Source organism: Siphateles boraxobius, unplaced genomic scaffold (genome assembly GCF_051911475.1).
Source record: "Siphateles boraxobius isolate OS27281-9 unplaced genomic scaffold, OSU_SipBor_1 12, whole genome shotgun sequence".
NCBI classification, from domain to species: domain Eukaryota; kingdom Metazoa; phylum Chordata; class Actinopteri; order Cypriniformes; family Leuciscidae; genus Siphateles; species Siphateles boraxobius.
The window spans coordinates 9,100,166-9,244,344 of NW_027508722.1; the positions used below are offsets into that span (position 1 = coordinate 9,100,166).

Consider the following 144,179-nt stretch of genomic DNA (forward strand, 5'->3'; position numbering starts at 1 on the left):
CCCTCTGAGCAGAAAAAAGTTCAAAAGCTCCAATATGGACTACTGTCTGGCGGGCTTGACGACTTTTTTTACATCAGAAACAGTCTGTGATGTCCTCATGTAGCTTTTAGACCTTCTGGGGACCGTCTGAGCAGAAAAGAAGTTCAAAAGGTCCCACATGAACTGCTGTCTGGCGGGCTTGACTTGACTTTTTAACATCAGAAAGAATCTATAAGGACATCATGTAGCTTTTAGACCTTCTGGGGACCCTCCGACCAGAAATTTTTTTTCAAAAGGTCCCACATGGACTGCTGTCTGGCGGACGTGACTTGACTTTTTAACATCAGAAAGAATAAAGGTATCATGTAGCTTTTAGACCTTCTGGGGACCCTCCGACCAGAAAAAAAAGTTATATATATATATATATGTAGCTTTTAAGCCTTTTGGGGACCCTTTGACGAGAAAAAATAAAAGTTCAAAAGGTCCGATGGTAAGGAACTGCTGTCTGGAGAACTTGACTTTTTTTTAACATCAGAAAGAGTCTATAAGGATTTATGTATATATGTAGCTTTTAAGCATTTGGGGACCCTTTGACGAGAAAAAAAAAGTTCAAAAGTATATTTATTCTATAAGGATATCATGTAGCTTTTAGACCTTGTTGACTTCTCTGACCTGACTTTTTAACATCAGAAAGAGTCTATGAGGAGTTCATCATTTATCTTTTTGACCTTCTGGGGTTCCTCTGACCTGACTATTTAACATCAAAAACAGTCTATAAGGACATGATGTAGCTTTCAGACCTTCTGGGGAGAAAAAAGTTCAAAAGCTCCAATATGGACTACTGTCTGGCGGGCTTGACGACTTTTTTTACATCAGAAACAGTCTATGATTCAAAAGGTCCAATGATAAGGAACTGCTGTCTGGCGGACTTGACGACTTTTTTAACATCTGATAGAATGTTTAAGGATATATTTATATATGTAGCTTTTAAGCCTTTTGGAGACCCTTTGATGAGAAAAAAAAAAGTTCAAAAGTATATTTTTTCTATAAGGACATCATGTAGCTTTTAGACCTTGTTGACTTCTCTGACCTGACTTTTTAACATCAGAAAGAGTCTATGAGGAGTTCATCATTTATCTTTTAGACCTTCTGGGGTTCCTCTGACCTGACTATTTAACATCAAAAAGAGTATATAAGGACATCTTGTAACTTTTAGACCTTCTGCGGACCCTCTGAGCAGAAAAAAGTTCAAAAGCTCCAATATGGACTACTGTTTGGCGGGCTTGACGACTTTTTTAAAATCAGAAACAGTCTATGATGTCCTCATGTAGCTTTTAGACCTTCTGGGGACCCTCCTAGCAGAAAAAAAGTTCAAAAGGTCCCATATGGAATGCTGTCTGAAGGACTTGACATCTTAAAACAGAAAGAGTCTGCAAGGACATCATGTTTAGACCTTCTGTGGACCCTCTGAGGAGAAAAAAAGTTCAAAAGGTCCCACATGGACTGCTGTCTGCGGACTTGACGACTTTTTAAAATCAGAAAGAGTCTACGAGGACATCATGTATCTTTTTGACCTTCTGCGGACCCTCTGAGCAGAAAAAAGTTCAAAAGCTCCAATATGGACTACTGTCTGGCGGGCTTGACGACTTTTTTTTACATCGGAAACAGTCTATGATGTCTTCATATAGCTTTTAGACCTTCTGGGGACCCTCTGAGCTGAAAAAAAGTTCAAAAGGGCCCATATGGACTGCTGTCTGAAGGACTTGACATCTTAAAACAGAAAGAGTCTGCAAGGACATCATGTTTAGACCTTCTGTAGACCCTCTGAGGAGAAAAAAAGTTCAAAAGGTCCCACATGGACTGCTGTCTGCGGACTTGACGACTTTTTAACATCAGAAAGAGTCTACGAGGACATCATGTATCTTTTTGACCTTCTGCGGACCCTCTGAGCAGAAAAAAGTTCAAAAGCTCCAATATGGACTACTGTCTGGCGGGCTTGACGACTTTTTTTTACATCAGAAACAGTCTATGATGTCCTCATGTAGCTTTTAGACCTTCTGGGGACCCTCTGAGCAGAAAAAAAGTTCAAAAGGCCCCATATGGACTGCTGACTGAAGGAGTTGACATCTTAAAACAGAAAGAGTCTGCAAGGACATCATGATTAGACCTTCTGTGGACCCTCTGAGGAGAAAAAAAGTTCAAAAGGTCCCACATGGACTGCTGTCTGCGGACTTGACGACTTTTTAACATCAGAAAGAGTCTACGAGGACATCATGTATCTTTTTGACCTTCTGCGGACCCTCTGAGCAGAAAAAAGTTCAAAAGCTCCAATATGGACTACTGTCTGGCGGGCTTGACGACTTTTTTTTTACATCAGAAACAGTCTATGATGTCCTCGTGTAGCTTTCAGACCATCTGGGGACCCTCTGACCAGAAAAAAAGTTCAAAAGGTCCCACATGAACTGCTGTCTGGCGGGCTTGACTTGACTTTTTAACATCAGAAAGAATCTATAAGGACATCATATAGCTTTTAGACCTTCTGGGGACCCTCCGACCAGAAAAAAAAGTTCAAAAGGTCCCACTGGACTGCTGTCTGGCGGGCTTGACTTGACTTTTTAACATCAGAAAGAATAAGGGTATCATGTAGCTTTTAGACCTTCTGGGGACCCTCCGACCAGAAAAAAAAGTTATATATATATATATACATATATATATATATATGTAGCTTTTAAGCCTTTTGGGGACCCTTTGACGAGAAAAAAAAAAGTTCAAAAGTATATTTTTCTATAAGGAAATCATGTAGCTTTTAGACCTTGTTGACTTCTCTGACCTGTCTTTTTAACATCAGAAAGAGTCTATGAGGAGTTCATCATTTATCTTTTAGACCTTCTGGGGTTCCTCTGACCTGACTATTTAACATCAAAAAGAGTCTATAAGGACATCATGTAACTTTTTGAACTTCTGCGGACCCCATGAGCAGAAAAAAGTTCAAAAGCTCCAATATGGACTACTGTCTGGCGGGCTTGACGACTTTTTTTTTACATCGGAAGCAGTCTATGATGTCTTCATGTAGCTTTTAGACCTTCTGGGGACCCTCTGAGCAGAAATAAAGTTCAAAAGGTCCCATATGGACTGCTGTCTGAAGGACTTGACATCTTAAAACAGAAAGAGTCTGCAAGGACATCATGTTTAGACCTTCTGTGGACCCTCTGAGGAGAAAAAAAAGTTCAAAAGGTCCCACATGGACTGCTGTCTGCGGACTTGACGACTTTTTAACATCAGAAAGAGTCTACGAGGACATCATGTATCTTTTTGACCTTCTGCGGACCCTCTGAGCAGAAAAAAGTTCAAAAGCTCCAATATGGACTACTGTCTGGCGGGCTTGACGACTTTTTTTACATCAGAAACAGTCTGTGATGTCCTCATGTAGCTTTTAGACCTTCTGGGGACCGTCTGAGCAGAAAAGAAGTTCAAAAGGTCCCACATGAACTGCTGTCTGGCGGGCTTGACTTGACTTTTTAACATCAGAAAGAATCTATAAGGACATCATGTAGCTTTTAGACCTTCTGGGGACCCTCCGACCAGAAATTTTTTTTCAAAAGGTCCCACATGGACTGCTGTCAGGCGGACGTGACTTGACTTTTTAACATCAGAAAGAATAAAGGTATCATGTAGCTTTTAGACCTTCTGGGGACCCTCCGACCAGAAAAAAAAGTTATATATATATATATATGTAGCTTTTAAGCCTTTTGGGGACCCTTTGACGAGAAAAAATAAAAGTTCAAAAGGTCCGATGGTAAGGAACTGCTGTCTGGAGAACTTGACTTTTTTTTAACATCAGAAAGAGTCTATAAGGATTTATGTATATATGTAGCTTTTAAGCATTTGGGGACCCTTTGACGAGAAAAAAAAAGTTCAAAAGTATATTTATTCTATAAGGATATCATGTAGCTTTTAGACCTTGTTGACTTCTCTGACCTGACTTTTTAACATCAGAAAGAGTCTATGAGGAGTTCATCATTTATCTTTTTGACCTTCTGGGGTTCCTCTGACCTGACTATTTAACATCAAAAACAGTCTATAAGGACATGATGTAGCTTTCAGACCTTCTGGGGAGAAAAAAGTTCAAAAGCTCCAATATGGACTACTGTCTGGCGGGCTTGACGACTTTTTTTACATCAGAAACAGTCTATGATTCAAAAGGTCCAATGATAAGGAACTGCTGTCTGGCGGACTTGACGACTTTTTTTTTTCACATGACTTTTTTTTTACATCTTAAAAAGTCTATAAGGATATATATATGTAGCTTTTAAGCCTTTTGAGAACCCTTTGAAGAGAGAAAAAAAAGTTCAAAAAGGTCCGATGATAAGGAATTGCTGTCAGGAGGACTTGACTTGACTTTTTTTTAACATCAGAAAGAGTCTATAAGGATTTATGTATATATGTAGCTTTTAAGCATTTGGGGACCCTTTGACGAGAGAAAAAAAAAAGTTCAAAAGGTCCGATGATAAGGAACTGCTGTCTGGCGGAATTGACAACTTTTTTAACAGCTGATAGAATGTTTAAGGATATATGTATATATGTAGCTTTTAAGCCTTTTGGGGACCCTTTGACGAGAAAAAAAAAGTTCAAAAGTATATTTATTCTATAAAGGACATCATGTAGCTTTTAGACCTTGTTGACTTCTCTGACCTGACTTTTTAACATCAGAAAGAGTCTATGAGGAATTCATCATTTATCTTTTTGACCTTCTGGGGTTCCTCTGACCTGACTATTTAACATCAAAAACAGTCTATAAGGACATCATGTAGCTTTCAGATCTTCTGGGGAGAAAAAAGTTCAAAAGCTCCAATATGGACTACTGTCTGGCGGGCTTGACAACTTTTTTTTACATCAGAAACAGTCTATGATTCAAAAGTTCCGATGATAAGGAACTGCTGTCTGGCGGACTTGACGACTTTTTTTTTTTCACATGACTTTTTTTTTTACATCTTAAAAAGTCTATAAGGATATATATATATGTAGCTTTTAAGCCTTTTGAGAACCCTTCGAAGAGAGAAAAAAAAGTTCAAAAGGTCCGATGATAAGGAACTGCTGTCTGGTGGACTTGACTATTTTTTTTAACATCTGAAAGAGCGTTTAAGAATATATGTATATATGTAGCTTTTAAGCCTTTTGGGGACGCTTTGACGAGGAAAAAAAAAGTTCAAAAGGTCCGATGATAAGGAACTGCTGTCTGGAGGACTTGACTTTTTTTTAACATCAGAAAGAGTTTTGGGGACCCTTTGACGAGAAAAAAAAGTTCAAACGTATATTTATTCTATAAGGACATTCTATAAGAGTCTATGAGGAGTTCATCATTTATCTTTTAGACCTTCTGGGGTTCCTCTGACCTGACTATTTAACATCAAAAAGAGTCTAAAGGCACATCATGTAGCTTTTAGACCTTCTGCGGACCCTCTGAGCAGAAAAAAGTTCAAAAGCTCCAATAAGGACTACTGTTTGGCGGGCTTGACGACTTTTTTAAAATCAGAAACAGTCAATGATGTCCTCATGTAGCTTTTAGACCTTCTGGGGACCCTCTGAGCAGGAAAAAAGTTCAAAAGGTCCCACATGGACTGCTGTCTGGCGGACGTGACTTGACTTTTTAACATCAGAAAGAATAAGGGTATCATGTAGCTTTTAGACCTTCTGGGGACTCTCCGACCAGAAAAAAAAATTAAATATTTAATTAAATTAATTAAATTAATTAAATTAATTAAATTAAATTAAATTAATTAAATTACTTAAATTAATTAATTTAATTAAATATTTAATAAAAATAATTAAATAAAAAAAATATATTTTTTATATATATATATGTAGCTTTTAAGCCTTTTGGGGACCCTTTGACGAGAAAAAATAAAAGTTCAAAAGGTCCGATGGTAAGGAACTGCTGTCTGGAGGACTTGACTTTTTTTTAACATCAGAAAGAGTCTATAAGGATTTATGTATATATGTAGCTTTTAAGCCTTTTGGGGACCCTTTGACGAGAAAAAAAAAGTTCAAAAGTATATTTATTCTATAATGACATCATGTAGCTTTTAGACCTTGTTGACTTCTCTGACTTGACTTTTTAACATCAGAAAGAGTCTATGAGGAGTTCATCATTTATCTTTTTGACCTTCTGGGGTTCCTCTGACCTGACTATTTAACATCAAAAAGAGTCTATAAGGACATCATGTAGCTTTCAGACCTTCTGGGGAGAAAAAAGTTCAAAAGCTCCAATATGGACTACTGTCTGGCGGGCTTGACGACTTTTTTTACATCAGAAACAGTCTATGATTCAAAAGCTCCGATGATAAGGAACTGCTGTCTGGTGGACTTGACTTTTTTTAACATCTGATAGAGCGTTTAAGGATATATGTATATATGTAGCTTTTAAGCCTTTTTGGGAGCCTTTGACGAGAAAAAAAAGTTCAAAAGGTCTGATGGTAAGGAACTGCTGTCTGGAGGACTTGACTTGACTTTTTTTTAACATCAGAAAGAGTCTATAAGGATACTTTTCATACAGATAGATTTCTTATGATCCTTCTGATGCTTCAGAGGCCATATAGAAGTCCATATCTGACCTATTGATCTATTTTCTGTTAAAAGGATCCTCAAATGATAGTGCATCATCTTGATAGTGATATCATTAGAGACTTTCTGCTGTGGTCCACCAGAGCGTAGTCCATATCGGACCTTTTTAACTTTTTGAACGAGAAAAAAAAAAGTTCAAAAGGTCCGATGATAAGGACCCGATGATGACGGTTTCGACTTTTCTTTTCTTTCTTTCTGACTTTTTAACATCAGAAAGAATCTATAAGGACATCATGGATCTTTTAGACCTTCTGGGGACCCTCTGATCAGAAAAAAAGTTCAAGAAGTCCCATATGGACTACTGTCTGGTGGACTTTACTTGACTTTTTAACATCAGAACGAGTCCATAAGGACATCATGGATCTTTTAGACTTTCTGGGTACCCTCTGAACAGAAAAAAGTTCAAAAGGTCCCATATGGACTACTGTTTGGCGGGCTTGACGACTTTTTTAAAATCAGAAACAGTCTATGATGTCCTCATGTAGCTTTTAGACCTTCTGGGGACCCTCTGAGCAGAAAAAAAGTTCAAAAGGTCCCATATGGACTGCTGTCTGAAGGACTTGACATCTTAAAACAGAAAGAGTCTGCAAGGACATCATGTTTAAACCTTCTGTGGACCCTCTGAGGAGAAAAAAAGTTCAAAAGGTCCCACATGGACTGCTGTCTGCGGACTTGACGACTTTTTAACATCAGAAAGAGTCTACGAGGACATCATGTATCCTTTTGACCTTCTGCGGACCCTCTGAGCAGAAAAGTTCAAAAGCTCCAATATGGACTGTCTGGCGGGCTTGACGACTTTTTTTTACATCAGAAACAGTCTATGATGTCCTCATGTAGCTTTCAGACCTTCTGGTGACCCTCTGACCAGAAAAAAAGTTCAAAAGGTCCCACATGAACTGCTGTCTGGCGGGCTTGACTTGACTTTTTAACATCATAAAGAATCTATAAGGACATCATGTAGCTTTTAGACCTTCTGGGGACCCTCTGACCAGAAAAAAAGTTCAAAATGTCCCACATGGACTGCTGTCTGGCGGACGTGACTTGACTTTTTAACATCAGAAAGAATAAGGGTATCATGTAGCTTTAAGACCTTCTGGGGACCCTCCGACCAGAAAAAAAAGTTATATATATATACAAATATATTTAGCTTTTAAGCCTTTTGGGGACCCTTTGACGAGAAAAAATAAAAGTTCAAAAGGTCCGATGGTAAGGAACTGCTGTCTGGCGGAATTGACGACTTTTTTAACAGCTGATAGAATGTTTAAGGATATATGTATATATGTAGCTTTTAACCCTTTTGGGGACCCTTTGACGAGAAAAAAAAAGTTCATAAGTATATTTATTCTATAAGGACATCATGTAGCTTTTAGACCTTCTGAGGACCCTCCGACCAGAAAAAAAGTTCAAAAGGTCCCACATGGACTGCTGTCTAGCGGACTTGACTTGACTTTTTAACATCAGAAAGAATCTATAAGGACATCATGTAGCTTTTAGACCTTGTGGGGACACTCTAACCAGAAAAAAAGTTCAAAAGATCCCATATGGATTGCTGTCTTGATAAGGATTATAAGGAACTGCTGTTTGGCGGACTTGACTTTACTTGACAACGTGAAAGAGTCTATAAGGATATATATATATATATATATATATATATATATATATATATATATGTAGCTTTTAAGCCTTTTGGGAACCCTTTGACGAGAAAAAAAAAGTTCAAAAGGTCCGATGGTAAGGAAATGCTCTCTGGAGGACTTGACTTGACTTTTTTTTAACATCAGAAAGAGTCTATAAGGATTTATGTATATATGTAGCTTTTAAGCATTTGGGGACCCTTTGACGAGAAAAAAAAAAAGTTCAAAAGGTCCGATGATAAGGAACTGCTGTCTGGCGGAATTGACGACTTTTTTAACATCTGATAGAATGTTTAAGGATATATGTATATATGTAGCTTTTAAGCCTTTTGGGGACCCTTTGGTTCAAAAGTTCAAAAGTATATTTTATCTATAAGGACATCATGTAGCTTTTAGACCTTGTTGACTTCTCTGACCTGACTTTTTAACATCAGAAAGAGTCTATGAGGAGTTCATCATTTATCTTTTAGACCTTCTGGGGTTCCTCTGACCTGACTATTTAACATCAAAAAGAGTATATAAGGACATCATGTAGCTTTTAGACCTTCTGGGGACCCTCCTAGCAGAAAAAAAGTTCAAAAGGGACTGCTGTCTGAAGGACTTGACATCTTAAAACAGAAAGAGTCTGCAAGGACATCATGTTTAGACCTTCTGTGGACCCTCTGAGGAGAATAAAAGTTCAAAAGGTCCCACATGGACTGCAGTCTGCGGACTTGATGACTTTTTAACATCAGAAACAGTCTACGAGGACATCATGTATCTTTTTGACCTTCTGCGGACCCTCTGAGCAGAAAAAAGTTCAAAAGCTCCAAATATGGACTACTGTCTGGCGGGCTTGACGACTTTTTTTTACACCGGAAACAGTCTATGATGTCTTCATGTAGCTTTTAGACCTTCTGGGGACCCTCTGAGCAGAAAAAAAGTTCAAAAGGTCCCATATGGACTGCTGTCTGAAGGACTTGACATCTTAAAACAGAAAGAGTCTGCAAGGACATCATGTTTAGACCTTCTGTGGACCCTCTGAGGAGAAAAAAAGTTCAAAAGGTCCCACATGGACTGCTGTCTGCGGACTTGACGACTTTTTAACATCAGAAAGAGTCTACGAGGACATCATGTATCTTTTTGACCTTCTGCGGACCCTCTGAGCAGAAAAAAGTTCAAAAGCTCCAATATGGACTACTGTCTGGCGGGCTTGACTACTTTTTTTTTACATCAAAAACAGTCTATGATGTCCTCATGTAGCTTTCAGACCTTCTAGGGACCCTCTGACCGGAAAAAAGTTCAAAAGGTCCCACATGAACTGCTGTCTGGCGGACGTGACTTGACTTTTTAACATCAGAAAGAATAAGGGTATCATGTAGCTTTTAGACCTTCTGGGGACCCTCCGACCAGAAAAAAAAGTTCAAAAGGTCCCACATGGACTGCTGTCTGGCGGACGTGACTTGACTTTTTAACATCAGAAAGAATAAGGGTATCATGTAGCTTTTAAGCCTTTTGGGGACCCTTTGACGAGAAAAAATAAAAGTTCAAAAGGTCCGATGGTAAGGAACTGCTGTCTGGAGGACTTGACTTTTTTTTAACATCAGAAAGAGTCTATAAGGATTTATGTATATATGTAGCTTTTAAGCACTTGGGGACCCTTTGACGAGAAAAAAAAGTTCAAAAGTCTATTTATTCTATAAGGACATCATGTAGCTTTTAGACCAGGTTGACTTCTCTGACCTGACTTTTTAACATCAGAAAGAGTCTATGAGGAGTTCATCATTTATGTATTTGACCTTCTGGGGTTCCTCTGACCTGCCTATTTAACATCAAAAACAGTCTATAAGGACATGATGTAGCTTTCAGACCTTCTGGGGAGAAAAAAGTTCAAAAGCTCAAATATGGACTACTGTCTGGCGGGCTTGACGACTTTTTTTACATCAGAAACAGTCTATGATTCAAAAGGTCCGATGATAAGGAACTGCTGTCTGGCGGACTTGACGACTTTTTTTTTTCACATGACTTTTTTTTTACATCTTAAAAAGTCTATAAGGATATATATATGTAGCTTTTAAGCCTTTTGAGAACCCTTTGAAGAGAGAAAAAAAAAGTTCAAAAGGTCCGATGATAAGGAATTGCTGTTAGGAGGACTTGACTTGACTTTTTTTTAACATCAGAAAGAGTCTATATGGATTTATGTATATATGTAGCTTTTAAGCATTTGGGGACCCTTTGACAAGAAAAAAAAAAAAAGTTCAAAAGGTCCGATGGTAAGGAACTGCTGCCTGGCGGACTTGACTTTTTTTTAACATCAGAAAGAGTCTATAAGGATATATATATAGCTTTTCAGCCATTTGGGGACCCTTTGAAGAGAGAGAAAAAAAGAAAAGAAAAAGTTCAAAAAGTCCGATGATAAGGAACTGCTGTCTGGCTAACTTGACAGAATTTTTTTGAACATCTGAAAGAGTCTATAAGGACATCATGTAGCTTTTAGACATTCGGGGGACCCTCTGACCAGAAAAAAAGTTCAAAAGGTCCCACATGGACTGCTGTCCAGCGGACTTGACTTGACTTTTTAACATCAGAAAGAATCTATGAGGACATCATGTAGCTTTTAAACCTTGTGGGGACACTCTGACCAGAAAAAATGTTCAAAAGATCCCATATGGATTGCTGTCTAGCGGACTTGACTTGACTTTTTAACATCAGAAAGAATCTATAAGGACATCATGTAGCTTTTAAACCTTGTGGGGACACTCTGACCAGAAAAAATGTTCAAAAGATCCCATATGGATTGCTGTCTAGCGGACTTGACTTGACTTTTTAACATCAGAAAGAATCTATAAGAGTATCATGTAGCTTTAAGACCTTCTGGGGACCCTCCGACCAGAAAAAAAGTTCAAAAGGTCCCAGGGGTCTATAAGGAGATATATATATATATATATATGTGTGTATGTGTGTAGCTTTTAAGCCTTTTGGGGAGCCTTTGACGAGAAAAAAAAAGTTCAAAAGGTCCGATGGTAAGGAATTGCTGTCTGGAGGACTTGACGACTTTTTTTTAACATCAGAAAGAGTATATAAGGATTTATGTATATATGTAGCTTTTAAGCATTTGGGGACCCTTTGACAAGAAAAAAAAAAGAGTTCAAAAGGTCCGATGGTAAGGAACTGCTGTCTGGAGGACTTGACTTTTTTTTAACATCAGAAAGAGTCTATAAGGATTTATGTATATATGTAGCTTTTAAGCATTTGGGGACCCTTTGACGAGAAAAAAAAAAAGTTCAAAAGGTCCAATGATAAGGAACTGCTGTCTGGCGGAATTGACGACTTTTTTAACATCAGAAAGAGTCTATAAGGATATATATATAGCTTTTCAGCCATTTGGGGACCCTTTGAAGAGAGAGAAAAAAAGAAAAGAAAAAGTTCAAAAAGTCCGATGATAAGGAACTGCTGTCTGGCTAACTTGACAGAATTTTTTTGAACATCTGAAAGAGTCTATAAGGACATCATGTAGCTTTTAGACATTCGGGGGACCCTCTGACCAGAAAAAAAGTTCAAAAGGTCCCACATGGACTGCTGTCCAGCGGACTTGACTTGACTTTTTAACATCAGAAAGAATCTATGAGGACATCATGTAGCTTTTAAACCTTGTGGGGACACTCTGACCAGAAAAAATGTTCAAAAGATCCCATATGGATTGCTGTCTAGCGGACTTGACTTGACTTTTTAACATCAGAAAGAATCTATAAGAGTATCATGTAGCTTTAAGACCTTCTGGGGACCCTCCGACCAGAAAAAAAGTTCAAAAGGTCCCAGGGGTCTATAAGGAGATATATATATATATATATATATATATATATATATATATGTGTATGTGTGTAGCTTTTAAGCCTTTTGGGGAGCCTTTGACGAGAAAAAAAAAGTTCAAAAGGTCCGATGGTAAGGAATTGCTGTCTGGAGGACTTGACGACTTTTTTTTAACATCAGAAAGAGTATATAAGGATTTATGTATATATGTAGCTTTTAAGCATTTGGGGACCCTTTGACAAGAAAAAAAAAAGAGTTCAAAAGGTCCGATGGTAAGGAACTGCTGTCTGGAGGACTTGACTTTTTTTTAACATCAGAAAGAGTCTATAAGGATTTATGTATATATGTAGCTTTTAAGCATTTGGGGACCCTTTGACGAGAAAAAAAAAAAGTTCAAAAGGTCCGATGATAAGGAACTGCTGTCTGGCGGAATTGACGACTTTTTTAACATCTGATAGAATGTTTAAGGATATATGTATATAGGTAGCTTTTAAGCCTTTTGGGGACCCTTTGGTTCAAAAGTTCAAAAGTATATTTTATCTATAAGGACATCATGTAGCTTTTAGACCTTGTTGACTTCTCTGACCTGACTTTTCAACATCAGAAAGAGTCTATGAGGAGTTCATCATTTATCTTTTAGACCTTCTGGGGTTCCTCTGACCTGACTATTTAACATCAAAAAGAGTATATAAGGACATCATGTAGCTTTTAGACCTTCTGGGGACCCTCCTAGCAGAAAAAAAGTTCAAAAGGGACTGCTGTCTGAAGGACTTGACATCTTAAAACAGAAAGAGTCTGCAAGGACATCATGTTTAGACCTTCTGTGGACCCTCTGAGGAGAATAAAAGTTCAAAAGGTCCCACATGGACTGCAGTCTGCGGACTTGATGACTTTTTAACATCAGAAAGAGTCTACGAGGACATCATGTATCTTTTTGACCTTCTGCGGACCCTCTGAGCAGAAAAAAGTTCAAAAGCTCCAATATGGACTACTGTCTGGCGGGCTTGACGACTTTTTTTTACATCGGAAACAGTCTATGATGTCTTCATATAGCTTTTAGACCTTCTGGGGACCCTCTGAGCAGAAAAAAAGTTCAAAAGGTCCCATATGGACTGCTGTCTGAAGGACTTGACATCTTAAAACAGAAAGAGTCTGCAAGGACATCATGTTTAGACCTTCTGTAGACCCTCTGAGGAGAAAAAAAGTTCAAAAGGTCCCACATGGACTGCTGTCTGCGGACTTGACGACTTTTTAACATCAGAAAGAGTCTACGAGGACATCATGTATCTTTTTGACCTTCTGCGGACCCTCTGAGCAGAAAAAAGTTCAAAAGCTCCAATATGGACTACTGTCTGGCGGGCTTGACGACTTTTTTTACATCAGAAACAGTCTATGATGTCCTCATGTAGCTTTTAGACCTTCTGGGGACCCTCTGAGCAGAAAAAAAGTTCAAAAGGTCCCATATGGACTGCTGACTGAAGGACTTGACATCTTAAAACAGAAAGAGTCTGCAAGGACATCATGATTAGACCTTCTGTGGACCCTCTGAGGAGAAAAAAAGTTCAAAAGGTCCCACATGGACTGCTGTCTGCGGACTTGACGACTTTTTAACATCAGAAAGAGTCTACGAGGACATCATGTATCTTTTTGACCTTCTGCGGACCCTCTGAGCAGAAAAAAGTTTAAAAGCTCCAATATGGACTACTGTCTGGCGGGCTTGACGACTTTTTTTACATCAGAAACAGTCTACGATGTCCTCATGTAGCTTTTAGTCCTTCTGGGGACCCTCTGAGCAGAAAAAAAGTTCAAAAGGTCCCATATGGACTGCTGTCTGAAGGACTTGAAATCTTAAAACAGAAAGAGTCTGCAAGGACATCATGATTAGACCTCTTGTGGACCCTCTGAGGAGAAAGAAAGTTCAAAAGGTCCCACATGGACTGCTGTCTGCGGACTTGACGACTTTTTAACATCAGAAAGAGTCTACGAGGACATCATGTATCTTTTTGACCTTCTGCGGACCCTCTGAGCAGAAAAAAGTTTAAAAGCTCCAATATGGACTACTGTCTGGCGGGCTTGACGACTTTTTTTACATCAGAAACAGTCTATGATGTCCTCATGTAGCTTTCAGACATTCTGGTGACCCTCTGACCAGAAAAAAAGTTCAAAAGGTCCCACATGAACTGCTGTCTGGCGGCCTTGACTTGACTTTTTAACATCAGAAAGAATCTATAAGGACATCATGTAGCTTTTAGACCTTCTGGGGACCCTCTGACCAGAAAAAAAGTTCAAAAGGTCCCACATGGACTGCTGTCTGGCGGACGTGACTTGACTTTTTAGCATCAGAAAGAATAAGGGTATCATGTAGCTTTAAGACCTTCTGGGGACCCTCCGACAAGAAAAAAAAGTTATATATATATAAAAATATATGTAGCTTTTAAGCCTTTTGGGGACCCTTTGACGAGAAAAAATAAAAGTTCAAAAGGTCCGATGGTAAGGAACTGCTGTCTGGAGGACTTGACTTTTTTTTAACATCAGAAAGAGTCTATAAGGATTTATGTAGCTTTTAAGCATTTGGGGACCCTTTGACGAGAGAAAAAAAAAAGTTCAAAAGGTCCGATGATAAGGAACTGCTGTCTGGCGGAATTGACGACTTTTTTAACATCTGATAGAATATTTAAGGATATATGTATATATGTAACTTTTAACCCTTTTGGGGACCCTTTGACGAGAAAAAAAAAGTTCAAAAGTATATTTATTCTATATAAGGACATCATGTAGCTTTTAGACCTTGTTGACTTCTCTGACCTGACTTTTTAACATCAGAAAGAGTCTCTGAGGAGTTCATCATTTATCTTTTTGACCTTCTGGGGTTCCTCTGACCTGACTATTTAACATCAAAAACGTACTCGGTTACTAACGTAACCTCGGTTCTCTCTAGAGAGGGAACGAGTACTGCGTAATATCTTACGCTATGGGGAAAACCTCTTTTCCACGAGATATTGAAGCCAAAAATTATCCTTTAATTTTGATTAATGTAAAACGCTGTGCGGCAGCGTGCAGACATAGGCAAGACGGCTCGCGCGCCTATTGGCTGCCCTGCGGCCACAGCAGCAAGCCTATCGAGAGAGGCCCTGCGTGACGTGACATCCAATGGGGGTGCTTCGCGCCCATTTCGTCGCGTCCCGCCAGAATAGGCGTGGCCTTGGCCTATAAATACGCTCGACAGGCTGATACAAACTGGTTTTCAACGCTGAAGCGAACCAGCGCTGTTGTATGCACGGCAAGATACGCAGTACTCGTTCCCTCTCTAGAGAGAACCGAGGTTACGTTAGTAACCGAGTACGTTCTCTTACGAGAGTATCTCTCGTACTGCGTAATATCTTACGCTATGGGGAACACAATGTAAGACGCCGTGCGTACTGGGATCCGACACCAAAGTCCCAAGGGCAGTAGCCCGGGGCTCATATAGTGCATAATCACCGTAGACTCACAGAGAGTCGGAGAAGAGAGGCTACCAGCATCATTCCCCACGTAATAGCATCCCATAGGAGCTAGTTATGTCAACAGTATATCCCGCAGACAGGGTGAACGCGTTCAGCCTGAACTGGGCAAAAATACGGGCTATTCAACACCCATGAAGGTGTTCCATCGATCAGTGAGTGATACTCAATCAAAACTCAGCATTTTGCGCCGGCGCAGCGGGACAGATAGTACTGAATTCTAGACCGACAGCAGCTTGGCCTGTAAGGCGGGAACTTCTAGGTTATAGAACCTTATAAATGTAGACGGCGAGGCCCAGCCTGCCGCCATACAGATATCATGGAAGGAAATCCCACTAGACCACGCCCACGAAGAGGCCACGCCTCTCGTGGAGTGCGCTCTGACACCCAAAGGACACTGCAGGCCCTTAGAAGTGTAAGCCAGCGCTATGGCATCGACTATCCATCTGGATAGGCTCTGTTTTGATGCGGCCAGTCCCTTGGAGCGTCCGCCAAACAAAACAAAGAGCTGCTCGGTCTGCCTGAAGACAGACGAGCGGGACACATAAGCTCTCAGCACCCTGACGGGGCAAAGGAGATTAGCATCCGCTTCCTCATTGTTCACCGGGAGGGCGCACAGGGAAATAACCTGGGCCCTGAACGGTGTGTTGAGGGATTTTGGCACGTACCCGTGCCTTGGTTTGAGTATGACTTTTGAGTCATTAGGCCCAAACTCAATACAGGACGCGCTTACTGAAAGCGCTTGCAAGTCCCCCACGCGCTTCATTGAAGCAAGAGCCACAAGAAATACCGTTTTGAAAGACAGGTGCTTCATGTCTGACAAATGGATTGGCTCGAATGGGGCACCTTTCAGGGCTTCCAGAACCGTAGAAAGGTCCCACATAGGGACTGAGGGAGGTCTGGAAGGATTCAGCCTCCGCGCTCCCCTGAGGAATCGCACGACAAGGTCGTTCTTCCCCAGTGACTGGCCAGACGTCGGTTTTGCAAACGCCGCTATGGCCGCCACGTATACTTTGAGCGTGGACGGGGTTCTACCCTTATCCAGCAGCTCCTGAAGGAAGGAGAGCACTTCCGTAACCCCGCAGTCTACGGGTGTAAAGCCCTGAGCTTGACACCAGGTAGAGAACACTGACCATTTCGAGGAGTAGAGCCGTCTAGTAGACGGGGCCCTAGCCTGCGTGATCGTGTTTAACACTCCCTCCGGGAGGTTAGCTGGTACCCGTTGATGGCCCACACATGTAGGGACCATAACTCCGGGCGAGGATGCCAAATCGAGCCCTTTGCCTGAGAGAGGAGGTCTCTCCTCACCGGTATCGGCCACGGGGCAGTGCTGGCCAGCTGCATCAGGACTGGGAACCAGGTTTGGTTCGTCCATAGCGGAGCCACGAGCAGCACTGGGCATCCATTTTCCCTGATTCGTTCCAGCACTTGGGGCAGGAGCGAGACGGTGGGAAAAGCATAGAGGGGGCGTCGGGGCCATACGTGGGCCAGCGCGTCCCTGCTCTTGGAGAAAAAGTTCGGATAGTGAGCGTTTTCCTGGGACGCGAACAGGTCCACCTGCGCTCTGCCGAATGTCTCCCACAGCAGTTGGATCGTCTGCGGGTGCAGCGACCATTCCCCTGCTGGGACATTGTTTCTGGACAGTCTGTCTGGTCCCAGATTCAGGTGACCAGGCACATGCGCTGCTTTCAGTGAAAGCAGGTTGTGCTGAGCCCAGCCCAGGAGGCGTTTCGTCAGCCTGTAAAGGCTTCGGGACCTGGTGCCGCCCTGGTGATTTATGTATGCCACCACTGACATGTTGTCCGACCGGACTAAGACGTGGCGGCCTTTTATCTGGGGACAAAAACGCCTTAGCGCGTTGTCTACTGCCAGCATTTCTAGACAGTTTATGTGTAGGAGCTTCTCCCGTTCTGACCACTGGCCAAAGAACGGTCTGCCCTCGAGCAGTGCTCCCCACCCCGAGGTGGAGGCGTCCGTGGACACCACCATCACACTCGAGGGAGTCCCCAGACTCACGCCTGACTGGTACCAGTCGGCTTTTTTCCAAGGTTTCAGAGCCGAGACGCATTTCCTGTCGACCCTGAGGCGAAACAGACCAGCGGCCCAAGCCCCGGGCGGAACTCGTGTTCTATGAGCTCTGATCGTGATCGAGCTAGAATCAACCAGTCGTCCAAGTAGTTCAAAATTCGCATGCCCTGAAGTCTCAGGGGTGCGAGAGCGTCCATGCACTTCGTGAATATACGGGGTGCTGGAGACAGGCCGAACGGTAGGACTGTGTATTGATATGCCTGGCCCTCGAAGGCGAATCTCAAGAATCGCCTGTGACGTGACGCAATCTGTATTTGGAAATAGGCGTCTTTCAGATCCATTGACATGAACCAGTCTCCCTGGCGCACGTGCGCGAGGATTTTGCTGGTTGTCAGCATTTTGAACTTGCGTTTCAGAAGCGCTTCGTTCAATTGTCGCAGATCTAGAATGGGTCTGAGACCCCCGTCTTTTTTCGCTACCAGAAAATATCTGCTGTATACACCCCCTTCGCTCTGAGCCTGAGATAAAGGTTCTATGGCCCCTTTGCTCAGTAGTTTCGCTATTTCGGTTCGAAGTAGATGAGATACTTCGTTGTCCACCGTGGTTTCGACACGCGCCGTGCAACGGCGGGGACGTCGAGCGAACTGTAGCGAATAGCCTCTCTTTATAGTGTTCAACACCCATTCTGATACCCCGGGAAGCATTGCCCATGCATTCGCGTGGATAGCTAGAGGCAGAATGATATCCGGGCTCTGGCCGCGGCACAGCGGCGGCTGCAGAGCTTCGGTGTGCTGAGACATGAACACTGTGTTTAGAGTGCGCGAGGCGGGGGGCCTCGCGGAGGCCGCGCCGATCACGGCGGGCAGGCTGTTCGCACTCGCTTTCTCTATGACACATTGTGGAGAGAGAACGAGCGGGACAAGCCCCGTAGGGTTCAGCGTGTCTGTGAGTGAATGTGGGCGCGGGACAGCGGGCACATTTACTGCACTGAAAACACCGTCGGCTTGCGCTGACTGAATATGTGTTGGTTTTGTTTTTACAGAAACCGTGGGACTACTGTGTAGTGTTTGTGGGCACTGTGTCGTGGGCACATTCACTACGTTTGCACAATCGACATGAGTCGATTTTATTTGTGCTAGCCCTGAACTGTGGCGGGCTGTGTCTGTGTGTGGGAATGGGCACTGTGACGTGGGCATTCTTACAACACTCATAACACCATCGGCTATGGCCGGGACACCAGAAAATACACTCTTTATTGGATTTATCTGGGTAGCCGTAAAAACGGCTGTTGTGTGCAGGCAAGCGGGCAAATGAACCGACTTGTTGACTGCTAAATACACTGGAACAGTCACATCGCATGGAACTGGACGAGCGAAATGTTTCGGTGAAAATCCGGCCGCAGCGAGATTTGAACACCGTCGCTTTCCTAGGATGGCTAGGAAGGCTTTGAGACCTCGGGCTTGATCTCAATCCTCGGCCGGGGCCCGCGCTGAGGGGGGCGGCGTCCAGCAGAGCGAGAGCACGGTCTCTGTTCTCGGGCCTGGCGGCGCTGAGAAGCGGCGGCGGGTGGTGCAGGCTGTGGCTGTGAGCTACGGGCAGACGGCTGTTTCGAGCGACCTGCTGCGGAGCTAGAGCGCTTCGGGAGGAAGTGCTTCATAGCCTGCGATGTCTTCTGAACCTCCTGGAATCTGTCCGCGAAATCTTTGACGGCAGATCCGAAGAGGCCCACTGGCGAAATGGGTGCGTCGAGAAACACAGAGCGCTCCGAATCCGTCATTTCAGACAGCGTTAGCCATAGGTGTCTCTCAGCCACGGTGAGAGAGGCCATGTTCCGCCCAACGGCCTGTGCAGCAGATTTAGCGGCGCGAAGAGCCAGGTCTGTAGCGCTCCTTAAATCCGCAACGCTGATCGATCCCACGCCTTCCTCGTCCATTTTTCGGAGAAGGTCGGCCTGAACATGAGAACGCTCTATCAGATGTTAAAAAACTCAAGTCCGCCAGACAGCAGTTCCTTATCATCGGACCTTTAAAACTTTTTTTTTTTTTCTTGTCAAAGGGTCTCCAAATGCTTAAAAGCTACATATATACATATATCCTTATAGACTCTTTCTGATGTTAAAAAAAGTCAAGTCAAGTCCTCCAGACAGCAGTTCCTTACCATCAGACCTTTTGAACTTTTTTTTTCTCGTCAAAGGCTCCCAAAAAGGCTTAAAAGCTACATCTATACATATATCCTTAAACGCTCTATCAGATGTTAAAAAAAGTCAAGTCCGCCAGACAGCAGTTCCTTATCATCGGAGCTTTTGAACTTTTTTTTCTCTCTTCGAAGGTTTCTCAAAAGGCTTAAAAGCTACATATATATATATCCTTATAGACTTTTTAAGATGTAAAAAAAAAGTCATGTGAAAAAAAAAAGTCGTCAAGTCCGCCAGACAGCAGTTCCTTATCATCGGACCATTTGAATCATAGACTGTTTCTGATGTAAAAAAAGTCGTCAAGCCCGCCAGACAGTAGTCCATATTGGAGCTTTTAAACTTTTTTCTGCTCAGAGGGTCCGCAGAAGGTCTAAAAGCTACATGATGTCCTTATAGACTCTTTTTGATGTTAAATATTCAGGTCAGAGGAACCCCAGAAGGTCTAAAAGATAAATGATGAACTCCTCATAGACTCTTTCTGATGTTAAAAAGTGAGGTCAGAGAAGTCAACAAGGTCTAAAAGCTACATGATGTCCTTATAGAATAAATATACTTTTGATCTTTTTTTTTCTCGTCAAAGGGTCCCCAAAAGGCTTAAAAGCTACATATATACATATATCCTTAAACGCTCTATCAGATGTTAAAAAAGTCGTCAAGTCCGCCAGACAGCAGTTCCTTATCATCGGACCTTTGGAACTTTTTTTTTTTTCTCGTCAAAGGGTCCCCAAATGCTTAAAAGCTACATATATACATAAATCCTTATAGACTATTTCTGAGGTTAAAAAAAAATTAAGTCAAGTCCTCCAGACAGCAGTTCCTTACCATCGGACCATTTGAACTTTTATTTTTTCTCGTCAAAGGGTCCCCAAAAGGCTTAAAAGCTACATATATATATCTCCTTATAAACTCTTTCTGATGTTAAAAAAAAGTCAAGTCCTCCAGACAGCAGTTCCTTATCATCGGACCTTTTGAACTTTTTTTTTCCTTGTCAAAGCGTCCCCAAAAGGCTTAAAAGCTACATATATACATATATTCTTAAACGCTCTTTCAGATGTTAAAAAAATAGTCAAGTCCGCCAGACAGCAGTTCCTTATCATCGGACCATTTGAACTTTTTTTTCTCTCTTCAAAGGGTTCTCAAAAGGCTTAAAAGCTACATATATATACATCCTTATAGACTTTTTAAGATGTAAAAAAAAAAGTCATGTGAAAAAAAAAAAGTCGTCAAGTCCGCCAGACAGCAGTTCCTTATCATCGGACCTTTTGAATCATAGTCTGTTTCTGATGTAAAAAAAAGTCGTCAAGCCCGCCAGACAGTAGTCCATATTGGAGCTTTTGAACTTTTTCTCCCCAGAAGGTCTGAAAGCTACATGATGTCCTTATAGACTGTTCTCTTACGAGAGTATCTCTCGTACTGCGTAATATCTTACGCTATGGGGAAAACTTTTACATCAGAAACAGTCTATGATTCAAAGGTCCGATGATAAGGAACTGCTGTCTGGCGGACTTGACGACTTTTTTTTTTTTCACATGACTTTTTTTTTTACATCTTAAAAAGTCTATAAGGATGTATATATATGTAGCTTTTAAGCCTTTTGAGAACCCTTTGTGTGTAGCGCCGACACAGCTTGCCCGGCGGCGGTGTAAGCGCGACCGTGCATGGCTGACGTCACTCGGCAGGCTTTAGATGGCAACACCGTCTGTGCTCGCCGTCCAGCAGAGGGCGGGCAGAGATGTGATGCTACCGCTGCTTCCACAGGAGGAAGAGAAAGGTACCCTCTGTCTTTCGCACCGTCCACAGTGGAGAATGCAGCAGAGACAGATGTACGCATTCTGGCCGAGAAGGGGGCGTTCCAAGACCTCGCGACTTCTTCGTGAAGCTCAGGAAGAAAAGGCGCGGGTCTGGACTGTGATGGGGCGTGGTCCTTCTTGAGGAAACATCCATCCAGTCGGTTGCGCGGGGGTTGCGCGGGCGCCTCCCAGTCGAGGCCGAGGTTGTCGACGGCTTGAGAGAGCAGACGCATCAACTCAGACTCAATGCCCGCTCTTTTCCCGGAAGGCTCGCGAACAGCGGAGGGGAGGTCCACAGAGCTCGCCCAATCTTCGCTGTCCGACGCCAGGATAGAACAAGCCTCGGCTGTTTCGTCGATCTCAATGGCGGAAGCGGTGGCAGACGGCGGACTCGAGCGATGCCGGCGAAGCTAGCGGGCGAACCGGCGAGCTTAGGCGGGCAGGAGAGGGCTCGGGAACGCGCTGAGCGCGGCGCTTTTTACGGCGCGGCGTCGCAGCGGGTTGAAGTGCAGGCTCTGAGAAGGATGCCAGGCGAGTCCTCAGAGTCACCATAGGCATTAGCTCGCAATGAGGGCATCCGCCTTCGACGAGAGCGAGAGCCGCATGATCCTCACCCAGGCAGGAAGCGCAGATGACATGACGGTCCCCGTCGCTGAGTGTGGCTCGGCACGAGCCGCAGGATCTTTGCATCTTTAAAAAGACGCTTGCTCTTTTAGAACAGATAGAAAACAGAGATAGAGTGTGAGTCGCAGCGGCGAACACACACTCAGCAGTGAAAAGGATATGAACGCCGGAAAGCGTAGCAGGTACGGCGGCTGAAGGCGGCGAGGTGCAGGCCAGCGACTTCAGGCTCGAAGGCTCGTCCCGCAGAAGGCTTACAATCAGACGGCGCGGCTTCTCACTCCGGATCCAGCGATGCAGTAGTGCTTCGCTGAAGAGTTGAAAATCAGTTTGTATCAGCCTGTCGAGCGTATTTATAGGCCAAGGCCACGCCTATTCTGGCGGGACGCGACGAAATGGGCGCGAAGCACCCCCATTGGATGTCACGTCACGCAGGGCCTCTCTCGATAGGCTTGCTGCTGTGGCCGCAGGGCAGCCAAAAGGCGCGCGAGCCGTCTTGCCTATGTCTGCACGCTGCCGCACAGCGTTTTACATTAATCAAAATTAAAGGATAATTTTTGGCTTCAATATCTCGTGGAAAAGAGGTTTTCCCCATAGCGTAAGATATTACGCAGTACGAGAGATACTCTCGTAAGAGAACAGTCTATAAGGACATCATGTAGCTTTCAGACCTTCTGGGGAGAAAAAGTTCAAAAGCTCCAATATGGACTACTGTCAGGCGGGCTTGACGACTTTTTTTTACATCAGAAACAGTCTATGATTCAAAAGGTCCGATGATAAGGAACTGCTGTCTGGCGGACTTGACGACTTTTTTTTTTTCACATGACTTTTTTTTTTACATCTTAAAAAGTCTATAAGGATGTATATATATGTAGCTTTTAAGCCTTTTGAGAACCCTTTGAAGAGAGAAAAAAAAGTTCAAATGGTCCGATGATAAGGAACTGCTGTCTGGCGGACTTGACTATTTTTTTTAACATCTGAAAGAGCGTTTAAGAATATATGTATATATGTAGCTTTTAAGCCTTTTGGGGACGCTTTGACAAGGAAAAAAAAAGTTCAAAAGGTCCGATGATAAGGAACTGCTGTCTGGGGGACTTGACTTTTTTTTAACATCAGAAAGAGTTTATAAGGAGATATATATATGTAGCTTTTAAGCCTTTTTGGGGACCCTTTGACGAGAAAAAATAAAAGTTCAAATGGTCCGATGGTAAGGAACTGCTGTCTGGAGGACTTGACTTAATTTTTTTTTTAACCTCAGAAATAGTCTATAAGGATTTATGTATATATGTAGCTTTTAAGCATTTGGGGACCCTTTGACGAGAAAAAAAAAAAAGTTCCAAAGGTCCGATGATAAGGAACTGCTGTCTGGCGGACTTGACGACTTTTTTAACATCTGATAGAGCGTTTAAGGATATATGTATATATGTAGCTTTTAAGCCTTTTGGGGACCCTTTGACGAGAAAAAAAAAAGATCAAAAGTATATTTATTCTATAAGGACATCATGTAGCTTTTAGACCTTGTTGACTTCTCTGACCTGACTTTTTAACATCAGAAAGAGTCTATGAGGAGTTCATCATTTATCTTTTAGACCTTCTGGGGTTCCTCTGACCTGAATATTTAACATCAAAAAGAGTCTATAAGGACATCATGTAGCTTTTAGACCTTCTGCGGACCCTCTGAGCAGAAAAAAGTTTAAAAGCTCCAATATGGACTACTGTCTGGCGGGCTTGACGACTTTTTTTACATCAGAAACAGTCTATGATTCAAAAGGTCCGATGATAAGGAACTGCTGTCTGGCGGACTTGACGACTTTTTTTTTTCACATGACTTTTTTTTTACATCTTAAAAAGTCTATAAGGATATATATATATGTAGCTTTTAAGCCTTTTGAGAAACCTTCGAAGAGAGAAAAAAAAGTTCAAAAGCTCCGATGATAAGGAACTGCTGTCTGGCGGACTTGACTTTTTTTAACATCTGATAGAGCGTTTAAGGATATATGTATATATGTAGCTTTTAAGCCTTTTTGGGAGCCTTTGACGAGAAAAAAAAAGTTCAAAAGGTCTGATGGTAAGGAACTGCTGTCTGGAGGACTTGACTTGACTTTTTTTAACATCAGAAAGAGTCTATAAGGATATATGTATATATGTAGCTTTTAAGCATTTGGAGACCCTTTGACAAGAAAAAAAAAAAAGTTTAAAAGGTCCGATGATAAGGAACTGCTGTCTGGCGGACTTGAGTTTTTTAACATCTGATAGAGCGTTTAAGGATATATGTATATATGTAGCTTTTAAGCCTTTTGAGAACCCTTTGAAGAGAGAAAAAAAGTTCAAAAGGTCCGATGATAAGGAACTGCTGTCTAGCGGACTTGACTTTTTTTAACATCTGATAGAGCCTTTAAGGATATATGTATATATGTAGCTTTTAAGCCTTTTTGGGACGCTTTGATGAGAAAAAAAAAGTTCAAAAGGTCCGATAATAAGGAACTGTTGTCTAGCGGACTTGACTTTTTTTAACGTCTGATAGAGCCTTTAAGGATATATGTATATATGTAGCTTTTAAGCCTTTTGGGGACGCTTTGATGAGGAAAAAAAAGTTCAAAAGGTCCGATGATAATGAACTGCTGTCTGGAGGACTTGGCTTTTTTTTTAACATCAGAAAGATTTTATAAGGAGATACATATATGTAGCTTTTAAGCCTTTTGGGGACCCTTTGACGAGAAAAAAAAAGTTCAAAAGTATATTTATTCTATAAGGACATCATGTAGCTTTTAGACCTTCTTGACTTCTCTGACCTGACTTTTTAACATCAGAAAGAGTCTATGAGGAGTTCATCATGTATCTTTTAGACCTTCTGGGGTTCCTCTGACCTGACTATTTAACATCAAAAAGAGTCTATAAGGACATCATGTAGCTTTTAGACCTTCTGGGGACCCTCTGAGCAGAAAAAAGTTCAAAAGCTCCAATATGGACTACTGTCTGGCAGGCTTGACGACTTTTTTTTACAACAAAAACAGTCTATGATGTCCTCATGTAGCTTTTAGACCTTCTGGGGACCCCTTGAGCAGAAAAAAAGTTCAAAAGATCCTATAGACTGCTGTCTGGTGAACTTGACTCGACTTTTTAACATCCGAAAGAGTCTATGAGGACATCATGTAGCTTTTACACCTTCTGGGGACCCTCTGAGCAGAAAAACAGTTCAAAAGATCCCATTTGGACTGCTGTCTGGCGGACTTGACAACTTTTTTAACATTAGAAAGAGTCTACAAGGACATCATGTAGCTTTTAGACCTTTTGGGGACCCTCTGAGGATAAAAAAGTTCAAAAGGTCCCACATGGTCTGCTGTCTGGCGGACTTTACTTGACTTTTTAACATCTGAAAGAGTCTATGAGGACATCATGTAGCTTTTAGACCTTCTTGGGACACTCTCAGCAAAAAAAAAGTTCAAAAGGTGCTTGTCTGGTGGACTTGACTTGACTATTTACCATCAGAAATAGTCTACGAGGACATCATGTAGCTTTTAGACCTTCTGAGGACCCTCTGAGCAGAAAAAAAGTTCAAAAGGTCCCATATGAACTGCTGTCTGGCGGACTTGATGACTTTTTTTTTACATCAAAAAGAGTCTATGATGACATCATGTAGCTTTTAGACCTTCTGGGGACCCTCCGAGCAGAAAAAAAGTTCAAGAAGTCCCATATGGACTACTGTCTGGTGGGCTTTTCTTGACTTTTTAACATCAGAACGAGTCTATAAGGACATCATGGATCTTTTAGACTTTCTGGGGACCCTCTGAACAGAAAAAAGTTCAAAAGGTCCCATATGGACTACTGTCTGGCGGACTTGATTTGACTTTTTAACATCAGAAAGAGTCTATAAGGACATCATCATGTAGCTTTTAGACCTTCTGGGGTTCCTCTGACCTGACTTTTTAACATCAAAAAGAGTCTATAAGGATATACATATATGTAGCTTTTAAGCCTTTTGTAGACCCTTTGACAAGAAGAAGATAAAAAAGTTCCAAAAGTCTGATGATAAGGAACTGTTGTCTAGCGGACTTGACTTTTTTTTAACATCAGAAAGAGTCTATAAGGATATATATGTAGCTTTTAAGCCATTTGGGGACCCTTTGAAGAGAGAGAAAAAAAGAAAAGAAAAAGTTCAAAAAGTCCGATGATAAGGAACTGCTGTCTGGCTAACTTGACAAAATTTTTTTGAACATCTGAAAGAGTCTATAAGGACATCATGTAGCTTTTAGACATTCGGGGGACCCTCTGACCAGAAAAAAAGTTCAAAAGGTCCCACATGGACTGCTGTCCAGCGGACTTGACTTGACTTTTTAACATCAGAAAGAATCTATGAGGACATCATGTAGCTTTTAAACCTTGTGGGGACACTGACCAGAAAAAAAGTTCAAAAGATCCCATATGGATTGCTGTCTAGCGGACTTGACTTGACTTTTTAACATCAGAAAGAATCTATAAGAGTATCATGTAGCTTTAAGACCTTCTGGGGACCCTCCGACCAGAAAAAAAGTTCAAAAGGTCCCAGGAGTCTATAAGGAGATATATATATATGTCTGTGTGTGTAGCTTTTAAGCCTTTTGTGGAGCCTTTGACGAGAAAAAAAAAGTTCAAAAGGTCCGATGGTAAGGAATTGCTGTCAGGAGGACTTGACTTGAATTTTTTAACATCAGAAAGAGTCTATAAGGATTTATGTATATATGTAGCTTTTAAGCATTTGGGGACCCTTTGACAAGAAAAAAAAAAGAGTTCAAAAGGTCCGATGGTAAGGAACTGCTGTCTGGAGGACTTGACTTTTTTTTAACATCAGAAAGAGTCTATAAGGATTTATGTATATATGTAGCTTTTAAGCATTTGGGGACCCTTTGACGAGAAAAAAAAAAGTTCAAAAGGTCCGATGATAAGGAACTACTGTCTGGCGGAATTGACGACTTTTTTAACATCTGATAGAATGTTTAAGGATATATGTATATATGTAGCTTTTAAGCCTTTTGGGGACCCTTTGACGAGAAAAAATAAAGTTCAAAAGTATATTTTATCTATAAGGACATCATGTAGCTTTTAGACCTTGTTGACTTCTCTGACCTGACTTTTTAACATCAGAAAGAGTCTATGAGGAGTTCATCATCTATCTTTTAGACCTTCTGGGGTTCCTCTGACCTGACTATTTAACATCAAAAAGAGTATATAAGGACATCATGTAGCTTTTAGACCTTCTGGGGACCCTCCTAGCAGAAAAAAAGTTCAAAAGGGACTGCTGTCTGAAGGACTTGACATCTTAAAACAGAAAGAGTCTGCAAGGACATCATGTTTAGACCTTCTGTGGACCCTCTGAGGAGAAAAAAAGTTCAAAAGGTCCCACATGGACTGCTGTCTGCGGGCTTGACGACTTTTTAACATCAGAAAGAGTCTACGAGGACATCATGTATCTTTTTGACCTTCTGCGGACCCTCTGAGCAGAAAAAAGTTCAAAAGCTCCAATATGGACTACTGTCTGGCGGGCTTGACGACTTTTTTTTACATCGGAAACAGTCTATGATGTCTTCATGTAGCTTTTAGACCTTCTGGGGACCCTCTGAGCAGAAAAAAAGTTCAAAAGGTCCCATATGGACTGCTGTCTGAAGGTCTTGACATCTTAAAACAGAAAGTGTCTGCAAGGACATCATGTTTAGACCTTCTGTGGACCCTCTGAGGAGAAAAAAAGTTCAAAAGGTCCCACATGGACTGCTGTCTGCGGGCTTGACGACTTTTTAACATCAGAAAGAGTCTACGAGGACATCATGTATCTTTTTGACCTTCTGCGGACCCTCTGAGCAGAAAAAAGTTCAAAAGCTCCAATATGGACTACTGTCTGGCGGGCTTGACTACTTTTTTTACATCAGAAACAGTCTATGATGTCCTCATGTAGCTTTCAGACCTTCTAGGGACCCTCTGACCGGAAAAAAAGTTCAAAAGGTCCCACATGAACTGCTGTCTGGCGGACTTGACTTGACTTTTTAACATCAGAAAGAATAAGGGTATCATGTAGCTTTTAAGCCTTTTGGGGACCCTTTGACGAGAAAAAATAAAAGTTCAAAAGGTCCGATGGTAAGGAACTGCTGTCTGGAGGACTTGACTTTTTTTTAACATCAGAAAGAGTCTATAAGGATTTATGTATATATGTAGTTTTTAAGCATTTGGGGACCCTTTGACGAGAAAAAAAAAATAGTTCAAAAGGTCCGATGATAAGGAACTGCTGTCTGGCGGAATTGACGACTTTTTTAACATCTGATAGAATGTTTAAGGATATATGTATATTTGTAGCTTTTAAGCCTTTTGGGGAGCCTTTGACGAGAAAAAAAAAGTTCAAAAGGCCGATGGTAAGGAATTGCTGTCAGGAGGACTTGACTTGACTTTTTTAACATCAGAAAGAGTCTATAAGGATTTATGTATATATGTAGCTTTTAAGCATTTGGGGACCCTTTGACAAGAAAAAAAAAAGAGTTCAAAAGGTCCGATGGTAAGGAACTGCTGTCTGGAGGACTTGACTTTTTTTTAACATCAGAAAGAGTCTATAAGGATTTATGTATATATGTAGCTTTTAAGCATTTGGGGACCCTTTGACAAGAAAAAAAAAAGAGTTCAAAAGGTCCGATGGTAAGGAACTGCTGTCTGGAGGACTTGACTTTTTTTAACATCAGAAAGAGTCTATAAGGATTTATGTATATATGTAGCTTTTAAGCATTTGGGGACCCTTTGACGAGAAAAAAAAAAGTTCAAAAGGTCCGATGATAAGGAACTACTGTCTGGCGGAATTGACGACTTTTTTAACATCTGATAGAATGTTTAAGGATATATGTATATATGTAGCTTTTAAGCCTTTTGGGGACCCTTTGACGAGAAAAAAAAAAGTTCAAAAGTATATTTTATCTATAAGGACATCATGTAGCTTTTAGACCTTGTTGACTTCTCTGACCTGACTTTTTAACATCAGAAAGAGTCTATGAGGAGTTCATCATTTATCTTTTAGACCTTCTGGGGTTCCTCTGACCTGACTATTTAACATCAAAAAGAGTATATAAGGACATCATGTAGCTTTTAGACCTTCTGGGGACCCTCCTAGCAGAAAAAAAGTTCAAAAGGGACTGCTGTCTGAAGGACTTGACATCTTAAAACAGAAAGAGTCTGCAAGGACATCATGTTTAGACCTTCTGTGGACCCTCTGAGGAGAATAAAAGTTCACAAGGTCCCACATGGACTGCAGTCTGCGGACTTGACGACTTTTTAACATCAGAAAGAGTCTACGAGGACATCATGTATCTTTTTGACCTTCTGAGCAGGTGACTTTTTGACCTTCTGACCTTTTTGAACTTCTTTTTGACCTTTTGACCTTCTGACCCTCTGAGCAGAAAAAAGTTCAAAAGCTCCAATATGGACTACTGTCTGGCGGGCTTGACGACTTTTTTTTACATCGGAAACAGTCTATGATGTCTTCATGTAGCTTTTAGACCTTCTGGGGACCCTCTGAGCAGAAAAAAAGTTCAAAAGGTCCCATATGGACTGCTGTCTGAAGGACTTGACATCTTAAAACAGATGGTGTCTGCAAGGACATCATGTTTAGACCTTCTGTGGACCCTCTGAGGAGAAAAAAAGTTCAAAAGGTCCCACATGGACTGCTGTCTGCGGGCTTGACGACTTTTTAACATCAGAAAGAGTCTACGAGGACATCATGTATCTTTTTGACCTTCTGCGGACCCTCTGAGCAGAAAAAAGTTCAAAAGCTCCAATATGGACTACTGTCTGGCGGGCTTGACTACTTTTTTTACATCAGAAACAGTCTATGATGTCCTCATGTAGCTTTCAGACCTTCTAGGGACCCTCTGACCGGAAAAAAAGTTCAAAAGGTCCCACATGAACTGCTGTCTGGCGGACGTGACTTGACTTTTTAACATCAGAAAGAATAAGGGTATCATGTAGCGTTTAAGCCTTTTGGGGACCCTTTGACGAGAAAAAATAAAAGTTCAAAAGGTCTGATGGTAAGGAACTGCTGTCTGGAGGACTTGACTTTTTTTTAACATTAGAAAGAGTCTATAAGGATTTATGTATATATGTAGTTTTTAAGCATTTGGGGACCCTTTGACGAGAAAAAAAAAATAGTTCAAAAGGTCCGATGATAAGGAACTGCTGTCTGGCGGAATTGACGACTTTTTTAACATCTGATAGAATGTTTAAGGATATATGTATATTTGTAGCTTTCAAGCCTTTTGGGGAGCCTTTGACGAGAAAAAAAAAGTTCAAAAGGCCGATGGTAAGGAATTGCTGTCAGGAGGACTTGACTTGACTTTTTTAACATCAGAAAGAGTCTATAAGGATTTATGTATATATGTAGCTTTTAAGCATTTGGGGACCCTTTGACAAGAAAAAAAAAAGTTCAAAAGGTCCGATGGTAAGGAACTGCTGTCTGGAGGACTTGACTTTTTTTAACATCATAAAGAGTCTATAAGGATTTATGTATATATGTAGCTTTCAAGCATTTGGGGACCCTTTGACGAGAAAAAAAAAAGTTCAAAAGGTCCGATGATAAGGAACTGCTGTCTGGCGGAATTGACGACTTTTTTAACATCTGATAGAATGTTTAAGGATATATGTATATATGTAGCTTTTAAGCCTTTTGGAGACCCTTTGATGAGAAAAAAAAAAGTTCAAAAGTATATTTTTTCTATAAGGACATCATGTAGCTTTTAGACCTTGTTGACTTCTCTGACCTGACTTTTTAACATCAGAAAGAGTCTATGAGGAGTTCATCATTTATCTTTTAGACCTTCTGGGGTTCCTCTGACCTGACTATTTAACATCAAAAAGAGTATATAAGGACATCATGTATCTTTTTGACCTTCTGCGGACCCTCTGAGCAGAAAAAGTTCAAAAGCTCCAATATGGACTACTGTCTGAAGGGCTTGACGACTTTTTTTACATCAGAAACAGTCTACGATGTCCTCATGTAGCTTTTAGACCTTCTGGGGACCCTCTGAGCAGAAAAAAAGTTCAAAAGGTCCCATATGGACTGCTGTCTGAAGGACTTGACATCTTAAAACAGAAAGAGTCTGCAAGGACATCAAGATTAGACCTCTTGTGGACCCTCTGAGGAGAAAAAAAGTTCAAAAGGTCCCATATGGACTGCTGTCTGCGGACTTGACGATTTTTTAACATCAGAAAGAGTCTACGAGGACATCTGTTCATGTGGGACCTTTTGAACTTTTTTTCTAGTCAGAGGGTCCCTAGAAGGTCTGGAAGCTACATGAGGACATCATAGACTATATCTGATGTAAAAAAAAAGTCGTCAAGCCCGCCAGACAGTAGTCCATATTGGAGCTTTTGAACTTTTTTCTGCTCAGAGGGTCCGCAGAAGGTCAAAAAGATACAGCAGTTCATGTGGGACCTTTTGAACATTTTTTCTAGTCAGAGGGTCCCTAGAAGGTCTGGAAGCTACATGAGGACATCATAGACTATTTCTGATGTAAAAAAAGTCGTCAAGCCCGCCAGACAGTAGTCCACATTGGAGCTTTTGAACTTTTTTCTGCTCAGAGGGTCCGCAGAAGGTCAAAAAGATACATCTTTTTGTCCTTCTGCGGACCCTCTGAGCAGAAAAAAGTTCAAAAGCTCCCATATGGACTACTGTCTGGCGGGCTTGACGACTTTTTTTTACATCAGAAATAGTCTATGATGTCCTCATGTAGCTTCCAGACCTTCTAGGGACCCTCTGACTAGAAAAAATGTTCAAAAGGTCCCACATGAACTGCTGTCTGGCGGGCTTGACTTGACTTTTTAACATCAGAAAGAATCTATAAGGACATCATGTAGCTTTTAGACCTTCTGGGGACCCTCTGACCAGAAAAAAAGTTCAAAAGTTCCCACATGGACTGCTGTCTGGCGGACGTGACTTGACTTTTTAACATCAGAAAGAATAAGGGTATCATGTAGCTTTTAGACCTTCTGGGGACCCTCCGACCAGAAAAAAAAGTTACATATATATATATGTAGCTTTTAAGCCTTCTGGGGACCCTCCGACCAGAAAAAAAAGTTATATATATATATATATATGTGTAGATTTTAAGCCTTTTGGGGACCCTTTGACGAGAAAAAAAAAGTTCAGAAGTATATTTATTCTATACAGGACATCATGTAGCTTTTAGACCTTGTTGACTTCTCTGACCTGACTTTTTAACATCAGAAAGAGTCTACATCATTGACTTTTTAACATCAGAAGGAATATATAAGGACATCATGTAGCTTTTAGACCTTGTGGGGACCCTCTGACCAGAAAAAAAGTTCAAAAGGTCCCACATGGACTGCTGTCTGGCGGACGTGACTTGACTTTTTAACATCAGAAAGAATCTATAAGGGTATCATGTAGCTTTTAGACCTTCTGAGGACCCTCCGACCAGAATAAAAGTTCAAAAGGTCCCACGCGGACTGCTGTCTAGCGGACTTGACTTGACTTTTTAACATCAGAAAGAATCTATAAGGACATCATGTAGCTTTTAGACCTTGTGGGGACACTCTAAAAAAAGTTCAAAAGATCCCATATGGATTGCTGTCTTGATAAGGATTATAAGGAACTGCTGTTTGGCGGACTTGACTTTACTTGACTTAACGTGAAAGAGTCTATAAGGATATATATATATATATAGCTTTTAAGCCTTTTGGGAACCTTTTGACGAGAAAAAAAAGTTCAAAAGGTCCGATGGTAAGGAAATGCTCTCTGGAGGACTTGACTTGACTTTTTTTTTAACATCAGAAAGAGTCTATAAGGATTTATGTATATATGTAGCTTTTAAGCATTTGGGGACCCTTTGACGAGAAAAAAAAAAAAAAGTTCAAAAGGTCCGATGATAAGGAACTGCTGTCTGGCGGACTTGACGACTTTTTTTTTTCACATGACTTTTTTTTTTTACATCTTAAAAAGTCTATAAGGATATATATATGTAGCTTTTAAGCCTTTTGAGAACCCGTTGAAGAGAGAAAAAAAAGTTCAAAAGTTCCGATGATAAGGAACTGCTGTCTGGCGGACTTGACTTTTTTTTAACATCTGATAGAGCCTTTAAGGATATATGTATATATTTAGCTTTTAAGCCTTTTGGGCACGCTTTGACGAGGAAAAAAAAGTTCAAAAGGTCCGATGATAAGGAACTGCTGTCTTGAGGACTTTACTTTTGTTTTAACATCAGAAAGAGTTTATAAGGATTAGACCTTCTGTGGACCCTCTGAGGAGAAAAAAAGTTCAAAAGGTCCCACATGGACTGCTGTCTGCGGACTTGACTTTTTTTTTAACATCAGAAAGAGTCTATAAGGATTTATGTATATATGTAGCTTTTAAGCATTTGGGGACCCTTTGACGAGAAAAAAAAAAAAAAGTTCAAAAGGTCCGATGATAAGGAACTGCTGTCTGGCGGACTTGACGACTTTTTTTTTTCACATGACTTTTTTTTTTTACATCTTAAAAAGTCTATAAGGATATATATATGTAGCTTTTAAGCCTTTTGAGAACCCGTTGAAGAGAGAAAAAAAAGTTCAAAAGTTCCGATGATAAGGAACTGCTGTCTGGCGGACTTGACTTTTTTTTAACATCTGATAGAGCCTTTAAGGATATATGTATATATTTAGCTTTTAAGCCTTTTGGGCACGCTTTGACGAGGAAAAAAAAGTTCAAAAGGTCCGATGATAAGGAACTGCTGTCTTGAGGACTTTACTTTTGTTTTAACATCAGAAAGAGTTTATAAGGATTAGACCTTCTGTGGACCCTCTGAGGAGAAAAAAAGTTCAAAAGGTCCCACATGGACTGCTGTCTGCGGACTTGACGACTTTTTAACATCAGAAAGAGTCTACGAGGACATCATGTATCTTTTAGACCTTCTGTGGACCCTCTGAGGAGAACAAAAGTTCAAAAGCTCCAATATGGACTACTGTCTGGCGGGCTTGACGACTTTTTTTACATCAGAAACAATCAATGATGTCCTCATGTAGCTTTCAGACCTTCTGGGGACCCTCTAACCAGAAAAAAAGCTCAAAAGGTCCCACATGAACTGCTGTCTGGCGGGCTTGACTTAACTTTTTAACATCAGAAAGAGTCTATGAGAACATCATGTAGCTTTTAGACCTTCTGGGGTTCATCTGACCTGACTTTTTAACATCAAAAAGAGTCTATAAGGTTATACATATATGTAGCTTTTAAGGCTTTTGTAGACCCTTTGACGAGAAGGAAAAAAAAAGTTCAAAAGGTCCGATGATAAGGAACTGCTGTCGGGCGGAATTGACGACTTTTTTAACATCTGATAGAATGTTTAAGGATATATGTATATATGTAGCTTTTAAGCCTTTTGGGGACCCTTTGACGAGAAAAAAAAAGTCAAAAGTATATTTATTCTATAAGGACATCATGTAGCTTTTAGACCTTGTTGACTTCTCTGACCTGACTTTTAACATCAGAAAGAGTCTATGAGGAGTTCATCATCTATCTTTTTGACCTTCTGGGGTTCCTCTGACCTGACTATTTAACATAAAAAAACAGTCTATAAGGACATCATGTAGCTTTCAGACCTTCTGGGGAGAAAAAAGTTCAAAAGCTCCAATATGGACTACTGTCTCGCGGGCTTGACGACTTTTTTTACATCAGGAACAGTCTATGATTCAAAAGGTCCGATGATAAGGAACTGCTGTCTGGCGGACTTGACGACTTTTTTTTTCACATGACTTTTTTTTACATCTTAAAAAGTCTATAAGGATATATATGTAGCTTTTAAGCCTTTAGAGAACCCTTTGAAGAGAGAAAAAAAAGTTCAAAAGGTCCAATGATAAGGAACTGCTGTCTGGCTAACTTGAAAGAATTTTTTTGAACATCTTAAAGAGTCTATAAGGACATCATGTAGCTTTTATACATTCTGGGGACCCTCTGACCCGAAAAAAAGTTCAAAAGGTCCCACATCGACTGGTGTCTGGCGGACTTGACTTGACTTTTTAACATCAGAAAGAGTCTACAAGGACATCATGTAGCTTTCAGACCTTCTGGGGACCCTCTGACCAGAAAAAAAGTTCAAAAGGTCCCACATGGACTGCTGTCTGGCGGACTTGACTTGACTTTTTAACAGGAGAAAGAGTCTGCGAGGACATAATGTAGATTTTAGACCTCCCGGGGACCATCTGAGCAGAAAAAAAATTCAAAAGATCCCATTTGGACTGCTGTCTGGTGGACTTGACGACTGTTTAACATCGGAAAGAGACTACGAGGACATCATGTAGAATTTAGACCTTGTGGGGGCCTTCTGAGCAAAAAAAAGTTCAAAAGGTCCCATATGGACTGCTGTCTGGCGGACTTGACGACTTTATTAACATTAGAAAGAGTCTATGAGGACATCATGTAGCTTTTAGACCTTCTGGGGAACCCCTGAGCAGAAAAAAAGTTCAAAAGCTCCCACATGGACTGCTCTCTGGCGGACTTGACGTGACTTTTTAACATCAGAAAGAGTCAACGAGGACATCATGTAGATTGTAGACCTCCTGGGGACCCTCTGAGCAGAAAAAAAGTTCAAAAGATCCCATTTGGACTGCTTTCTGGCGGACTTGACAACTTTTTATCATCAGAAAGAGACTACGAGGACATCATGTAGCTTTTAGACTTTCTGGGGAACCTCTGTACAGAAAAAAGTACAAAAGGTCCCATTTGGAATGCTGTCTGGCGAACTTGACTTGACTTTTTAACATCCGAAAGAGTCTATGAGGACATCATCTAGCTTTTAGACCTTCTGTAGACCCTCTGAGGAGAAAAAAAGTTCAAAAGATCTGACATGGACTGCTGTCTGGCGGACTTGACTTTTTAACATCTGAAAGAGTTTATGAGGTCATCGTGTAGCTTTTAGACCTTGTGGGGAAATCTCAGCAGTAAAAAGTTCAAAAGGTGCTTGTCTGGCGGACTTGACTTGACTTTTTAACTTCAGAAAGAGTCTACGTGGACATCATGTAGATTTTTAACCTTCTGGGGACACTCTGAGCAGAAAAAAAGTTCAAAAGGTCCCATATGGACTGCTGTATCGCGGAATTGACGACTTTTTTAATATTAGAAAACGTCTATGAGGACATCATGTAGCTTTTACACCTTCTGGGGACCCTCTGAGCAGAAAAAAAGTTCAAAAGATCCCACATGGACTGCTGTCTGGCGGACTTGACGACTTTTTAACATCAGAAAGAGTCTACGAGGACATCATGTAGATTTTCGACCTTCTGGGGGCCCTCTGAGCAGAAAAAAAGTTCAAAAGGTCCAATATGGACGGCTGTGTGGCGGACAGAAAGAGTCTACCATGTAGATTTTAGACAATGGTATGAAACGCATTAGTTCTTGAATGCATTGCAATGCAACAAAGTGCATATTACTATTTTAATGTTATTCTTCCATGCAAAACGCTTGTGCAATGCAACAGCGTGCTATTGCAATGGAATGAAACGCAATAGTTCTTGAATGCATTGCAATGCAACAAAGTGCGTATTACTTTTTGAATGTTATTCTTCCATGCAAAACGCTTGTGCAATGCAACAGCACGCTGTTGCAATGGTATGAAACGTATTAGTTCTTGAATGCATTGCAAAGCAACAATGTTCATATTACTTTTTTAATGTTATTCTTCCATGCAAAACGCTTGTTCTTGAATACATTGCAAAAAAGTGCATATTACTAATTTAATGTTATTCTTCCATGCAAAAGCTTGGGCAATGCAACAGCACGCTGTTGCAATGGAATGAAACGCATTAGTTGTTGAATGCATTGCAATGCAACAAAGTGCATATTAATGTTTTAATGTTATTCTTCCATGCAAAACGCTTGTGCATTGCAATGCAACAAAGTGCACATTACTTTTTTAATGTTATTCTTCCATTTAAAACGCTTGTGCAATGCAACAGCGTGCTATTGCAATGGAATGAAACGCAATAGTTCTTGAATGGATTGCAAAGTAACAAAGTGCATATTATTATTTTAATGTTATTCTTCTATGCAAAACGCTTGTGCAATGCAACAGCGCACTGTTGCAATGGAGTGAAACGCAATAGTTCTTGAATGGATTGCAAAGTAACAAAGTGCATATTATTATTTTAATGTTATGCTTCCATGCAAAACGCTTGTGCAATGCAACAGCGCGCTGTTGCAATGGAATGAAACGCAATAGTTCTTGAATGGATTGCAATGCAACAAAGTGCGTATTACTTTTTGAATGTTATTCTTCCATGCAAAACGCTTGTGCAATGCAACAGCACGCTGTTGCAATGGTATGAAACGTATTAGTTCTTGAATGCATTGCAATGCAACAATGTGCATATTACTTTTTTAATGTTATTCTTCCATGCAAAACGCTTGTTCTTGAATACATTGCAAAAAAGTGCATATTACTAATTTAATGTTATTCTTCAATGCAAAAGCTTGGGCAATGCAACAGCACGCTGTTGCAATGGAATGAAACGCATTAGTTGTTGAATGCATTGCAATGCAACAAAGTATATATTAATGTTTTAATGTTATTCTTCCATGCAAAACGCTTGTGCATTGCAATGCAACAAAGTGCACATTACTTTTTTAATGTTATTCTTCCATTTAAAACGCTTGTGCAATGCAACAGCGTGCTATTGCAATGGAACGAAACGCAATAGTTCTTGAATGGATTGCAAAGTAACAAAGTGCATATTATTATTTTAATGTTATTCTTCCATGCATAACGCTTGTGCAATGCAACAGCACGCTGTTGCAATGGAATGAAACGCATTATTTCTGGAATGCATTGCAATGCAACAAAGTGCATATTACTTTTAAAATTTTATTCTTGCATGCAAAACTCTTGTGCATTACAATGCAACAATGTGCATATTATTGTTTTAATGTTATTCTTCTATGCAAAACGCTTGTGCAATGCAACAGCGCGCTGTTGCAATGGAATGAAACGCAATAGTTCTTGAATGGATTGCAAAGTAACAAAGTGCATATTATTATTTTAATGTTTTTCTTCTATGCAAAACGCTTGAGCAATGCAACAGCGCGCTGTTGCAATGGAGTGAAACGCAATAGTTCTTGAATGGATTGCAAAGTAACAAAGTGCATATTATTATTTTAATGTTATGCTTCCATGCAAAACGCTTGTGCAATGCAACAGCGCGCTGTTGCAATGGAATGAAACGCAATAGATCTTGAATGGATTTGCAATGCAACAAAGTGCATATTACTATTTTATTGTTATTCTTCCATGCAAAACGCTTGTGCAATGCAACAGCACGCTGTTGCAATGGAATGAAACGCATTAGTTCTGGAATGCATTGCAATGCAACAAAGTGCATATTACTTTTAAAATGTTATTCTTCCATGCAAAACGCTTGTGCATTGCAATGCAACAATATGCATATTCATTTTTTAATGTTATTCTTCCATGAAAAACGCTTGTGCATTGCAATGCAACAAAGTGCACATTACTTTTTTAATGTTATTCTTCCATTTAAAACGCTTGTGCAATGCAACAGCGTGCTGTTGCAATGGAATGAAACGCATTAGTTCTGGAATGCATTGCAATGCAACAAAGTGCATATTACTTTTAAAATTTTATTCTTGCACTCAAAACTTTTGTGCATTGCAATGCAACAATGTGCATATTAATGTTTTAATGTTATTCTTCTATGCAAAACGCTTGTGCAATGCAACAGCGCGGTGTTGCAATGGAATTAAAAGCAATAGTTCTAGAATGCAATGCAATGCAACAAAGTGCATATTACTTTTTTAATGTTATTCTTCCATGCAAAACGCTTGTGCATTGCAATGCAACAAAGTGCATATTACTTTTTTTAATGTTATTCTTCCATTCAAAACGCTTGTGCAATGCAACAGCGCGCTATTGCAATGGAATGAAACGCAATAGTTCTTGAATGGATTGCAAAGTAACAAAGTGCATAATATTATTTTAATGTTATTCTTCCATGCATAACGCTTGTGCAATGCAACAGCACGCTGTTGCAATGGAATGAAACGCATTATTTCTGGAATGCATTACAATGCAACAAAGTGCATATTACTTTTAAAATTTTATTCTTGCATGCAAAACTCTTGTGCATTGCAATGCAACAATGTGCATATTATTGTTTTAATGTTATTCTTCCATGCATAACGCTTGTGCAATGCAACAGCACGCTGTTGCAATGTAATGAAACGCATTATTTCTGGAATGCATTGCAATGCAACCAAGTGCATATTTCATTTTTTAATGTTATTCTTCCATGCAAAACGCTTGTGCAGTGCAACAGCACGCTGTTGCAATGGAATGAAACGCATTAGTTCTTGAATGCATTGCAATGCAACAAAGTGCATATTACTATTTTAATGTTATTCTTCCATGCAAAACGCTTGTGCAATGCAACAGCGTGCTATTGCAATGGAATGAAACGCAATAGTTCTTGAATGCATTGCAATGCAACAAAGTGCGTATTACTTTTTGAATGTTATTCTTCCATGCAAAACGCTTGTGCAGTGCAACAGCACGCTGTTGCAATGGAATGAAACGCATTAGTTCTTGAATGCATTGCAATGCAACAAAGTGCATATTACTATTTTAATGTTATTCTTCCATGCAAAACGCTTGTGCAATGCAACAGCGTGCTATTGCAATGGAATGAAACGCAATAGTTCTTGAATGCATTGCAAAGCAACAATGTTCATATTACTTTTTTAATGTTATTCTTCCATGCAAAACGCTTGTTCTTGAATACATTGCAAAAAAGTGCATATTACTAATTTAATGTTATTCTTCCATGCAAAAGCTTGGGCAATGCAACAGCACGCTGTTGCAATGGAATGAAACGCATTAGTTGTTGAATGCATTGCAATGCAACAAAGTGCATATTAATGTTTTAATGTTATTCTTCCATGCAAAACGCTTGTGCATTGCAATGCAACAAAGTGCACATTACTTTTTTAATGTTATTCTTCCATTTAAAACGCTTGTGCAATGCAACAGCGTGCTATTGCAATGGAATGAAACGCAATAGTTCTTGAATGGATTGCAAAGTAACAAAGTGCATATTATTATTTTAATGTTATTCTTCTATGCAAAACGCTTGTGCAATGCAACAGCGCACTGTTGCAATGGAGTGAAACGCAATAGTTCTTGAATGGATTGCAAAGTAACAAAGTGCATATTATTATTTTAATGTTATGCTTCCATGCAAAACGCTTGTGCAATGCAACAGCACGCTGTTGCAATGGTATGAAACGTATTAGTTCTTGAACGGATTGCAATGCAACAATGTGCATATTACTTTTTTAATGTTATTCTTCCATGCAAAACGCTTGTTCTTGAATACATTGCAAAAAAGTGCATATTACTAATTTAATGTTATTCTTCAATGCAAAAGCTTGGGCAATGCAACAGCACGCTGTTGCAATGGAATGAAACGCATTAGTTGTTGAATGCATTGCAATGCAACAAAGTGCATATTAATGTTTTAATGTTATTCTTCCATGCAAAATGCTTGTGCATTGCAATGCAACAAAGTGCACATTACTTTTTTAATGTTAATCTTCCATTTAAAACGCTTGTGCAATGCAACAGCGTGCTATTGCAATGGAATGAAACGCAATAGTTCTTGAATGGATTGCAAAGTAACAAAGTGCATATTATTATTTTAATGTTATTCTTCCATGCATAACGCTTTTGCAATGCAACAGCACGCTGTTGCAATGGAATGAAACGCATTATTTCTGGAATGCATTGCAATGCAACAAAGTGCATATTACTTTTAAAATTTTATTCTTGCATGCAAAACTCTTGTGCATTGCAATGCAACAATGTGCATATTAATGTTTTAATGTTATTCTTCTATGCAAAACGCTTGTGCAATGCAACAGCGCGCTGTTGCAATGGAATGAAACGCAATAGATCTTGAATGGATTGCAAAGTAACAAAGTGCATATTATTATTTTAATGTTATTCTTCTATGCAAAACGCTTGTGCAATGCAACAGCGCGCTGTTGCAATGGAGTGAAACGCAATAGTTCTTGAATGGATTGCAAAGTAACAAAGTGCATATTATTATTTTAATGTTATGCTTCCATGCAAAACGCTTGTGCAATGCAACAGCGCGCTGTTGCAATGGAATGAAACGCAATAGTTCTTGAATGGATTGCAATGCAACAAAGTGCGTATTACTTTTTGAATGTTATTCTTCCATGCAAAACGCTTGTGCAATGCAACAGCACGCTGTTGCAATGGTATGAAACGTATTAGTTCTTGAATGCATTGCAATGCAACAATGTGCATATTACTTTTTTAATGTTATTCTTCCATGCAAAACGCTTGTTCTTGAATACATTGCAAAAAAGTGCATATTACTAATTTAATGTTATTCTTCAATGCAAAAGCTTGGGCAATGCAACAGCACGCTGTTGCAATGGAATGAAACGCATTAGTTGTTGAATGCATTGCAATGCAACAAAGTATATATTAATGTTTTAATGTTATTCTTCCATGCAAAACGCTTGTGCATTGCAATGCAACAAAGTGCACATTACTTTTTTAATGTTATTCTTCCATTTAAAACGCTTGTGCAATGCAACAGCGTGCTATTGCAATGGAACGAAACGCAATAGTTCTTGAATGGATTGCAAAGTAACAAAGTGCATATTATTATTTTAATGTTATTCTTCCATGCATAACGCTTGTGCAATGCAACAGCACGCTGTTGCAATGGAATGAAACGCATTATTTCTGGAATGCATTGCAATGCAACAAAGTGCATATTACTTTTAAAATTTTATTCTTGCATGCAAAACTCTTGTGCATTGCAATGCAACAATGTGCATATTATTGTTTTAATGTTATTCTTCTATGCAAAACGCTTGTGCAATGCAACAGCGCGCTGTTGCAATGGAACGAAACGCAATAGTTCTTGAATGGATTGCAAAGTAACAAAGTGCATATTATTATTTTAATGTTTTTCTTCTATGCAAAACGCTTGAGCAATGCAACAGCGCGCTGTTGCAATGGAGTGAAACGCAATAGTTCTTGAATGGATTGCAAAGTAACAAAGTGCATATTATTATTTTAATGTTATGCTTCCATGCAAAACGCTTGTGCAATGCAACAGCGCGCTGTTGCAATGGAATGAAACGCAATAGATCTTGAATGGATTTGCAATGCAACAAAGTGCATATTACTATTTTATTGTTATTCTTCCATGCAAAACGCTTGTGCAATGCAACAGCACGCTGTTGCAATGGAATGAAACGCATTAGTTCTGGAATGCATTGCAATGCAACAAAGTGCATATTACTTTTAAAATGTTATTCTTCCATGCAAAACGCTTGTGCATTGCAATGCAACAATATGCATATTCATTTTTTAATGTTATTCTTCCATGAAAAACGCTTGTGCAGTGCAACAGCACGCTGTTGCAATGGAATGAAACGCATTAGTTCTGGAATGCATTGCAATGCAACAAAGTGCATATTACTTTTAAAATTTTATTCTTGCACTCAAAACTTTTGTGCATTGCAATGCAACAATGTGCATATTAATGTTTTAATGTTATTCTTCTATGCAAAACGCTTGTGCAATGCAACAGCGCGGTGTTGCAATGGAATTAAAAGCAATAGTTCTAGAATGCAATGCAATGCAACAAAGTGCATATTACTTTTTTAATGTTATTCTTCCATGCAAAACGCTTGTGCATTGCAATGCAACAAAGTGCATATTACTTTTTTTAATGTTATTCTTCCATTCAAAACGCTTGTGCAATGCAACAGCGCGCTATTGCAATGGAATGAAACGCAATAGTTCTTGAATGGATTGCAAAGTAACAAAGTGCATATTATTATTTTAATGTTATTCTTCCATGCATAACGCTTGTGCAATGCAACAGCACGCTGTTGCAATGGAATGAAACGCATTATTTCTGGAATGCATTACAATGCAACAAAGTGCATATTACTTTTAAAATTTTATTCTTGCATGCAAAACTCTTGTGCATTGCAATGCAACAATATGCATATTATTGTTTTAATGTTATTCTTCCATGCATAACGCTTGTGCAATGCAACAGCACGCTGTTGCAATGTAATGAAACGCATTATTTCTGGAATGCATTGCAATGCAACAAAGTGCATATTTCATTTTTTAATGTTATTCTTCCATGCAAAACGCTTGTGCAGTGCAACAGCACGCTGTTGCAATGGAATGAAACGCATTAGTTCTGGAATGCATTGCAATGCAACAAAGTGCATATTATTATTTTAATGTTATTCTTCCATGCAAAACGCTTGTGCAATGCAACAGCACGCTGTTGCAATGGAATGAAACGCATTAGTTCTTGAATGCATTGCAATGCAAACAAAGTGCATATTACTTTTTTAATGTTATTCTTCCATGCAAAACGCTTGTGCATTGCAATGCAACAAAGTGCATATTACTTTTTTTAATGTTATTCTTCCATTCAAAACGCTTGTGCAATGCAACAGCGCGCTATTGCAATGGAATGAAACGCAATAGTTCTGGAATGCATTGCAATGCAACAAAGTGCATATTTCATTTTTTAATGTTATTCTTCCATGCAAAACGCTTGTGCAGTGCAACAGCACGCTGTTGCAATGGAATAAAACGCATTAGTTCTGGAATGCATTGCAATGCAACAAAGTGCATATTATTATTTTAATGTTATTCTTCCATGCAAAACGCTTGTGCAATGCAACAGCACGCTGTTGCAATGGTATAAAACGCATTAGTTCTTGAATGCATTGCGATGCAACAAAGTGCATATTACTATTTTAATGTTATTCTTCCATGCAAAACGCTTGTGCAAGTGCAACAGCACGCTGTTGCAATGGAATGAAACGCATTAGTTCTTGAATGCATTGCAATGCAAACAAAGTGCATATTACTTTTTTAATGTTATTCTTCCATGCAAAACGCTTGTGCATTGCAATGCAACAAAGTGCATATTACTTTTTTTAATGTTATTCTTCCATTCAAAACGCTTGTGCAATGCAACAGCGCGCTATTGCAATGGAATGAAACGCAATAGTTCTTGAATGGATTGCAAAGTAACAAAGTGCATATTATTATTTTAATGTTATTCTTCCATGCATAACGCTTGTGCAATGCAACAGCACGCTGTTGCAATGGAATGAAACGCATTATTTCTGGAATGCATTGCAATGCAACAAAGTGCATATTACTTTTCAAATTTTATTCTTGCATGCAAAACTCTTGTGCATTGCAATGCAACAATGTGCATATTATTGTTTTAATGTTATTCTTCTATGCAAAACGCTTGTGCAATGCAACAGCGCGCTGTTGCAATGGAATGAAACGCAATAGTTCTTGAATGGATTGCAAAGTAACAAAGTGCATATTATTATTTTAATGTTTTTCTTCTATGCAAAACGCTTGAGCAATGCAACAGCGCGCTGTTGCAATGGAGTGAAACGCAATAGTTCTTGAATGGATTGCAAAGTAACAAAGTGCATATTATTATTTTAATGTTATGCTTCCATGCAAAACGCTTGTGCAATGCAACAGCGCGCTGTTGCAATGGAATGAAACGCAATAGATCTTGAATGGATTTGCAATGCAACAAAGTGCATATTACTATTTTATTGTTATTCTTCCATGCAAAACGCTTGTGCAATGCAACAGCACGCTGTTGCAATGGAATGAAACGCATTAGTTCTGGAATGTATTGCAATGCAACAAAGTGCATATTACTTTTAAAATGTTATTCTTCCATGCAAAACGCTTGTGCATTGCAATGCAACAATATGCATATTCATTTTTTAATGTTATTCTTCCATGAAAAACGCTTGTGCAGTGCAACAGCACGCTGTTGCAATGGAATGAAACGCATTAGTTCTGGAATGCATTGCAATGCAACAAAGTGCATATTATTATTTTAATGTTATTCTTCCATGCAAAACGCTTGTGCAATGCCACAGCACGCTGTTGCAATGGTATAAAACGCATTAGTTCTTGAATGCATTGCGATGCAACAAAGTGCATATTACTATTTTAATGTTATTCTTCCATGCAAAACGCTTGTGCAATGCAACAGCGCACTGTTGCAATGGAGTGAAACGCAATAGTTCTTGAATGGATTGCAAAGTAACAAAGTGCATATTATTATTTTAATGTTATGCTTCCATGCAAAACGCTTGTTCTTGAATACATTGCAAAAAAGTGCATATTACTAATTTAATGTTATTCTTCAATGCAAAAGCTTGGGCAATGCAACAGCACGCTGTTGCAATGGAATGAAACGCATTAGTTGTTGAATGCATTGCAATGCAACAAAGTGCATATTAATGTTTTAATGTTATTCTTCCATGCAAAATGCTTGTGCATTGCAATGCAACAAAGTGCACATTACTTTTTTAATGTTAATCTTCCATTTAAAACGCTTGTGCAATGCAACAGCGTGCTATTGCAATGGAATGAAACGCAATAGTTCTTGAATGGATTGCAAAGTAACAAAGTGCATATTATTATTTTAATGTTATTCTTCCATGCATAACGCTTTTGCAATGCAACAGCACGCTGTTGCAATGGAATGAAACGCATTATTTCTGGAATGCATTGCAATGCAACAAAGTGCATATTACTTTTAAAATTTTTTTCTTGCATGCAAAACTCTTGTGCATTGCAATGCAACAATGTGCATATTAATGTTTTAATGTTATTCTTCTATGCAAAACGCTTGTGCAATGCAACAGCGCGCTGTTGCAATGGAATGAAACGCAATAGTTCTTGAATGGATTGCAAAGTAACAAAGTGCATATTATTATTTTAATGTTATTCTTCTATGCAAAACGCTTGTGCAATGCAACAGCGCGCTGTTGCAATGGAGTGAAACGCAATAGTTCTTGAATGGATTGCAAAGTAACAAAGTGCATATTATTATTTTAATGTTATGCTTCCATGCAAAACGCTTGTGCAATGCAACAGCGCGCTGTTGCAATGGAATGAAACGCAATAGTTCTTGAATGGATTGCAATGCAACAAAGTGCGTATTACTTTTTGAATGTTATTCTTCCATGCAAAACGCTTGTGCAATGCAACAGCACGCTGTTGCAATGGTATGAAACGTATTAGTTCTTGAATGCATTGCGATGCAACAAAGTGCATATTACTATTTTAATGTTATTCTTCCATGCAAAACGCTTGTGCAGTGCAACAGCACGCTGTTGCAATGGAATGAAACGCATTAGTTCTTGAATGCATTGCAATGCAAACAAAGTGCATATTACTTTTTTAATGTTATTCTTCCATGCAAAACGCTTGTGCATTGCAATGCAACAAAGTGCATATTACTTTTTTAATGTTATTCTTCCATTCAAAACGCTTGTGCAATGCAACAGCGCGCTGTTGCAATGGAATGAAACGCAATAGATCTTGAATGGATTTGCAATTCAACAAAGCTCATATTACTATTTTAATGTTATTCTTCCATGCAAAACGCTTGTGCAATGCAACAGCACGCTTGTGCAATGCAACAGCACACTGTTGCAATGGAATGAAACGCATTAGTTCTTGAATGCATTGCAATGCAACAATGTGCATATTAATGTTTTAATGTTATTCTTCCATGCAAAACGCTTGTGCAATGCAACAGCGCGCTGTTGCTATGGAATGAAACGCATTAGTTCTTGAATGCATTGCAGTGCAACAAAGTGCATATTACTATTTTAATTTTATTCTTCCATGCAAAACGCTTTTGCAATGCAAAAGCATGCTGCTGCAATGGAATGAAACGCAATAGTTCTTCATAGTTCATAGCACGCTGCTGCAATGGAATGAAACGCATTAGTTCTTGAATGCATTGCAATGCAACAAAGTGCATATTACTTTTTCAATGTTATTCTTCCATGCAAAATGCTTGTGCAATGCAACAGCACGCTGTTGCAATGGTATGAAACGCATTAGTTCTTGAATGCATTGCAATGCAGCAGTGCGTATTACTTTTAAAATGTTATTCTTCCATGCAAAACTCTTGTGCAATGCAACAGCACGCTGAATTGCCCATCTCTGTGTTGAACAAAGGAAATAGTTAGTTATTGCATGCATTGGAAAGCGACAGCTTTGTGATATTTTTCCCTGAGTACAAAAATTTAGGAGCTGTATGCTATGAGAAAAACAATATGCTGTGAGTTGACTGTTCAACAGCTGATGCAATGATTTTCCTTCATACACACATTTTTATGGTTAGTTTTTTATTGAAAACACTAACCATAAAAATGTGTGTATGAAGGAAAAAGAGAGATATCTTATTATTAAAGAGATGGGCAAAGAAATCTGCTGTATAAATAACATTTTTGTTGTTTCATTCTGGAATGAAGGCAAAAATGTAAATAAAACAGCAGATTTCTTTGCTCATCTCTTTAATGCACTACGGAATGAGGTAGTTCTTGAATGCATTGCAATGCAATAACTTGCATATTGCTTTGTTGCTTTTCGTTTGTATTCTTCGTTACGCTTGATCGTATGTGCAATGCAACAGCAGATTGCGTTGCCCATCTCTTTAATGCACTACAAATTGATGTGTTCTTGAGTGTAAAACTAAAAATTTTCATTATACAGCAAAAGTGTAATGTTCATTTACTATGTTCAAAGCATAAAATGTAAAAAAAAAAAAAAGTAAAAAAATTATATGCAAAAAAAGTCAGTATACTGTTTATTTTCCAAATTTTGTCAAAACAAAACTGGTTTAAAAAATGGTTTAAAAACATTTTCATGAATCATATTTTTAGATATAATGTTTTTGTAATGTTTGACAAATGTTGATATTAAAAGTTTAAAGTTCGTATCTAAATATTTGTTGATCCTTATAGACTCTTTGTGATGTTAAATCAGCCACACATAGGTCCCTTTTTGACCTACTGACAAAGAGTTCTTGAACAATAATTACTTTTCATTCAGATTGACCTTATGATTCTTCTGATGTCCATAAGTCCATAAGCCATATAAAAGTCCATACCTGATCTATTGAACTTATTTTTGGTCAAAGGGACCTCAAAACGTTTTAAATAAAATAAATTTGTAGACTCCTGATGTTAAATCCAGAGGTCCCTTTTTAACCTACTAAACTATATTTCTGGACAAAGAGTTCTTGAACAATAATAACTTTTCATACAGATAAATTTCTTATGATCCTTCTGATGCTTCAGAGGCCATATAGAAGTCCATATCTGACCTATTGATCTATTTTCTGTTAAAAGGATCCTCAAATGATAGTGCATCATCTTGATAGTGATATCATTAGAGACTTTCTGCTGTGGTCCGCCAGAGCGTAGTCCATATCGGACCTTTTTAACTTTTTGAACGAGACAAAAAAAAAAGTTCAAAAGGTCCGATGATAAGGACCCGATGATGACGGTTTCGACTTTTCTTTTCTTTCTTTCTGACTTTTTAACATCAGAAAGAATCTATAAGGACATCATGGATCTTTTAGACCTTCTGGGGACCCTCTGATCAGAAAAAAAGTTCAAGAAGTCCCATATGGACTACTGTCTGGTGGACTTTACTTGACTTTTTAACATCAGAACGAGTCCATAAGGACATCATGGATCTTTTAGACTTTCTGGGTACCCTGTGAACAGAAAAAAGTTCAAAAGGTCCGATATGGACTACTGTTTTGCGGGCTTGACGACTTTTTTAAAATCATAAACAGTCTATGATGTCCTCATGTAGCTTTTAGACCTTCTGGGGACCATCTGAGCAGAAAAAAAGTGGACTGCTGTCTGAAGGACTTGACATCTTAAAACAGAAAGAGTCTGCAAGGACATCATGTTTAGACCTTCTGTGGACCCTCTGAGGAGAAAAAAAGTTCAAAAGGTCCCACATGGACTGCTGTCTGCGGACTTGACGACTTTTTAACATCAGAAAGAGTCTACGAGGACATCATGTATCTTTTTGACCTTCTGCGGACCCTCTGAGCAGAAAAAAGTTCAAAAGCTCCAATATGGACTGTCTGGCGGGCTTGACGACTTTTTTTACATCAGAAACAGTCTATGATGTCCTCATGTAGCTTTCAGACCTTCTGGTGACCCTCTGACCAGAAAAAAAGTTCAAAAGGTCCCACATGAACTGCTGTCTGGCTGGCTTGACTTGACTTTTTAACATCAGAAAGAATCTATAAGGACATCATGTAGCTTTTAGACCTTCTGGGGACCCTCTGATCAGAAAAAAAGTTCAAAAGGTCCCACATGGACTGCTGTCTGGCGGACGTGACTTGACTTTTTAACATCAGAAAGAATAAGGGTATCATGTATCTTTAAGACCTTCTGGGGACCCTCCGACCAGAAAAAAAAGTTATATATATATATATAAATATATGTAGCTTTTAAGCCTTTTGGGGACCCTTTGAAGAAAAAAAATAAAAGTTCAAAAGGTCCGATGGTAAGGAACTGCTGTCTGGAGGACTTGACTTTTTTTTAACATCAGAAAGAGTCTATAAGGATTTATGTATATATGTAGCTTTTAAGCATTTGGGGACCCTTTGACGAGAGAAAAAAAAAAGTTCAAAAGGTCCGATGATAAGGAACTGCTGTCTGGCGGACTTGACTATTTTTTTTAACATCTGAAAGAGCGTTTGAGCGTAGAATGTTTAAGGATATATGTATATATGTAGCTTTTAACCCTTTTGGGACCCTTTGACGAGAAAAAAAAAGTTCAAAAGTATATTTATTCTATAAAGGACATCATGTAGCTTTTAGACCTTGTTGACTTCTCTGACCTGACTTTTTAACATCAGAAAGAGTCTATGAGGAGTTCATCATTTATATTTTTGACCTTCTGGGGTTCCTCTGAACTGACTATTTAACATCAAAAACAGTCTATAAGGACATCATGTAGCTTTCAGACCTTCTGGGGAGAAAAAAGTTCAAAAGCTCCAATATGGACTACTGTCTGGCGGGCTTGACGACTTTTTTTTACATCAGAAACAGTCTATGATTCAAAAGTTCCGATGATAAGGAACTGCTGTCTGGCGGACTTGACGACTTTTTTTTTTTCACATGACTTTTTTTTTTACATCTTAAAAAGTCTATAAGGATATATATATATGTAGCTTTTAAGCCTTTTGAGAACCCTTTGAAGAGAGAAAAAAAAAGTTCAAAAGGTCCGATGATAAGGAACTGCTGTCTGGCGGACTTGACTATTTTTTTTAACATCTGAAAGAGCGTTTAAGAATATATGTATATATGTAGCTTTTAAGCCTTTTGGGGACGCTTTGACAAGGAAAAAAAAAGTTCAAAAGGTCCGATGATAAGGAACTGCTGTCTGGAGGACTTGACTTTTTTTTAACATCAGAAAGAGTTTATAAGGAGATATATATGTAGCTTTTAAGCCTTTTCGGGACCCTTTGACGAGAAAAAATAAAAGTTGAAATGGTCCGATGGTAAGGAACTGCTGTCTGGAGGACTTGACTTGATTTTTTTTTTAACCTCAGAAATAGTCTATAAGGATTTATGTATATGTGTAGCTTTTAAGCATTTGGGGACCCTTTGACGAGAAAAAAAAAAAAGTTCCAAAGGTCCGATGATAAGGAACTGCTGTCTGGCGGACTTGACGACTTTTTTAACATCAGAAAGAGTTTATAAGGAGATATATATATGTAGCTTTTAAGCCTTTTGGGGACCCTTTGACGAGAAAAAAAAAAGTTCATAAGTATATTTATTCTATAAGGACATCATGTAGCTTTTAGACCTTCTGAGGACCCTCCGACCAGAAAAAAAGTTCAAAAGGTCCCACATGGACTGCTGTCTAGCGGACTTGACTTGACTTTTTAACATCAGAAAGAATCTATAAGGACATCATGTAGCTTTTAGACCTTGTGGGGACACTCTAACCAGAAAAAAAGTTCAAAACATCCCATATGGATTGATAAGGATTATACGGAACTGCTGTTTGGCGGACTTGACTTTACTTGACTTAACGTGAAAGAGTCTATAAGGATATATATATCTATATATATATATATATATATATATATATATATATATATATATATATATATATATATATATATGTAGCTTTTAAGCCTTTTGGGAACCCTTTGACGAGAAAAAAAAAAAGTTCAAAAGGTCCGATGGTAAGGAAATGCTCTCTGGAGGACTTGACTTGACTTTTTTTTAACATCAGAAAGAGTCTATAAGGATTTATGTATATATGTAGATTTTAAGCATTTGGGGACCCTTTGACGAGAAAAAAAAAAAAGTTCAAAAGGCCCGATGATAAGGACCAGATGATGACGGTTTCGACTTTTCTTTTCTTTCTTTCTGACTTTTTAACATCAGAAAGAATCTATAAGGACATCATGGATCTTTTAGACCTTCTGGAGACCCTCTGATCAGAAAAAAAGTTCAAGAAGTCCCATATGGACTACTGTCTGGTGGACTTTACTTGACTTTTTAAAATCAGAAACAGTCTATGATGTCCTCATGTAGCTTTTAGACCTTCTGGGGACCCTCTGAGCAGAAAAAAAGTTCAAAAGGTCCCATATGGACTGCTGTCTGAAGGACTTGACATCTTAAAACAGAAAGAGTCTGCAAGGACTTCATGTTTAGACCTTCTGTGGACCCTCTGAGGAGAAAAAAAGTTCAAAAGGTCCCACATGGACTGCTGTCTGCGGACTTGACGACTTTTTAACATCAGAAAGAGTCTACGAGGACATCATGTATCTTTTTGACCTTCTGCGGACCCTCTGAGCAGAAAAAAGTTCAAAAGCTCCAATATGGACTGTCTGGCGGGCTTGACGACTTTTTTTTACATCAGAAACAGTCTATGATGTCCTCATGTAGCTTTCAGACCTTCTGGTGACCCTCTGACCAGACAAAAAGTTCAAAAGGTCCCACATGAACTGCTGTCTGGCGGCCTTGACTTGACTTTTTAACATCAGAAAGAATCTATAAGGACATCATGTAGCTTTTAGACCTTCTGGGGACCCTCTGACCAGAAAAAAAGTTCAAAAGGTCCCACATGGACTGCTGTCTGGCGGACGTGACTTGACTTTTTAGCATCAGAAAGAATAAGGGTATCATGTAGCTTTAAGACCTTCTGGGGACCCTCCGACCAGAAAAAAAGTTATATATATATAAAAATATATGTAGCTTTTAAGCCTTTTGGGGACCCTTTGACGAGAAAAAATAAAAGTTCAAAAGGTCCGATGGTAAGGAACTGCTGTCTGGAGGACTTGACTTTTTTTTAACATCAGAAAGAGTCTATAAGGATTTATGTAGCTTTTAAGCATTTGGGGACCCTTTGACGAGAGAAAAAAAAAAAGTTCAAAAGGTCCGATGATAAGGAACTGCTGTCTGGCGGAATTGACGACTTTTTTAACATCTGATAGAATGTTTAAGGATATATGTATATATGTAGCTTTTAACCCTTTTGGGGACCCTTTGACGAGAAAAAAAAGTTCAAAAGTATATTTATTCTATAAGGGCATCATGTAGCTTTTAGACCGTGTTGACTTCTCTGACCTGACTTTTTAACATCAGAAAGAGTCTATGAGGAGTTCATCATTTATCTTTTTGACCTTCTGGGGTTCCTCTGACCTGACTATTTAAAATCAAAAACAGTCTATAAGGACATCATGTAGCTTTCAGACCTTCTGGGGAGAAAAAAGTTCAAAAGCTCCAATATGGACTACTGTCTGGCGGGCTTGACGACTTTTTTTTACATCAGAAACAGTCTATGATTCAAAAGTTCCGATGATAAGGAACTGCTGTCTGGCGGACTTGACGACTTTTTTTTTTTCACATGACTTTTTTTTTTACATCTTAAAAAGTCTATAAGGATGTATATATATGTAGCTTTTAAGCCTTTTGAGAACCCTTTGAAGAGACAAATAAAAGTTCAAATGGTCCGATGATAAGGAACTGCTGTCTGGCGGACTTGACTATTTTTTTTAACATCTGAAAGAGCGTTTAAGAATATATGTATATATGTAGCTTTTAAGCCTTTTGGGGACGCTTTGACAAGGAAAAAAAAAGTTCAAAAGGTCCGATGATAAGGAACTGCTGTCTGGAGGACTTGACTTTTTTTTAACATCAGAAAGAGTTTATAAGGAGATATATATATGTAGCTTTTAAGCCTTTTGGGGACCCTTTGACGAGAAAAAATAAAAGTTAAAATGGTCCGATGGTAAGGAACTGCTGTCTGGAGGACTTGACTTAATTTTTTTTTTAACCTCAGAAATAGTCTATAAGGATTTATGTATATATGTAGCTTTTAAGTATTTGGGGACCCTTTGACGAGAAAAAAAAAAAAGTTCCAAAGGTCCGATGATAAGGAACTGCTGTCTGGCGGACTTGACGACTTTTTTAACATCTGATAGAGCGTTTAAGGATATATGTATATATGTAGCTTTTAAGCCTTTTGGGGACGCTTTGACAAGGAAAAAAAAAGTTCAAAAGGTCCGATGATAAGGAACTGCTGTCTGGAGGACTTGACTTTTTTTTAACATCAGAAAGAGTTTATAAGGAGATATATATATGTAGCTTTTAAGCATTTGGGGACACTTTGACGAGAAAAAAAAAAAGTTCCAAAGGTCCGATGATGATAAGGAACTGCTGTCTGGCGGACTTGACGACTTTTTTAACATCTGATAGAGCGTTTAAGGATATATGTATATATGTAGCTTTTAAGCCTTTTGGGGACCCTTTGACGAGAAAAAAAAAAGTTCAAAAGTATATTTATTCTATAAGGACATCATGTAGCTTTTAGACCTTGTTGACTTCTCTGACTTGACTTTTTAACATCAGAAAGAGTCTATGAGGAGTTCATCATTTATCTTTTAGACCTTCTGGGGTTCCTCTGACCTAACTATTTAACATCAAAAAGAGTCTATAATATAAGAGTCTGATATATTTATTCTATCAGGACATCATGTAGCTTTTAGACCTTCTGCGGACCCTCTGAGCAGAAAAAAGTTTAAAAGCTCCAATATGGACTACTGTCTGGCGGGCTTGACGACTTTTTTTTACATCAGAAACAGTCTATGATTCAAAAGGTCCGATGATAAGGAACTGCTGTCTGGCGGACTTGACGACTTTTTTTTTCACATGACTTTTTTTTTTACATCTTAAAAAGTCTATAAGGATGTATATATATGTAGCTTTTAAGCCTTTTGAGAAACCTTTGAAGAGAGAAAAAAAAGTTCAAATGGTCCGATGATAAGGAACTGCTGTCTGGCGGACTTGACTATTTTTTTTAACATCTGAAAGAGCGTTTAAGAATATATGTATATATGTAGCTTTTAAGCCTTTTGGGGACGCTTTGACAAGGAAAAAAAAAGTTCAAAAGGTCCGATGATAAGGAACTGCTGTCTGGAGGACTTGACTTTTTTTTAACATCAGAAAGAGTTTATAAGGAGATATATATATATGTAGCTTTTAAGCCTTTTGGGGACCCTTTGACGAGAAAAAATAAAAGTTCAAATGGTCCGATGGTAAGGAACTGCTGTCTGGAGGACTTGACATTTTTTTTTTTAACCTCAGAAATAGTCTATAAGGATTTATGTATATATGTAGCTTTTAAGCATTTGGGGACCCTTTGACGAGAAAAAAAAAAAAGTTCCAAAGGTCCGATGATAAGGAACTGCTGTCTGGCGGACTTGACGACTTTTTTAACATCTGATAGAGCGTTTAAGGATATATGTATATATGTAGCTTTTAAGCCTTTTGGGGACCCTTTGACGAGAAAAAAAAAAGTTCAAAAGTATATTTATTCTATAAGGACATCATGTAGCTTTTAGACCTTCTGAGGACCCTCCGACCAAAAAAAAAGTTCAAAAGGTCCCACATGGACTGCTGTCTAGCGTACTTGACTTGACTTTTTAACATCAGAAAGAATCTAAAAGGACATCATGTAGCTTTTAGACCTTGTGGGGACACTCTAACCAGAAAAAAAGTTCAAAAGATCCCATATGGATTGCTGTCTTGATAAGGATTATAAGGAACTGCTGTTTGGCGGACTTGACTTTACTTGAATTAACGTGAAAGAGTCTATAAGGATATATATATATATATATATATATATATATATATATATATATGTAGCTTTTAAGCCTTTTGGGAACCCTTTGACGAGAAAAAAATAAAGTTCAAAAGGTCCGATGGTAAGGAAATGCTCTCTGGGGGACTTGACTTGATTTTTTTTAACATCAGAAAGAGTCTATAAGGATTTATGTATATATGTAGCTTTTAAGCATTTGGGGACCCTTTGACGAGAAAAAAAAAAAGTTCAAAAGGTCCGATGATAAGGAACTGCTGTCTGGCGAACTTGGCGACTTTTTTTTTCACATGACTTTTTTTTTACATCTTAAAAAGTCTATAAGGATATATATATGTCATATGTTATATATATATAACATCTAAAATAGTCTATAAGGACATCATGTAGCTTTTAGACCTTCTGCAGACCCTCTGAGCAGAACAAAGTTCAAAAGCTCCAATATGGACTGTTTGGCGGGCTTGACGACTTTTTTAAAGTCAGAAACAGTCTATGATGTCCTCATGTAGCTTTTAGACCTTCTGGTGATCCTCTGAGCAGAACAAAAGTTCAAAATGTCCCATATGGACTGCTGTCTGAAGGACTTGACATCTTAAAACAGAAAGAGTCTGCAAGGACATCATGTTAAGACCATCTGTGGACCCTCTGAGGAGAAAAAAAGTTCAAAAGGTCCCACATGGACTGCTGTCTGCGGACTTGACGACTTTTTAACATCAGAAAGAGTCTACGAGGACATCATGTATCTTTTTGACCTTCTGCGGACCCTCTGAGCAGAAAAAAGTTCAAAAGCTCCAATATGGACTACTGTCTGGCGGGCTTGACGACTTTTCTTACATCAGAAACAGTCTATGATGTCCTCATGTAAGCTTTCAGAACTTTCTGGGGACCCTCTGACCAGAAAAAAAGTTCAAAAGGTCCCACATGAACTGCTGTCTGGCGGGCTTGACTTGACTTTTTAACATCAGAAAGAATCTATAAGGACATCATGTAGCTTTTAGACCTTAACATCTGATAGAATGTTTAAGGATATATGTATATATGTAGCTTTTAACCCTTTTGGGGACCCTTTGACGAGAAAAAAAAAGTTCAAAAGTATATTTATTCTATAAGGACATCATGTAGCTTTTAGACCTTGTTGACTTCTCTGACCTGACTTTTTAACATCAGAAAGAGTCTATGAGGAGTTCATCATTTATCTTTTTGACCTTCTGGGGTTCCTCTGACCTGACTATTTAACATCAAAAACAGTCTATAAGGACATCATGTAGCTTACAGACCTTCTGGGGAGAAAAAAGTTCAAAAGCTCCAATATGGACTACTGTCTGTCGGGTTTGACGACTTTTTTTACATCAGAAACAGTCTATGATTCAAAAGGTCCGATGATAAGGAACTGCTGTCTGGCGGACTTGACGACTTTTTTTTTCACATGACTTTTTTTTTTACATCTTAAAAAGTCTATAAGGATATATATATGTAGATTTTAAGCCTTTTGGGGACGCTTTGACAAGGAAAAAAAAAGTTCAAAAGGTCCGATGATAAGGAACTGCTGTCTGGAGGACTTGACTTTTTTTTAACATCAGAAAGAGTTTATAAGGAGATATATATATGTAGCTTTTAAGCCTTTTGGGGACCCTTTGACGAGAAAAAATAAAAGTTCAAATGGTCCGATGGTAAGGAACTGCTGTCTGGAGGACTTGACTTAATTTTTTTTTTAACCTCAGAAATAGTCTATAAGGATTTATGTATATATGTAGCTTTTAAGCATTTGGGGACCCTTTGACGAGAAAAAAAAAAAAGTTCCAAAAGGTCCGATGATAGGGAACTGCTGTCTGGCGGACTTGACGACTTTTTTAACATCTGATAGAGCGTTTAAGGATATATGTATATATGTAGCTTTTAAGCCTTTTGGGGACCCTTTGACGAGAAAAAAAAAAGTTCAAAAGTATATTTATTCTATAAGGACATCATGTAGCTTTTAGACCTTCTGAGGACCCTCCGACCAAAAAAAAAGTTCAAAAGGTCCCACATGGACTGCTGTCTAGCGTACTTGACTTGACTTTTTAACATCAGAAAGAATCTATAAGGACATCATGTAGCTTTTAGACCTTGTGGGGACACTCTAACCAGAAAAAAAGTTCAAAAGATCCCATATGGATTGCTCTCTTGATAAGGATTATAAGGAACTGCTGTTTGGCGGACTTGACTTTACTTGAATTAACGTGAAAGAGTCTATAAGGAGATATATATATATATATATATATATATATATATATCACTTTTAAGCCTTTTGGGAACCCTTTGACGAGAAAAAAATAAAGTTCAAAAGGTCCGATGGTAAGGAAATGCTCTCTGGGGGACTTGACTTGATTTTTTTTTAACATCAGAAAGAGTCTATAAGGATTTATGTATATATGTAGCTTTTAAGCATTTGGGGACCCTTTGACGAGAAAAAAAAAAAAAGTTCAAAAGGTCCGATGATAAGGAACTGCTGTCTGGCGAACTTGGCGACTTTTTTTTTCACATGACTTTTTTTTTACATCTTAAAAAGTCTATAAGGATATATATATGTCATATGTTATATATATATAACATCTAAAAGAGTCTATAAGGACATCATGTAGCTTTTAGACCTTCTGCAGACCCTCTGAGCAGAACAAAGTTCAAAAGCTCCAATATGGACTGTTTGCCGGGCTTGACGACTTTTTTAAAGTCAGAAACAGTCTATGATGTCCTCATGTAGCTTTTAGACCTTCTGGTGATCCTCTGAGCAGAACAAAAGTTCAAAATGTCCCATATGGACTGCTGTCTGAAGGACTTGACATCTTAAAACAGAAAGAGTCTGCAAGGACATCATGTTAAGACCATCTGTGGACCCTCTGAGGAGAAAAAAAGTTCAAAAGGTCCCACATGGACTGCTGTCTGCGGACTTGACGACTTTTTAACATCAGAAAGAGTCTACGAGGACATCATGTATCTTTTTGACCTTCTGCGGACCCTCTGAGCAGAAAAAAGTTCAAAAGCTCCAATATGGACTACTGTCTGGCGGGCTTGACGACTTTTCTTACATCAGAAACAGTCTATGATGTCCTCATGTAAGCTTTCAGAACTTTCTGGGGACCCTCTGACCAGAAAAAAAGTTCAAAAGGTCCCACATGAACTGCTGTCTGGCGGGCTTGACTTGACTTTTTAACATCAGAAAGAATCTATAAGGACATCATGTAGCTTTTAGACATTAACATCTGATAGAATGTTTAAGGATATATGTATATATGTAGCTTTTAACCCTTTTGGGGACCCTTTGACGAGAAAAAAAAAGATCAAAAGTATATTTATTCTATAAGGACATCATGTAGCTTTTAGACCTTGTTGACTTCTCTGACCTGACTTTTTAACATCAGAAAGAGTCTATGAGGAGTTCATCATTTATCTTTTTGACCTTCTGGGGTTCCTCTGACCTGACTATTTAACATCAAAAACAGTCTATAAGGACATCATGTAGCTTACAGACCTTCTGGGGAGAAAAAAGTTCAAAAGCTCCAATATGGACTACTGTCTGTCGGGTTTGACGACTTTTTTTACATCAGAAACAGTCTATGATTCAAAAGGTCCGATGATAAGGAACTGCTGTCTGGCGGACTTGACGACTTTTTTTTTCACATGACTTTTTTTTTTACATCTTAAAAAGTCTATAAGGATATATATATGTAGATTTTAAGCCTTTTGGGGACGCTTTGACAAGGAAAAAAAAGTTCAAAAGGTCCGATGATAAGGAACTGCTGTCTGGAGGACTTGACTTTTTTTTAACATCAGAAAGAGTTTATAAGGAGATATATATATGTAGCTTTTAAGCCTTTTGGGGACCCTTTGACGAGAAAAAATAAAAGTTCAAATGGTCCGATGGTAAGGAACTGCTGTCTGGAGGACTTGACTTAATTTTTTTTTTAACCTCAGAAATAGTCTATAAGGATTTATGTATATATGTAGCTTTTAAGCATTTGGGGACCCTTTGACGAGAAAAAAAAAAAAGTTCCAAAGGTCCGATGATAAGGAACTGCTGTCTGGCGGACTTGACGACTTTTTTAACATCTGATAGAGCGTTTAAGGATATATGTATATATGTAGCTTTTAAGCCTTTTGGGAACCCTTTGACGAGAAAAAAAAAGTTCAAAAGTATATTTATTCTATAAGGACATCATGTAGCTTTTAGACCTTCTGAGGACCCTCCGACCAAAAAAAAAGTTCAAAAGGTCCCACATGGACTGCTGTCTAGCGTACTTGACTTGACTTTTTAACATCAGAAAGAATCTATGGACATCATGTAGCTTTTAGACCTTGTGGGGACACTCTAACCAGAAAAAAAGTTCAAAAGATCCCATATGGATTGCTGTCTTGATAAGGATTATAAGGAACTGCTGTTTGGCGGACTTGACTTTACTTGAATTAACGTGAAAGAGTCTATAAGGAGATATATATATATATATATGTAGCTTTTAAGCCTTTTGGGAACCCTTTGACGAGAAAAAAAATAAAGTTCAAAAGGTCCGATGGTAAGGAAATGCTCTCTGGGGGACTTGACTTGACTTTTTTTTAACATCAGAAAGAGTCTATAAGGATTTATGTATATATGTAGCTTTTAAGCATTTGGGGACCCTTTGACGAGAAAAAAAAAAAAAGTTCAAAAGGTCCGATGATAAGGAACTGCTGTCTGGCGAACTTGGCGACTTTTTTTTTCACATGACTTTTTTTTTACATCTTAAAAAGTCTATAAGGATATATATATGTCATATGTTATATATATATAACATCTAAAAGAGTCTATAAGGACATCATGTAGCTTTTAGACCTTCTGCAGACCCTCTGAGCAGAACAAAGTTCAAAAGCTCCAATATGGACTGTTTGGCGGGCTTGACGACTTTTTTAAAGTCAGAAACAGTCTATGATGTCCTCATGTAGCTTTTAGACCTTCTGGTGATCCTCTGAGCAGAACAAAAGTTCAAAATGTCCCATATGGACTGCTGTCTGAAGGACTTGACATCTTAAAACAGAAAGAGTCTGCAAGGACATCATGTTAAGACCATCTGTGGACCCTCTGAGGAGAAAAAAAGTTCAAAAGGTCCCGCATGGACTGCTGTCTGCGGACTTGACGACTTTTTAACATCAGAAAGAGTCTACGAGGACATCATGTATCTTTTTGACCTTCTGCGGACCCTCTGAGCAGAAAAAAGTTCAAAAGCTCCAATATGGACTACTGTCTGGCGGGCTTGACGACTTTTCTTACATCAGAAACAGTCTATGATGTCCTCATGCAGCTTTCAGAACTTTCTGGGGACCCTCTGACCAGAAAAAAAGTTCAAAAGGTCCCACATGAACTGCTGTCTGGCGGGCTTGACTTGACTTTTTAACATCAGAAAGAATCTATAAGGACATCATGTAGCTTTTAGACCTTAACATCTGATAGAATGTTTAAGGATATATGTATATATGTAGCTTTTAACCCTTTTGGGGACCCTTTGACGAGAAAAAAAAAGTTCAAAAGTATATTTATTCTATAAGGACATCATGTAGCTTTTAGACCTTGTTGACTTCTCTGACCTGACTTTTTATCATCAGAAAGAGTCTATGAGGAGTTCATCATTTATCTTTTTGACCTTCTGGGGTTCCTCTGAACTGACTATTTAACATCAAAAACAGTCTATAAGGACATCATGTAGCTTACAGACCTTCTGGGGAGAAAAAAGTTCAAAAGCTCCAATATGGACTACTGTCTGTCGGGTTTGACGACTTTTTTTTACATCAGAAACAGTCTATGATTCAAAAGGTCCGATGATAAGGAACTGCTGTCTGGCGGACTTGACGACTTTTTTTTTCACATGACTTTTTTTTTTACATCTTAAAAAGTCTATAAGGATATATATATGTAGATTTTAAGCCTTTTGGGGACGCTTTGACAAGGAAAAAAAAAGTTCAAAAGGTCCGATGATAAGGAACTGCTGTCTGGAGGACTTGACTTTTTTTTAACATCAGAAAGAGTTTATAAGGAGATATATATATGTAGCTTTTAAGCCTTTTGGGGACCCTTTGACGAGAAAAAATAAAAGTTCAAATGGTCCGATGGTAAGGAACTGCTGTCTGGAGGACTTGACTTAATTTTTTTTTTAACCTCAGAAATAGTCTATAAGGATTTATGTATATATGTAGCTTTTAAGCATTTGGGGACCCTTTGACGAGAAAAAAAAAAAGTTCCAAAGGTCCGATGATAAGGAACTGCTGTCTGGCGGACTTGACGACTTTTTTAACATCTGATAGAGCGTTTAAGGATATATGTATATATGTAGCTTTTAAGCCTTTTGGGGACCCTTTGACGAGAAAAAAAAAAGTTCAAAAGTATATTTATTCTATAAGGACATCATGTAGCTTTTAGACCTTCTGAGGACCCTCCGACCAAAAAAAAAGTTCAAAAGGTCCCACATGGACTGCTGTCTAGCGTACTTGACTTGACTTTTTAACATCAGAAAGAATCTATAAGGACATCATGTAGCTTTTAGACCTTGTGGGGACACTCTAACCAGAAAAAAAGTTCAAAAGATCCCATATGGATTGCTGTCTTGATAAGGATTATAAGGAACTGCTGTTTGGCGGACTTGACTTTACTTGACTTAACGTGAAAGAGTCTATAAGGATATATATATATATATATATATATATATATATATATATATATATATATATGTAGTTTTTAAGCCTTTTGGGAACCCTTTGACGAGAAAAAAAAAAAGTTCAAAAGGTCCGATGGTAAGGAAATGCTCTCTGGAGGACTTGACTTGACTTTTTTTAACATCAGAAAGAGTCTATAAGGATTTATGTATATATGTAGATTTTAAGCATTTGGGGACCCTTTGACGAGAAAAAAAAAAAAGTTCAAAAGGTCCGATGATAAGGACCAGATGATGACGGTTTCGACTTTTCTTTTCTTTCTTTCTGACTTTTTAACATCAGAAAGAATCTATAAGGACATCATGGATCTTTTAGACCTTCTGGAGACCCTCTGATCAGAAAAAAAGTTCAAGAAGTCCCATATGGACTACTGTCTGGTGGACTTTACTTGACTTTTTAAAATCAGAAACAGTCTATGATGTCCTCATGTAGCTTTTAGACCTTCTGGGGACCCTCTGAGCAGAAAAAAAGTTCAAAAGGTCCCATATGGACTGCTGTCTGAAGGACTTGACATCTTAAAACAGAAAGAGTCTGCAAGGACATCATGTTTAGACCTTCTGTGGACCCTCTGAGGAGAAAAAAAGTTCAAAAGGTTCCACATGGACTGCTGTCTGCGGACTTGACGACTTTTTAACATCAGAAAGAGTCTACGAGGACATCATGTATCTTTTTGACCTTCTGCGGACCCTCTGAGCAGAAAAAAGTTCAAAAGCTCCAATATGGACTGTCTGGCGGGCTTGACGACTTTTTTACATCAGAAACAGTCTATGATGTCCTCATGTAGCTTTCAGACCTTCTGGTGACCCTCTGACCAGAAAAAAAGTTCAAAAAGTCCCACATGGACTGCTGTCTGGCGGACGTGACTTGACTTTTTAGCATCAGAAAGAATAAGGGTATCATGTAGCTTTAAGACCTTCTGGGGACCCTCCGACCAGAAAAAAAAGTTATATATATATAAAAATATATGTAGCTTTTAAGCCTTTTGGGGACCCTTTGACGAGAAAAAATAAAAGTTCAAAAGGTCCGATGGTAAGGAACTGCTGTCTGGAGGACTTGACTTTTTTTTAACATCAGAAAGAGTCTATAAGGATTTATGTAGCTTTTAAGCATTTGGGGACCCTTTGACGAGAGAAAAAAAAAAGTTCAAAAGGTCCGATGATAAGGAACTGCTGTCTGGCGGACTTGACTATTTTTTTTAACATCTGAAAGAGCGTTTGAGCGTAGAATGTTTAAGGATATATGTATATATGTAGCTTTTAACCCTTTTGGGACCCTTTGACGAGAAAAAAAAAGTTCAAAAGTATATTTATTCTATAAAGGACATCATGTAGCTTTTAGACCTTGTTGACTTCTCTGACCTGACTTTTTAACATTAGAAAGAGTCTATGAGGAGTTCATCATTTATCTTTTTGACCTTCTGGGGTTCCTCTGAACTGACTATTTAACATCAAAAACAGTCTATAAGGACATCATGTAGCTTTCAGACCTTCTGGGGAGAAAAAAGTTCAAAAGCTCCAATATGGACTACTGTCTGGCGGGCTTGACGACTTTTTTTTACATCAGAAACAGTCTATGATTCAAAAGTTCCGATGATAAGGAACTGCTGTCTGGCGGACTTGACGACTTTTTTTTTTCACATGACTTTTTTTTTTACATCTTAAAAAGTCTATAAGGATATATATATATGTAGCTTTTAAGCCTTTTGAGAACCCTTTGAAGAGAGAAAAAAAAAGTTCAAAAGGTCCGATGATAAGGAACTGCTGTCTGGCGGACTTGACTATTTTTTTTAACATCTGAAAGAGCGTTTAAGAATATATGTATATATGTAGCTTTTAAGCCTTTTGGGGACGCTTTGACAAGGAAAAAAAAAGTTCAAAAGGTCCGATGATAAGGAACTGCTGTCTGGAGGACTTGACTTTTTTTAACATCAGAAAGAGTTTATAAGGAGATATATATATGTAGCTTTTAAGCCTTTTGGGGACCCTTTGACGAGAAAAAAAAAAAAGTTCCAAAGGTCCGATGATAAGGAACTGCTGTCTGGCGGACTTGACGACTTTTTTAACATCAGAAAGAGTTTATAAGGAGATATATATATGTAGCTTTTAAGCCTTTTGGGGACCCTTTGACGAGAAAAAAAAAAGTTCATAAGTATATTTATTCTATAAGGACATCATGTAGCTTTTAGACCTTCTGAGGACCCTCCGACCAGAAAAAAAGTTCAAAAGGTCCCACATGGACTGCTGTCTAGCGGACTTGACTTGACTTTTTAACATCAGAAAGAATCTATAAGGACATCATGTAGCTTTTAGACCTTGTGGGGACACTCTAACCAGAAAAAAAGTTCAAAAGATCCCATATGGATTGCTGTCTTGATAAGGATTATACGGAACTGCTGTTTGGCGGACTTGACTTTACTTGACTTAACGTGAAAGAGTCTATAAGGATATATATATATATATATATATATATATATATATGTAGCTTTTAAGCCTTTTGGGAACCCTTTGACGAGAAAAAAAAAAAGTTCAAAAGGTCCGATGGTAAGGAAATGCTCTCTGGAGGACTTGACTTGACTTTTTTTTAACATCAGAAAGAGTCTATAAGGATTTATGTATATATGTAGATTTTAAGCATTTGGGGACCCTTTGACGAGAAAAAAAAAAAAGTTCAAAAGGCCCGATGATAAGGACCAGATGATGACGGTTTCGACTTTTCTTTTCTTTCTTTCTGACTTTTTAACATCAGAAAGAATCTATAAGGACATCATGGATCTTTTAGACCTTCTGGAGACCCTCTGATCAGAAAAAAAGTTCAAGAAGTCCCATATGGACTACTGTCTGGTGGACTTTACTTGACTTTTTAAAATCAGAAACAGTCTATGATGTCCTCATGTAGCTTTTAGACCTTCTGGGGACCCTCTGAGCAGAAAAAAAGTTCAAAAGGTCCCATATGGACTGCTGTCTGAAGGACTTGACATCTTAAAACAGAAAGAGTCTGCAAGGACATCATGTTTAGACCTTCTGTGGACCCTCTGAGGAGAAAAAAAGTTCAAAAGGTCCCACATGGACTGCTGTCTGCGGACTTGACGACTTTTTAACATCAGAAAGAGTCTACGAGGACATCATGTATCTTTTTGACCTTCTGCGGACCCTCTGAGCAGAAAAAAGTTCAAAAGCTCCAATATGGACTGTCTGGCGGGCTTGACGACTTTTTTTTACATCAGAAACAGTCTATGATGTCCTCATGTAGCTTTCAGACCTTCTGGTGACCCTCTGACCAGACAAAAAGTTCAAAAGGTCCCACATGAACTGCTGTCTGGCGGCCTTGACTTGACTTTTTAACATCAGAAAGAATCTATAAGGACATCATGTAGCTTTTAGACCTTCTGGGGACCCTCTGACCAGAAAAAAAGTTCAAAAGGTCCCACATGGACTGCTGTCTGGCGGACGTGACTTGACTTTTTAGCATCAGAAAGAATAAGGGTATCATGTAGCTTTAAGACCTTCTGGGGACCCTCCGACCAGAAAAAAAAGTTATATATATATAAAAATATATGTAGCTTTTAAGCCTTTTGGGGACCCTTTGACGAGAAAAAATAAAAGTTCAAAAGGTCCGATGGTAAGGAACTGCTGTCTGGAGGACTTGACTTTTTTTTAACATCAGAAAGAGTCTATAAGGATTTATGTAGCTTTTAAGCATTTGGGGACCCTTTGACGAGAGAAAAAAAAAAAGTTCAAAAGGTCCGATGATAAGGAACTGCTGTCTGGCGGAATTGACGACTTTTTTAACATCTGATAGAATGTTTAAGGATATATGTATATATGTAGCTTTTAACCCTTTTGGGGACCCTTTGACGAGAAAAAAAAAGTTCAAAAGTATATTTATTCTATAAGGGCATCATGTAGCTTTTAGACCTTGTTGACTTCTCTGACCTGACTTTTTATCATCAGAAAGAGTCTATGAGGAGTTCATCATTTATCTTTTTGACCTTCTGGGGTTCCTCTGACCTGACTATTTAACATCAAAAACAGTCTATAAGGACATCATGTAGCTTACAGACCTTCTGGGGAGAAAAAAGTTCAAAAGCTCCAATATGGACTACTGTCTGTCGGGTTTGACGACTTTTTTTACATCAGAAACAGTCTATGATTCAAAAGGTCCGATGATAAGGAACTGCTGTCTGGCGGACTTGACGACTTTTTTTTTCACATGACTTTTTTTTTTACATCTTAAAAAGTCTATAAGGATATATATATGTAGATTTTAAGCCTTTTGGGGACGCTTTGACAAGGAAAAAAAAAGTTCAAAAGGTCCGATGATAAGGAACTGCTGTCTGGAGGACTTGACTTTTTTTAACATCAGAAAGAGTTTATAAGGAGATATATATATGTAGCTTTTAAGCCTTTTGGGGACCCTTTGACGAGAAAAAATAAAAGTTCAAATGGTCCGATGGTAAGGAACTGCTGTCTGGAGGACTTGACTTAATTTTTTTTTTAACCTCAGAAATAGTCTATAAGGATTTATTTATATATGTAGCTTTTAAGCATTTGGGGACCCTTTGACGAGAAAAAAAAAAAAGTTCCAAAGGTCTGATGATAAGGAACTGCTGTCTGGCGGACTTGACGACTTTTTTAACATCTGATAGAGCGTTTAAGGATATATGTATATATGTAGCTTTTAAGCCTTTTGGGGACCCTTTGACGAGAAAAAAAAAAGTTCAAAAGTATATTTATTCTATAAGGACATCATGTAGCTTTTAGACCTTCTGAGGACCCTCCGACCAAAAAAAAAGTTCAAAAGGTCCCACATGGACTGCTGTCTAGCGTACTTGACTTGACTTTTTAACATCAGAAAGAATCTATAAGGACATCATGTAGCTTTTAGACCTTGTGGGGACACTCTAACCAGAAAAAAAGTTCAAAAGATCCCATATGGATTGCTGTCTTGATAAGGATTATAAGGAACTGCTGTTTGGCGGACTTGACTTTACTTGACTTAACGTGAAAGAGTCTATAAGGATATATATATATATATATATATATATATATATATATATATATATATATATATATATATATATATATATATGTAGCTTTTAAGCCTTTTGGGAACCCTTTGACGAGAAAAAAAAAAAGTTCAAAAGGTCCGATGGTAAGGAAATGCTCTCTGGAGGACTTGACTTGACTTTTTTTTAACATCAGAAAGAGTCTATAAGGATTTATGTATATATGTAGATTTTAAGCATTTGGGGACCCTTTGACGAGAAAAAAAAAAAAGTTCAAAAGGTCCGATGATAAGGACCAGATGATGACGGTTTCGACTTTTCTTTTCTTTCTTTCTGACTTTTTAACATCAGAAAGAATCTATAAGGACATCATGGATCTTTTAGACCTTCTGGAGACCCTCTGATCAGAAAAAAAGTTCAAGAAGTCCCATATGGACTACTGTCTGGTGGACTTTACTTGACTTTTTAAAATCAGAAACAGTCTATGATGTCCTCATGTAGCTTTTAGACCTTCTGGGGACCCTCTGAGCAGAAAAAAAGTTCAAAAGGTCCCATATGGACTGCTGTCTGAAGGACTTGACATCTTAAAACAGAAAGAGTCTGCAAGGACATCATGTTTAGACCTTCTGTGGACCCTCTGAGGAGAAAAAAAGTTCAAAAGGTCCCACATGGACTGCTGTCTGCGGACTTGACGACTTTTTAACATCAGAAAGAGTCTACGAGGACATCATGTATCTTTTTGATCTTCTGCGGACCCTCTGAGCAGAAAAAAGTTCAAAAGCTCCAATATGGACTGTCTGGCGGGCTTGACGACTTTTTTTACATCAGAAACAGTCTATGATGTCCTCATGTAGCTTTCAGACCTTCTGGTGACCCTCTGACCAGAAAAAAAGTTCAAAAGGTCCCACATGAACTGCTGTCTGGCGGCCTTGACTTGACTTTTTAACATCAGAAAGAATCTATAAGGACATCATGTAGCTTTTAGACCTTCTGGGGACCCTCTGACCAGAAAAAAAGTTCAAAAGGTCCCACATGGACTGCTGTCTGGCGGACGTGACTTGACTTTTTAGCATCAGAAAGAATAAGGGTATCATGTAGCTTTAAGACCTTCTGGGGACCCTCCGACCAGAAAAAAAAGTTATATATATATAAAAATATATGTAGCTTTTAAGCCTTTTGGGGACCCTTTGACGAGAAAAAATAAAAGTTCAAAAGGTCCGATGGTAAGGAACTGCTGTCTGGAGGACTTGACTTTTTTTTAACATCAGAAAGAGTCTATAAGGATTTATGTAGCTTTTAAGCATTTGGGGACCCTTTGACGAGAGAAAAAAAAAAGTTCAAAAGGTCCGATGATAAGGAACTGCTGTCTGGCGGAATTGACGACTTTTTTAACATCTGATAGAATGTTTAAGGATATATGTATATATGTAGCTTTTAACCCTTTTGGGGACCCTTTGACGAGAAAAAAAAAGTTCAAAAGTATATTTATTCTATAAGGACATCATGTAGCTTTTAGACCTTGTTGACTTCTCTGACCTGACTTTTTAACATCAGAAAGAGTCTATGAGGAGTTCATCATTTATCTTTTTGACCTTCTGGGGTTCCTCTGACCTGACTATTTAACATCAAAAACAGTCTATAAGGACATCATGTAGCTTTCAGACCTTCTGGGGAGAAAAAAGTTCAAAAGCTCCAATATGGACTACTGTCTAGCGGGCTTGACGACTTTTTTTTACATCAGAAACAGTCTATGATTCAAAAGTTCCGATGATAAGGAACTGCTGTCTGGCGGACTTGACGACTTTTTTTTTTTCACATGACTTTTTTTTTTACATCTTAAAAAGTCTATAAGGATGTATATATATGTAGCTTTTAAGCCTTTTGAGAACCCTTTGAAGAGAGAAAAAAAAGTTCAAATGGTCCGATGATAAGGAACTGCTGTCTGGCGGACTTGACTATTTTTTTTAACATCTGAAAGAGCGTTTAAGAATATTTGTATATATGTAGCTTTTAAGCCTTTTGGGGACGCTTTGACGAGGAAAAAAAAAAGTTCAAAAGGTCCGATGATAAGGAACTGCTGTCTGGAGGACTTGACTTTTTTTTAACATCAGAAAGAGTTTATAAGGAGATATATATATGTAGCTTTTAAGCCTTTTGGGGACCCTTTGACGAGAAAAAATAAAAGTTCAAATGGTCCGATGGTAAGGAACTGCTGTCTGGAGGACTTGACTTAATTTTTTTTTAACCTCAGAAATAGTCTATAAGGATTTATGTATATATGTAGCTTTTAATCATTTGGGGACCCTTTGACGAGAAAAAAAAAAAAGTTCCAAAGGTCCGATGATAAGGAACTGCTGTCTGGCGGACTTGACGACTTTTTTAACATCTGATAGAGCGTTTAAGGATATATGTATATATGTAGCTTTTAAGCCTTTTGGGGACCCTTTGACGAGAAAAAAAAAGTTCAAAAGTATATTTATTCTATAAGGACATCATGTAGCTTTTAGACCTTCTGCGGACCCTCTGAGCAGAAAGAAGTTCAAAAGCTCCAATATGGACTACTGTCTGGCGGGCTTGACGACTTTTCTTACATCAGAAACAGTCTATGATGTCCTCATGTAGCTTTCAGAACTTTCTGGGGACCCTCTGACCAGAAAAAAAGTTCAAAAGGTCCCACATGAACTGCTGTCTGGCGGGCTTGACTTGACTTTTTAACATCAGAAAGAATCTATAAGGACATCATGTAGCTTTTAGACCTCAACATCTGATAGAATGTTTAAGGATATATGTATATATGTAGCTTTTAACCCTTTTGGGGACCCTTTGACGAGAAAAAAAAAGTTCAAAAGTATATTTATTCTATAAGGACATCATGTAGCTTTTAGACCTTGTTGACTTCTCTGACCTGACTTTTTAACATCAGAAAGAGTCTATGAGGAGTTCATCATTTATCTTTTTGACCTTCTGGGGTTCCTCTGACCTGACTATTTAACATCAAAAACAGTCTATATGGACATCATGTAGCTCTTAGACCTTCTGGGGAGAAAAAAGTTCAAAAGCTCCAATATGGACTACTGTCTGTCGGGTTTGACGACTTTTTTTACATCAGAAACAGTCTATGATTCAAAAGGTCCGATGATAAGGAACTGCTGTCTGGCGGACTTGACGACTTTTCTTTTCACATGACTTTTTTTTTTACATCTTAAAAAGTCTATAAGGATATATATATGTAGATTTTAAGCCTTTTGAGAACCCTTTGAAGAGAGAAAAAAAAAGTTCAAAAGGTCCGATGATAAGGAACTGCTGTCTGGCGGACTTGACTTTTTTTAACATCTGATAGAGCGTTTAAGGATATATGTATATATGTAGCTTTTAAGCCTTTTTGGGAGCCTTTGACGAGAAAAAAAAAAGTTCAAAAGGTCTGATGGTAAGGAACTGCTGTCTGGAGGACTTGACTTGACTTTTTTTAACATCAGAAAGAGTCTATAAGGATATATGTATATATGTAGCTTTTAAGCATTTGGAGACCCTTTGACAAGAAAAAAAAAGTTTAAAAGGTCCGATGATAAGGAACTGCTGTCTGGCGGACTTGAGTTTTTTAACATCTGATAGAGCGTTTAAGGATATATGTATATATGTAGCTTTTAAGCCTTTTGAGAACCCTTTGAAGAGAGAAAAAAAGTTCAAAAGGTCCGATGATAAGGAACTGCTGTCTAGCGGACTTGACTTTTTTTAACATCTGATAGAGCCTTTAAGGATATATGTATATATGTAGCTTTTAAGCGTTTTTGGGACGCTTTGATGAGAAAAAAAAAGTTCAAAAGGTCCGATAATAAGGAACTTCTGTCTAGCGGACTTGACTTTTTTTAACATCTGATAGAGCCTTTAAGGATATATGTATATATGTAGCTTTTAAGCCTTTTGGGGACGCTTTGATGAGGAAAAAAAAGTTCAAAAGGTCCGATGATAATGAACTGCTGTCTGGAGGACTTGACTTTTTTTAACATCTGATAGAGCCTTTAAGGATATATGTATATATGTAGCTTTTAAGCCTTTTGGGGACGCTTTGATGAGGAAAAAAAAGTTCTAAAGGTCCGATGATAATGAACTGCTGTCTGGAGGACTTGGCTTTTTTTTTAACATCAGAAAGATTTTATAAGGAGATACATATATGTAGCTTTTAAGCCTTTTGGGGACCCTTTGACGAGAAAAAAAAAGTTCAAAAGTATATTTATTCTATAAGGACATCATGTAGCTTTTAGACCTTCTTGACTTCTCTGACCTGACTTTTTAACATCAGAAAGAGTCTATGAGGAGTTCATCATGTATCTTTTAGACCTTCTGGGGTTCCTCTGACCTGACTATTTAACATCAAAAAGAGTCTATAAGGACATCATGTAGCTTTTAGACCTTCTGGGGACCCTCTGAGCAGAAAAAAGTTCTAAAAGCTCCAATATGGACTACTGTCTGGCAGGCTTGACGACTTTTTTTTACAACAAAAACAGTCTATGATGTCCTCATGTAGCTTTTAGACCTTCTGGGGACCCCTTGAGCAGAAAAAAAGTTCAAAAGATCCCATATAGACTGCTGTCTGGTGAACTTGACTCGACTTTTTAACATCCGAAAGAGTCTATGAGGACATCATGTAGCTTTTACACCTTCTGGGGACCCTCTGAGCAGAAAAACAGTTCAAAAGATCCCATTTGGACTGCTGTCTGGCGGACTTGACAACTTTTTTAACATTAGAAAGAGTCTACAAGGACATCATGTAGCTTTTAGACCTTTTGGGGACCCTCTGAGGATAAAAAAGTTCAAAAGGTCCCACATGGTCTGCTGTCTGGCGGACTTTACTTGACTTTTTAACATCTGAAAGAGTCTATGAGGACATCATGTAGCTTTTAGACCTTCTTGGGACACTCTCAGCAAAAAAAAAGTTCAAAAGGTGCTTGTCTGGTGGACTTGACTTGACTATTTACCATCAGAAATAGTCTACGAGGACATCATGTAGCTTTTAGACCTTCTGAGGACCCTCTGAGCAGAAAAAAAGTTCAAAAGGTCCCATATGAACTGCTGTCTGGCGGACTTGATGACTTTTTTTTTACATCAAAAAGAGTCTATGATGACATCATGTAGCTTTTAGACCTTCTGGGGACCCTCTGAGCAGAAAAAAAGTTCAAGAAGTCCCATATGGACTACTGTCTGGTGGACTTTTCTTGACTTTTTAACATCAGAACGAGTCTATAAGGACATCATGGATCTTTTAGACTTTCTGGGGACCCTCTGAACAGAAAAAAAGTTCAAAAGGTCCCATATGGACTACTGTCTGGCGGACTTGATTTGACTTTTTAACATCAGAAAGAGTCTATAAGGACATCATCATGTAGCTTTTAGACCTTCTGGGGTTCCTCTGACCTGACTTTTTAACATCAAAAAGAGTCTATAAGGATATACATATATGTAGCTTTTAAGCCTTTTGTAGACCCTTTGACAAGAAGAAGATAAAAAAGTTCCAAAAGTCTGATGATAAGGAACTGTTGTCTGGCGGACTTGACTTTTTTTTAACATCAGAAAGAGTCTATAAGGATATATATAGCTTTTCAGCCATTTGGGGACCCTTTGAAGAGAGAGAAAAAAAGAAAAGAAAAAGTTCAAAAAGTCCGATGATAAGGAACTGCTGTCTGGCTAACTTGACAGAATTTTTTTGAACATCTGAAAGAGTCTATAAGGACATCATGTAGCTTTTAGACATTCGGGGGACCCTCTGACCAGAAAAAAAGTTCAAAAGGTCCCACATGGACTGCTGTCCAGCGGACTTGACTTGACTTTTTAACATCAGAAAGAATCTATAAGAGTATCATGTAGCTTTAAGACCTTCTGGGGACCCTCTGACCAGAAAAAAAGTTCAAAAGGTCCCAGGAGTCTATAAGGATATATATATATATATATATATATATATATATATATATATATATATATATATATATATATGTGTGTGTGTGTGTGTAGCTTTTAAGCCTTTTTGGGAGCCTTTGACGAGAAAAAAAAAGTTCAAAAGGTCCGATGGTAAGGAATTGCTGTCTGGAGGACTTGACGACTTTTTTTTAACATCAGAAAGAGTATATAAGGATTTATGTATATATGTAGCTTTTAAGCATTTGGGGACCCTTTGACAAGAAAAAAAAAAGAGTTCAAAAGGTCCGATGGTAAGGAACTGCTGTCTGGAGGACTTGACTTTTTTTTAACATCAGAAAGAGTCTATAAGGATTTATGTATATATGTAGCTTTTAAGCATTTGGGGACCCTTTGACGAGAAAAAAAAAAAGTTCAAAAGGTCCGATGATAAGGAACTGCTGTCTGGCGGAATTGACGACTTTTTTAACATCTGATAGAATGTTTAAGGATATATGTATATATGTAGCTTTTAAGCCTTTTGGGGACCCTTTGGTTCAAAAGTTCAAAAGTATATTTTATCTATAAGGACATCATGTAGCTTTTAGACCTTGTTGACTTCTCTGACCTGACTTTTTAACATCAGAAAGAGTCTATGAGGAGTTCATCATTTATCTTTTAGACCTTCTGGGGTTCCTCTGACCTGACTATTTAACATCAAAAAGAGTATATAAGGACATCATGTAGCTTTTAGACCTTCTGGGGACCCTCCTAGCAGAAAAAAAGTTCAAAAGGGACTGCTGTCTGAAGGACTTGACATCTTAAAACAGAAAGAGTCTGCAAGGACATCATGTTTAGACCTTCTGTGGACCCTCTGAGGAGAAAAAAAGTTCAAAAGGTCCCACATGGACTGCTGTCTGGCGGAAGTGACTTGACTTTTTAACATCAGAAAGAATAAGGGTATCATGTAGCTTTTAGACCTTCTGGGGACCCTCCGACCAGAAAAAAAAGTTCAAAAGGTCCCACATGGATTACTGTCTGGCGGACGTGACTTGACTTTTTAACATCAGAAAGAATAAGGGTATCATGTAGCTTTTAAGCCTTTTGGGGACCCTTTGACGAGAAAAAATAAAAGTTCAAAAGGTCCGATGGTAAGGAACTGCTGTCTGGAGGACTTGACTTTTTTTAACATCAGAAAGAGTCTATAAGGATTTATGTATATATGTAGCTTTTAAGCATTTGGGGACCCTTTGACAAGAAAAAAAAAAAAGTTCAAAAGGTCCGATGGTAAGGAACTGCTGTCTGGAGGACTTGACTTTTTTTAACATCAGAAAGAGTCTATAAGGATTTATGTATATATGTAGCTTTTAAGCATTTGGGGACCCTTTGACGAGAAAAAAAAAAAAAAGTTCAAAAGGTCCGATGATAAGGAACTGCTGTCTGGCGGAATTGACGACTTTTTTAACATCTGATAGAATGTTTAAGGATATATGTATATATGTAGCTTTTAAGCCTTTTCGGGAGACTTTGACGAGAAAAAAAAAGTTCAAAAGGTCCGATGGTAAGGAATTGCTGTCAGGAGGACTTGACTTGACTTTTTTAACATTAGAAAGAGTCTATAAGGATTTATGTATATATGTAGCTTTTAAGCCTTTTGGGGACCCTTTGACGAGAAAAAAAAAAGTTCAAAAGTATAATTTTTCTATAAGGACATCATGTAGCTTTTAGACCTTGTTGACTTCTCTGAGCTGTCTTTTTAACATCAGAAAGACTCTATGAGGAGTTCATCATTTATCTTTTAGACCATCTGGGGTTCCTCTGACCTGACTATTTAACATCAAAAAGAGTCTATAAGGACATCATGTAACTTTTAGACCTTCTGCGGACCCTCTGAGCAGAAAAAAGTTCAAAAGCTCCAATATGGACTACTGTTTGGCGGGCTTGACGACTTTTTTAAAATCAGAAACAGTCTATGATGTCCTCATGTAGCTTTTAGACCTTCTGGGGACCCTCCTAGCAGAAAAAAAGTTCAAAAGGGACTGCTGTCTGAAGGACTTGACATCTTAAAACAGAAAGAGTCTGCAAGGACATCATGTTTAGACCTTCTGTGGACCCTCTGAGGAGAAAAAAAGTTCAAAAGGTCCGATATGGACTGCAGTCTGCGGACTTGACGACTTTTTAACATCAGAAAGAGTCTACGAGGACATCATGTATCTTTTTGACCTTCTGCGGACCCTCTGAGCAGAAAAAAGTTCACGACTTTTTTTACATCAGAAACAGTCTACGATGTCCTCATGTAGCTTTTAGACCTTCTGGGGACCCTCTGAGCAGAAAAAAAAGTTCAAAAGGTCCCATATGGACTGCTGTCTGAAGGACTTGACCTCTTAAAACAGAAAGAGTCTGCAAGGACATCATGTTTAGACCTTCTGTAGACCCTCTGAGGAGAAAAAAAGTTCAAAAGGTCCCACATGGACTGCTGTCTGCGGACTTGACTACTTTTTAACATCAGAAAGAGTCTACGAGGACTTCATGTATCTTTTTGACCTTCTGCGGACCCTCTGAGCAGAAAAAAGTTTAAAATCTCCAATATGGACTACTGTCTGGCGGGCTTGACGACTTTTTTTACATCAGAAACAGTCTATGATGTCCTCATGTAGATTTTAGACCTTTTGGGGACCCTCTGAGCAGAAAAAAAGTTCAAAAGGTCCCATATGGACTGCTGTCTGAAGGACTTGACATCTTAAATCAGAAAGAGTCTGCAAGGACATCATGTTTAGACCTTCTGTGGACCCTCTGAGGAGAAAAAAAGTTCAAAAGGTCCCACATGGACTGCAGTCTGCGGACTTGACGACTTTTTAACATCAGAAAGAGTCTACGAGAACATCATGTATCTTTTTGACCTTCTGCGGACCCTCTGAGCAGAAAAAAGTTCAAAAGCTCCAATATGGACTACTGTCTGGCGGGCTTGACGACTTTTTTTACATCGGAAACAGTCTATGATGTCTTCATGTAGCTTTTAGACCTTCTGGGGACCCTCTGAGCAGAAAAAAAGTTCAAAAGGTCCCATATGGACTGCTGTCTGAAGGACTTGACATCTTAAAACAGAAAGAGTCTGCAAGGACATCATGTTTAGACCTTCTGTGGACCCTCTGAGGAGAAAAAAAGTTCAAAAGGTCCCACATGGACTGCTGTCTGCGGACTTGACGACTTTTTAACATCAGAAAGAGTCTACGAGGACATCATGTATCTTTTTGACCTTCTGCGGACCCTCTGAGCAGAAAAAAGTTCAAAAGCTCCAATATGGACTACTGTCTGGCGGGCTTGACTACTTTTTTTACATCAGAAACAGTCTATGATGTCCTCATGTAGCTTTCAGACCTTCTAGGGACCCTCTGACCGGAAAAAAAGTTCAAAAGGTCCCACATGAACTGCTGTCTGGCGGACGTGACTTGACTTCTTAACATCAGAAAGAATAAGGTTATCATGTAGCTTTTAGACCTTCTGGGGACCCTCCGACCAGAAAAAAAAGTTCAAAAGGTCCCACATGGATTACTGTCTGGCGGACGTGACTTGACTTTTTAACATCAGAAAGAATAAGGGTATCATGTAGCTTTTAAGCCTTTTGGGGACCCTTTGACGAGAGAAAAAATAAAAGTTCAAAAGGTCCGATGGTAAGGAACTGCTGTCTAGAGGACTTGACTTTTTTTTAACATCAGAAAGAGTCTATAAGGATTTATGTATATATGTAGCTTTTAAGCATTTGGGGACCCTTTGACGAGAAAAAAAAGTTCAAAAGTATATTTATTCTATAAGGACATCATGTAGATTTTAGACCTTGTTGACTTCTCTGACCTGACTTTTTAACATCAGAAAGAGTCTATGAGGAGTTCATCATTTATCTATTTGACCTTCTGGGGTTCCTCTGACCTGACTATTTAACATCAAAAACAGTCTATAAGGACATGATGTAGCTTTCAGACCTTCTGGGGAGAAAAAAGTTCAAAAGCTCAAATATGGACTACTGTCTGGCGGGCTTGACGACTTTTTTTACATCAGAAACAGTCTATGATTCAAAAGGTCCGATGATAAGGAACTGCTGTCTGGCGGACTTGACGACTTTTTTTTTCACATGACTTTTTTTTTTACATCTTAAAAAGTCTATAAGAATATATATATGTAGCTTTTAAGCCTTTTGAGAACCCTTTGAAGAGAGAAAAAAAAAGTTGAAAAGGTCCGATGATAAGGAATTGCTGTCAGGAGGACTTGACTTGACTTTTTTTTAACATCAGAAAGAGTCAATAAGGATTTATGTATATATGTAGCTTTTAAGCATTTGGGGACCCTTTGACAAGAAAAAAAAAAAAGTTCAAAAGGTCCGATGTTAAGGAACTGCTGTCTGGAGGACTTGACTTTTTTTAACATCAGAAAGAGTCTATAAGGATTTATGTATATATGTAGCTGTTAAGCATTTGGGGACCCTTTGACGAGAAAAAAAAAAAAAGTTCAAAAGGTCCGATGATAAGGAACTGCTGTCTGGCGGAATTGACGACTTTTTTAACATCTGATAGAATGTTTAAGAATATATGTATATATGTAGCTTTTAAGCCTTTTGGGGAGTCTTTGACGAGAAAAAAAAAGTTCAAAAGGTCAGATGGTAAGGAATTGCTGTCAGGAGGACTTGACTTGACTTTTTTAACATCTGAAAGAGTCTATAAGGATTTATGTATATATGTAGCTTTTAAGCCTTTTGGGGACCCTTTGACGAGAAAAAAAAAAGTTCAAAAGTATAATTTTTCTATAAGGACATCATGTAGCTTTTAGACCTTGTTGACTTCTCTGAGCTGTCTTTTTAACATCAGAAAGAGTCTATGAGGAGTTCATCATTTATCTTTTAGACCTTCTGGGGTTCCTCTGACCTGACTATTTAACATCAAAAAGAGTCTATAAGGACATCATGTAACTTTTAGACCTTCTGCGGACCCTCTGAGCAGAAAAAAGTTCAAAAGCTCCAATATGGACTACTGTTTGGCGGGCTTGACGACTTTTTTAAAATCAGAAACAGTCTATGATTTCCTCATGTAGCTTTTAGACCTTCTGGGGACCCTCTCAGTAGAAAAAAAGCTCAAAAGGTCCCATATGGACTGCTGTCTGAAGGACTTGACATCTTAAAACAGAAAGAGTCTGCAAGGACATCATGTTTAGACCTTCTGTGGACCCTCTGAGGAGAAAAAAAGTTCAAAAGGTCCCACATGGACTGCTGTCTGCGGACTTGACGACGTTTTAACATCAGAAAGAGTCTACGAGGACATCATGTATCTTTTTGAACTTCTGCGGACCCTCTGAGCAGAAAAAAGATCAAAAGCTCCAATATGGACTACTGTCTGGCGGGCTTGACGACTTTTTTTACATCAGAAACAGTCTACGATGTCCTCATGTAGCTTTTAGACCTTCTGGGGACCCTCTGAGCAGAAAAAAAGTTCAAAAGGTCCCATATGGACTGCTGTCTGAAGGACTTGACATCTTAAAACAGAAAGAGTCTGCAAGGACATCATGTTTAGACCTTCTGTAGACCCTCTGAGGAGAAAAAAAGTTCAAAAGGTCCCACATGGACTGCTGTCTGCGGACTTGACTACTTTTTAACATCAGAAAGAGTCTACGAGGACTTCATGTATCTTTTTGACCTTCTGCGGACCCTCTGAGCAGAAAAAAGTTTAAAATCTCCAATATGAACTACTGTCTGGCGGGCTTGACGACTTTTTTTTACATCAGAAACAGTCTATGATGTCCTCATGTAGATTTTAGACCTTTTGGGGACCCTCTGAGCAGAAAAAAAGTTCAAAAGGTCCCATATGGACTGCTGTCTGAAGGACTTGACCTCTTAAAACAGAAAGAGTCTGCAAGGACATCATGATTAGACCTTTCGTGGACCCTCTGAGGAGAAAAAAAGTTCAAAAGGTCCCACATGGACTGCTGTCTGCGGACTTGACGACTTTTTAACATCAGAAAGAGTCTACGAGGACATCATGTATCTTTTTGACCTTCTGCGGACCCTCTGAGCAGAAAAAAGTTCAAAAGCTCCAATATGGACTACTGTCTGGCGGGCTTGACGACTTTTTTTTTACATCAGAAACAGTCTATGATGTCCTCATGTAGCTTCCAGACCTTCTAGGGACCCTCTGACTAGAAAAAAAGTTCAAAAGGTCCCACATGAACTGCTGTCTGGCGGGCTTGACTTGACTTTTTAACATCAGAAAGAATCTATAAGGACATCATGTAGCTTTTAGACCTTTTGGGGACCCTCTGACCAGAAAAAAAGTTCAAAAGGTCCCACATGGACTGCTGTCTGGCGGACGTGACTTGACTTTTTAACATCAGAAAGAATAAGGGTATCATGTAGCTTTTAGACCTTCTGGGGACCCTCCGACCAGAAAATAAAGTTATATATATATATATATATATATATATATATATATATATATATATATATATATATATGTAGCTTTTAAGCCTTTTGGGGACCCTTTGACGAGAAAAAATTAAAGTTCAAAGGGTCCGATGGTAAGGAACTGCTGTCTGGAGGACTTGACTTTTTTTTAACATCAGAAAGAGTCTATAAGGATTTATGTATATATGTAGCTTTTAAGCATTTGGGGACCCTTTGACGAGAAAAAAAAAGTTCAAAAGTATATTTATTCTATACAGGACATCATGTAGCTTTTAGACCTTGTTGACTTCTCTGACCTGACTTTTTAACATCAGAAAGAGTCTATGAGGAGTTCATCATTTATCTTTTTGACCTTCTGGGGTTCCTCTGACCTGACTATTTAACATCAAAAACAGTCTATAAGGACATGATGTAGCTTTCAGACCTTCTGGGGAGAAAAATGTTCAAAAGCTCCAATATGGACTACTGTCTGGCGGGCTTGACGACTTTTGTTACATCAGAAACAGTCTATGATTCAAAACGTCCGATTATAAGGAACTGCTGTCTGGCGGACTTGACGACTTTTTTTTTTCACATGACTTTTTTTTTTACATCTTAAAAAGTCTACAATGATATATATATATGTAGCTTTTAAGCCTTTTGAGAACCCTTTGAAGAGAGAAAAAAAAAGTTCAAAAGGTCCGATGATAAGGAACTGCTGTCTGGCGGACTTGACTTGACTTTTTAACATCAGAAAGAATATATAAGGACATCATGTAGCTTTTAGACCTTCTGGGGACCCTCTGACCAGAAAAAAAGTTCAAAAGGTCCCACATGGACTGCTGTCTGGTGGACGTGACTTGACTTTTTAACATCAGAAAGAATCTATAAGGGTATCATGTAGCTTTTAGACCTTATGAGGACCCTCCGACCAGAAAAAAAGTTCAAAAGGTCCCACGCGGACTGCTGTCTAGCGGACTTGACTTGACTTTTTAACATCAGAAAGAATCTATAAGGACATCATGTAGCTTTTAGACCTTGTGGGGACACTCTAACCAGAAAAAAAGTTCAAAAGATCCCATATGGATTGCTGTCTTGATAAGGATTAAGGAACTGCTGTTTGGCGGACTTGACTTTACTTGACTTAACGTGAAAGAGTCTATAAGGATATATATATATATATATATATATATATATATATATATGTAGCTTTTAAGAATTTGGGGACCCTTTGACGAGAAAAAAAAAAAAAAGTTCAAAAGGTCCGATGATAAGGAACTGCTGTCTGGTGGACTGACGACTTTTTTTTTTCACATGACTTTTTTTTTTTACATCTTAAAAAGTCTATAAGGATATATATATGTAGCTTTTAAGCCTTTTGAGAACCCTTTGAAGAGAGAAAAAAAAGTTCAAAAGGTCCGATGATAAGGAACTGCTGACTGGCGGACTTGACTTTTTTTAACATCTGATAGAGCCTTTAAGGATATATGTATATATGTAGCTTTTAAGCCTTTTGGGCACGCTTTGACGAGGAAAAAAAAGTTCAAAAGGTCCGATGATAAGGAACTACTGTCTGGAGGACTTTACTTTTTTTTTAACATCAGAAAGAGTTTATAAGGAGATATATATGTAGCTTTTAAGCATTTTGGGGACCCTTTGACGAGAAAAAAAAGTTCAAAAGTATATTTTTTCTATAAGGACATCATGTAGCTTTTAGACCTTGTTGACTTCTCTGACCTGACTTTTTAACATCAGAAAGAGTCTATGAGGAGTTCATCATTTATCTTTTAGACCTTCTGGGGTTCCTCTGACCTGACTATTTAACATCAAAAAGAGTCTATAAGGACATCATGTAACTTTTAGACCTTCTGCGGACCCTCTGAGCAGAAAAAAGTTCAAAAGCTCCAATATGGACTACTGTTTGGCGGGCTTGACGACTTTATTAAAATCAGAAACAGTCTATGATGTCCTCATGTAGCTTTTAGACCTTCCGGGGATCCTCTGAGCAGAAAAAAAGTTCAAAAGGTCCCATATGGACAGCTGTCTGAAGGACTTGACATCTTAAAACAGAAAGAGTCTGCAAGGACATCATGTTTAGACCTTCTGTGGACCCTCTGAGGAGAAAAAAAGTTCAAAAGGTCCCACATGGACTGCTGTCTGCGGACTTGACGACGTATTAACATCAGAAAGAGTCTACGAGGACATCATGTATCTTTTTGAACTTCTGCGGACCCTCTGAGCAGAAAAAAGTTCAAAAGCTCCAATATGGACTACTGTCTGGCGGGCTTGACGACTTTTTTTTTACATCAGAAACAGTCTACGATGTCCTCATGTAGCTTTTAGACCTTCTGGGGACCCTCTGAGCAGAAAAAAAGTTCAAAAGGTCCCATATGGACTGCTGTCTGAAGGACTTGACATCTTAAAACAGAAAGAGTCTGCAAGGACATCATGATTAGACCTTCTGTGGACCCTCTGAGGAGAAAAAAATTTCAAAAGGTCCCACATGGACTGCTATCTGCGGACTTGACGACTTTTTAACATCAGAAAGAGTCTACGAGGACATCATGTATCTTTTTGACCTTCTGCGGACCCTCTGAGCAGAAAAAAGTTCAAAAGCTCCAATATGGACTACTTTCTGGCGGGCTTGACGACTTTTTTTTACATCAGAAACAGTCTATGATGTCCTCATGTAGCTTCCAGACCTTCTAGGGACCCTCTGACTAGAAAAAAGTTCAAAAGGTCCCACATGAACTGCTGTCTGGCGGGCTTGACTTGACTTTTTAACATCAGAAAGAATCTATAAGGACATCATGTAGCTTTTAGACCTTCTGGGGACCCTCTGACCAGAAAAAAAGTTCAAAAGGTCCCACATAGACTGCTGTCTGGCGGACGTGACTTGACTTTTTAACATCAGAAAGAATAAGGGTATCATGTAGCTTTTAGACCTTCTGGGGACCCTCCGACCAGAAAAGAAAAGTTATATATATATATATATATATATATATATATATATATATATATATATATGTAGCTTTTAAGCCTTTTGGGGACCCTTTGACGAGAAAAAATAAAAGTTCAAAAGGTCCGATGGTAAGGAACTGCTGTCTGGAGGACTTGACTTTTTTTTTAACATCAGAAAGAGTCTATAAGGATTTATGTATATATGTAGCTTTTAAGCATTTGGGGACCCTTTTACGAGAAAAAAAAAGTTCAAAAGTATATTTATTCTATAAGGACATAATGTAGCTTTTAGACCTTGGTGACTTCTCTGACCTGACTTTTTAACATCAGAAAGAGTCTATGAGGAGTTCATAATTTATCTTTTTGACCTTCTGGGGTTCCTCTTACCTGACTATTTAACATCAAAAACAGTCTATAAGGACATGATGTAGCTTTCAGACCTTCTGGGGAGAAAAAAGTTCAAAAGCTCCAATATGGACTACTGTCTGGCGGGCTTGACGACTTTTTTTTTACATCAGAAACAGTCTATGATTCAAAACGTCCGATTGTAAGGAACTGCTGTCTGGCGGACTTGACGACTTTTTTTTTTCACATGACTTTTTTTTTTACATCTTAAAAAGTCTATAAGGATATATATATGTAGCTTTTAAGCCTTTTGAGAACCCTTTGAAGAGAGAAAAAAAAAGTTCAAAAGGTCCGATGATAAGGAACTGCTGTCTGGCGGAATTGACTTGACTTTTTAACATCAGAAAGAATATATAAGGACATCATGTAGCTTTTAGACCTTCTGGGGACCCTCTGACCAGAAAAATAGTTCAAAAGGTCCCACATGGACTGCTGTCTGGCGGACGTGACTTGACTTTTTAACATCAGAAAGAATCTATAAGGGTATCATGTAGCTTTTAGACCTTATGAGGACCCTCCGACCAGAAAAAAAGTTCAAAAGGTCCCAAGCAGACTGCTGTCTAGCGGACTTGACTTGACTTTTTAACATCAGAAAGAATCTATAAGGACATCATGTAGCTTTTAGACCTTGTGGGGACACTCTAACCAGAAAAAAAGTTCAAAAGATCCCATATGGATTGCTGTCTTGATAAGGATTATAAGGAACTGCTGTTTGGCGGACTTGACTTTACTTGACTTAACGTGAAAGAGTCTATAAGGATATATATATATATATATATATATATATATATATATATATATATATATATATATATATATGGAGCTTTTAAGCCTTTTGGGGACCCTTTGACGAGAAAAAATAAAAGTTCAAAAGGTCCGATGGTAAGGAACTGCTGTCTGGAAAACTTGACTTTTTTTAACATCAGAAAGAGTCTGTAAGGATATGTATATATGTAGCTTTTAAGCATTTGGGGACCCTTTGACGAGAAAAAAAAAAATTCAAAAGGTCCGATGATAAGGAACTGCTGTCTGGCGGAATTGACGACTTTTTTAACATATGATAGAATGTTTAAGGATATATGTATATATATAGCTTTTAAGCCTTTTGGGGACCCTTTGACGAGAAAAAAAGTTCAAAAGTATATTTATTCTATAAGGACATCATGTAGGTTTTAGACCTTGTTGACTTCTCTGACCTGACTTTTTAACATCAGAAAGAGTCTATGAGGAGTTCATCATTTATCTTTTTGACCTTCTGGGGTTCCTCTGACCTGACTATTTAAAATCAAAAAGAGTCTATAAGGACATCATGTAGCTCTTAGACCTTCTGCTGACCCTCTGAGCAGAAAAAAGTTCAAAAGCTCCTACATGGACTACTGTCTGGCGGGCTTGACGACTTTTTTTACATCAAAAACAGTCTATGATTCAAAAGGTCCGATGATAAAGAACTGCTGTCTGGCGGACTTGACGACTTTTTTTTTTTCACATGACTTTTTTTTACATCTTAAAAAGTCTATAAGGATATATAATGTAGCTTTTAAGCCTTTTGAGAACCCTTTGAAGAGAGAAAAAAAAAAGTTCAAAAGGTCCGATGACAAGGACCTGCTGTCTGGCGGACTTCACTTTTTTTTTAACATCTGATAGAGCGTTTAAGGATATATGTGTATCTGTATCTCTGTATCTGTATCTCTGACCAGAAAAAAAGTTCAAAAGGTCCCACATGGACTGCTGTCTAGCGGACTTAACTTGACTTTTTAACAACAGAAAGAGTCTACGAGGACATCATGTAGCTTTTAGACCTTCTTGGGGACATTCTCAGCAGAAAATAAGTTCAAAAGGTGCTGGCTGTCTGGCGGACTTGACTTGACTTTTTAACATCAGAAAGAGTCTACGAGGAATTCATGTAGATTTTAGACCTTCTGGGGACACTCTGAGCAGAAAAAAAGTTCAAAAGGTCCCATATGGACTGCTGTCTGGCGGACTTGACGACTTTTTTAACATTAGAAAGAGTCTATGAGGACATCATGTAGCTTTTAGACTTTCTGGGGACCCTCTGAGCAGAAAAAAGTTCAAAAGGTGCTTGGCTTTGTAACAGCTGCATGCTGTTACAATGGAATGAAAAGCTTTAGTTCTTGAATGTATGCAACAATTCAATGCAACAAATGTGCATATTACTTTTTTAATGTTATTCTTCCATTCAAAACGCTTGTGCAATGCAACAGCACGCTGTTGAAATGGAATGACACACATTAGTTATTGCATGCATTAGAAAGCGACAGCTTAGTGATGTTTTCTCGTGAGTACACAAATTAATGAGCTGTATGCAATGCGAAAAACAATATGCTGTGAGTTGGCTTTTCAACAGCTGATGCAATGATTTTCCTTTATACACACATTTTTATGGTTAGTTTTTTCATTGCAAAAAGGATAAAGAGAGACCTTTTATTATTGAAGAGATGGGCAAAGAAATCTGCTGCTTTAATAACATTTTTGTTTTCATTCCAGAATGAAACAACAAAAATGTTATTTAAACAGCAGATTTCTTTGCTCATCTCTTTAATGCACTACGGAATGAGGTAGTTCTTGAATGCATTGCAATGCAATAACGTATGTTATTCTTTGATGCTTTTCGTTCGTATTCTTCGTTACGCTTGATCGTATGTGCAATGCAATACAACAGCAGATTGCGTTGTCCATCTCTTTAATGCACTACAAATTGAGTTAGTTCTTGAGTGTAAAACTAAAAAATGTCATTATACAGCAAAATTGTATTGTTCATTTACGATGTTCAAAGCATAAAATGTAAAAAAAAATCAAAAAAGTAAAAAAAAAATGCAAAAAAAGTCAGTAAACTGTTTATTTTCCAATTTTGTCAAAACAAAACTGTTTTAAAATTTTTTTTTAAAAACATAAATCATAAATCATATTTTTAGATATAATGTTTTTGTAATGTTTGACAAATGTCGATATTAAAAGTTTACAGTTTGTATCTAAATCTTTTTTGTTTTTCATTGTGTGATTTTTGAGGAATTGTATTGAATCAAATTAGGCTCAATTTGACCCGGTCCATAAGGGGAGTACACAGAAATCGAACACATGACAATGGTTAAAAACTATATATCCATATTTCTGATGTTAAATCAGCCACACATAGGTCCCTTTTTGACCTACTGAACATATTTCTGGTCAAAGAGTTCTTGAACAATAATTACTTTTCATTCAGATTGACCTTATGATTCTTCTGATGTCCATAAGTCCATAAGCCATTTAGAAGTCCATACCTGACCTATTGAACTTATTTTTGGTCAAAGGGACCTCAAAACGTTTTAAACAAAATAAATTTGTAGAGTCCTGATATTAAATCCAGAGGTCCATTTTTAACCTACTAAACATATTTCTGGACAAAACGTTCTTGAACAATAATAACTTTTCATACAGATAGATTTCTTATGATCCTTCTGATGCTAAAGAGGCCATATAGAAGTCCATATCTGACCTATTGATCTATTTTCTGTTAAAAAGGTCCTCAAATGATAGTGCATCATTGTGATAGTGATATCATTAGAGACTCTTTCTGATGTGGTCCACCAGAGTGTAGTCCATATCGGACCTTTTTAACTTTTTGAACGAGAAAAAGAAAAAAGTTCAAAAGGTCCGATGATAAGGAACTGCTATCTGACGGATTTGACTTTTTTTTTTTTTACTTTAGAAAGAGTCTATAAGGATATACGTAGCTTTTCGGACTACTGTCTGGCGGAGTTGATCTGACTTTTTAACATAAGAAAGAATCTATAAGGACATCATGGATCTTTTAGACTTTTTGGGGACCCTCTGACCAGAACAAAAGTTCAAAAGGTCCCACATGGATTTCTGTCTGGCAGACTTGATTTGACTTTTTAACATCAGAAAGAATCTATAAGGACATCATGTAGCTTTCAGACCCTCTGGGGACCCTCTGACCAGAAAAAAAGTTCAAAAGGTCCCACATGGACTGCTATCTAGCGGACTTGACTTGACTTTTTAACATCAGAAAGAGTCTATGATTCAAAAGGTCCGATGATAAGGAACTGCTGTCTGGCGGACTTGACGACTTTTTTTTTTCACATGACTTTTTTTTTTACATCTTAAAAAGTCTAAAGGATATATATGTAGCTTTTAAGCCTTTTGAGAACCCTTCGAAGAGAGAAAAAAAAGTTCAAAAGCTCCGATGATAAGGAACTGCTGTCTGGCGGACTTGACTTTTTTTAACATCTGATAGAGCGTTTAAGGATATATGTATATATGTAGCTTTTAAGCCTTTTTGGGAGCCTTTGACGAGAAAAAAAAAGTTCAAAAGGTCTGATGGTAAGGAACTGCTGTCTGGAGGACTTGACTTGACTTTTTTTAACATCAGAAAGAGTCTATAAGGATATATGTATATATGTAGCTTTTAAGCATTTGGAGACCCTTTGACAAGAAAAAAAAAAAAGTTTAAAAGGTCCGATGATAAGGAACTGCTGTCTGGCGAACTTGACTTTTTTAACATCTGATAGAGCGTTTAAGGATATATGTATATATGTAGCTTTTAAGCCTTTTGAGAACCCTTTGAAGAGAGAAAAAAAAGTTCAAAAGGTCCGATGATAAGGAACTGCTGTCTAGCGGACTTGAATTTTTTTAACATCTGATAGAGCCTTTAAAAATATATGTATATATGTAGCTTTTAAGCCTTTTTGGGACGCTTTGATGAGAAAAAAAAAGTTCAAAAGGTCCGATAATAAGGAACTGCTGTCTAGCGGACTTGACTTTTTTTAACATCTGATAGAGCCTTTAAGGATATATGTATATATGTAGCTTTTAAGCCTTTTGGGGACGCTTTGATGAGGAAAAAAAAGTTCAAAAGGTCCGATGATAATGAACTGCTGACTGGAGGACTTGGCTTTTTTTTTAACATCAGAAAGATTTTATGAGATACATATATGTAGCTTTTAAGCCTTTTGGGGACCCTTTGACGAGAAAAAAAAAGTTCAAAAGTATATTTATTCTATAAGGACATCATGTAGCTTTTAGACCTTCTTGACTTCTCTGACCTGACTTTTTAACATCAGAAAGAGTCTATGTAGCTTTTAAGCCTTTTGGGGACCATTTGACGAGAAAAAAAAAGTTCAAAAGTATATTTATTCTATAAGGACATCAAGTAGCTTTTAGACCTTGTTGACTTCTCTGACCTGACTTTTTAACATCAGAAAGAGTCTATGAGGAGTTCATCATCTATCTTTTTGACCTTCTGGGGTTCCTCTGACCTGACTATTTAACATAAAAAACAGTCTATAAGGACATCATGTAGCTTTCAGACCTTCTGGGGAGAAAAAAGTTCAAAAGCTCCAATATGGACTACTGTCTCGCGGGCTTGACGACTTTTTTTTACATCGGAAACAGTCAATGATGTCTTCATGTAGCTGTTAGACCTTCTGGGGACCCTCTGAGCAGAAAAAAAGTTCAAAAGGTCCCATATGGACTGCTGTCTGAAGGACTTGACATCTTAAAACAGAAAGAGTCTGCAAGGACATCATGTTTAGACCTTCTGTGGACCCTCTGAGGAGAAAAAAAGTTCAAAAGGTCCCACATGGACTGCTGTCTGCGGACTTGACGACTTTTTAACATCAGAAAGAGTCTACGAGGACATCATGTATCTTTTTGACCTTCTGCGGACCCTCTGAGCAGAAAAAAGTTCAAAAGCTCCAATATGGACTACTGTCTGGCGGGCTTGACTACTTTTTTTACATCAAAAACAGTCTTTGATGTCCTCATGTAGCTTTCAGACCTTCTAGGGACCCTCTGACCGGAAAAAAGTTCAAAAGGTCCCACATGAACTGCTGTCTGGTGGACGTGACTTGACTTTTTAACATCAGAAAGAATAAGGGTATCATGTAGCTTTTAGACCTTCTGGGGACCCTCCGACCAGAAAAAAAAGTTCAAAAGGTCCCACATGGACTGCTGTCTGGCGGACGTGACTTGACTTTTTAACATCAGAAAGAATAAGGGTATCATGTAGCTTTTAAGCCTTTTGGGGACCCTTTGACGAGAAAAAATAAAAGTTCAAAAGGTCCGATGGTAAGGAACTGCTGTCTGGAGGACTTGACTTTTTTTTAACATCAGAAAGAGTCTATAAGGATTTATGTATATATGTAGCTTTTAAGCACTTGGGGACCCTTTGACGAGAAAAAAAAGTTCAAAAGTATATTTATTCTATAAGGACATCATGTAGCTTTTAGACCAGGTTGACTTCTCTGACCTGACTTTTTAACATCAGAAAGAGTCTATGAGGAGTTCATCATTTATCTTTTTGACCTTCTGGGGTTCCTCTGACCTGACTATTTAACATCAAAAACAGTCTATAAGGACATCATGTAGCTTTCAGACCATCTGGGGAGAAAAAAGTTCAAAAGCTCCAATATGGACTACTGTCTGGCGGGCTTGACGACTTTTTTTTAATCAGAAACAGTCTATGATTCAAAAGTTCCGATGATAAGGAACTGCTGTCTGGCGGACTTGACGACTTTTTTTTTTCACATGACTTTTTTTATACATCTTAAAAAGTCTATAAGGATATATATATGTAGCTTTTAAGCCTTTTGAGAACCCTTTGAAGAGAGAAAAAAAAGTTCAAAAGGTCCGATGATAAGGAACTGCTGTCTGCCGGACTTGACTTTTTTTTAACATCTGATAGAGCGTTTAAGGATATATGTATATATAGCTTTTAAGCCTTTTGGGGACGCTTTGATGAGGAAAAAAAAGTTCAAAAGGTCCGATGATGAGGAACTGCTGTCTGGAGGACTTGACTTTTTTTTTAACATCAGAAAGAGTTTATAAGGAGATATATGTATGTAGCTTTTAAGCCTTTTGGGGACCCTTTGACGAGAAAAAAAAAAGTTCATAAGTATATTTATTCTATAAGGACATCATGTAGCTTTTAAACCTTCTGAGGACCCTCCGACCAGAAAAAAAGTTCAAAAGGTCCCACATGGACTGCTGTCTAGCGGACTTGACTTGAGTTTTTAACATCAGAAAGAATCTATAAGGACATCATGTAGCTTTTAGACCTTGTGGGAACACTCTAACCAGAAAAAAAGTTCAAAAGATCCCATATGGATTGCTGTCTTGATAAGGATTATAAGGAACTGCTGTTTGGCGGACTTGACTTTACTTGACAACGTGAAAGAGTCTATAAGGATATATATATATATATATATATATATATATATATATATATGTAGTTTTAAGCCTTTTGGGAACCCTTTGACGAGAAAAAAAAAAGTTCAAAAGGTCCGATGGTAAGGAAATGCTCTCTGGAGGACTTGACTTGACTTTTTTTTAACATCAGAAAGAGTCTATAAGGATTTATGTATACATGTAGATTTTAAGCATTTGGGGACCCTTTGACGAGAAAAAAAAAAAGTTCAAAAGGTCCGATGATAAGGACCAGATGATGACGGTTTCGACTTTTCTTTTCTTTCTTTCTGACTTTTTAACATCAGAAAGAATCTATAAGGACATCATGGATCTTTTAGACCTTCTGGAGACCCTCTGATCAGAAAAAAAGTTCAAGAAGTCCCATATGGACTACTGTCTGGTGGACTTTACTTGACTTTTTAAAATCAGAAACAGTCTATGATGTCCTCATGTAGCTTTTAGACCTTCTGGGGACCCTCTGAGCAGAACAAAAGTTCAAAAGGTCCCATATGGACTGCTGTCTGAAGGACTTGACATCTTAAAACAGAAAGAGTCTGCAAGGATATCATGTTTAGACCTTCTGTGGACCCTCTGAGGAGAAAAAAAGTTCAAAAGGTCCCACATGGACTGCTGTCTGCGGACTTGACGACTTTTTAACATCAGAAAGAGTCTACGAGGACATCATGTATCTTTTTGACCTTCTGCGGACCCTCTGAGCAGAAAAAAGTTCAAAAGCTCCAATATGGACTGTCTGGCGGGCTTGACGACTTTTTTTTTTACATCAGAAACAGTCTATGATGTCCTCATGTAGCTTTCAGACCTTCTGGTGACCCTCTGACCAGAAAAAAAGTTCAAAAGGTCCCACATGAACTGCTGTCTGGCGGCCTTGACGACTTTTTAACATCAGAAAGAATCTATAAGGACATCATGTAGCTTTTAGACCTTCTGGGGACCCTCTGACCAGAAAAAAAGTTCAAAAGGTCCCACATGGACTGCTGTCTGGCGGACGTGACTTGACTTTTTAGCATCAGAAAGAATAAGGGTATCATGTAGCTTTAAGACCTTCTGGGGACCCTCCGACCAGAAAAAAAAGTTATATATATATAAAAATATATGTAGCTTTTAAGCCTTTTGGAGACCCTTTGACGAGAAAAAATAAAAGTTCAAAAGGTCCGATGGTAAGGAACTGCTGTCTGGAGGACTTGACTTTTTTTTAACATCAGAAAGAGTCTATAAGGATTTATGTAGCTTTTAAGCATTTGGGGACCCTTTGACGAGAGAAAAAAAAAAGTTCAAAAGGTCCGATGATAAGGAACTGCTGTCTGGCGGAATTGACGACTTTTTTAACATCTGATAGAATGTTTAAGGATATATGTATATATGTAGCTTTTAACCCTTTTGGGGACCCTTTGACGAGAAAAAAAAAGTTCAAAAGTATATTTATTCTATAAGGACATCATGTAGCTTTTAGACCTTGTTGACTTCTCTGAACTGACTTTTTAACATCAGAAAGAGTCTATGAGGAGTTCATCATTTATCTTTTTGACCTTCTGGGGTTCCTCTGACCTGACTATTTAACATCAAAAACAGTCTATAAGGACATCATGTAGCTTTCAGACCTTCTGGGGAGAAAAAAGTTCAAAAGCTCCAATATGGACTACTGTCTGGCGGGCTTGACGACTTTTTTTTACATCAGAAACAGTCTATGATTCAAAAGTTCCGATGATAAGGAACTGCTGTCTGGCGGACTTGACGACATTTTTTTTTCCACATGACTTTTATTTTTACATCTTAAAAAGTCTATAAGGATGTATATATATGTAGCTTTTAAGCCTTTTGAGAACCCTTTGAAGAGAGAAAAAAAAGTTCAAATGGTCCGATGATAAGGAACTGCTGTCTGGCGGACTTGACTTTTTTTAACATCTGATAGAGCGTTTAAGGATATATGTATATATGTAGCTTTTAAGCCTTTTTGGGAGCCTTTGACGAGAAAAAAAAAGTTCAAAAGGTCTGATGGTAAGGAACTGCTGTCTGGAGGACTTGACTTGACTTTTTTTAACATCAGAAAGAGTGTATAAGGATATATGTATATATGTAGCTTTTAAGCATTTGGAGACCCTTTGACAAGAAAAAAAAAGAAAGTTTAAAAGGTCCGATGATAAGGAACTGCTGTCTGGCGAACTTGACTTTTTTAACATCTTATAGAGCGTTTAAGGATATATGTATATATGTAGCTTTTAAGCCTTTTGAGAACCCTTTGAAGAGAGAAAAAAAAGTTCAAAAGGTCCGATGATAAGGAACTGCTGTCTAGCGGACTTGACTTTTTTTAACATCTGATAGAGCCTTTAAGGATATATGTATATATGTACCTTTTAAGCCTTTTTGGGACGCTTTGATGAGAAAAAAAAAGTTCAAAAGGTCCGATAATAAGGAACTGCTGTCTAGCGGACTTGACTTTTTTAGACATATGATAGAGCCTTTAAGGATATATGTATATATGTAGCTTTTAAGCCTTTTGGGGACGCTTTGATGAGGAAAAAAAAGTTCAAAAGGTCCGATGATAATGAACTGCTGTCTGGAGGACTTGGCTTTTTTTTTAACATCAGAAAGATTTTATAAGGAGATACATATATGTAGCTTTTAAGCCTTTTGGGGACCCTTTGACGAGAAAAAAAAAGTTCAAAAGTATATTTATTCTATAAGGACATCATGTAGCTTTTAGACCTTCTTGACTTCTCTGACCTGACTTTTTAACATCAGAAAGAGTCTATGAGGAGTTCATCATGTATCTTTTAGACCTTCTGGGGTTCCTCTGACCTGACTATTTAACATCAAAAAGAGTCTATAAGGACATCATGTAGCTTTTAGACCTTCTGGGGACCCTATGAGTAGAAAAAAGTTCAAAAGCTCCAATATGGACTACTGTCTGCCAGGCTTGACGACTTTTTTTTACAACAAAAACAGTCTATGATGTCCTCATGTAGCTTTTAGACCTTCTGGGGACCCCTTGAGCAGAAAAAAAGTTCAAAAGATCCCATATAGACTGCTGTCTGGTGAACTTGACTCGACTTTTTAACATCCGAAAGAGTCTATGAGGACATCATGTAGCTTTTACACCTTCTGGGGACCCTCTGAGCAGAAAAACAGTTCAAAAGATCCCATTTGGACTGCTGTCTGGCGGACTTTACAACTTTTTTAACATTAGAAAGAGTCTACAAGGACATCATGTAGCTTTTAGACCTTTTGGGGACCCTCTGAGGATAAAAAAGTTCAAAAGGTCCCACATGGTCTGCTGTCTGGCGGACTTTACTTGACTTTTTAACATCTGAAAGAGTCTATGAGGACATCATGTAGCTTTTAGACCTTCTTGGGACACTCTCAGCAAAAAAAAAGTTCAAAAGGTGCTTGTCTGGTGGACTTGACTTGACTATTTACCATCAGAAATGGCGGACAAGTCTGGCGGACTTGATGACTTTTTTTTTTACATCAAAAAGAGTCTATGATGACATCATGTAGCTTTTAGACCTTCTGGGGACCCTCTGAGCAGAAAAAAAGTTCAAGAAGTCCCATATGGACTACTGTCTGGTGGACTTTTCTTGACTTTTTAACATCAGAACGAGTCTATAAGGACATCATGGATCTTTTAGACTTTCTGGGGACCCTCTGAACAGAAAAAAAGTTCAAAAGGTCCCATATGGACTACTGTCTGGCGGACTTGATTTGACTTTTTAACATCAGAAAGAGTCTATAAGGACATCATCATGTAGCTTTTAGACCTTCTGGGGTTCCTCTGACCTGACTTTTTAACATCAAAAATAGTCTATAAGGATATACATATATGTAGCTTTTAAGCCTTTTGTAGACCCTTTGACAAGAAGAAGATAAAAAAGTTCCAAAAGTCTGATGATAAGGAACTGTTGTCTGGCGGACTTGACTTTTTTTTAACATCAGAAAGAGTCTATAAGGATATATATATAGCTTTTCAGCCATTTGGGGACCCTTTGAAGAGAGAGAAAAAAAGAAAAGAAAAAGTTCAAAAAGTCCGATGATAAGGAACTGCTGTCTGGCTAACTTGACAGAATTTTTTTGAACATCTGAAAGAGTCTATAAGGACATCATGTAGCTTTTAGACATTCGGGGGACCCTCTGACCAGAAAAAAAGTTCAAAAGGTCCCACATGGACTGCTGTCCAGCGGACTTGACTTGACTTTTTAACATCAGAAAGAATCTATGAGGACATCATGTAGCTTTTAAACCTTGTGGGGACACTCTGACCAGAAAAAATGTTCAAAAGATCCCATATGGATTGCTGTCTAGCGGACTTGACTTGACTTTTTAACATCAGAAAGAATCTATAAGAGTATCATGTAGCTTTAAGACCTTCTGGGGACCCTCCGACCAGAAAAAAAGTTCAAAAGGTCCCAGGGGTCTATAAGGAGATATATATATATATATATATATATATATATATATATATATATATATATATATATATATATATATATATATATATATATATATGTGTATGTGTGTAGCTTTTAAGCCTTTTGGGGAGCCTTTGACGAGAAAAAAAAAGTTCAAAAGGTCCGATGGTAAGGAATTGCTGTCTGGAGGACTTGACGACTTTTTTTTAACATCAGAAAGAGTATATAAGGATTTATGTATATATGTAGCTTTTAAGCATTTGGGGACCCTTTGACAAGAAAAAAAAAAGAGTTCAAAAGGTCCGATGGTAAGGAACTGCTGTCTGGAGGACTTGACTTTTTTTTAACATCAGAAAGAGTCTATAAGGATTTATGTATATATGTAGCTTTTAAGCATTTGGGGACCCTTTGACGAGAAAAAAAAAAAGTTCAAAAGGTCCGATGATAAGGAACTGCTGTCTGGCGGAATTGACGACTTTTTTAACATCTGATAGAATGTTTAAGGATATATGTATATAGGTAGCTTTTAAGCCTTTTGGGGACCCTTTGGTTCAAAAGTTCAAAAGTATATTTTATCTATAAGGACATCATGTAGCTTTTAGACCTTGTTGACTTCTCTGACCTGACTTTTCAACATCAGAAAGAGTCTATGAGGAGTTCATCATTTATCTTTTAGACCTTCTGGGGTTCCTCTGACCTGACTATTTAACATCAAAAAGAGTATATAAAGACATCATGTAGCTTTTAGACCTTCTGGGGACCCTCCTAGCAGAAAAAAAGTTCAAAAGGGACTGCTGTCTGAAGGACTTGACATCTTAAAACAGAAAGAGTCTGCAAGGACATCATGTTTAGACCTTCTGTGGACCCTCTGAGGAGAATAAAAGTTCAAAAGGTCCCACATGGACTGCAGTCTGCGGACTTGATGACTTTTTAACATCAGAAAGAGTCTACGAGGACATCATGTATCTTTTTGACCTTCTGCGGACCCTCTGAGCAGAAAAAAGTTCAAAAGCTCCAATATGGACTACTGTCTGGCGGGCTTGACGACTTTTTTTTACATCGGAAACAGTCTATGATGTCTTCATATAGCTTTTAGACCTTCTGGGGACCCTCTGAGCAGAAAAAAAGTTCAAAAGGTCCCATATGGACTGCTGTCTGAAGGACTTGACATCTTAAAACAGAAAGAGTCTGCAAGGACATCATGTTTAGACCTTCTGTAGACCCTCTGAGGAGAAAAAAAGTTCAAAAGGTCCCACATGGACTGCTGTCTGCGGACTTGACGACTTTTTAACATCAGAAAGAGTCTACGAGGACATCATGTATCTTTTTGACCTTCTGCGGACCCTCTGAGCAGAAAAAAGTTTAAAAGCTCCAATATGGACTACTGTCTGGCGGGCTTGACGACTTTTTTTACATCAGAAACAGTCTACGATGTCCTCATGTAGCTTTTAGTCCTTCTGGGGACCCTCTGAGCAGAAAAAAAGTTCAAAAGGTCCCATATGGACTGCTGTCTGAAGGACTTGAAATCTTAAAACAGAAAGAGTCTGCAAGGACATCATGATTAGACCTCTTGTGGACCCTCTGAGGAGAAAGAAAGTTCAAAAGGTCCCACATGGACTGCTGTCTGCGGACTTGACGACTTTTTAACATCAGAAAGAGTCTACGAGGACATCATGTATCTTTTTGACCTTCTGCGGACCCTCTGAGCAGAAAAAAGTTTAAAAGCTCCAATATGGACTACTGTCTGGCGGGCTTGACGACTTTTTTTACATCAGAAACAGTCTATGATGTCCTCATGTAGCTTTCAGACATTCTGGTGACCCTCTGACCAGAAAAAAAGTTCAAAAGGTCCCACATGAACTGCTGTCTGGCGGCCTTGACTTGACTTTTTAACATCAGAAAGAATCTATAAGGACATCATGTAGCTTTTAGACCTTCTGGGGACCCTCTGACCAGAAAAAAAGTTCAAAAGGTCCCACATGGACTGCTGTCTGGCGGACGTGACTTGACTTTTTAGCATCAGAAAGAATAAGGGTATCATGTAGCTTTAAGACCTTCTGGGGACCCTCCGACAAGAAAAAAAAGTTATATATATATAAAAATATATGTAGCTTTTAAGCCTTTTGGGGACCCTTTGACGAGAAAAAATAAAAGTTCAAAAGGTCCGATGGTAAGGAACTGCTGTCTGGAGGACTTGACTTTTTTTTAACATCAGAAAGAGTCTATAAGGATTTATGTAGCTTTTAAGCATTTGGGGACCCTTTGACGAGAGAAAAAAAAAAGTTCAAAAGGTCCGATGATAAGGAACTGCTGTCTGGCGGAATTGACGACTTTTTTAACATCTGATAGAATATTTAAGGATATATGTATATATGTAACTTTTAACCCTTTTGGGGACCCTTTGACGAGAAAAAAAAAGTTCAAAAGTATATTTATTCTATATAAGGACATCATGTAGCTTTTAGACCTTGTTGACTTCTCTGACCTGACTTTTTAACATCAGAAAGAGTCTATGAGGAGTTCATCATTTATCTTTTTGACCTTCTGGGGTTCCTCTGACCTGACTATTTAACATCAAAAACGTACTCGGTTACTAACGTAACCTCGGTTCTCTCTAGAGAGGGAACGAGTACTGCGTAATATCTTACGCTATGGGGAAAACCTCTTTTCCACGAGATATTGAAGCCAAAAATTATCCTTTAATTTTGATTAATGTAAAACGCTGTGCGGCAGCGTGCAGACATAGGCAAGACGGCTCGCGCGCCTATTGGCTGCCCTGCGGCCACAGCAGCAAGCCTATCGAGAGAGGCCCTGCGTGACGTGACATCCAATGGGGGTGCTTCGCGCCCATTTCGTCGCGTCCCGCCAGAATAGGCGTGGCCTTGGCCTATAAATACGCTCGACAGGCTGATACAAACTGGTTTTCAACGCTGAAGCGAACCAGCGCTGTTGTATGCACGGCAAGATACGCAGTACTCGTTCCCTCTCTAGAGAGAACCGAGGTTACGTTAGTAACCGAGTACGTTCTCTTACGAGAGTATCTCTCGTACTGCGTAATATCTTACGCTATGGGGAACACAATGTAAGACGCCGTGCGTACTGGGATCCGACACCAAAGTCCCAAGGGCAGTAGCCCGGGGCTCATATAGTGCATAATCACCGTAGACTCACAGAGAGTCGGAGAAGAGAGGCTACCAGCATCATTCCCCACGTAATAGCATCCCATAGGAGCTAGTTATGTCAACAGTATATCCCGCAGACAGGGTGAACGCGTTCAGCCTGAACTGGGCAAAAATACGGGCTATTCAACACCCATGAAGGTGTTCCATCGATCAGTGAGTGATACTCAATCAAAACTCAGCATTTTGCGCCGGCGCAGCGGGACAGATAGTACTGAATTCTAGACCGACAGCAGCTTGGCCTGTAAGGCGGGAACTTCTAGGTTATAGAACCTTATAAATGTAGACGGCGAGGCCCAGCCTGCCGCCATACAGATATCATGGAAGGAAATCCCACTAGACCACGCCCACGAAGAGGCCACGCCTCTCGTGGAGTGCGCTCTGACACCCAAAGGACACTGCAGGCCCTTAGAAGTGTAAGCCAGCGCTATGGCATCGACTATCCATCTGGATAGGCTCTGTTTTGATGCGGCCAGTCCCTTGGAGCGTCCGCCAAACAAAACAAAGAGCTGCTCGGTCTGCCTGAAGACAGACGAGCGGGACACATAAGCTCTCAGCACCCTGACGGGGCAAAGGAGATTAGCATCCGCTTCCTCATTGTTCACCGGGAGGGCGCACAGGGAAATAACCTGGGCCCTGAACGGTGTGTTGAGGGATTTTGGCACGTACCCGTGCCTTGGTTTGAGTATGACTTTTGAGTCATTAGGCCCAAACTCAATACAGGACGCGCTTACTGAAAGCGCTTGCAAGTCCCCCACGCGCTTCATTGAAGCAAGAGCCACAAGAAATACCGTTTTGAAAGACAGGTGCTTCATGTCTGACAAATGGATTGGCTCGAATGGGGCACCTTTCAGGGCTTCCAGAACCGTAGAAAGGTCCCACATAGGGACTGAGGGAGGTCTGGAAGGATTCAGCCTCCGCGCTCCCCTGAGGAATCGCACGACAAGGTCGTTCTTCCCCAGTGACTGGCCAGACGTCGGTTTTGCAAACGCCGCTATGGCCGCCACGTATACTTTGAGCGTGGACGGGGTTCTACCCTTATCCAGCAGCTCCTGAAGGAAGGAGAGCACTTCCGTAACCCCGCAGTCTACGGGTGTAAAGCCCTGAGCTTGACACCAGGTAGAGAACACTGACCATTTCGAGGAGTAGAGCCGTCTAGTAGACGGGGCCCTAGCCTGCGTGATCGTGTTTAACACTCCCTCCGGGAGGTTAGCTGGTACCCGTTGATGGCCCACACATGTAGGGACCATAACTCCGGGCGAGGATGCCAAATCGAGCCCTTTGCCTGAGAGAGGAGGTCTCTCCTCACCGGTATCGGCCACGGGGCAGTGCTGGCCAGCTGCATCAGGACTGGGAACCAGGTTTGGTTCGTCCATAGCGGAGCCACGAGCAGCACTGGGCATCCATTTTCCCTGATTCGTTCCAGCACTTGGGGCAGGAGCGAGACGGGGGGAAAAGCATAGAGGGGGCGTCGGGGCCATACGTGGGCCAGCGCGTCCCTGCTCTTGGAGAAAAAGTTCGGATAGTGAGCGTTTTCCTGGGACGCGAACAGGTCCACCTGCGCTCTGCCGAATGTCTCCCACAGCAGTTGGATCGTCTGCGGGTGCAGCGACCATTCCCCTGCTGGGACATTGTTTCTGGACAGTCTGTCTGGTCCCAGATTCAGGTGACCAGGCACATGCGCTGCTTTCAGTGAAAGCAGGTTGTGCTGAGCCCAGCCCAGGAGGCGTTTCGTCAGCCTGTAAAGGCTTCGGGACCTGGTGCCGCCCTGGTGATTTATGTATGCCACCACTGACATGTTGTCCGACCGGACTAAGACGTGGCGGCCTTTTATCTGGGGACAAAAACGCCTTAGCGCGTTGTCTACTGCCAGCATTTCTAGACAGTTTATGTGTAGGAGCTTCTCCCGTTCTGACCACTGGCCAAAGAACGGTCTGCCCTCGAGCAGTGCTCCCCACCCCGAGGTGGAGGCGTCCGTGGACACCACCATCACACTCGAGGGAGTCCCCAGACTCACGCCTGACTGGTACCAGTCGGCTTTTTTCCAAGGTTTCAGAGCCGAGACGCATTTCCTGTCGACCCTGAGGCGAAACAGACCAGCGGCCCAAGCCCCGGGCGGAACTCGTGTTCTATGAGCTCTGATCGTGATCGAGCTAGAATCAACCAGTCGTCCAAGTAGTTCAAAATTCGCATGCCCTGAAGTCTCAGGGGTGCGAGAGCGTCCATGCACTTCGTGAATATACAGGGTGCTGGAGACAGGCCGAACGGTAGGACTGTGTATTGATATGCCTGGCCCTCGAAGGCGAATCTCAAGAATCGCCTGTGACGTGACGCAATCTGTATTTGGAAATAGGCGTCTTTCAGATCTATTGACATGAACCAGTCTCCCTGGCGCACGTGCGCGAGGATTTTGCTGGTTGTCAGCATTTTGAACTTGCGTTTCAGAAGCGCTTCGTTCAATTGTCGCAGATCTAGAATGGGTCTGAGACCCCCGTCTTTTTTCGCTACCAGAAAATATCTGCTGTATACACCCCCTTCGCTCTGAGCCTGAGATAAAGGTTCTATGGCCCCTTTGCTCAGTAGTTTCGCTATTTCGGTTCGAAGTAGATGAGATACTTCGTTATCCACCGTGGTTTCACGCGCCGTGCAACGGCGGGGACGTCGAGCGAACTGTAGCGAATAGCCTCTCTTTATAGTGTTCAACACCCATTCTGATACCCCGGGAAGCATTGCCCATGCATTCGCGTGGATAGCTAGAGGCAGAATGATATCCGGGCTCTGGCCGCGGCACAGCGGCGGCTGCAGAGCTTCGGTGTGCTGAGACATGAACACTGTGTTTAGAGTGCGCGAGGCGGGGGGCCTCGCGGAGGCCGCCCCGATCACGGCGGGCAGGCTGTTCGCACTCGCTTTCTCTATGACACATTGTGGAGAGAGAACGAGCGGGACAAGCCCCGTAGGGTTCAGCGTGTCTGTGAGTGAATGTGGGCGCGGGACAGCGGGCACATTTACTGCACTGAAAACACCGTCGGCTTGCGCTGACTGAATATGTGTTGGTTTTGTTTTTACAGAAACCGTGGGACTACTGTGTAGTGTTTGTGGGCACTGTGTCGTGGGCACATTCACTACGTTTGCACAATCGACATGAGTCGATTTTATTTGTGCTAGCCCTGAACTGTGGCGGGCTGTGTCTGTGTGTGGGAATGGGCACTGTGACGTGGGCATTCTTACAACACTCATAACACCATCGGCTATGGCCGGGACACCAGAAAATACACTCTTTATTGGATTTATCTGGGTAGCCGTAAAAACGGCTGTTGTGTGCAGGCAAGCGGGCAAATGAACCGACTTGTTGACTGCTAAATACACTGGAACAGTCACATCGCATGGAACTGGACGAGCGAAATGTTTCGGTGAAAATCCGGCCGCAGCGAGATTTGAACACCGTCGCTTTCCTAGGATGGCTAGGAAGGCTTTGAGACCTCGGGCTTGATCTCAATCCTCGGCCGGGGCCCGCGCTGAGGGGGGCGGCGTCCAGCAGAGCGAGAGCACGGTCTCTGTTCTCGGGCCTGGCGGCGCTGAGAAGCGGCGGCGGGTGGTGCAGGCTGTGGCTGTGAGCTACGGGCAGACGGCTGTTTCGAGCGACCTGCTGCGGAGCTAGAGCGCTTCGGGAGGAAGTGCTTCATAGCCTGCGATGTCTTCTGAACCTCCTGGAATCTGTCCGCGAAATCTTTGACGGCAGATCCGAAGAGGCCCACTGGCGAAATGGGCGCGTCGAGAAACACAGAGCGCTCCGAATCCGTCATTTCAGACAGCGTTAGCCATAGGTGTCTCTCAGCCACGGTGAGAGAGGCCATGTTCCGCCCAACGGCCTGTGCAGCAGATTTAGCGGCGCGAAGAGCCAGGTCTGTAGCGCTCCTTAAATCCGCAACGCTGATCGATCCCACGCCTTCCTCGTCCATTTTTCGGAGAAGGTCGGCCTGAACATGAGAACGCTCTATCAGATGTTAAAAAACTCAAGTCCGCCAGACAGCAGTTCCTTATCATCGGACCTTTAAAACTTTTTTTTTTTTTCTTGTCAAAGGGTCTCCAAATGCTTAAAAGCTACATATATACATATATCCTTATAGACTCTTTCTGATGTTAAAAAAAGTCAAGTCAAGTCCTCCAGACAGCAGTTCCTTACCATCAGACCTTTTGAACTTTTTTTTTCTCGTCAAAGGCTCCCAAAAAGGCTTAAAAGCTACATCTATACATATATCCTTAAACGCTCTATCAGATGTTAAAAAAAGTCAAGTCCGCCAGACAGCAGTTCCTTATCATCGGAGCTTTTGAACTTTTTTTTCTCTCTTCGAAGGTTTCTCAAAAGGCTTAAAAGCTACATATATATATATCCTTATAGACTTTTTAAGATGTAAAAAAAAAGTCATGTGAAAAAAAAAAGTCGTCAAGTCCGCCAGACAGCAGTTCCTTATCATCGGACCATTTGAATCATAGACTGTTTCTGATGTAAAAAAAGTCGTCAAGCCCGCCAGACAGTAGTCCATATTGGAGCTTTTAAACTTTTTTCTGCTCAGAGGGTCCGCAGAAGGTCTAAAAGCTACATGATGTCCTTATAGACTCTTTTTGATGTTAAATATTCAGGTCAGAGGAACCCCAGAAGGTCTAAAAGATAAATGATGAACTCCTCATAGACTCTTTCTGATGTTAAAAAGTGAGGTCAGAGAAGTCAACAAGGTCTAAAAGCTACATGATGTCCTTATAGAATAAATATACTTTTGATCTTTTTTTTTCTCGTCAAAGGGTCCCCAAAAGGCTTAAAAGCTACATATATACATATATCCTTAAACGCTCTATCAGATGTTAAAAAAGTCGTCAAGTCCGCCAGACAGCAGTTCCTTATCATCGGACCTTTGGAACTTTTTTTTTTTTCTCGTCAAAGGGTCCCCAAATGCTTAAAAGCTACATATATACATAAATCCTTATAGACTATTTCTGAGGTTAAAAAAAAAATTAAGTCAAGTCCTCCAGACAGCAGTTCCTTACCATCGGACCATTTGAACTTTTATTTTTTCTCGTCAAAGGGTCCCCAAAAGGCTTAAAAGCTACATATATATATCTCCTTATAAACTCTTTCTGATGTTAAAAAAAAGTCAAGTCCTCCAGACAGCAGTTCCTTATCATCGGACCTTTTGAACTTTTTTTTTCCTTGTCAAAGCGTCCCCAAAAGGCTTAAAAGCTACATATATACATATATTCTTAAACGCTCTTTCAGATGTTAAAAAAAATAGTCAAGTCCGCCAGACAGCAGTTCCTTATCATCGGACCATTTGAACTTTTTTTTCTCTCTTCAAAGGGTTCTCAAAAGGCTTAAAAGCTACATATATATACATCCTTATAGACTTTTTAAGATGTAAAAAAAAAAGTCATGTGAAAAAAAAAAAGTCGTCAAGTCCGCCAGACAGCAGTTCCTTATCATCGGACCTTTTGAATCATAGACTGTTTCTGATGTAAAAAAAAGTCGTCAAGCCCGCCAGACAGTAGTCCATATTGGAGCTTTTGAACTTTTTCTCCCCAGAAGGTCTGAAAGCTACATGATGTCCTTATAGACTGTTCTCTTACGAGAGTATCTCTCGTACTGCGTAATATCTTACGCTATGGGGAAAACTTTTACATCAGAAACAGTCTATGATTCAAAGGTCCGATGATAAGGAACTGCTGTCTGGCGGACTTGACGACTTTTTTTTTTTTCACATGACTTTTTTTTTTACATCTTAAAAAGTCTATAAGGATGTATATATATGTAGCTTTTAAGCCTTTTGAGAACCCTTTGTGTGTAGCGCCGACACAGCTTGCCCGGCGGCGGTGTAAGCGCGACCGTGCATGGCTGACGTCACTCGGCAGGCTTTAGATGGCAACACCGTCTGTGCTCGCCGTCCAGCAGAGGGCGGGCAGAGATGTGATGCTACCGCTGCTTCCACAGGAGGAAGAGAAAGGTACCCTCTGTCTTTCGCACCGTCCACAGTGGAGAATGCAGCAGAGACAGATGTACGCATTCTGGCCGAGAAGGGGGCGTTCCAAGACCTCGCGACTTCTTCGTGAAGCTCAGGAAGAAAAGGCGCGGGTCTGGACTGTGATGGGGCGTGGTCCTTCTTGAGGAAACATCCATCCAGTCGGTTGCGCGGGGGTTGCGCGGGCGCCTCCCAGTCGAGGCCGAGGTTGTCGACGGCTTGAGAGAGCAGACGCATCAACTCAGACTCAATGCCCGCTCTTTTCCCGGAAGGCTCGCGAACAGCGGAGGGGAGGTCCACAGAGCTCGCCCAATCTTCGCTGTCCGACGCCAGGATAGAACAAGCCTCGGCTGTTTCGTCGATCTCAATGGCGGAAGCGGTGGCAGACGGCGGCCGCTGTCCATCGGTGAGTGACTCGAGCGATGCCGGCGAAGCTAGCGGGCGAACCGGCGAGCTTAGGCGGGCAGGAGAGGGCTCGGGAACGCGCTGAGCGCGGCGCTTTTTACGGCGCGGCGTCGCAGCGGGTTGAAGTGCAGGCTCTGAGAAGGATGCCAGGCGAGTCCTCAGAGTCACCATAGGCATTAGCTCGCAATGAGGGCATCCGCCTTCGACGAGAGCGAGAGCCGCATGATCCTCACCCAGGCAGGAAGCGCAGATGACATGACGGTCCCCGTCGCTGAGTGTGGCTCGGCACGAGCCGCAGGATCTTTGCATCTTTAAAAAGACGCTTGCTCTTTTAGAACAGATAGAAAACAGAGATAGAGTGTGAGTCGCAGCGGCGAACACACACTCAGCAGTGAAAAGGATATGAACGCCGGAAAGCGTAGCAGGTACGGCGGCTGAAGGCGGCGAGGTGCAGGCCAGCGACTTCAGGCTCGTAGGCTCGTCCCGCAGAAGGCTTACAATCAGACGGCGCGGCTTCTCACTCCGGATCCAGCGATGCAGTAGTGCTTCGCTGAAGAGTTGAAAATCAGTTTGTATCAGCCTGTCGAGCGTATTTATAGGCCAAGGCCACGCCTATTCTGGCGGGACGCGACGAAATGGGCGCGAAGCACCCCCATTGGATGTCACGTCACGCAGGGCCTCTCTCGATAGGCTTGCTGCTGTGGCCGCAGGGCAGCCAAAAGGCGCGCGAGCCGTCTTGCCTATGTCTGCACGCTGCCGCACAGCGTTTTACATTAATCAAAATTAAAGGATAATTTTTGGCTTCAATATCTCGTGGAAAAGAGGTTTTCCCCATAGCGTAAGATATTACGCAGTACGAGAGATACTCTCGTAAGAGAACAGTCTATAAGGACATCATGTAGCTTTCAGACCTTCTGGGGAGAAAAAGTTCAAAAGCTCCAATATGGACTACTGTCAGGCGGGCTTGACGACTTTTTTTTACATCAGAAACAGTCTATGATTCAAAAGGTCCGATGATAAGGAACTGCTGTCTGGCGGACTTGACGACTTTTTTTTTTTCACATGACTTTTTTTTTTACATCTTAAAAAGTCTATAAGGATGTATATATATGTAGCTTTTAAGCCTTTTGAGAACCCTTTGAAGAGAGAAAAAAAAGTTCAAATGGTCCGATGATAAGGAACTGCTGTCTGGCGGACTTGACTATTTTTTTTAACATCTGAAAGAGCGTTTAAGAATATATGTATATATGTAGCTTTTAAGCCTTTTGGGGACGCTTTGACAAGGAAAAAAAAAGTTCAAAAGGTCCGATGATAAGGAACTGCTGTCTGGGGGACTTGACTTTTTTTTAACATCAGAAAGAGTTTATAAGGAGATATATATATGTAGCTTTTAAGCCTTTTTGGGGACCCTTTGACGAGAAAAAATAAAAGTTCAAATGGTCCGATGGTAAGGAACTGCTGTCTGGAGGACTTGACTTAATTTTTTTTTTAACCTCAGAAATAGTCTATAAGGATTTATGTATATATGTAGCTTTTAAGCATTTGGGGACCCTTTGACGAGAAAAAAAAAAAAGTTCCAAAGGTCCGATGATAAGGAACTGCTGTCTGGCGGACTTGACGACTTTTTTAACATCTGATAGAGCGTTTAAGGATATATGTATATATGTAGCTTTTAAGCCTTTTGGGGACCCTTTGACGAGAAAAAAAAAAGATCAAAAGTATATTTATTCTATAAGGACATCATGTAGCTTTTAGACCTTGTTGACTTCTCTGACCTGACTTTTTAACATCAGAAAGAGTCTATGAGGAGTTCATCATTTATCTTTTAGACCTTCTGGGGTTCCTCTGACCTGAATATTTAACATCAAAAAGAGTCTATAAGGACATCATGTAGCTTTTAGACCTTCTGCGGACCCTCTGAGCAGAAAAAAGTTTAAAAGCTCCAATATGGACTACTGTCTGGCGGGCTTGACGACTTTTTTTACATCAGAAACAGTCTATGATTCAAAAGGTCCGATGATAAGGAACTGCTGTCTGGCGGACTTGACGACTTTTTTTTTTCACATGACTTTTTTTTTTACATCTTAAAAAGTCTATAAGGATATATATATATGTAGCTTTTAAGCCTTTTGAGAAACCTTCGAAGAGAGAAAAAAAAGTTCAAAAGCTCCGATGATAAGGAACTGCTGTCTGGCGGACTTGACTTTTTTTAACATCTGATAGAGCGTTTAAGGATATATGTATATATGTAGCTTTTAAGCCTTTTTGGGAGCCTTTGACGAGAAAAAAAAAGTTCAAAAGGTCTGATGGTAAGGAACTGCTGTCTGGAGGACTTGACTTGACTTTTTTTAACATCAGAAAGAGTCTATAAGGATATATGTATATATGTAGCTTTTAAGCATTTGGAGACCCTTTGACAAGAAAAAAAAAAAAGTTTAAAAGGTCCGATGATAAGGAACTGCTGTCTGGCGGACTTGAGTTTTTTAACATCTGATAGAGCGTTTAAGGATATATGTATATATGTAGCTTTTAAGCCTTTTGAGAACCCTTTGAAGAGAGAAAAAAAGTTCAAAAGGTCCGATGATAAGGAACTGCTGTCTAGCGGACTTGACTTTTTTTAACATCTGATAGAGCCTTTAAGGATATATGTATATATGTAGCTTTTAAGCCTTTTTGGGACGCTTTGATGAGAAAAAAAAAGTTCAAAAGGTCCGATAATAAGGAACTGTTGTCTAGCGGACTTGACTTTTTTTAACGTCTGATAGAGCCTTTAAGGATATATGTATATATGTAGCTTTTAAGCCTTTTGGGGACGCTTTGATGAGGAAAAAAAAGTTCAAAAGGTCCGATGATAATGAACTGCTGTCTGGAGGACTTGGCTTTTTTTTTAACATCAGAAAGATTTTATAAGGAGATACATATATGTAGCTTTTAAGCCTTTTGGGGACCCTTTGACGAGAAAAAAAAAGTTCAAAAGTATATTTATTCTATAAGGACATCATGTAGCTTTTAGACCTTCTTGACTTCTCTGACCTGACTTTTTAACATCAGAAAGAGTCTATGAGGAGTTCATCATGTATCTTTTAGACCTTCTGGGGTTCCTCTGACCTGACTATTTAACATCAAAAAGAGTCTATAAGGACATCATGTAGCTTTTAGACCTTCTGGGGACCCTCTGAGCAGAAAAAAGTTCAAAAGCTCCAATATGGACTACTGTCTGGCAGGCTTGACGACTTTTTTTTACAACAAAAACAGTCTATGATGTCCTCATGTAGCTTTTAGACCTTCTGGGGACCCCTTGAGCAGAAAAAAAGTTCAAAAGATCCTATAGACTGCTGTCTGGTGAACTTGACTCGACTTTTTAACATCCGAAAGAGTCTATGAGGACATCATGTAGCTTTTACACCTTCTGGGGACCCTCTGAGCAGAAAAACAGTTCAAAAGATCCCATTTGGACTGCTGTCTGGCGGACTTGACAACTTTTTTAACATTAGAAAGAGTCTACAAGGACATCATGTAGCTTTTAGACCTTTTGGGGACCCTCTGAGGATAAAAAAGTTCAAAAGGTCCCACATGGTCTGCTGTCTGGCGGACTTTACTTGACTTTTTAACATCTGAAAGAGTCTATGAGGACATCATGTAGCTTTTAGACCTTCTTGGGACACTCTCAGCAAAAAAAAAGTTCAAAAGGTGCTTGTCTGGTGGACTTGACTTGACTATTTACCATCAGAAATAGTCTACGAGGACATCATGTAGCTTTTAGACCTTCTGAGGACCCTCTGAGCAGAAAAAAAGTTCAAAAGGTCCCATATGAACTGCTGTCTGGCGGACTTGATGACTTTTTTTTTACATCAAAAAGAGTCTATGATGACATCATGTAGCTTTTAGACCTTCTGGGGACCCTCCGAGCAGAAAAAAAGTTCAAGAAGTCCCATATGGACTACTGTCTGGTGGGCTTTTCTTGACTTTTTAACATCAGAACGAGTCTATAAGGACATCATGGATCTTTTAGACTTTCTGGGGACCCTCTGAACAGAAAAAAGTTCAAAAGGTCCCATATGGACTACTGTCTGGCGGACTTGATTTGACTTTTTAACATCAGAAAGAGTCTATAAGGACATCATCATGTAGCTTTTAGACCTTCTGGGGTTCCTCTGACCTGACTTTTTAACATCAAAAAGAGTCTATAAGGATATACATATATGTAGCTTTTAAGCCTTTTGTAGACCCTTTGACAAGAAGAAGATAAAAAAGTTCCAAAAGTCTGATGATAAGGAACTGTTGTCTAGCGGACTTGACTTTTTTTTAACATCAGAAAGAGTCTATAAGGATATATATGTAGCTTTTAAGCCATTTGGGGACCCTTTGAAGAGAGAGAAAAAAAGAAAAGAAAAAGTTCAAAAAGTCCGATGATAAGGAACTGCTGTCTGGCTAACTTGACAAAATTTTTTTGAACATCTGAAAGAGTCTATAAGGACATCATGTAGCTTTTAGACATTCGGGGGACCCTCTGACCAGAAAAAAAGTTCAAAAGGTCCCACATGGACTGCTGTCCAGCGGACTTGACTTGACTTTTTAACATCAGAAAGAATCTATGAGGACATCATGTAGCTTTTAAACCTTGTGGGGACACTGACCAGAAAAAAAGTTCAAAAGATCCCATATGGATTGCTGTCTAGCGGACTTGACTTGACTTTTTAACATCAGAAAGAATCTATAAGAGTATCATGTAGCTTTAAGACCTTCTGGGGACCCTCCGACCAGAAAAAAAGTTCAAAAGGTCCCAGGAGTCTATAAGGAGATATATATATATGTCTGTGTGTGTAGCTTTTAAGCCTTTTGTGGAGCCTTTGACGAGAAAAAAAAAGTTCAAAAGGTCCGATGGTAAGGAATTGCTGTCAGGAGGACTTGACTTGAATTTTTTAACATCAGAAAGAGTCTATAAGGATTTATGTATATATATGTAGCTTTTAAGCATTTGGGGACCCTTTGACAAGAAAAAAAAAAGAGTTCAAAAGGTCCGATGGTAAGGAACTGCTGTCTGGAGGACTTGACTTTTTTTTAACATCAGAAAGAGTCTATAAGGATTTATGTATATATGTAGCTTTTAAGCATTTGGGGACCCTTTGACGAGAAAAAAAAAAGTTCAAAAGGTCCGATGATAAGGAACTACTGTCTGGCGGAATTGACGACTTTTTTAACATCTGATAGAATGTTTAAGGATATATGTATATATGTAGCTTTTAAGCCTTTTGGGGACCCTTTGACGAGAAAAAATAAAGTTCAAAAGTATATTTTATCTATAAGGACATCATGTAGCTTTTAGACCTTGTTGACTTCTCTGACCTGACTTTTTAACATCAGAAAGAGTCTATGAGGAGTTCATCATCTATCTTTTAGACCTTCTGGGGTTCCTCTGACCTGACTATTTAACATCAAAAAGAGTATATAAGGACATCATGTAGCTTTTAGACCTTCTGGGGACCCTCCTAGCAGAAAAAAAGTTCAAAAGGGACTGCTGTCTGAAGGACTTGACATCTTAAAACAGAAAGAGTCTGCAAGGACATCATGTTTAGACCTTCTCTGGACCCTCTGAGGAGAATAAAAGTTCAAAAGGTCCCACATGGACTGCAGTCTGCGGACAGGACGACATTTTAACATCAGAAAGAGTCTACGAGGACATCATGTATCTTTTTGACCTTCTGCGGACCCTCTGAGCAGAAAAAAGTTCAAAAGCTCCAATATGGACTACTGTCTGGCGGGCTTGACGACTTTTTTTTACATCGGAAACAGTCTATGATGTCTTCATGTAGCTTTTAGACCTTCTGGGGACCCTCTGAGCGGAAAAAAAGTTCAAAAGGTCCCATATGGACTGCTGTCTGAAGGTCTTGACATCTTAAAACAGAAAGTGTCTGCAAGGACATCATGTTTAGACCTTCTGTGGACCCTCTGAGGAGAAAAAAAGTTCAAAAGGTCCCACATGGACTGCTGTCTGCGGGCTTGACGACTTTTTAACATCAGAAAGAGTCTACGAGGACATCATGTATCTTTTTGACCTTCTGCGGACCCTCTGAGCAGAAAAAAGTTCAAAAGCTCCAATATGGACTACTGTCTGGCGGGCTTGACTACTTTTTTTACATCAGAAACAGTCTATGATGTCCTCATGTAGCTTTCAGACCTTCTAGGGACCCTCTGACCGGAAAAAAAGTTCAAAAGGTCCCACATGAACTGCTGTCTGGCGGACTTGACTTGACTTTTTAACATCAGAAAGAATAAGGGTATCATGTAGCTTTTAAGCCTTTTGGGGACCCTTTGACGAGAAAAAATAAAAGTTCAAAAGGTCCGATGGTAAGGAACTGCTGTCTGGAGGACTTGACTTTTTTTTAACATCAGAAAGAGTCTATAAGGATTTATGTATATATGTAGTTTTTAAGCATTTGGGGACCCTTTGACGAGAAAAAAAAAATAGTTCAAAAGGTCCGATGATAAGGAACTGCTGTCTGGCGGAATTGACGACTTTTTTAACATCTGATAGAATGTTTAAGGATATATGTATATTTGTAGCTTTTAAGCCTTTTGGGGAGCCTTTGACGAGAAAAAAAAAGTTCAAAAGGCCGATGGTAAGGAATTGCTGTCAGGAGGACTTGACTTGACTTTTTTAACATCAGAAAGAGTCTATAAGGATTTATGTATATATGTAGCTTTTAAGCATTTGGGGACCCTTTGACAAGAAAAAAAAAAGAGTTCAAAAGGTCCGATGGTAAGGAACTGCTGTCTGGAGGACTTGACTTTTTTTTAACATCAGAAAGAGTCTATAAGGATTTATGTATATATGTAGCTTTTAAGCATTTGGGGACCCTTTGACAAGAAAAAAAAAAGAGTTCAAAAGGTCCGATGGTAAGGAACTGCTGTCTGGAGGACTTGACTTTTTTTAACATCAGAAAGAGTCTATAAGGATTTATGTATATATGTAGCTTTTAAGCATTTGGGGACCCTTTGACGAGAAAAAAAAAAGTTCAAAAGGTCCGATGATAAGGAACTACTGTCTGGCGGAATTGACGACTTTTTTAACATCTGATAGAATGTTTAAGGATATATGTATATATGTAGCTTTTAAGCCTTTTGGGGACCCTTTGACGAGAAAAAAAAAAGTTCAAAAGTATATTTTATCTATAAGGACATCATGTAGCTTTTAGACCTTGTTGACTTCTCTGACCTGACTTTTTAACATCAGAAAGAGTCTATGAGGAGTTCATCATTTATCTTTTAGACCTTCTGGGGTTCCTCTGACCTGACTATTTAACATCAAAAAGAGTATATAAGGACATCATGTAGCTTTTAGACCTTCTGGGGACCCTCCTAGCAGAAAAAAAGTTCAAAAGGGACTGCTGTCTGAAGGACTTGACATCTTAAAACAGAAAGAGTCTGCAAGGACATCATGTTTAGACCTTCTGTGGACCCTCTGAGGAGAATAAAAGTTCACAAGGTCCCACATGGACTGCAGTCTGCGGACTTGACGACTTTTTAACATCAGAAAGAGTCTACGAGGACATCATGTATCTTTTTGACCTTCTGAGCAGGTGACTTTTTGACCTTCTGACCTTTTTGAACTTCTTTTTGACCTTTTGACCTTCTGACCCTCTGAGCAGAAAAAAGTTCAAAAGCTCCAATATGGACTACTGTCTGGCGGGCTTGACGACTTTTTTTTACATCGGAAACAGTCTATGATGTCTTCATGTAGCTTTTAGACCTTCTGGGGACCCTCTGAGCAGAAAAAAAGTTCAAAAGGTCCCATATGGACTGCTGTCTGAAGGACTTGACATCTTAAAACAGAAAGTGTCTGCAAGGACATCATGTTTAGACCTTCTGTGGACCCTCTGAGGAGAAAAAAAGTTCAAAAGGTCCCACATGGACTGCTGTCTGCGGGCTTGACGACTTTTTAACATCAGAAAGAGTCTACGAGGACATCATGTATCTTTTTGACCTTCTGCGGACCCTCTGAGCAGAAAAAAGTTCAAAAGCTCCAATATGGACTACTGTCTGGCGGGCTTGACTACTTTTTTTACATCAGAAACAGTCTATGATGTCCTCATGTAGCTTTCAGACCTTCTAGGGACCCTCTGACCGGAAAAAAAGTTCAAAAGGTCCCACATGAACTGCTGTCTGGCGGACGTGACTTGACTTTTTAACATCAGAAAGAATAAGGGTATCATGTAGCTTTTAAGCCTTTTGGGGACCCTTTGACGAGAAAAAATAAAAGTTCAAAAGGTCCGATGGTAAGGAACTGCTGTCTGGAGGACTTGACTTTTTTTTAACATTAGAAAGAGTCTATAAGGATTTATGTATATATGTAGTTTTTAAGCATTTGGGGACCCTTTGACGAGAAAAAAAAAATAGTTCAAAAGGTCCGATGATAAGGAACTGCTGTCTGGCGGAATTGACGACTTTTTTAACATCTGATAGAATGTTTAAGGATATATGTATATTTGTAGCTTTCAAGCCTTTTGGGGAGCCTTTGACGAGAAAAAAAAAGTTCAAAAGGCCGATGGTAAGGAATTGCTGTCAGGAGGACTTGACTGGACTTTTTTAACATCAGAAAGAGTCTATAAGGATTTATGTATATATGTAGCTTTTAAGCATTTGGGGACCCTTTGACAAGAAAAAAAAAAGTTCAAAAGGTCCGATGGTAAGGAACTGCTGTCTGGAGGACTTGACTTTTTTTAACATCATAAAGAGTCTATAAGGATTTATGTATATATGTAGCTTTCAAGCATTTGGGGACCCTTTGACGAGAAAAAAAAAAGTTCAAAAGGTCCGATGATAAGGAACTGCTGTCTGGCGGAATTGACGACTTTTTTAACATCTGATAGAATGTTTAAGGATATATGTATATATGTAGCTTTTAAGCCTTTTGGAGACCCTTTGATGAGAAAAAAAAAAGTTCAAAAGTATATTTTTTCTATAAGGACATCATGTAGCTTTTAGACCTTGTTGACTTCTCTGACCTGACTTTTTAACATCAGAAAGAGTCTATGAGGAGTTCATCATTTATCTTTTAGACCTTCTGGGGTTCCTCTGACCTGACTATTTAACATCAAAAAGAGTATATAAGGACATCATGTATCTTTTTGACCTTCTGCGGACCCTCTGAGCAGAAAAAGTTCAAAAGCTCCAATATGGACTACTGTCTGAAGGGCTTGACGACTTTTTTTACATCAGAAACAGTCTACGATGTCCTCATGTAGCTTTTAGACCTTCTGGGGACCCTCTGAGCAGAAAAAAAGTTCAAAAGGTCCCATATGGACTGCTGTCTGAAGGACTTGACATCTTAAAACAGAAAGAGTCTGCAAGGACATCAAGATTAGACCTCTTGTGGACCCTCTGAGGAGAAAAAAAGTTCAAAAGGTCCCATATGGACTGCTGTCTGCGGACTTGACGATTTTTTAACATCAGAAAGAGTCTACGAGGACATCTGTTCATGTGGGACCTTTTGAACTTTTTTTCTAGTCAGAGGGTCCCTAGAAGGTCTGGAAGCTACATGAGGACATCATAGACTATTTCTGATGTAAAAAAAAAGTCGTCAAGCCCGCCAGACAGTAGTCCATATTGGAGCTTTTGAACTTTTTTCTGCTCAGAGGGTTACATCTTTTTGTCCTTCTGCGGACCCTCTGAGCAGAAAAAAGTTCAAAAGCTCCCATATGGACTACTGTCTGGCGGGCTTGACGACTTGTTTTTACATCAGAAATAGTCTATGATGTCCTCATGTAGCTTCCAGACCTTCTAGGGACCCTCTGACTAGAAAAAATGTTCAAAAGGTCCCACATGAACTGCTGTCTGGCGGGCTTGACTTGACTTTTTAACATCAGAAAGAATCTATAAGGACATCATGTAGCTTTTAGACCTTCTGGGGACCCTCTGACCAGAAAAAAAGTTCAAAAGTTCCCACATGGACTGCTGTCTGGCGGACGTGACTTGACTTTTTAACATCAGAAAGAATAAGGGTATCATGTAGCTTTTAGACCTTCTGGGGACCCTCCGACCAGAAAAAAAAGTTACATATATATATATGTAGCTTTTAAGCCTTCTGGGGACCCTCCGACCAGAAAAAAAAGTTATATATATATATATATGTGTAGATTTTAAGCCTTTTGGGGACCCTTTGACGAGAAAAAAAAAGTTCAGAAGTATATTTATTCTATACAGGACATCATGTAGCTTTTAGACCTTGTTGACTTCTCTGACCTGACTTTTTAACATCAGAAAGAGTCTACATCATTGACTTTTTAACATCAGAAGGAATATATAAGGACATCATGTAGCTTTTAGACCTTGTGGGGACCCTCTGACCAGAAAAAAAGTTCAAAAGGTCCCACATGGACTGCTGTCTGGCGGACGTGACTTGACTTTTTAACATCAGAAAGAATCTATAAGGGTATCATGTAGCTTTTAGACCTTCTGAGGACCCTCCGACCAGAATAAAAGTTCAAAAGGTCCCACGCGGACTGCTGTCTAGCGGACTTGACTTGACTTTTTAACATCAGAAAGAATCTATAAGGACATCATGTAGCTTTTAGACCTTGTGGGGACACTCTAAAAAAAGTTCAAAAGATCCCATATGGATTGCTGTCTTGATAAGGATTATAAGGAACTGCTGTTTGGCGGACTTGACTTTACTTGACTTAACGTGAAAGAGTCTATAAGGATATATATATATATAGCTTTTAAGCCTTTTGGGAACCTTTTGACGAGAAAAAAAAGTTCAAAAGGTCCGATGGTAAGGAAATGCTCTCTGGAGGACTTGACTTGACTTTTTTTTTAACATCAGAAAGAGTCTATAAGGATTTATGTATATATGTAGCTTTTAAGCATTTGGGGACCCTTTGACGAGAAAAAAAAAAAAAAGTTCAAAAGGTCCGATGATAAGGAACTGCTGTCTGGCGGACTTGACGACTTTTTTTTTTCACATGACTTTTTTTTTTTACATCTTAAAAAGTCTATAAGGATATATATATGTAGCTTTTAAGCCTTTTGAGAACCCTTTGAAGAGAGAAAAAAAAGTTCAAAAGTTCCGATGATAAGGAACTGCTGTCTGGCGGACTTGACTTTTTTTTAACATCTGATAGAGCCTTTAAGGATATATGTATATATTTAGCTTTTAAGCCTTTTGGGCACGCTTTGACGAGGAAAAAAAAGTTCAAAAGGTCCGATGATAAGGAACTGCTGTCTTGAGGACTTTACTTTTGTTTTAACATCAGAAAGAGTTTATAAGGATTAGACCTTCTGTGGACCCTCTGAGGAGAAAAAAAGTTCAAAAGGTCCCACATGGACTGCTGTCTGCGGACTTGACGACTTTTTAACATCAGAAAGAGTCTACGAGGACATCATGTATCTTTTAGACCTTCTGTGGACCCTCTGAGGAGAACAAAAGTTCAAAAGCTCCAATATGGACTACTGTCTGGCGGGCTTGATGACTTTTTTTACATCAGAAACAATCAATGATGTCCTCATGTAGCTTTCAGACCTTCTGGGGACCCTCTAACCAGAAAAAAAGCTCAAAAGGTCCCACATGAACTGCTGTCTGGCGGGCTTGACTTAACTTTTTAACATCAGAAAGAGTCTATGAGAACATCATGTAGCTTTTAGACCTTCTGGGGTTCATCTGACCTGACTTTTTAACATCAAAAAGAGTCTATAAGGTTATACATATATGTAGCTTTTAAGGCTTTTGTAGACCCTTTGACGAGAAGGAAAAAAAAAGTTCAAAAGGTCCGATGATAAGGAACTGCTGTCGGGCGGAATTGACGACTTTTTTAACATCTGATAGAATGTTTAAGGATATATGTATATATGTAGCTTTTCAGCCTTTTGGGGACCCTTTGACGAGAAAAAAAAAGTCAAAAGTATATTTATTCTATAAGGACATCATGTAGCTTTTAGACCTTGTTGACTTCTCTGACCTGACTTTTTAACATCAGAAAGAGTCTATGAGGAGTTCATCATCTATCTTTTTGACCTTCTGGGGTTCCTCTGACCTGACTATTTAACATAAAAAAACAGTCTATAAGGACATCATGTAGCTTTCAGACCTTCTGGGGAGAAAAAAGTTCAAAAGCTCCAATATGGACTACTGTCTCGCGGGCTTGACGACTTTTTTTACATCAGGAACAGTCAAAAAGGTCCGATGATAAGGAACTGCTGTCTGGCGGACTTGACGACTTTTTTTTTCACATGACTTTTTTTTACATCTTAAAAAGTCTATAAGGATATATATATGTAGCTTTTAAGCCTTTAGAGAACCCTTTGAAGAGAGAAAAAAAAGTTCAAAAGGTCCAATGATAAGGAACTGCTGTCTGGCTAACTTGAAAGAATTTTTTTGAACATCTTAAAGAGTCTATAAGGACATCATGTAGCTTTTATACATTCTGGGGACCCTCTGACCCGAAAAAAAGTTCAAAAGGTCCCACATCGACTGGTGTCTGGCGGACTTGACTTGACTTTTTAACATCAGAAAGAGTCTACAAGGACATCATGTAGCTTTCAGACCTTCTGGGGACCCTCTGACCAGAAAAAAAGTTCAAAAGGTCCCACATGGACTGCTGTCTGGCGGACTTGACTTGACTTTTTAACAGGAGAAAGAGTCTGCGAGGACATAATGTAGATTTTAGACCTCCCGGGGACCATCTGAGCAGAAAAAAAATTCAAAAGATCCCATTTGGACTGCTGTCTGGTGGACTTGACGACTGTTTAACATCGGAAAGAGACTACGAGGACATCATGTAGAATTTAGACCTTGTGGGGGCCTTCTGAGCAAAAAAAAGTTCAAAAGGTCCCATATGGACTGCTGTCTGGCGGACTTGACGACTTTATTAACATTAGAAAGAGTCTATGAGGACATCATGTAGCTTTTAGACCTTCTGGGGAACCCCTGAGCAGAAAAAAAGTTCAAAAGCTCCCACATGGACTGCTCTCTGGCGGACTTGACGTGACTTTTTAACATCAGAAAGAGTCAACGAGGACATCATGTAGATTGTAGACCTCCTGGGGACCCTCTGAGCAGAAAAAAAGTTCAAAAGATCCCATTTGGACTGCTTTCTGGCGGACTTGACAACTTTTTATCATCAGAAAGAGACTACGAGGACATCATGTAGCTTTTAGACTTTCTGGGGAACCTCTGAGCAGAAAAAAGTACAAAAGGTCCCATTTGGAATGCTGTCTGGCGAACTTGACTTGACTTTTTAACATCCGAAAGAGTCTATGAGGACATCATCTAGCTTTTAGACCTTCTGTAGACCCTCTGAGGAGAAAAAAAGTTCAAAAGATCTGACATGGACTGCTGTCTGGCGGACTTGACTTTTTAACATCTGAAAGAGTTTATGAGGTCATCGTGTAGCTTTTAGACCTTGTGGGGAAATCTCAGCAGAAAAAAGTTCAAAAGGTGCTTGTCTGGCGGACTTGACTTGACTTTTTAACTTCAGAAAGAGTCTACGTGGACATCATGTAGATTTTTAACCTTCTGGGGACACTCTGAGCAGAAAAAAAGTTCAAAAGGTCCCATATGGACTGCTGTATCGCGGAATTGACGACTTTTTTAATATTAGAAAACGTCTATGAGGACATCATGTAGCTTTTACACCTTCTGGGGACCCTCTGAGCAGAAAAAAAGTTCAAAAGATCCCACATGGACTGCTGTCTGGCGGACTTGACGACTTTTTAAACATCAGAAAGAGTCTACGAGGACATCATGTAGATTTTCGACCTTCTGGGGGCCCTCTGAGCAGAAAAAAAGTTCAAAAGGTCCAATATGGACGGCTGTGTGGCGGACAGAAAGAGTCTACGAGGACATCATGTAGATTTTAGACAATGGTATGAAACGCATTAGTTCTTGAATGCATTGCAATGCAACAAAGTGCATATTACTATTTTAATGTTATTCTTCCATGCAAAACGCTTGTGCAATGCAACAGCGTGCTATTGCAATGGAATGAAACGCAATAGTTCTTGAATGCATTGCAATGCAACAAAGTGCGTATTACTTTTTGAATGTTATTCTTCCATGCAAAACGCTTGTGCAATGCAACAGCACGCTGTTGCAATGGTATGAAACGTATTAGTTCTTGAATGCATTGCAAAGCAACAATGTTCATATTACTTTTTTAATGTTATTCTTCCATGCAAAACGCTTGTTCTTGAATACATTGCAAAAAAGTGCATATTACTAATTTAATGTTATTCTTCCATGCAAAAGCTTGGGCAATGCAACAGCACGCTGTTGCAATGGAATGAAACGCATTAGTTGTTGAATGCATTGCAATGCAACAAAGTGCATATTAATGTTTTAATGTTATTCTTCCATGCAAAACGCTTGTGCATTGCAATGCAACAAAGTGCACATTACTTTTTTAATGTTATTCTTCCATTTAAAACGCTTGTGCAATGCAACAGCGTGCTATTGCAATGGAATGAAACGCAATAGTTCTTGAATGGATTGCAAAGTAACAAAGTGCATATTATTATTTTAATGTTATTCTTCTATGCAAAACGCTTGTGCAATGCAACAGCGCACTGTTGCAATGGAGTGAAACGCAATAGTTCTTGAATGGATTGCAAAGTAACAAAGTGCATATTATTATTTTAATGTTATGCTTCCATGCACAACGCTTGTGCAATGCAACAGCACGCTGTTGCAATGGTATGAAACGTATTAGTTCTTGAACGCATTGCAATGCAACAATGTGCATATTACTTTTTTAATGTTATTCTTCCATGCAAAACGCTTGTTCTTGAAAACATTGCAAAAAAGTGCATATTACTAATTTAATGTTATTCTTCAATGCAAAAGCTTGGGCAATGCAACAGCACGCTGTTGCAATGGAATGAAACGCATTAGTTGTTGAATGCATTGCAATGCAACAAAGTGCATATTAATGTTTTAATGTTATTCTTCCATGCAAAATGCTTGTGCATTGCAATGCAACAAAGTGCACATTACTTTTTTAATGTTAATCTTCCATTTAAAACGCTTGTGCAATGCAACAGCGTGCTATTGCAATGGAATGAAACGCAATAGTTCTTGAATGGATTGCAAAGTAACAAAGTGCATATTATTATTTTAATGTTATTCTTCCATGCATAACGCTTTTGCAATGCAACACCACGCTGTTGCAATGGAATGAAACGCATTATTTCTGGAATGCATTGCAATGCAACAAAGTGCATATTACTTTTAAAATTTTATTCTTGCATGCAAAACTCTTGTGCATTGCAATGCAACAATGTGCATATTAATGTTTTAATGTTATTCTTCTATGCAAAACGCTTGTGCAATGCAACAGCGCGCTGTTGCAATGGAATGAAACGCAATAGTTCTTGAATGGATTGCAAAGTAACAAAGTGCATATTATTATTTTAATGTTATTCTTCTATGCAAAACGCTTGTGCAATGCAACAGCGCGCTGTTGCAATGGAGTGAAACGCAATAGTTCTTGAATGGATTGCAAAGTAACAAAGTGCATATTATTATTTTAATGTTATGCTTCCATGCAAAACGCTTGTGCAATGCAACAGCGCGCTGTTGCAATGGAATGAAACGCAATAGTTCTTGAATGGATTGCAATGCAACAAAGTGCGTATTACTTTTTGAATGTTATTCTTCCATGCAAAACGCTTGTGCAATGCAACAGCACGCTGTTGCAATGGTATGAAACGTATTAGTTCTTGAATGCATTGCAATGCAACAATGTGCATATTACTTTTTTAATGTTATTCTTCCATGCAAAACGCTTGTTCTTGAATACATTGCAAAAAGTGCATATTACTAATTTAATGTTATTCTTCAATGCAAAAGCTTGGGCAATGCAACAGCACGCTGTTGCAATGGAATGAAACGCATTAGTTGTTGAATGCATTGCAATGCAACAAAGTATATATTAATGTTTTAATGTTATTCTTCCATGCAAAACGCTTGTGCATTGCAATGCAACAAAGTGCACATTACTTTTTTAATGTTATTCTTCCATTTAAAACGCTTGTGCAATGCAACAGCGTGCTATTGCAATGGAACGAAACGCAATAGTTCTTGAATGGATTGCAAAGTAACAAAGTGCATATTATTATTTTAATGTTATTCTTCCATGCATAACGCTTGTGCAATGCAACAGCACGCTGTTGCAATGGAATGAAACGCATTATTTCTGGAATGCATTGCAATGCAACAAAGTGCATATTACTTTTAAAATTTTATTCTTGCATGCAAAACTCTTGTGCATTGCAATGCAACAATGTGCATATTATTGTTTTAATGTTATTCTTCTATGCAAAACGCTTGTGCAATGCAACAGCGCGCTGTTGCAATGGAATGAAACGCAATAGTTCTTGAATGGATTGCAAAGTAACAAAGTGCATATTATTATTTTAATGTTTTTCTTCTATGCAAAACGCTTGAGCAATGCAACAGCGCGCTGTTGCAATGGAGTGAAACGCAATAGTTCTTGAATGGATTGCAAAGTAACAAAGTGCATATTATTATTTTAATGTTATGCTTCCATGCAAAACGCTTGTGCAATGCAACAGCGCGCTGTTGCAATGGAATGAAACGCAATAGATCTTGAATGGATTTGCAATGCAACAAAGTGCATATTACTATTTTATTGTTATTCTTCCATGCAAAACGCTTGTGCAATGCAACAGCACGCTGTTGCAATGGAATGAAACGCATTAGTTCTGGAATGCATTGCAATGCAACAAAGTGCATATTACTTTTAAAATGTTATTCTTCCATGCAAAACGCTTGTGCATTGCAATGCAACAATATGCATATTCATTTTTTAATGTTATTCTTCCATGAAAAACGCTTGTGCAGTGCAACAGCACGCTGTTGCAATGGAATGAAACGCATTAGTTCTGGAATGCATTGCAATGCAACAAAGTGCATATTACTTTTAAAATTTTATTCTTGCACTCAAAACTTTTGTGCATTGCAATGCAACAATGTGCATATTAATGTTTTAATGTTATTCTTCTATGCAAAACGCTTGTGCAATGCAACAGCGCGGTGTTGCAATGGAATTAAAAGCAATAGTTCTAGAATGCAATGCAATGCAACAAAGTGCATATTACTTTTTTAATGTTATTCTTCCATGCAAAACGCTTGTGCATTGCAATGCAACAAAGTGCATATTACTTTTTTTAATGTTATTCTTCCATTCAAAACGCTTGTGCAATGCAACAGCGCGCTATTGCAATGGAATGAAACGCAATAGTTCTTGAATGGATTGCAAAGTAACAAAGTGCATATTATTATTTTAATGTTATTCTTCCATGCATAACGCTTGTGCAATGCAACAGCACGCTGTTGCAATGGAATGAAACGCATTATTTCTGGAATGCATTACAATGCAACAAAGTGCATATTACTTTTAAAATTTTATTCTTGCATGCAAAACTCTTGTGCATTGCAATGCAACAATGTGCATATTATTGTTTTAATGTTATTCTTCCATGCATAACGCTTGTGCAATGCAACAGCACGCTGTTGCAATGTAATGAAACGCATTATTTCTGGAATGCATTGCAATGCAACAAAGTGCATATTTCATTTTTTAATGTTATTCTTCCATGCAAAACGCTTGTGCAGTGCAACAGCACGCTGTTGCAATGGAATGAAACGCATTAGTTCTTGAATGCATTGCAATGCAACAAAGTGCATATTACTATTTTAATGTTATTCTTCCATGCAAAACGCTTGTGCAATGCAACAGCGTGCTATTGCAATGGAATGAAACGCAATAGTTCTTGAATGCATTGCAATGCAACAAAGTGCGTATTACTTTTTGAATGTTATTCTTCCATGCAAAACGCTTGTGCAATGCAACAGCACGCTGTTGCAATGGTATGAAACGTATTAGTTCTTGAATGCATTGCAAAGCAACAATGTTCATATTACTTTTTTAATGTTATTCTTCCATGCAAAACGCTTGTTCTTGAATACATTGCAAAAAAGTGCATATTACTAATTTAATGTTATTCTTCCATGCAAAAGCTTGGGCAATGCAACAGCACGCTGTTGCAATGGAATGAAACGCATTAGTTGTTGAATGCATTGCAATGCAACAAAGTGCATATTAATGTTTTAATGTTATTCTTCCATGCAAAACGCTTGTGCATTGCAATGCAACAAAGTGCACATTACTTTTTTAATGTTATTCTTCCATTTAAAACGCTTGTGCAATGCAACAGCGTGCTATTGCAATGGAATGAAACGCAATAGTTCTTGAAAGGATTGCAAAGTAACAAAGTGCATATTATTATTTTAATGTTATTCTTCTATGCAAAACGCTTGTGCAATGCAACAGCGCACTGTTGCAATGGAGTGAAACGCAATAGTTCTTGAATGGATTGCAAAGTAACAAAGTGCATATTATTATTTTAATGTTATGCTTCCATTCAAAACGCTTGTGCAATGCAACAGCACGCTGTTGCAATGGTATGAAACGTATTAGTTCTTGAACGCATTGCAATGCAACAATGTGCATATTACTTTTTTAATGTTATTCTTCCATGCAAAACGCTTGTTCTTGAATACATTGCAAAAAAGTGCATATTACTAATTTAATGTTATTCTTCAATGCAAAAGCTTGGGCAATGCAACAGCACGCTGTTGCAATGGAATGAAACGCATTAGTTGTTGAATGCATTGCAATGCAACAAAGTGCATATTAATGTTTTAATGTTATTCTTCCATGCAAAATGCTTGTGCATTGCAATGCAACAAAGTGCACATTACTTTTTTAATGTTAATCTTCCATTTAAAACGCTTGTGCAATGCAACAGCGTGCTATTGCAATGGAATGAAACGCAATAGTTCTTGAATGGATTGCAAAGTAACAAAGTGCATATTATTATTTTAATGTTATTCTTCCATGCATAACGCTTTTGCAATGCAACAGCACGCTGTTGCAATGGAATGAAACGCATTATTTCTGGAATGCATTGCAATGCAACAAAGTGCATATTACTTTTAAAATTTTATTCTTGCATGCAAAACTCTTGTGCATTGCAATGCAACAATGTGCATATTAATGTTTTAATGTTATTCTTCTATGCAAAACGCTTGTGCAATGCAACAGCGCGCTGTTGCAATGGAATGAAACGCAATAGTTCTTGAATGGATTGCAAAGTAACAAAGTGCATATTATTATTTTAATGTTATTCTTCTATGCAAAACGCTTGTGCAATGCAACAGCGCGCTGTTGCAATGGAGTGAAACGCAATAGTTCTTGAATGGATTGCAAAGTAACAAAGTGCATATTATTATTTTAATGTTATGCTTCCATGCAAAACGCTTGTGCAATGCAACAGCGCGCTGTTGCAATGGAATGAAACGCAATAGTTCTTGAATGGATTGCAATGCAACAAAGTGCGTATTACTTTTTGAATGTTATTCTTCCATGCAAAACGCTTGTGCAATGCAACAGCACGCTGTTGCAATGGTATGAAACGTATTAGTTCTTGAATGCATTGCAATGCAACAATGTGCATATTACTTTTTTAATGTTATTCTTCCATGCAAAACGCTTGTTCTTGAATACATTGCAAAAAAGTGCATATTACTAATTTAATGTTATTCTTCAATGCAAAAGCTTGGGCAATGCAACAGCACGCTGTTGCAATGGAATGAAACGCATTAGTTGTTGAATGCATTGCAATGCAACAAAGTATATATTAATGTTTTAATGTTATTCTTCCATGCAAAACGCTTGTGCATTGCAATGCAACAAAGTGCACATTACTTTTTTAATGTTATTCTTCCATTTAAAACGCTTGTGCAATGCAACAGCGTGCTATTGCAATGGAACGAAACGCAATAGTTCTTGAATGGATTGCAAAGTAACAAAGTGCATATTATTATTTTAATGTTATTCTTCCATGCATAACGCTTGTGCAATGCAACAGCACGCTGTTGCAATGGAATGAAACGCATTATTTCTGGAATGCATTGCAATGCAACAAAGTGCATATTACTTTTAAAATTTTATTCTTGCATGCAAAACTCTTGTGCATTGCAATGCAACAATGTGCATATTATTGTTTTAATGTTATTCTTCTATGCAAAACGCGCGCGCTGTTGCAATGGAATGAAACGCAATAGTTCTTGAATGGATTGCAAAGTAACAAAGTGCATATTATTATTTTAATGTTTTTCTTCTATGCAAAACGCTTGAGCAATGCAACAGCGCGCTGTTGCAATGGAGTGAAACGCAATAGTTCTTGAATGGATTGCAAAGTAACAAAGTGCATATTATTATTTTAATGTTATGCTTCCATGCAAAACGCTTGTGCAAAGTGCACATTCCTTTTTTAATGTTATTCTTCCATTTAAAACGCTTGTGCAATGCAACAGCGTGCTATTGCAATGGAACGAAACGCAATAGATCTTGAATGGATTTGCAATGCAACAAAGTGCATATTACTATTTTATTGTTATTCTTCCATGCAAAACGCTTGTGCAATGCAACAGCACGCTGTTGCAATGGAATGAAACGCATTAGTTCTGGAATGCATTGCAATGCAACAAAGTGCATATTACTTTTAAAATGTTATTCTTCCATGCAAAACGCTTGTGCATTGCAATGCAACAATATGCATATTCATTTTTTAATGTTATTCTTCCATGAAAAACGCTTGTGCAGTGCAACAGCACGCTGTTGCAATGGAATGAAACGCATTAGTTCTGGAATGCATTGCAATGCAACAAAGTGCATATTACTTTTAAAATTTTATTCTTGCACTCAAAACTTTTGTGCATTGCAATGCAACAATGTGCATATTAATGTTTTAATGTTATTCTTCTATGCAAAACGCTTGTGCAATGCAACAGCGCGGTGTTGCAATGGAATTAAAAGCAATAGTTCTAGAATGCAATGCAATGCAACAAAGTGCATATTACTTTTTTAATGTTATTCTTCCATGCAAAACGCTTGTGCATTGCAATGAAACAAAGTGCATATTACTTTTTTTAATGTTATTCTTCCATTCAAAACGCTTGTGCAATGCAACAGCGCGCTATTGCAATGGAATGAAACGCAATAGTTCTTGAATGGATTGCAAAGTAACAAAGTGCATATTATTATTTTAATGTTATTCTTCCATGCATAACGCTTGTGCAATGCAACAGCACGCTGTTGCAATGGAATGAAACGCATTATTTCTGGAATGCATTACAATGCAACAAAGTGCATATTACTTTTAAAATTTTATTCTTGCATGCAAAACTCTTGTGCATTGCAATGCAACAATGTGCATATTATTGTTTTAATGTTATTCTTCCATGCATAACGCTTGTGCAATGCAACAGCACGCTGTTGCAATGTAATGAAACGCATTATTTCTGGAATGCATTGCAATGCAACAAAGTGCATATTTCATTTTTTAATGTTATTCTTCCATGCAAAACGCTTGTGCAGTGCAACAGCACGCTGTTGCAATGGAATGAAACGCATTAGTTCTGGAATGCATTGCAATGCAACAAAGTGCATATTATTATTTTAATGTTATTCTTCCATGCAAAACGCTTGTGCAATGCAACAGCACGCTGTTGCAATGGAATGAAACGCATTAGTTCTTGAATGCATTGCAATGCAAACAAAGTGCATATTACTTTTTTAATGTTATTCTTCCATGCAAAACGCTTGTGCATTGCAATGCAACAAAGTGCATATTACTTTTTTTAATGTTATTCTTCCATTCAAAACGCTTGTGCAATGCAACAGCGCGCTATTGCAATGGAATGAAACGCAATAGTTCTGGAATGCATTGCAATGCAACAAAGTGCATATTTCATTTTTTAATGTTATTCTTCCATGCAAAACGCTTTTGCAGTGCAACAGCACGCTGTTGCAATGGAATAAAACGCATTAGTTCTGGAATGCATTGCAATGCAACAAAGTGCATATTATTATTTTAATGTTATTCTTCCATGCAAAACGCTTGTGCAATGCAACAGCACGCTGTTGCAATGGTATAAAACGCATTAGTTCTTGAATGCATTGCGATGCAACAAAGTGCATATTACTATTTTAATGTTATTCTTCCATGCAAAACGCTTGTGCAGTGCAACAGCACGCTGTTGCAATGGAATGAAACGCATTAGTTCTTGAATGCATTGCAATGCAAACAAAGTGCATATTACTTTTTTAATGTTATTCTTCCATGCAAAACGCTTGTGCATTGCAATGCAACAAAGTGCATATTACTTTTTTTAATGTTATTCTTCCATTCAAAACGCTTGTGCAATGCAACAGCGCGCTATTGCAATGGAATGAAACGCAATAGTTCTTGAATGGATTGCAAAGTAACAAAGTGCATATTATTATTTTAATGTTATTCTTCCATGCATAACGCTTGTGCAATGCAACAGCACGCTGTTGCAATGGAATGAAACGCATTATTTCTGGAATGCATTGCAATGCAACAAAGTGCATATTACTTTTCAAATTTTATTCTTGCATGCAAAACTCTTGTGCATTGCAATGCAACAATGTGCATATTATTGTTTTAATGTTATTCTTCTATGCAAAACGCTTGTGCAATGCAACAGCGCGCTGTTGCAATGGAATGAAACGCAATAGTTCTTGAATGGATTGCAAAGTAACAAAGTGCATATTATTATTTTAATGTTTTTCTTCTATGCAAAACGCTTGAGCAATGCAACAGCGCGCTGTTGCAATGGAGTGAAACGCAATAGTTCTTGAATGGATTGCAAAGTAACAAAGTGCATATTATTATTTTAATGTTATGCTTCCATGCAAAACGCTTGTGCAATGCAACAGCGCGCTGTTGCAATGGAATGAAACGCAATAGATCTTGAATGGATTTGCAATGCAACAAAGTGCATATTACTATTTTATTGTTATTCTTCCATGCAAAACGCTTGTGCAATGCAACAGCAAGCTGTTGCAATGGTATAAAACGCATTAGTTCTTGAATGCATTGCGATGCAACAAAGTGCATATTACTATTTTAATGTTATTCTTCCATGCAAAACGCTTGTGCAGTGCAACAGCACGCTGTTGCAATGGAATGAAACGCATTAGTTCTTGAATGCATTGCAATGCAAACAAAGTGCATATTACTTTTTTAATGTTATTCTTCCATGCAAAACGCTTGTGCATTGCAATGCAACAAAGTGCATATTACTTTTTTAATGTTATTCTTCCATTCAAAACGCTTGTGCAATGCAACAGCGCGCTGTTGCAATGGAATGAAACGCAATAGATCTTGAATGGATTTGCAATTCAACAAAGCTCATATTACTATTTTAATGTTATTCTTCCATGCAAAACGCTTGTGCAATGCAACAGCACGCTTGTGCAATGCAACAGCACACTGTTGCAATGGAATGAAACGCATTAGTTCTTGAATGCATTGCAATGCAACAATGTGCATATTAATGTTTTAATGTTATTCTTCCATGCAAAACGGTTGTGCAATGCAACAGCGCGCTGTTGCTATGGAATGAAACGCATTAGTTCTTGAATGCATTGCAGTGCAACAAAGTGCATATTACTATTTTAATTTTATTCTTCCATGCAAAACGCTTTTGCAATGCAAAAGCATGCTGCTGCAATGGAATGAAACGCAATAGTTCTTCATAGTTCATAGCACGCTGCTGCAATGGAATGAAACGCATTAGTTCTTGAATGCATTGCAATGCAACAAAGTGCATATTACTTTTTCAATGTTATTCTTCCATGCAAAATGCTTGTGCAATGCAACAGCACGCTGTTGCAATGGTATGAAACGCATTAGTTCTTGAATGCATTGCAATGCAACAGTGCGTATTACTTTTAAAATGTTATTCTTCCATGCAAAACTCTTGTGCAATGCAACAGCACGCTGAATTGCCCATCTCTGTGTTGAACAAAGGAAATAGTTAGTTATTGCATGCATTGGAAAGCGACAGCTTTGTGATATTTTTCCCTGAGTACAAAAATTTAGGAGCTGTATGCTATGAGAAAAACAATATTCTGTGAGTTGACTGTTCAACAGCTGATGCAATGATTTTCCTTCATACACACATTTTTATGGTTAGTTTTTTAATGAAAACACTAACCATAAAAATGTGTGTATGAAGGAAAAAGAGAGATATCTTATTATTAAAGAGATGGGCAAAGAAATCTGCTGTATAAATAACATTTTTGTTGTTTCATTCTGGAATGAAGGCAAAAATGTAAATAAAACAGCAGATTTCTTTGCTCATCTCTTTAATGCACTACGGAATGAGGTAGTTCTTGAATGCATTGCAATGCAATAACTTGCATATTGCTTTGTTGCTTTTCGTTTGTATTCTTCGTTACGCTTGATCGTATGTGCAATGCAACAGCAGATTGCGTTGCCCATCTCTTTAATGCACTACAAATTGATGTGTTCTTGAGTGTAAAACTAAAAATTTTCATTATACAGCAAAAGTGTAATGTTCATTTACTATGTTCAAAGCATAAAATGTAAAAAAAAAAAATGTAAAAAAATTATATGCAAAAAAAGTCAGTATACTGTTTATTTTCCAAATTTTGTCAAAACAAAACTGGTTTAAAAAATGGTTTAAAAACATTTTCATGAATCATATTTTTAGATATAATGTTTTTGTAATGTTTGACAAATGTTGATATTAAAAGTTTAAAGTTCGTATCTAAATATTTGTTGATCCTTATAGACTCTTTGTGATGTTAAATCAGCCACACATAGGTCCCTTTTTGACCTACTGACAAAGAGTTCTTGAACAATAATTACTTTTCATTCAGATTGACCTTATGATTCTTCTGATGTCCATAAGTCCATAAGCCATATAAAAGTCCATACCTGACCTATTGAACTTATTTTTGGTCAAAGGGACCTCAAAACGTTTTAAATAAAATAAATTTGTAGACTCCTGATGTTAAATCCAGAGGTCCCTTTTTAACCTACTAAACTATATTTCTGGACAAAGAGTTCTTGAACAATAATAACTTTTCATACAGATAGATTTCTTATGATCCTTCTGATGCTTCAGAGGCCATATAGAAGTCCATATCTGACCTATTGATCTATTTTCTGTTAAAAGGATCCTCAAATGATAGTGCATCATCTTGATAGTGATATCATTAGAGACTTTCTGCTGTGGTCCGCCAGAGCGTAGTCCATATCGGACCTTTTTAACTTTTTGAACGAGACAAAAAAAAAAGTTCAAAAGGTCCGATGATAAGGACCCGATGATGACGGTTTCGACTTTTCTTTTCTTTCTTTCTGACTTTTTAACATCAGAAAGAATCTATAAGGACATCATGGATCTTTTAGACCTTCTGGGGACCCTCTGATCAGAAAAAAAGTTCAAGAAGTCCCATATGGACTACTGTCTGGTGGACTTTACTTGACTTTTTAACATCAGAACGAGTCCATAAGGACATCATGGATCTTTTAGACTTTCTGGGTACCCTGTGAACAGAAAAAAGTTCAAAAGGTCCGATATGGACTACTGTTTTGCGGGCTTGACGACTTTTTTAAAATCATAAACAGTCTATGATGTCCTCATGTAGCTTTTAGACCTTCTGGGGACCATCTGAGCAGAAAAAAAGTGGACTGCTGTCTGAAGGACTTGACATCTTAAAACAGAAAGAGTCTGCAAGGACATCATGTTTAGACCTTCTGTGGACCCTCTGAGGAGAAAAAAAGTTCAAAAGGTCCCACATGGACTGCTGTCTGCGGACTTGACGACTTTTTAACATCAGAAAGAGTCTACGAGGACATCATGTATCTTTTTGACCTTCTGCGGACCCTCTGAGCAGAAAAAAGTTCAAAAGCTCCAATATGGACTGTCTGGCGGGCTTGACGACTTTTTTTACATCAGAAACAGTCTATGATGTCCTCATGTAGCTTTCAGACCTTCTGGTGACCCTCTGACCAGAAAAAAAGTTCAAAAGGTCCCACATGAACTGCTGTCTGGCTGGCTTGACTTGACTTTTTAACATCAGAAAGAATCTATAAGGACATCATGTAGCTTTTAGACCTTTTGGGGACCCTTTGACGAGAAAAAATAAAAGTTCAAAAGGTCCGATGGTAAGGAACTGCTGTCTGGAGGACTTGACTTTTTTTTAACATCAGAAAGAGTCTATAAGGATTTATGTATATATGTAGCTTTTAAGCATTTGGGGACCCTTTGACGAGAGAAAAAAAAAAGTTCAAAAGGTCCGATGATAAGGAACTGCTGTCTGGCGGACTTGACTATTTTTTTTAACATCTGAAAGAGCGTTTGAGCGTAGAATGTTTAAGGATATATGTATATATGTAGCTTTTAACCCTTTTGGGGACCCTTTGACGAGAAAAAAAAAGATCAAAAGTATATTTATTCTATAAGGACATCATGTAGCTTTTAGACCTTGTTGACTTCTCTGACCTGACTTTTTAACATCAGAAAGAGTCTATGAGGAGTTCATCATTTATCTTTTTGACCTTCTGGGGTTCCTCTGACCTGACTATTTAACATCAAAAACAGTCTATAAGGACATCATGTAGCTTACAGACCTTCTGGGGAGAAAAAAGTTCAAAAGCTCCAATATGGACTACTGTCTGTCGGGTTTGACGACTTTTTTTACATCAGAAACAGTCTATGATTCAAAAGGTCCGATGATAAGGAACTGCTGTCTGGCGGACTTGACGACTTTTTTTTTTCACATGACTTTTTTTTTTACATCTTAAAAAGTCTATAAGGATATATATATGTAGATTTTAAGCCTTTTGGGGACGCTTTGACAAGGAAAAAAAAGTTCAAAAGGTCCGATGAAAAGGAACTGCTGTCTGGAGGACTTGACTTTTTTTTAACATCAGAAAGAGTTTATAAGGAGATATATATATGTAGCTTTTAAGCCTTTTGGGGACCCTTTGACGAGAAAAAATAAAAGTTCAAATGGTCCGATGGTAAGGAACTGCTGTCTGGAGGACTTGACTTAATTTTTTTTTTAACCTCAGAAATAGTCTATAAGGATTTATGTATATATGTAGCTTTTAAGCATTTGGGGACCCTTTGACGAGAAAAAAAAAAAAGTTCCAAAGGTCCGATGATAAGGAACTGCTGTCTGGCGGACTTGACGACTTTTTTAACATCTGATAGAGCGTTTAAGGATATATGTATATATGTAGCTTTTAAGCCTTTTGGGGACCCTTTGACGAGAAAAAAAAAGTTCAAAAGTATATTTATTCTATAAGGACATCATGTAGCTTTTAGACCTTCTGAGGACCCTCCGACCAAAAAAAAAGTTCAAAAGGTCCCATGGACTGCTGTCTAGCGTACTTGACTTGACTTTTTAACATCAGAAAGAATCTATGGACATCATGTAGCTTTTAGACCTTGTGGGGACACTCTAACCAGAAAAAAAGTTCAAAAGATCCCATATGGATTGCTGTCTTGATAAGGATTATAAGGAACTGCTTAAAAGGTCCCATGGACTGCTGTCTAGCGTACTTGACTTGACTTTTTAACATCAGAAAGAATCTATGGACATCATGTAGCTTTTAGACCTTGTGGGGACACTCTAACCAGAAAAAAAGTTCAAAAGATCCCATATGGATTGCTGTCTTGATAAGGATTATAAGGAACTGCTGTTTGGCGGACTTGACTTTACTTGAATTAATGTGAAAGAGTCTATAAGGAGATATATATATATATATATATATATATATATATATATATATATATATATATATATATATATATATATATGTAGCTTTTAAGCCTTTTGGGAACCCTTTGACGAGAAAAAAAATAAAGTTCAAAAGGTCCGATGGTAAGGAAATGCTCTCTGGGGGACTTGACTTGACTTTTTTTTAACATCAGAAAGAGTCTATAAGGATTTATGTATATATGTAGCTTTTAAGCATTTGGGGACCCTTTGACGAGAAAAAAAAAAAAAGTTCAAAAGGTCCGATGATAAGGAACTGCTGTCTGGCGAACTTGGCGACTTTTTTTTTCACATGACTTTTTTTTTACATCTTAAAAAGTCTATAAGGATATATATATGTCATATGTTATATATATATAACATCTAAAAGAGTCTATAAGGACATCATGTAGCATTTAGACCTTCTGCAGACCCTCTGAGCAGAACAAAGTTCAAAAGCTCCAATATGGACTGTTTGGCGGGCTTGACGACTTTTTTAAAGTCAGAAACAGTCTATGATGTCCTCATGTAGCTTTTAGACCTTCTGGTGATCCTCTGAGCAGAACAAAAGTTCAAAATGTCCCATATGGACTGCTGTCTGAAGGACTTGACATCTTAAAACAGAAAGAGTCTGCAAGGACATCATGTTAAGACCATCTGTGGACCCTCTGAGGAGAAAAAAAGTTCAAAAGGTCCCGCATGGACTGCTGTCTGCGGACTTGACGACTTTTTAACATCAGAAAGAGTCTACGAGGACATCATGTATCTTTTTGACCTTCTGCGGACCCTCTGAGCAGAAAAAAGTTCAAAAGCTCCAATATGGACTACTGTCTGGCGGGCTTGACGACTTTTCTTACATCAGAAACAGTCTATGATGTCCTCATGCAGCTTTCAGAACTTTCTGGGGACCCTCTGACCAGAAAAAAAGTTCAAAAGGTCCCACATGAACTGCTGTCTGGCGGGCTTGACTTGACTTTTTAACATCAGAAAGAATCTATAAGGACATCATGTAGCTTTTAGACCTTAACATCTGATAGAATGTTTAAGGATATATGTATATATGTAGCTTTTAACCCTTTTGGGGACCCTTTGACGAGAAAAAAAAAGTTCAAAAGTATATTTATTCTATAAGGACATCATGTAGCTTTTAGACCTTGTTGACTTCTCTGACCTGACTTTTTATCATCAGAAAGAGTCTATGAGGAGTTCATCATTTATCTTTTTGACCTTCTGGGGTTCCTCTGACCTGACTATTTAACATCAAAAACAGTCTATAAGGACATCATGTAGCTTACAGACCTTCTGGGGAGAAAAAAGTTCAAAAGCTCCAATATGGACTACTGTCTGTCGGGTTTGACGACTTTTTTTTACATCAGAAACAGTCTATGATTCAAAAGGTCCGATGATAAGGAACTGCTGTCTGGCGGACTTGACGACTTTTTTTTTCACATGACTTTTTTTTTTACATCTTAAAAAGTCTATAAGGATATATATATGTAGATTTTAAGCCTTTTGGGGACGCTTTGACAAGGAAAAAAAAAGTTCAAAAGGTCCGATGATAAGGAACTGCTGTCTGGAGGACTTGACTTTTTTTTAACATCAGAAAGAGTTTATAAGGAGATATATATATGTAGCTTTTAAGCCTTTTGGGGACCCTTTGACGAGAAAAAATAAAAGTTCAAATGGTCCGATGGTAAGGAACTGCTGTCTGGAGGACTTGACTTAATTTTTTTTTTAACCTCAGAAATAGTCTATAAGGATTTATGTATATATGTAGCTTTTAAGCATTTGGGGACCCTTTGACGAGAAAAAAAAAAAAGTTCCAAAGGTCCGATGATAAGGAACTGCTGTCTGGCGGACTTGACGACTTTTTTAACATCTGATAGAGCGTTTAAGGATATATGTATATATGTAGCTTTTAAGCCTTTTGGGGACCCTTTGACGAGAAAAAAAAAAGTTCAAAAGTATATTTATTCTATAAGGACATCATGTAGCTTTTAGACCTTCTGAGGACCCTCCGACCAAAAAAAAAGTTCAAAAGGTCCCACATGGACTGCTGTCTAGCGTACTTGACTTGACTTTTTAACATCAGAAAGAATCTATAAGGACATCATGTAGCTTTTAGACCTTGTGGGGACACTCTAACCAGAAAAAAAGTTCAAAAGATCCCATATGGATTGCTGTCTTGATAAGGATTATAAGGAACTGCTGTTTGGCGGACTTGACTTTACTTGACTTAACGTGAAAGAGTCTATAAGGATATATATATATATATATATATATATATATATATATATATATATATATGTATATATATATATATATATATATATGTAGTTTTTAAGCCTTTTGGGAACCCTTTGACGAGAAAAAAAAAAAGTTCAAAAGGTCCGATTGTAAGGAAATGCTCTCTGGAGGACTTGACTTGACTTTTTTTAACATCAGAAAGAGTCTATAAGGATTTATGTATATATGTAGATTTTAAGCATTTGGGGACCCTTTGACGAGAAAAAAAAAAAAGTTCAAAAGGTCCGATGATAAGGACCAGATGATGACGGTTTCGACTTTTCTTTTCTTTCTTTCTGACTTTTTAACATCAGAAAGAATCTATAAGGACATCATGGATCTTTTAGACCTTCTGGAGACCCTCTGATCAGAAAAAAAGTTCAAGAAGTCCCATATGGACTACTGTCTGGTGGACTTTACTTGACTTTTTAAAATCAGAAACAGTCTATGATGTCCTCATGTAGCTTTTAGACCTTCTGGGGACCCTCTGAGCAGAAAAAAAGTTCAAAAGGTCCCATATGGACTGCTGTCTGAAGGACTTGACATCTTAAAACAGAAAGAGTCTGCAAGGACATCATGTTTAGACCTTCTGTGGACCCTCTGAGGAGAAAAAAAGTTCAAAAGGTTCCACATGGACTGCTGTCTGCGGACTTGACGACTTTTTAACATCAGAAAGAGTCTACGAGGACATCATGTATCTTTTTGATCTTCTGCGGACCCTCTGAGCAGAAAAAAGTTCAAAAGCTCCAATATGGACTGTCTGGCGGGCTTGACGACTTTTTTACATCAGAAACAGTCTATGATGTCCTCATGTAGCTTTCAGACCTTCTGGTGACCCTCTGACCAGAAAAAAAGTTCAAAAGGTCCCACATGAACTGCTGTCTGGCGGCCTTGACTTGACTTTTTAACATCAGAAAGAATCTATAAGGACATCATGTAGCTTTTAGACCTTCTGGGGACCCTCTGACCAGAAAAAAAGTTCAAAAAGTCCCACATGGACTGCTGTCTGGCGGACGTGACTTGACTTTTTAGCATCAGAAAGAATAAGGGTATCATGTAGCTTTAAGACCTTCTGGGGACCCTCCGACCAGAAAAAAAAGTTATATATATATAAAAATATATGTAGCTTTTAAGCCTTTTGGGGACCCTTTGACGAGAAAAAATAAAAGTTCAAAAGGTCCGATGGTAAGGAACTGCTGTCTGGAGGACTTGACTTTTTTTTAACATCAGAAAGAGTCTATAAGGATTTATGTAGCTTTTAAGCATTTGGGGACCCTTTGACGAGAGAAAAAAAAAAGTTCAAAAGGTCCGATGATAAGGAACTGCTGTCTGGCGGACTTGACTATTTTTTTTAACATCTGAAAGAGCGTTTGAGCGTAGAATGTTTAAGGATATATGTATATATGTAGCTTTTAACCCTTTTGGGACCCTTTGACGAGAAAAAAAAAGTTCAAAAGTATATTTATTCTATAAAGGACATCATGTAGCTTTTAGACCTTGTTGACTTCTCTGACCTGACTTTTTAACATTAGAAAGAGTCTATGAGGAGTTCATCATTTATCTTTTTGACCTTCTGGGGTTCCTCTGAACTGACTATTTAACATCAAAAACAGTCTATAAGGACATCATGTAGCTTTCAGACCTTCTGGGGAGAAAAAAGTTCAAAAGCTCCAATATGGACTACTGTCTGGCGGGCTTGACGACTTTTTTTTACATCAGAAACAGTCTATGATTCAAAAGTTCCGATGATAAGGAACTGCTGTCTGGCGGACTTGACGACTTTTTTTTTTCACATGACTTTTTTTTTTACATCTTAAAAAGTCTATAAGGATATATATATATGTAGCTTTTAAGCCTTTTGAGAACCCTTTGAAGAGAGAAAAAAAAAGTTCAAAAGGTCCGATGATAAGGAACTGCTGTCTGGCGGACTTGACTATTTTTTTTAACATCTGAAAGAGCGTTTAAGAATATATGTATATATGTAGCTTTTAAGCCTTTTGGGGACGCTTTGACAAGGAAAAAAAAAGTTCAAAAGGTCCGATGATAAGGAACTGCTGTCTGGAGGACTTGACTTTTTTTAACATCAGAAAGAGTTTATAAGGAGATATATATATGTAGCTTTTAAGCCTTTTGGGGACCCTTTGACGAGAAAAAAAAAAAAGTTCCAAAGGTCCGATGATAAGGAACTGCTGTCTGGCGGACTTGACGACTTTTTTAACATCAGAAAGAGTTTATAAGGAGATATATATATGTAGCTTTTAAGCCTTTTGGGGACCCTTTGACGAGAAAAAAAAAAGTTCATAAGTATATTTATTCTATAAGGACATCATGTAGCTTTTAGACCTTCTGAGGACCCTCCGACCAGAAAAAAAGTTCAAAAGGTCCCACATGGACTGCTGTCTAGCGGACTTGACTTGACTTTTTAACATCAGAAAGAATCTATAAGGACATCATGTAGCTTTTAGACCTTGTGGGGACACTCTAACCAGAAAAAAAGTTCAAAAGATCCCATATGGATTGCTGTCTTGATAAGGATTATACGGAACTGCTGTTTGGCGGACTTGACTTTACTTGACTTAACGTGAAAGAGTCTATAAGGATATATATATATATATATATATATATATATATATATATATATATATATATATATATGTAGCTTTTAAGCCTTTTGGGAACCCTTTGACGAGAAAAAAAAAAAGTTCAAAAGGTCCGATGGTAAGGAAATGCTCTCTGGAGGACTTGACTTGACTTTTTTTTAACATCAGAAAGAGTCTATAAGGATTTATGTATGTAGATTTTAAGCATTTGGGGACCCTTTGACGAGAAAAAAAAAAAAGTTCAAAAGGCCCGATGATAAGGACCAGATGATGACGGTTTCGACTTTTCTTTTCTTTCTTTCTGACTTTTTAACATCAGAAAGAATCTATAAGGACATCATGGATCTTTTAGACCTTCTGGAGACCCTCTGATCAGAAAAAAAGTTCAAGAAGTCCCATATGGACTACTGTCTGGTGGACTTTACTTGACTTTTTAAAATCAGAAACAGTCTATGATGTCCTCATGTAGCTTTTAGACCTTCTGGGGACCCTCTGAGCAGAAAAAAAGTTCAAAAGGTCCCATATGGACTGCTGTCTGAAGGACTTGACATCTTAAAACAGAAAGAGTCTGCAAGGACATCATGTTTAGACCTTCTGTGGACCCTCTGAGGAGAAAAAAAGTTCAAAAGGTCCCACATGGACTGCTGTCTGCGGACTTGACGACTTTTTAACATCAGAAAGAGTCTACGAGGACATCATGTATCTTTTTGACCTTCTGCGGACCCTCTGAGCAGAAAAAAGTTCAAAAGCTCCAATATGGACTGTCTGGCGGGCTTGACGACTTTTTTTTACATCAGAAACAGTCTATGATGTCCTCATGTAGCTTTCAGACCTTCTGGTGACCCTCTGACCAGACAAAAAGTTCAAAAGGTCCCACATGAACTGCTGTCTGGCGGCCTTGACTTGACTTTTTAACATCAGAAAGAATCTATAAGGACATCATGTAGCTTTTAGACCTTCTGGGGACCCTCTGACCAGAAAAAAAGTTCAAAAGGTCCCACATGGACTGCTGTCTGGCGGACGTGACTTGACTTTTTAGCATCAGAAAGAATAAGGGTATCATGTAGCTTTAAGACCTTCTGGGGACCCTCCGACCAGAAAAAAAAGTTATATATATATAAAAATATATGTAGCTTTTAAGCCTTTTGGGGACCCTTTGACGAGAAAAAATAAAAGTTCAAAAGGTCCGATGGTAAGGAACTGCTGTCTGGAGGACTTGACTTTTTTTTAACATCAGAAAGAGTCTATAAGGATTTATGTAGCTTTTAAGCATTTGGGGACCCTTTGACGAGAGAAAAAAAAAAAGTTCAAAAGGTCCGATGATAAGGAACTGCTGTCTGGCGGAATTGACGACTTTTTTAACATCTGATAGAATGTTTAAGGATATATGTATATATGTAGCTTTTAACCCTTTTGGGGACCCTTTGACGAGAAAAAAAAAGTTCAAAAGTATATTTATTCTATAAGGGCATCATGTAGCTTTTAGACCTTGTTGACTTCTCTGACCTGACTTTTTAACATCAGAAAGAGTCTATGAGGAGTTCATCATTTATCTTTTTGACCTTCTGGGGTTCCTCTGACCTGACTATTTAACATCAAAAACAGTCTATAAGGACATCATGTAGCTTTCAGACCTTCTGGGGAGAAAAAAGTTCAAAAGCTCCAATATGGACTACTGTCTGGCGGGCTTGACGACTTTTTTTTACATCAGAAACAGTCTATGATGTCCTCATGTAGCTTTCAGACCTTCTGGTGACCCTCTGACCAGACAAAAAGTTCAAAAGGTCCCACATGAACTGCTGTCTGGCGGCCTTGACTTGACTTTTTAACATCAGAAAGAATCTATAAGGACATCATGTAGCTTTTAGACCTTCTGGGGACCCTCTGACCAGAAAAAAAGTTCAAAAGGTCCCACATGGACTGCTGTCTGGCGGACGTGACTTGACTTTTTAGCATCAGAAAGAATAAGGGTATCATGTAGCTTTAAGACCTTCTGGGGACCCTCCGACCAGAAAAAAAAGTTATATATATATAAAAATATATGTAGCTTTTAAGCCTTTTGGGGACCCTTTGACGAGAAAAAATAAAAGTTCAAAAGGTCCGATGGTAAGGAACTGCTGTCTGGAGGACTTGACTTTTTTTTAACATCAGAAAGAGTCTATAAGGATTTATGTAGCTTTTAAGCATTTGGGGACCCTTTGACGAGAGAAAAAAAAAAGTTCAAAAGGTCCGATGATAAGGAACTGCTGTCTGGCGGAATTGACGACTTTTTTAACATCTGATAGAATGTTTAAGGATATATGTATATATGTAGCTTTTAACCCTTTTGGGGACCCTTTGACGAGAAAAAAAAAGTTCAAAAGTATATTTATTCTATAAGGGCATCATGTAGCTTTTAGACCTTGTTGACTTCTCTGACCTGACTTTTTAACATCAGAAAGAGTCTATGAGGAGTTCATCATTTATCTTTTTGACCTTCTGGGGTTCCTCTGACCTGACTATTTAACATCAAAAACAGTCTATAAGGACATCATGTAGCTTTCAGACCTTCTGGGGAGAAAAAAGTTCAAAAGCTCCAATATGGACTACTGTCTGGCGGGCTTGACGACTTTTTTTTACATCAGAAACAGTCTATGATTCAAAAGTTCCGATGATAAGGAACTGCTGTCTGGCGGACTTGACGACTTTTTTTTTTTCACATGACTTTTTTTTTTACATCTTAAAAAGTCTATAAGGATGTATATATATGTAGCTTTTAAGCCTTTTGAGAACCCTTTGAAGAGACAAATAAAAGTTCAAATGGTCCGATGATAAGGAACTGCTGTCTGGCGGACTTGACTATTTTTTTTAACATCTGAAAGAGCGTTTAAGAATATATGTATATATGTAGCTTTTAAGCCTTTTGGGGACGCTTTGACAAGGAAAAAAAAAGTTCAAAAGGTCCGATGATAAGGAACTGCTGTCTGGAGGACTTGACTTTTTTTTAACATCAGAAAGAGTTTATAAGGAGATATATATATGTAGCTTTTAAGCCTTTTGGGGACCCTTTGACGAGAAAAAATAAAAGTTAAAATGGTCCGATGGTAAGGAACTGCTGTCTGGAGGACTTGACTTAATTTTTTTTTTAACCTCAGAAATAGTCTATAAGGATTTATGTATATATGTAGCTTTTAAGCATTTGGGGACCCTTTGACGAGAAAAAAAAAAAAAGTTCCAAAGGTCCGATGATAAGGAACTGCTGTCTGGCGGACTTGACGACTTTTTTAACATCTGATAGAGCGTTTAAGGATATATATATATATGTAGCTTTTAAGCCTTTTGGGGACCCTTTGACGAGAAAAAATAAAAGTTCAAAAGTATATTTATTCTATAAGGACATCATGTAGCTTTTAGACCTTGTTGACTTCTCTGACTTGACTTTTTAACATCAGAAAGAGTCTATGAGGAGTTCATCATTTATCTTTTAGACCTTCTGGGGTTCCTCTGACCTGACTATTTAACATCAAAAAGAGTCTATAATATAAGAGTCTGATATATTTATTCTATCAGGACATCATGTAGCTTTTAGACCTTCTGCGGACCCTCTGAGCAGAAAAAAGTTTAAAAGCTCCAATATGGACTACTGTCTGGCGGGCTTGACGACTTTTTTTTACATCAGAAACAGTCTATGATTCAAAAGGTCCGATGATAGGGAACTGCTGTCTGGCGGACTTGACGACTTTTTTTTTTCACATGACTTTTTTTTTACATCTTAAAAAGTCTATAAGGATGTATATATATGTAGCTTTTAAGCCTTTTGAGAAACCTTTGAAGAGAGAAAAAAAAGTTCAAATGGTCCGATGATAAGGAACTGCTGTCTGGCGGACTTGACTATTTTTTTTAACATCTGAAAGAGCGTTTAAGAATATATGTATATATGTAGCTTTTAAGCCTTTTGGGGACGCTTTGACAAGGAAAAAAAAAGTTCAAAAGGTCCGATGATAAGGAACTGCTGTCTGGAGGACTTGACTTTTTTTTAACATCAGAAAGAGTTTATAAGGAGATATATATATGTAGCTTTTAAGCATTTGGGGACCCTTTGACGAGAAAAAAAAAAAGTTCCAAAGGTCCGATGATAAGGAACTGCTGTCTGGCGGACTTGACGACTTTTTTAACATCTGATAGAGCGTTTAAGGATATATGTATATATGTAGCTTTTAAGCCTTTTGGGGACCCTTTGACGAGAAAAAAAAAAGTTCAAAAGTATATTTATTCTATAAGGACATCATGTAGCTTTTAGACCTTGTTGACTTCTCTGACTTGACTTTTTAACATCAGAAAGAGTCTATGAGGAGTTCATCATTTATCTTTTAGACCTTCTGGGGTTCCTCTGACCTGACTATTTAACATCAAAAAGAGTCTATAATATAAGAGTCTGATATATTTATTCTATCAGGACATCATGTAGCTTTTAGACCTTCTGCGGACCCTCTGAGCAGAAAAAAGTTTAAAAGCTCCAATATGGACTACTGTCTGGCGGGCTTGGCGACTTTTTTTTACATCAGAAACAGTCTATGATTCAAAAGGTCCGATGATAAGGAACTGCTGTCTGGCGGACTTGACGACTTTTTTTTTCACATGACTTTTTTTTTACATCTTAAAAAGTCTATAAGGATGTATATATATGTAGCTTTTAAGCCTTTTGAGAAACCTTTGAAGAGAGAAAAAAAAGTTCAAATGGTCCGATGATAAGGAACTGCTGTCTGGCGGACTTGACTATTTTTTTTAACATCTGAAAGAGCGTTTAAGAATATATGTATATATGTAGCTTTTAAGCCTTTTGGGGACGCTTTGACAAGGAAAAAAAAAGTTCAAAAGGTCCGATGATAAGGAACTGCTGTCTGTAGGACTTGACTTTTTTTTAACATCAGAAGGAGTTTATAAGGAGATATATATATATATGTAGCTTTTAAGCCTTTTGGGGACCCTTTGACGAGAAAAAATAAAAGTTCAAATGGTCCGATGGTAAGGAACTGCTGTCTGGAGGACTTGACAATTTTTTTTTTAACCTCAGAAATAGTCTATAAGGATTTATGTATATATGTAGCTTTTAAGCATTTGGGGACCCTTTGACGAGAAAAAAAAAAAGTTCCAAAGGTCCGATGATAAGGAACTGCTGTCTGGCGGACTTGACGACTTTTTTAACATCTGATAGAGCGTTTAAGGATATATGTATATATGTAGCTTTTAAGCCTTTTGGGGACCCTTTGACGAGAAAAAAAAAAGTTCAAAAGTATATTTATTCTATAAGGACATCATGTAGCTTTTAGACCTTCTGAGGACCCTCCGACCAAAAAAAAAGTTCAAAAGGTCCCACATGGACTGCTGTCTAGCGTACTTGACTTGACTTTTTAACATCAGAAAGAATCTATAAGGACATCATGTAGCTTTTAGACCTTGTGGGGACACTCTAACCAGAAAAAAAGTTCAAAAGATCCCATATGGATTGCTGTCTTGATAAGGATTATAAGGAACTGCTGTTTGGCGGACTTGACTTTACTTGAATTAACGTGAAAGAGTCTATAAGGAGATATATATATATATATATATATATATATATATATATATATATATATATATATATATATGTAGCTTTTAAGCCTTTTGGGAACCCTTTGACGAGAAAAAAATAAAGTTCAAAAGGTCCGATGGTAAGGAAATGCTCTCTGGGGGACTTGACTTGATTTTTTTTTAACATCAGAAAGAGTCTATAAGGATTTATGTATATATGTAGCTTTTAAGCATTTGGGGACCCTTTGACGAGAAAAAAAAAAAAAGTTCAAAAGGTCCGATGATAAGGAACTGCTGTCTGGCGAACTTGGCGACTTTTTTTTTCACATGACTTTTTTTTTACATCTTAAAAAGTCTATAAGGATATATATATGTCATATGTTATATATATATAACATCTAAAAGAGTCTATAAGGACATCATGTAGCTTTTAGACCTTCTGCAGACCCTCTGAGCAGAACAAAGTTCAAAAGCTCCAATATGGACTGTTTGGCGGGCTTGACGACTTTTTTAAAGTCAGAAACAGTCTATGATGTCCTCATGTAGCTTTTAGACCTTCTGGTGATCCTCTGAGCAGAACAAAAGTTCAAAATGTCCCATATGGACTGCTGTCTGAAGGACTTGACATCTTAAAACAGAAAGAGTCTGCAAGGACATCATGTTAAGACCATCTGTGGACCCTCTGAGGAGAAAAAAAGTTCAAAAGGTCCCGCATGGACTGCTGTCTGCGGACTTGACGACTTTTTAACATCAGAAAGAGTCTACGAGGACATCATGTATCTTTTTGACCTTCTGCGGACCCTCTGAGCAGAAAAAAGTTCAAAAGCTCCAATATGGACTACTGTCTGGCGGGCTTGACGACTTTTCTTACATCAGAAACAGTCTATGATGTCCTCATGCAGCTTTCAGAACTTTCTGGGGACCCTCTGACCAGAAAAAAAGTTCAAAAGGTCCCACATGAACTGCTGTCTGGCGGGCTTGACTTGACTTTTTAACATCAGAAAGAATCTATAAGGACATCATGTAGCTTTTAGACCTTAACATCTGATAGAATGTTTAAGGATATATGTATATATGTAGCTTTTAACCCTTTTGGGGACCCTTTGACGAGAAAAAAAAAGTTCAAAAGTATATTTATTCTATAAGGACATCATGTAGCTTTTAGACCTTGTTGACTTCTCTGACCTGACTTTTTATCATCAGAAAGAGTCTATGAGGAGTTCATCATTTATCTTTTTGACCTTCTGGGGTTCCTCTGACCTGACTATTTAACATCAAAAACAGTCTATAAGGACATCATGTAGCTTACAGACCTTCTGGGGAGAAAAAAGTTCAAAAGCTCCAATATGGACTACTGTCTGTCGGGTTTGACGACTTTTTTTACATCAGAAACAGTCTATGATTCAAAAGGTCCGATGATAAGGAACTGCTGTCTGGCGGACTTGACGACTTTTTTTTTCACATGACTTTTTTTTTTACATCTTAAAAAGTCTATAAGGATATATATATGTAGATTTTAAGCCTTTTGGGGACGCTTTGACAAGGAAAAAAAAAGTTCAAAAGGTCCGATGATAAGGAACTGCTGTCTGGAGGACTTGACTTTTTTTAACATCAGAAAGAGTTTATAAGGAGATATATATATGTAGCTTTTAAGCCTTTTGGGGACCCTTTGACGAGAAAAAATAAAAGTTCAAATGGTCCGATGGTAAGGAACTGCTGTCTGGAGGACTTGACTTAATTTTTTTTTTAACCTCAGAAATAGTCTATAAGGATTTATTTATATATGTAGCTTTTAAGCATTTGGGGACCCTTTGACGAGAAAAAAAAAAAAGTTCCAAAGGTCCGATGATAAGGAACTGCTGTCTGGCGGACTTGACGACTTTTTTAACATCTGATAGAGCGTTTAAGGATATATGTATATATGTAGCTTTTAAGCCTTTTGGGGACCCTTTGACGAGAAAAAAAAAAGTTCAAAAGTATATTTATTCTATAAGGACATCATGCAGCTTTTAAAACCTTCTGAGGACCCTCCGACCAAAAAAAAAGTTCAAAAGGTCCCACATGGACTGCTGTCTAGCGTACTTGACTTGACTTTTTAACATCAGAAAGAATCTATAAGGACATCATGTAGCTTTTAGACCTTGTGGGGACACTCTAACCAGAAAAAAAGTTCAAAAGATCCCATATGGATTGCTGTCTTGATAAGG

General features: G+C 38.7%; 1 long non-coding RNA gene across 1 annotated transcript; it reads right to left on the reverse strand.

Annotated features, from left to right (window-relative positions):
• Positions 1 to 20,584: 20,584 nt before the first annotated feature.
• On the reverse strand, positions 20,585 to 101,609 carry LOC143715733 (uncharacterized). Its single transcript, XR_013195880.1, has 2 exons — positions 101,551 to 101,609; positions 20,585 to 20,640 (listed from the first exon to the last, which is right to left on the reverse strand). It is a non-coding gene; the product is annotated as an uncharacterized LOC143715733 (long non-coding RNA).
• Positions 101,610 to 144,179: the final 42,570 nt, after the last annotated feature.